The sequence below is a fragment of the Taudactylus pleione genome, unplaced genomic scaffold (genome assembly GCF_031769625.1).
Source record: "Taudactylus pleione unplaced genomic scaffold, aTauple2 ptg000329l, whole genome shotgun sequence".
Lineage (NCBI taxonomy): Eukaryota > Metazoa > Chordata > Amphibia > Anura > Myobatrachidae > Taudactylus > Taudactylus pleione.
Window position 1 is genome coordinate 1871307 of NW_028284730.1, and position 137144 is coordinate 2008450.

Genomic DNA, 137144 nt, shown 5'->3' on the forward strand with positions numbered 1-137144 from the left:
CTCCGGGGTCTCAAAATCATAGAGGGCTAGACATGGTATACAATAGTCTGTGCTGATGACCAGCCTCACCGCGCGGGATTACCGCTCGCGCATTGCTGTCCCCAGGTTATCATACATTACCATGAGGTGAATGGAGACAGAGTCTAGCTGGATACTAACTGATAATACCGGTGCCACGTGCCGTACAGCCGCGGGCACTCGTGACTCCCCCGATGCGCGTTTCGCCGTTAGCTTGATCACGCTAACGGCGAAACGCGCGTCGGGGGGAGTCACGAGTGCCCGCGGCTGTACGGCACATGGCACCGGTATTATCAGTTAGTATCCAGCTAGACTCGGTCTCCGTTCACCTCATGGTAATGTATGATAACCTGGGGACAGCAATGCGCGATCGGTAATCCCGCGCGGTGAGGCTGGTCATCAGCACAGACTATTGTATACCATGTCTAGCCCTCTATGATTTTGAGACCCCGGAGCTAGCAGCACGCAAGCAGCAGTCTCGCACTGTGAGACAGTTTACTAGTACGGGTTACTTCACAATATGTACATTTACTTATGATTTACACGTGTATATTCACATTGGTGCCCTATTATTCATGTGTTTACATGTATTAGTGTCCCTGAGTATCCTGTGACACATGATGTCATTAGAACAATGATAACGGATACTTATCCACAATTGAATAAACGGTTCCTTTGGGAGACTTATCTACTCACACTTTTTGCCTATTTTTGAACAGCGTTGATGTATCACATCCAAGTAGCCTAATAATCAGCCAGGTGTTTCACATTTAAGTAACCAAATTATTGGCTTCTCTGTGAGGATTACAAATTTATAGCACATATTAGATGTGTTTTGGATGTATGTTGCTATGTCTTACTATGATGAATAACCCGCTGAGTTACACACACTTATTTTTTGTGGATATATGGAGATATGAACAGTGATGGTCCATAACCCCAGGCATCTCTTATTTCCATTTTCTTTTTTGTACCACACTTTCACGATTATATTTTAGACTCTTAAGATAGATGAGATTTTTCTTTTCTTCTCTTACTTTTGATATTATATTGGTCTATATTTATCTTGCATCAACAGTCTCTTTAAGTGGTCAGCATGGCCACAATTGTATTTATGTTGCTTGAAATGTTTTTGCTCCACACTCATGCATGAATTATTAGAATATGTATATGTAGATAGATGTTATTTACAGACTGAAATTTGCACTTGCCAAGTAAGGTCAATACTTGGTATACACAACAACTTAAAGCCTTACGGGGTTTGTCATTCTTATTATTTTTCACAAATGAATTCCACATAAGATGTTTTCACTATACATTCTTTCGCTCCATTAACTGCGGATGATCTCATTAAAGTAGTTCTCTCATTGGGTGTCCAATGCGCTGAGTATGACACCGAACAGCAGAAATGAAATGTGAGTAAAGTCCCCGTTTAACTGTTGTTTCTAAGGGCAACCTGCTCTCCGGTAATCCCTCACTCTTCATAGATAGCAATTAGCAGAGGTGAAGAGAAGTAGAATGAGGAGCAGCAGTCCTATGCTCTGACTTTTTCTATTATACTCCACACTTGGATCCATTACGCATGTGCTATTATGGGTACTAACTGATATTTAGTAGATCTATATATTCTATATATTGATTACAATATTGTTTTTACTTATATTTCGCCTATTAGGAGATTATCCTTTTTGCTGCTTCTATAGATGCGAATATGATTTAATATTTATTCTATATATTATATTTTTCTCTGTTATATGTTGTATGTGTCTTTGTACGTTTAATATTGAGTGTCTTATTTGGTCAGGTTGGGTCATTAATCAATATGACCGACTTTTTAAATTACTCTTATTAAAAGTTGAATTTTAAGGGGTCTGTGACAGACCTATATCTGTTTCTCTTTCTGTATATGACCAAGAGTGCTCACCAAATAGAGTTTCTTTTCTTTCTCTTTTAAACTATATCAGGAACATCGTCTAGTGTACCACTATGCGTGCTCCCGTGGGTCGTTCATCAGGGTTGTTCCATCAGCCTGCTTGCACGGCTGATTGAGCGACCCAGCTGCTGACAAGGTCAATGGTGCCGGTGAACGATATATTGGGCGGTCGTTTACTGGATCGTGTAGTGTGTACCGACTGCCTGAAATATCGTTCATCGGCAACATCAGGTGATGCATTGGTGGGTCGCTTAGTGTGTACCCAGCCTAACACTGGCCACGCTGACAGCACCATGGCTGGCTGCATCTCTGCACAGCTATAGAGGGTTTCCTGCGGACTCCCAGGTAACCGCCCCCTGTCTGCTGAGTGGAGGGGTCTCCACTCTCTTCTCAACTGGATTCAAGCATTATGAAGGAGCTGCACACAGCCCTGGCCCCTGCCTTAGATGCCACCGTGCAATGAGAGCGGCATTTGGGCTTGGGCTGTGCGCAGGGATCTATGTGACAGGAAGGGGAGGAGCCAGGCAGTATCTGGGCCTGGGGAGTCTCAGAGCCAGTTCTGGCTGCTTCGCATTCCGGTGCTTAATACATATGGGGTATGTGGTAAAACCCCCGAAAACTGCATTTTCTGAGGTTTTACAGCATTTTTGCATTTAGTACATCCAACCCATAGAGGACTGTTGTCATATAGAGCTGTGTGTCAGTATATAGGGGATTCTGGCATTATATAGTGGGCTTTGGTGTTTTATAGAGCTGTGTGTTGGCATATAGGGGGCTGTGGTGTTATATAGAGTTGTGTGTCGGTTTACATGGACTGTGGTGTTATATAGAGCTGTGTTGGTATATAGAGGCTATGGTGTTCTATAGAGCTGTGTTTTGGTATATAGGGGCTGTGGCGTTATATGGAGCTGTGTCGGTATATTATATAGAGGTTTGTGTTGGTATTTAGGGGCTGTGGTGTTATATAGTGCTGTGTGTTGGTGTATACAGGCTGTAGTACATATATATCACTAAGGGGACCCCAATGCTGTATATCTCTGCTTTCTCCTTTAGGTCCCTATTTGTTGTTATGTTGTTTTACTGTAACTATATGCTGTGTCCTGAGTTATGGATTGTTAGATATCTCCAAGGGTGGTATCCTGTGCTTCTCACAGTGGCTGATCACAGCCCCTGGCCAATTTATAACTGTGGCGCCTGCCTGCCACGATCAGTCAGAACAGTGTAGCAGAGAAGTTGCCCCTTACCTCCTTGCTGCAGGCGTCACCGTGAGGAGTGACTCACAGAGCTCAACAAAATCCCAAGGGAGGAGCTGCTGCACATGCTATATTATTGGGTGCAGATGTACTGGAGCCCACAAGGGGTCCCAGGGGACCTACACATCTATTGAAACAATTTGTTCTGATCCTGTATAAGGGAGCATTGGCTACATCTGTCCTATTACCGGCGACATGTGATCAATAGGCTGATAAAACAGTAACATCGATGGTTTGCAACAGAACGATGAGGGATATCATTCAGGCTTGCCTACCCTCCCGACTTGGTCGGGAGCCTCCTGAATATCAGGTGACGCTCCCGACCCCCCGGAAGGCAGGCAAGCCTCCCGGCTGCCGCCTGCCCCCCGCTAATCATAGAAACCCCCCGCAGCAAGGGGGACCAGTGACCCGTTTCATGCTGAATCGCGTCATCGTGACCCTGCCCCCTGCTTCACAATGCCAATATTTTCGTCATTGTGAAGAGGGGGCGGAGCCACGATTTTGCGATCGAACGGCTCTGCCCCCAATGCGGAATCATTGCCTGGCCACGCCCCCCGCTGTGCGCAGACATTCAGCTCCCTCCCGGAAGGAGGGAGCTGAATGTCGGCAAGTATGATATCATTGAACATCTATCTTAATATAAGCCAGCTCCAATGGCCTAAGAAAAGCAGCTCATGAAAATTCCGCCCCATGTATTTCCTTCTCCCTTCCAGTATGCGCCTAATTTTTTTTTTACTTAATTTCACTAGAAATCGCTAATGTGAAGCACCATTATGGAGCAGTATACAGCATTATGGGGCTCATTCTGAGTCAGACACAGTGGCGATGTTGGAGTGATTTTGTTTGTCTGAGCATGTTGCACTGCGCATACATCCCAATGGTGTTCGTACAGATTCAGATGCACACATGAAGAAGTGTTGAGCGTTAGTGGGCGGGGACAGGGGGTTGGCTAGTCAGATGCAGATGTAGCTTAGTATGGGTTTGTTATTGGAGTGTTGCAGGCTTGACGCTGATAGTGGCTGCGTACAGATATGCTGAAATGCTCACATGGGAGGTTATACTCAGACGGATCTGCACCTAGCATAGGGCTGGTACAAGCTTTGATGGTGCAACTGAAGGTGGTGTCTAAAGTAGGGATGTGCAGGCTCGGTTCTACTCGGTTCCGTTTGTTTTTTTTTACCGAATCTTATTGGCTATCCAAAACTCGTGACAGCTGAAACCCAATAAGATTCGGGAAAAAAAAACGAACGGAACCGAGTAGAACCGAGCCTGCACATCCCTAGTCTAAAGACACACCAAGCATAATTGCAGCTTCTGTAGATGCTGTAAGTGAGCGTCTCAGTCCTTGTACATTAGGACGCACAACTGTACACAATGCAAGGGGTTTGTAGTGGCTGCGACTGTCTGACTCAGAATCAGGCCCTAGGAGAAGGGAGCATCCTGCCCCCTCCAGAGACCCCGTCCCCAATAGGGCTGCTTCCAGAAATTTCCGTGGCTGGTTTTCCATCCCAATCTGCCCCTGATACTTAGTACTCATCCATTAGTCTTCCGGATAGTGGCCCTGATTCAGAGCCAGACGCTCTGACAGAACGCTCGCTCTGGGATCGGGGCCGTCCTTCCTAATTTTAGAGCGGCCTCCTGGCCACTCGCATAGCTGTGGGTGACCACCCACAGCTATAGCGAGCGGGCAAAAAGATGGTCGCGATGGTCAAGACCATCGCGACCATCGGGCTTGTCAGAGCTGTCTTAACAGCATTGTGGGCCCTGGGCAAAGCAATGCACTGGGGCCCCTACCCACCCATTCACGGGAAAAAAATTTAAATGGTCAATAAAATTAAACCTTAGATAGATAGATAGATAGCTAGATAGATAGATAGATAGATATATCAGGACCGGCGCTAGACTTTACTGCACCCATCGTCGTCCCTGTGTTGCTGCCCCTTCCCTCCTCCGCTCCCTCCCCCTGAGTTTACATTATCCAACTAGTGCCGGGAGGCAGGGTGGGCTTTTCCTGCGCCCACCGGCTACAATAGCGCTCCGGGCGACGACCCGGCTTGCCTGTGCCTGGAGCCGCCACTGATAGATATGTATATATATATAGATATATAGATATAGATATATATATATATATTATATACAAAAAAGATACAGGTATTGTGAAATGCGATTTCACGCCACCCCATTATGGGGACCCCACCCATAAGTATGGCTGGCTGCTCATGATGACTATGACTATTAGGACATTTTTGATAATGTAATGTATGTTACATTACATTATCAAAAATGTCCTAGTCATGACTCATGACATGACAGGTTCACAGTAAGCTGGTAGATTGCATTCCCCTCCCCCTCCCCCATCACCCCATTCATATTAAGAGGAGTCTCCTGACCTGCCACCTGTGTACTGACTCCTGAGAGGAAGCTGAGACCAGATCCCGGGATGACGACGGACGGATCCTCGACTCGTAACTATGCAAAGAGTGGAGAAATGTGACCTGTTGTCAGGGCTGCATCTACTGTATAAACCTATAGATAAGGTAGCTCTATCAAAGTGGCAGCCGATAAATGGATTTATGATAGTAGTGTTTCAAATGACATAATTAATTACCACCTTTTATTTCACCCTTTACACTACATTATTTGACTCCTTAACAGTGTATTTACTGGTTTGATTAACTCATGATGATGCACAAATAGGGGCGGGAACAGAAATCTAGTCCTCATGTAGCACCTTTCCCATCCAGAAAAAAACAAGGGTTAGGTCAATTAGAGGAACTCTACTACAGTTAATCAAACCAGTAAATGCACTGTTAAGGAGTTAAATAATGTAGTGTAAAGGGTGAAAAAAAAAGTGGTAATTAATTATGTCATTTAAAACACTACTATCATAAATCCATATATAGGCTGCCCCTTTGATAGGAGCAGGGCCGGCTACCTTATCTATAGGTTTAGGTCATCAGCTTAATATAAGCACTGACCTGTCACCTGCTCCAGACTGGGGCCTCCATTCACTTCACCACCAGTCAGGTGACGTCACCACCAGTCCGGCCGGCACCAGGGAGACAGAGTCGGGCTACGCGGCAATCGGCGGCAGCTGCTGAGCAGGACAAGGAGGCGGAGCCAGCAGCAGCTGGTCTGGGCGGAGCATGAGGCGTCTTGCGTATGACGCATGAAGTGATCTCCACATGCAGACTGGTGAGTGAACCGCAGGCAGGGGCGGGGGCGGATGCTGGTGACTGACGGACGGACGGACGACCCGACGGGGGAGGGGAGGGGGGGTGCCGGGTGCTGTCAATGCCGCGGATGCACAGCGCTAGCGCTATGTAAAAGTGGAAAAAAAAAACTTTACCAACATTCCGGGACTGCAGGGGGCTGGGGGGCCCCTTGAATCTTCGGGCCCTTGGGTAACTGCCCATCAAGCCCAATGAAAGAGACGGCCCTGGGGCTTGTGACAAGACCCTTGTGGTAGGGTCTCTTCTGCCGCAAGCCCTGGAGTGCTTTTGGCTCTATCAGAGCCGAAAGCACTCCCACTGACATCACTTGTGATGTCAGTGGGGCCGGACCCAGACGGTAGGCATTCCCATGGGAACGCCTCCGTCTGGCCAGCCACGCCCCCGGCACGCCCACCAAAGGGGGCGTGCTGTCACTCAGTCTGAGAATCGCCACCCGTGACTTGTACTGGTCACCTCAGCACGTGTGGTTAACTAAACCGGGTAACTGCCACCAGCAGAGGAAATCTGTAAAGCTGAAGCATAAGGTGGGCTTGTGCTCCTACCTGCACACACAATTATCAATATATATATATTTTTTTTCAAGTTTATTTCTGAAAAAAATGTTGGTTTCCATAAGAAAAAAACAGTACCAATACACAAAAACAAAATCCCCCCCAACCCCCAATAAACCTTAAAAAAAATTGCAATATACAGCCATTATCATATAATGTCATGAAAATAAAATCATAATTAAAATATCTGGGCAATAATTCTGAACCATCTAAAACAGCAGAAAAACTACAAATCCAGATGCAGAATACCAAATCATTATTGTGCCGCCCCGCCGGGTGCCAATCTATCAGCATCTGAATTCCCGCCCCCCCAAGCAACATAATGGGAAGAAGCAATCCAAGGTCCCCAAATACCCTCATATTTGTCAATACAATTTCGTTTAGTATATAAAATCGTTCATGCCTCACAACTTCATCCATCAACCCACACCACTCAGCAAAAGTAGGGCCCCTAGATGCTATCCAAGTGCCGGCAATACAAACCTTTGCCAAAGTCAAAGCATTAATTATATATTGGCCCTTTAAATGATTAACCCTGTCCAAGAGACCGAAGCTAAAGTTACACATTTTAGGGAATTCAAGGGGAATTACTCCTACACCTGTTCAAGTGAGACAATTGGTGACTTGGGACCAAAACACTTGGACAGCAGAGCACTCCCAGAGAAGATGCCAGAACGAGCACTGTGGAGTAGAACATTTAGGACACCTATCAGAGGCACCAGACCCAAATCTACTCAATAGCAAGGGGGTAAGATACATTCTATGTAATAAGAAGAACTGAATCTGTTGAAATCGCACTGCAGAGGTGGCAGACAGAGGGCTATTCAACATTAAAGTCCACTCTTCGTCTTCTAGGCCCCAAATCCTCCCCCCATTTAAGTCTAAGTGGTGCTAAGGCATCATCTGAGTTAACAGTAAGGAGGTAGAAGTAAATTCTGGAAATCAATCTCTTACCACTAGTTACTTGCAACAGAGCTTTAACAGGATCAGCAAATTGTGGAGGGCCAGAAGAAAACTGGACAGAAAGGGCATGTCGCAGCTGTAAATAGCGGAAAAACATAGCATTCAGGATCCCAAATTCAGTCTTAAGTGTATCAAAGGTTTTAAAAACTCTATCACTATACAAATGTCCAAGGAGAAGACCCCTCTCCTGGACCACAAAGAGCTGCCATCAAATAAGGCCAATTCTCCAAGAGCGGAGGAGTGCCATAAGGACAAATCAGGGTCAATACCCTCCGACCCCACTAAACAATTATCAATATTTAGAAGAATAGGTAACATGAGCCATATGAGGACTTGGGTCATAAAAACACAGATCCAGAACTAGAATTAATGTTTTCATTCAAGAATATCTACAAAGTTTAGTTGCAAAAAGTTACAAGATTACACTAATGTTAAAATAAAGGAATCACACAATTACTTGCAAATTCAGAAATAAAATAAAATGGAATAAACAAACCACGTCACTTAAGTGGTTCTGGGACGAGGCAGTCCCACGGGCGAACTCCGGATCATCTGTACCTTGCGCTAGCCTCTATCAGAATGAACACTGAACTACCAGAGTGTTAAATTTTTATGCCTGCTTCCAAGCACCCCCTGGCTCCCCTCCCTGGGTGATTTTAACCCTTGTCAGCTCAGAGAGGGTTGCCCAGCTGGCTAAAGCCACGGGCTTTCCCGACTATGTGAGCAGGGGTTCTATAAATTATACCTTCGGCTCTTTGTGAAGCTTATGTCAATAAACACACTGATTAGGTGAAGGAATCAACACCTCTAGAGACTGAGTGTCTCTGGTATAAGCAATCCTTCTTTGAAGTAGAACACAGGGCTCTTAAAGACTTGTTATCAAGGATCTATCCAGATGTCATGTAATTTCCATGGATATATTTCTTTATGCCCTAAATATCCAGACAGTTTTATGGTTGGCCCAGGAAGACAGGTTTTCCTATGACCTTATTTGCTCATCTTTAAAAGGGCACTTATCCAGAGGAGTTTTGTCATCTTTCACACACAAATGACATTACATACAAATTTACAAGTGGACGTTACACGTTTATACCAACACAGGGTTTTGTCACCTATCCATATACAACAGATGCTACACACCACTTTATAAGGGAAAGTTACAGGTTCCTAATTTTGCAATATCATGTGCAGTTATGCCCCTGCTGATGCAAATTTAGTTTTTACGCGACACTGATCATTAAATGTATAGCCAACACAACCCTACATTATATAAAGTGCCTTCCCTCCTCCCACACTTGCCGTTACTGCCCCCCAAATCAGTTCTCTGAACCCTCATCCCCCACTGCTTGTTATGCAAGTCTCCCCTTCCCCCTAGCCATGATTCTCTCCACTCACATCAGTAACAATATGTATATTTGAATAGGACAAGTAAAATGTTGTTTACTGAAAGTTCATATAATGCATTATATTGCACCATGAAGCTCTATACAGGGGCATAACTGGTAATTTGTGGGTCCCATAGCATCATATGTCAGGGCCCCACTTACAACCCAATGGCAAAAAAAACCCCACACAGAAACATGGGAGAGACAAGGAAGACAGACCCCACTCAGCGGTGGGCCCTATTGCAGCTGCAAACACTGCACCTATAGCAGTAATGCCCTTGGCAGTATATAATAAAATATTGTATAACTGGGCATAATACATAACCTGATGACATTTCAATGCTGTCAATGTTAAGGGGGCGGAGAGCACTGCCCCGTCCCCCTATAAGGAGCCGTGATTTCCAGCAATTATCTCCATCCTACCTACTTCACTAGAAAGTGGACGAGATGTGGGAGATCCAGATACTCTTGTAGGGGGCTACCCAAAAATTCGGGAACCTCCCGCAACTTTTGGGAGAGTAGGTAAGTATAGTCTAGACCTTAACCCCCCCATAAGTACTGACGATGGATAAGTAATATGCCCCTGCTCCACAACTTCTTGTCCACTGTAATGTCCCCAGCAGTCCCAGTCCATTGTCCCCAGCCCACTGTAAGGTCTCCACCAACCCTTTCTTCCCCAGTTCTCACCACTAGGCCACCCTGTCCCCAATTCTTACCACTCCGCTGAGCGGATTTACTGTACTTGCCCTGCTACTCTTCTTCTCTCCTCACTGGCTCATTACTGTCAGCCTTATGGATGTCATGTGACACTGTAGGTTTTAAGGGCGTGTGGAGAAGTTGCACAGTCTGGGTAAAAGTGCATATCCACTACACGAGTGTAGAATGACTGTACGATTACAACATCGTAATCGTTCAGTGCAGTGGATAATGTGTCCACACTGAATGATTTGTCGTTCAGTGCAGGCACCCTCCCTCATCCCCAAAAATGCAGACAAATGATCTCGTCAGGTTGGCCTGCATGTTCAGGGAATGACAGATGCCGACAATGATGCCGACGCATTGCTGATCGTTGCCAGCATAATTACTGCACTATTATAGACTGATTGAACGATACCGATGTCGTTATTGTTCATTTTAATCGTGTAGTGGATATGCGCCTTAAGGAGCAGAACCCTTAGGCAGTGGTGGAGACCTTCACAATTATTCACACACTAATGTGACAAAAAATGTGTTAGTGTAGCCTTATCATGGGTACACACTTGGCAATAATAGGCATTCGTGCTCTTATCTTAACTTGCTGCTACATGCTCCTTCCTCCCTGCCTACCCCATCTGTGTCACACCTGTTTGTCTGCCCCTCCCCTTTAGAATGTAAGCTCTTACGAGCAGGGCCCTCTACCCTCTTGTGCTTCCTTACTTTCATCTATTTCTTACTCCCCACTACTAGGACACCTAACACTTGGTTTCTTATGCTCTGTTGCTTATCTGGGTGTTATGGTTTCTAATGTAGCAATGTATATTATCCTTGTACTCGTCCTGATCTATATTGTACTGTAAATCACAGGCCAACCTATTTGTTTATATACTTTGTAAGGCGCTGCGTTGTGGCCTCATATATCATGAGTACATCGGCAGGTGTGTACACCAGATATATCTGAACAACGTCATTCAAAGACATATCAGGCTGGCCCTACAGCACAGCCAATACATCTGAAAGATATATTATTTATCATTATTTATTTTATTTATTACCAGTTATTTATATAGCGCACACATATTCCGCAGCGCTTTACAGAGAATATCTTACCATTCACATCTGTCCCTGCCCCAGTGGAGCTTACACTCTATGGGCCTGATTTAGAGCCGCTCGTAAGCGGCCGCTCGTTCGCTCCGAGCGATGTTTGCCCAACTGCACATGCGTACGGATCGTTATACGCATGCGCGAACCAGTCAGTGCGGTCGAAATTCATGTGCTTGCAAAATAGCGAATGCCTGATAATTTGAGTGACAGAAAGAGGCGTATGTGGGTGGTAACAGGGGAAGGTGCTTGAAAACGGGGAGTGGAGATCCGAACGCAGGCGTGCTTAAAGGTCAAAACGGGCGTTTTATGGGTGTGCATGATTAAAACAGCAGCGTCATTGACCACGTCACTGGGTTATTTTATAGCCAGAACTGCTCGCAAAATTGTGGTAGCAAAAACCAGCCACAAGAATAGCGAGCAGTTCATACGCTGGTCGATGTACTCGATTAATCTAATAAATAGCGGACATGACGTAGGATGCGAGCGGCCAGGGGGCGTAGTTTTCCAAAAAACGACCGCAAGTTTTGTTCGCTCGTTCAGACCTAGAGGCGTGAACAGTAATGGGCTGGCTGGCCGCCTCCCATTTTGGTACGGCTCGAGTATGGAGTGACAGTTGGTGGATCTTGCATTGTGGGGCCGTTCTTTTGGTGCCACCATTCTTTATCTGTCCTTTCCTCTTCGTAGTCATTTAGCATTGTTTAGTATCTGCTAGTTTTGAAATAGTCATCTATAGTTTTAAATAGGAAAATAAATAAAAGCTGACCTTCCTTTCCCCTTAAGCAAGTCTAAGTGTCGTTATTTTAATATTGTTATGGTTACTGGTTAGCACTACACTAGGAGTGGGAAGACATACAGTATCTGGTGATGGGGAGTTTATAAGGCTATGATTCACTAATAAATGAGTCATACCCCTTTTATACCTAAAAGGTCAAGCCTGGGTCACTGAACCCGGTCTCAAGCAGTATCACAGTGGCTTGAGACCAGTTTACACTGCAGGCTGGACTGGGCTATTGCCGGGGCTTTTGCTCTGCTGGCATGACATCATCTCCAAGCGCCGGTGAGCCGGGTCTCCACAGGGTGATAACATAACCTATGGGGGCTGCTTCTGCTGTTGGTAATGGAGGGACCATGGCAGATATCGGCTGCAGTCCCTCCATGGTACATCCAGGAGATGTTCAATATTTGATAAATAAGCCCCTATATCTGCAGGGGATGTTCAATATTTGATAAATAATCAGGGCCGGTGCTAGGTGTCTCACCCCCTAGATGCACACCTGGGGAGGGGGTCAGAGGCACACATGGAGAGGGGGTCAGAGGCACACATGGAGAGGAGGTCAGAGGCACATACATGTTGAGGTGAACTGAGGCAACCATGGAGAGGGAGTCAGGTGCACACAAGTGGAAACGGTCAGAGGCACATTTGGTTAAGGGTTCAGAGGCACACCTGTGCAAAGGGTTAGAGACACATACTGTATAGGGAGGGGGCAGAGGCACACATGAAGGGTGAGAGGCACACATGGAGGGAGGGTCAAAGGCACAGGGGCAGGACTGTGGGAGGCAATGGGGGCACCTCCTCCATTGCTTACAATATATTCTCCCCACTTAGGGCTGTAAATATGTACCGGAAGTGTACCATCACGGCCGCCTCCTGCAGTGGGTAATGGGAGAGACGTCATGACCTCATGACGTCTCTCCCATAATGCAGAGTGCGGCAGCTCGGGAGGACTGACGTGCGGATGGCGGCGGGAGTGTGGATTCAGCTAAGAATTTTTCTTTCTTCTTTTATTTATTGTTTAATTCATGTGTATATTAAATTTATCTAGAGGGGGGGAACTACTACTGGGGGGGATACTACTGGGGGTGGACTCTACTGGGGGCACTGCATTGGGGGGGGACTGCACTGGGGGGGACCACTACTGGGGACCATATAAGAGGTACCACTGGGGGCCTCCATAAGGGGGACCACTACTAGGGGCACTGCATAGGGGGGACTGTATAAGGGGCACAGCATTAATGTGCAAATGGAAAGAAATGTTCCCAGTGACAAGAAAGGGGTGTGTCATGTCGACACGCCCAATTTTCAGTGGCCACGTCTCTTGTGACCACGCCCATTTTCCCACACATAGTGGGGGGGGGGCTCCTTTTTCAAATTTGCCCTGGGCTCCAAATACCCTAGTTACGCCACTGATTTCATTAATAACCCATTCAGAGAAAACTTAAACCTAACACTTCTATTTTGATATGTGGGAAAGCTTCATAACTTCAGCCAGCAGGATCTGGTCCAGCAATAAAGCATTAATGTAATTTACCCTCAGCCACAGAGCAGGTAATTCTGCTCTTTGACACAGTCACTCAGCCACACTGAGGCTCTATCAGGAAGACAGTTATCACTCAGTCATAATCTAAGCACACATGGACTCTGCCTTCAAACACACCATAGATATCATCCAGGACAGATCAAATCTGCTTGCTCATGAGCTGACAGGAGAAACGTGCCTTACATCACAGAGGAATGCCCAGGCACATGGAAGTGGTCATCTGGGGGGAAGCAGATTAGCGATACTCACAGCTCTTTGTACAACATATGTCCACTATTGTCTTTGCAAGAACATAACTGCTGCTAGTCCATAGCATAGTCCATACATGGGCAAACTGCACATGTTCAGGGACTTGACACTCAGGCTAATAATCTATGAGTCTCAACTAGTGGATTGGGCTGATAAAGACAGAATCATTGGCAGCGGTCCTGGACCACAACATCTGGTCCATACTTGCCTACTTTTGAAAAATCATTTCAGGGAGATTGTAATAGCACCACCTATGAGGGCAGAGGTAAAGTGGGCGTGTACTGCTACATCTGAGAGGTGTGTCATATACCTGACTTACATCCAAATGTAAATGAGCTATGAGCAGTTAATAAGATCTATTTGTTGATGAAAACACACTTATACTGGGTACACACGTAAAGATTTTCTGTCCAACCATCCAACTAGTTGATTGGTTGGAATGAAAATCTGGTAACGGTATGGGAGTAAATGATGATCAGCAATTTGCTCCTAAATGCCAGAAAACAGATGAAAATGGTCGTTCAGACAAGTTTGTTAAATGGTTGATCTAAACAATTTGTTCAAACAACAGTTTTGTCCATTTTCCGGCGTTTGGGAGCAAATTGCTGATTGTCATTTGCTCTCATACGTTACCAGATTTTCATTCCAACCAATCAACTAGTTGGATGGTTGGACAGATAATCTTTAGATGTGTGGCCAGCTTTACACTTTTCAGAAAATACATCATTGAGTCTTATAACAAATACAGGGAAATGATACTAATGATCCAATTTGAATATATATATATAATATATATATTATATTTTTTTATTATATATATATATTTTTTTATATAACTGCTTCATAATGGGGGTAGGGTAAAATTCAATCAGGAAGATTGCTGTACTCTTCAGGGAGATTGCTACTATTTCAGAGAGTCTCCCTGACAATGAGGGAGAGTTGGCAAGTACAGTATGATCTGGTCCCTCCTGATCATATATTGGTTTGGATTAGTGTTCATTTTGTCCTCATATACATGGCGAATTGGGGCCAACTTGGTCTGAAATCAGGGAAAGGTGTCTGTAGTTATAGAACAGGAATATTTTAACATTGTCCTTCGTACACTATAGCACACTGTTTATTTGCTTGCCATGGGAAGGGCATATATCAATACTATTATTTATTGTATAGTGTCAACATATTCCACAACGTGTACGCTACTATGATAGGAGAATTCCAAATGTAGAAAAAAAGCATTTGAAAAAGAACAAATCTAAAATTATAGTACTGGTGATAAATATATAAATGAACAGATATAAAAAAAACAATGAAGAGTTGAAAATACTAAATTAGACCTGCAGTGTTTGTGAACACAAACCATTCAATACATAAACCACGGCAATATGTTTATGGCTCTTTCTGTGGAAAAGTGACAAAAGTGTGTGAGTTTTAGAATGTTCCACGGAAACTGATAGGTTCAGGATAAACGGTCAACAAGCAGTCAATAGAAACACGTTGGTGTGTACAACCCCCTACTGACGTCACTGCACAGGTGACCACACTATACCGGGACCACGGACCCTGGAGCATGAAGTGCGGTGGCTACTCTTAGCTAGCCAGGAGAAATACAAGTAATCCAGGTGCAAGAAGAATCAAGCGGCAGACAAACGGAGCCAGCGTATAATTAGATTCATACTTTTACAAGCGCTTTTTTTCAACATTTGGAATTTTATGTGTTGGGTGACATACCCAACAAATTTAAAGCAGCTCAAACAGTATTGGGAGCGCTGGGTAAATTATTCTATTCTTATGATAGGAGAATGCATAAACCGCTCTATAATGTGCTGCTGGTGAAAGGTAAAAATCCCATCCGTGTGACAATCTCCTGTTTCTCTCCACAGAAGTCACATGGACCATACAGATTAACACTTGTGTCATCAGAGTTTGCAGATTGCTCCTGTGACAGTAGCGGGTTAAGTAGTATTACTATTTACAGACTATGCTTGATGCAAAGTTCACAAAGTGTTTATTGAATGAATCACAGGCAGCTGTGCACCTTTAACAGGCTATTTTGTGTGGTCCAAAGGTTACAATGGCTCAAATTATTTTGATCTTCAGGCCCTACATATACAAAACACACACACAAACACTATATATATCATAGCATGAATATATATTGTGTAAAAGTCACCGACGTTTCTGAGCTATTTATTGCTCCTTCATCAAGGTAAGACTTACCTTGATGAAGGAGCAATAAATAGCTCCGAAACGTCTGTGACTTTTTCGCAACTCCTGTGTTGCATTGAATGAGTTAGAGAGCCGCCATAGAGGACTGTATACTTGGGGCCATATATTGGTCTATTTTGGAGGGCCAATATACTAAAGGATCTCAGCGCCTATCAACCACCTGCTGATAATCTATATGAATACCTGCAGCAGAATAAAAAAAGAGGTGTTGCCAACCTCACAAAAAGCAAATAAAGAAAACAGATTCTGCGCTGGAGTGCAAGTTTCAATTAGTATTTATTCATATACAGTATAATATTAAAACATCATAAATATCACACCTTGTATAATTATAACATTTAGTATCTGCGTAATATCTAGGATGAGTAAGGTTGGATCATTAACTCTTATTAAATCAAGTCATGATCCATATCTGACATACAAACATCACAATTTAAAATGGAATTAGGTACCAATACATTAATAAGTAGGATAGAGCATGTGTGTAGATTTAATGGCAGTTTAGGCAATTAAACGTTCCTTTTGCCTAGGTGGTATATTCTAAAAGCACCACTTGGTAACAATTCATTAAAAGTCTTATTTTCAGGATTTCCTCATAAGCACATGGAAAAATAAACAGTCAATATACTTCCTCCAGGTATAGGCTCTAGTGAGCAAACGTATCCAGGTAAAAGTGGTATCCAACCTCTACGGTTATGAAGGGGCGTCCCCCTAAAGCAAATCAAAGTAACTTGATAACGGGTCAGGCCTGATTCACCCTCCGCTAGTTAAAAATGACAAGCGGGAGAAGCTAAGATCGCGGTGCCACAATTCCATTCAGTCTATTAGCAGGAGTGCTGCTGCCGCTGTTTCATCAGGTGCAGTGGTCACGATGGTCACGGACTTCTGACTGCTGTAAGCCGTTCAGGTGGGAGGATACCGCACAAAAGAAATTAAATTCAATAGGAACAACTACGCGTTTCAGTCACTTCTGTGACCTCTTTCAAGTTGGATCACACACTAACACTATATATATATATTATAGCATGAATATATATTGTGAAAAAGTCACCGACGTTTCTGAGCTATTTACTGCTCCTTCATCAAGGTAAGACTTACCTTGATGAAGGAGCAATAAATAGCTCCGAAACGTCGGTGACTTTTTCACAACTCCTGTGTTGCATTGATTGAGTTAGAGAGCCGCCTTAGAGGACTGTATACTTGGGGCCATATCTTGGTCTATTCTGGAGGGCACCTACAGCGTTGTTTGTATATCTGGGAGTGCCACCCTTGGGGACTCCATATGAATATATATTGTATATATAAAATATTAAACATTAAACTATCAACCTGCCCTGGATTGCCACTCAATTTTATCTCACCACAGCCCCCTGCATCTCATAACAACCTATGCCATGTCACCACAGTCCCCTGCATCTCATAACAACCTACGCCATGTCACCACAGTCCCCTGCATCTCATAACAACCTATAACATTTCACCACAGTCCCCTGCATCTCACAACAACCTACGCCATGTCACCACAGTCCCCTGCATCTCATAATAAGCTATGCCATGTCACCACAGTCCCCTGCATCTCATAACAACCTACGCCATGTCACCGCAGTCCCCTGCATCTCACAACAACCTACGCCCTGTCACCACAGTCCCCTGCATCCCACCAATACCACCTGCTTCTCACTCTTGCCCGCTGCAGCTGGCTGGGGCCCAGCCACTGGGATGTGCTGGGAAGGGCAGGAGGATCATGAATAAGAGATTTGTATTGCAGGTATCATAGGCATTATCAGAAGCATGTCCCTGGGGCACCTGTGTATATTTCTGCAGCTTCCATTCCCAACTGCAGAACATGGCGATGAGCACTGTTCTCTTTGCACAATGTATCCTTTATTTCCTGGTCTTCCTGTTGAGTTGCTGTGGTGCCCCGGTCTGAGAACAGTGCTGACTTCCATGGGAGGTGCCTTCTGTTCACCAAGGGCATGTGGCTGAGGGGGAACACCACGCTGGAAAAAGAACACTTCACTGTAGAGGAGTGGTGGCTGGAATCCGTCTGCAGGTTCAGCGTAAGGATGGACATCGGAATTCGATGGTTACTAACCATCAATGTTTGGGAGAACTCAAATGGTCCAAACATAGGGCCTTATTCAGAGATTTCTCTTACAGATCGCAGTAGTGAAAATATACTAATGTCTTTCAAAGTCTTCCCGAGCATAGGGACGGCCACTGCTACCTTCTCATATGTCCGACAACGTGCATCAGTGTAAACATTGGGGAGCCACCAAGCTTCTGAGTGAAGTCTGACCTGTCTCAAACATTGCATCTCTCCTGATATGCCTAGAGCTCTCATGCTGCGAAGGAGATTGCTATGGCTAATTTATGCACATCCATGAAACAGCAATTAAACAGTTCCAACACGCCTTTGTTTACCTCCCCCAAATGCTGACTGTCACTCACTTTGCAAGTGAATGCTCTGTGTGAGCGTAGTCTCAAAAAAATTGCTGAGCATGCGTAGTGCATTTTCCATGCATAAGCAATGGCTACAAATCGCTCAATCTCCATATATATCTGCATTGCGTATCAATGCATACCTTGTGTATCAATGCCTATTTCCCTATAGATTGTAAGCTTGCGAGCAGGGCCTTCCTACCTATATATCTGTCTGTTATTACCCATTTTTGTTCTATTAATGTTTACAATTGTAAAGCACAACGGAATATGCTGCGCTATATAAGAAACTGTTAATAATAATAAATGTGTAAATATCTCAATCAGGCCCATAATCTGTGTGGTGCAAGGTCCAGAAAGTCAATTTGTGTAAACACACACACTCCATCCATCCACATAAAGAGTGAACAAGCAGTCACATTTAGCAAGTGGGTGTAATTCAGCGAAGAAATTACACAGGTTTAGGAAATCTCTGTCTCCCTTTGTTCCCGGTGGAACGGAATAAGGTTCTTGGATACAGGTTAATTAAGTGACACACACCAGTATCTTGAAAAAAGATATAATTTATTACAACAAATGACAAGATATAAAAGAATAATAGTTACTTAGCTTCGGAATATAAATGGTTACACGATCCAGGAGCCTCGTATCTCAGAATGGAGAGCTGGAATGAACAATATCCTGGCCACCAACTGCAGTCTCTAGTCCAGGCTTAGGGCAGGCCACTGGAATCTCCTTTGTCTCCTATTTATATAGAATCCTACTTGTCATACCCATCTAACTCTACTAATATGGGCATAAACCTACTTCAAACTACTTTATTGGTTAACTACTGATAAGAACTTTCTAAAACTTAACGCAGGCATACATCATAGTAGACAACTCCTTGTGGATTTATGGCTTGTCTGCTTTCCACATTACTGTACCATTTCACGCCTGATACCACTTCATGTCTGATACACACATAAGAACCATCAATAGAAATGGCTGTCAGTAGCCATTTTGCTATCCCAATACACCACTGCTCATTGCAACCATGTCCCCTCCCCCGCTCCACTCCGACCGCCAACCCCTCTCTCACCTGTGGAAAAATTAATACTTTTTCACAAAAAAACAATATATTCACTGGCTGGCCTCTTTAGGCCACCGGCTGCACCCCAGGGAGCCGCGGCGCACATTTTGGGAGCCACTGGACTACAGGATAAGACAAGTCTTGGGGAAATGAGTTGTTCTCAGCTAGCTGTGAATATTCTCTATGCAATTAGGGAGTAGTATTGTGATAGATGTGATGCTTAAACATAGTTTTTGTTTTCTTTTGGGGGAGGTTTTCATGAAGGGTTTTTGAACATATATATCTAAAATTAATATCAAGTTAAAGGATACACATACGTGAGCATACTAGCATAACAAATCATAGTGCCCAACAGAAACTGTATGCTATGATATCAAACATATTATACCCACTCCAAGTCCAGCAAGTTTAACCCGTGTAAACTCATACTCATAAAGCAAATTGCAACAGAACATGACACCCATTAGCACATAACACATGAGCATTGCACACATTAGGGTTTTTAGCAAAGTAAGGCTTAAGTATTACCCCTTTTACACCAGAGCAAAAACCTGGGTTTTTGCTGGGTCTACCCGGGTCGCAGCTCAGTGTAAAAGGGTCCCTGAAAAATATCCCAGGTCAAGTGACCCAGCAATCCAACCCAGGTAGCTACCAGGGTTGGACCCAGGTTGGACCCCGGTAATGGTGCAGTGTAAACGGTGCAACCTGGGTTATCTGACCTGGGTCATGCTTAAAATGAGCTGATTGGTGGTTGTGGGGCATTCACCTCCCACTTTTTATGATCTCACAGGTTTAGCAGGGCAGACCTGAGTTCAGTGTGAACAGGGCTGACCTGGGAGTAACCCAGATCGAAGGTACAGTGTAAATGGGTCTGATCTGGGTCTGACCAGGGTTGGAACCATGTCCAAAAACCCAGGTCAGACCTGGGTTTTGGTGGAAAAGAGGTATAAGAGGCGAATTATACCCCTTTTACACAGAAAACTAAATGACCGTGTAAAGCACTTTTACCTGGTAATTTACAGATCAACACAGGTTTTCTTTCTTTGTGAAAGGGTCAACCCGAGTTGAAATTGCCGGGTCTCCAACCCTTCTTTTTATCATTTCGACCCGTGTTGACCCTTTTACACAGAAAGAAAACCTGTGTTGATCTGCAAATTAAAAGTGCTTCATACCACTTTCAAACAGAAATAGGTAAAAAAAAAAATCAGATTTACCTATGATTTGCGTGCTGGGTTGTTTTGCCGGTCACTGCCTGTGTCCCCCTTCAGACAGAAGTGCAAATTACCAGGTCACACATTTCTACCAGGTAATTTGCTTATTAACACTGGTATTTCTTCTGTCTAAAAGGGTCAACCTGGTAAATTCCTGGGTCGAAGTCCTGGGAATTTTGACCTGGGTTGACCTTTTCAGACAAAAAAATCCTGTGTTGATCAGCAAATTACTGGGTAGAAATGTATGACCTGGTAATTTGGTTTTCTGTCTGAAAGGGGGTATAACCCTGTAATTTTGTTTTCTGTGTGAAAGGGGGGTAAGTCTTTAACCGGCAAACCCACCCGGCATTTAAATGCTGGGTAAAAGCTGATATATTTCTCACATTCTGTGTGAAAGCGGTATAATAGACTAAGGCCGGACGCTCTGACAGAGTGCTCGCTCTGAATCAGGGCCGTCCCTCTGCCGCTCACATAGCTGTGGGCGACCATCGCATAGCTGAGGGTCAAGACCATCGCGACCATTGAGCTTGCGACGAGACCCTTGCGGTAGGGTCTCGTTGCCGCAAGCCCTGGAGTGCTTTTGGCTCTATCAGAGCCAAAAGCACTCCCACTGAAATCACTTGGGATGTCAGTGGGGCCGGTCCCAGACGGTTGGCATTCCCATGGGATCGCCTCCGTCTGGGCAGCCACGCCCCTGGCACGCCCACCAAAGGGGGCGTGCTGTCACTCACCATCAACAGCACGCCCCCTTTGGTGCGAGACCCATAACGACGGCTTGGCCGTCGTTATTCGGGTCTCGCGCATGCGCACGATGGAGCCGGCTCCGTCGTGCGCATGCGCACTTGGCCAACATCGACCCGCTTGCGAGCGCTCAGCGCTCACGAGCGGGTCTAAATTAGGCCCTAAGCTCAATTCACCTATCACTGCCATCCCACCAGACTCACTGCCCAGGTATCAGTTTCAGTGATTTAAATCCAAGTCAGTGGTCGAAGTGATAATTTTGAAGTGGGGGTATGGAATATATAAGGTCGTACTAATGCGCCGGAAAAGGGGACGTGGTAACTCCGAAAGGGTGTGTCCTTAAGATGTGCCCCCTTTTCTTCAGTGTAGTGTACCACACCATAGTACCCCTAACGCACATTATGCCAATAAAGCCCCCCTTACATGTAGCCTCTTACTACCCCATGTCCCACTAGCATCCTCTGACCTCCACATCAAGCACTGGCCGCAGACCTCCCTCACATGTGTCAGCAGCAGCAGTTGTGGATTTGGTGCCAGGCCCATCAGGCATTCATGGAGAGACAGTGGCACAGCGCCACAGTTATTTTGAATCTAGCACTGTCCGCTAGCTCACAGACCACTACATGCGTAGCAATCCAGTCTCTCCTGTATAGTCGATAGTAGGTAAGTGAGCGGTAGATCGGTAAGTAGTAAGGTAGGCAGTCAGAAGGTGGGCAGTAGGTAAGGAGACAATTGGTAGTAAGGTTAATAGCAGGTTGGTAGTATATAGGCAGGATGTAGGTAAGTAGAGAGTAGACAGGTAAATAATAAGGTAGGTAGTAGGAAAGTAAGTAACATGGAAGAAGACAATAGGTAGTTAGGTTTATAGCAGGTAGGTAGTATGTAAGCAAGTGGTAGGTATGTATATAGTAGACTGTAGATAAGTAGTAAGGTAGGTAGTAGATAGGTGGGCAGTTGATAAGTACACAGTAGGTAGTTAGGGTAGATGGCATGTAGGTAGTATGTAGGCAGGAGGTAGGTAAGTAGAGAGTAGGCAGGTACATAGGTATGTAGGTAGGAGGAAGGTGGGCAGTTGATAAGTAGATAGTAGGTAAGTGGTATGTAGGCAGGAGGTAGGTAGGTAAGTAGAGTAGAGTAGGTAGATGGGTATGTAGGTAGTAGGAAGGTGGGCAGTTGGTAAGTAGATAGCAGGTAGGTAGTATGTAGGCAGGAGGTAAGTAGAGAAGAGGCAGGTAGATAGGTATGTAGGTAGTAGGCAGGCAAGCAGATAATATGCAAGAGACAGGTAGTATCGATAGCAGGACACCGGCTCCTGTGCCCAGAAACAGCAGGAGCCTCCGAGGGACTGGAGAGCAGGAGGCAGCAGCCGGGTGAAAGATGCTGGTCTCGATCCGGGTGGCAACAGGGGGAGTGGCGGAGCCAGTGGGCCGCGGGGAAGGGGAGGATACATTTTGCGCAGAGTCTACAACTAGAAATCTAGAGGAAGGCCAACAAGCCGCTCCGAGGTAAGCAGCTGCTGCGCTGCACTTCTCCTCCTGCGCTCTGCTAGGGCTCCCAGGCTGACAGGTCCACGAACTCTAATTGGCTCGCAGACCTGTCAGCCTGGAATCCCTTGCAAAATGCTGGAGGAGAAGTGCAGAGCAGCTGTGTCCTGCAGTAGTAGGGACTTGGTCCACCGGATCTCTGCACCAGGGCGGGAGGCAGCAGCGGGCGGGAGGAGGGGGGGTACACTGGTCCTGAAATCGAACAGGCTGGGGTCAGAGCAGCAGAGTGGGCCAGCCGATGACGCACTGGCGCTGGACCCAGCAGCAGCAGCAGCAGCGTCTCTGCTCTTGTCTTGTATTGTGAGCCTTCTGTGTAGATGGATGCTTGCCGCTGGGGTGGCAGGTTTCAGGGGGTCTCTCAGCCAGCAGGAGAGGCACACCAATCTACCGCTCGATGCCTGCTCTGCGGACCAGTGTAGCGGATGGAGGCCACATTATCCGCAATCAGCTCAGCCGCTCATGGAATTTGACAAAAAAAAAAATGTTCAGTGGCAGTGCTTGAAGTGCCGGTATACCATACCGTTGTATACCGGCTCACTTCGAGCACTGATCCAAGTCACAGGAATTCTGACCTATGGCCTAGTTTGGGTGATGGATCTGGATCTCAGGCCCCAAACTTGGAATTAGCCTTTAAGCTAAACTTATTATATAGACCTTTGATACACAGAACATGTATGACCAGCAAATGAAATATAATTTTTTAATAGCTATTATGGAACACAAATATACCAATATATAATGTTTGAGAGTAACTTTAGACTCTTTATTCTATAACCCCATTATAATAGCAAAATCCTATTGATTAAATACTGAGGGGCATATTTACTAAAGTGCAAGTTTTTAGAAGTGGAGTTGTTGCCCATAGCAACCAATTAGTTTCTAGCTATTATCTTCTACATCTAGAAGGTGCTAGATAAATTATAAGTAGATTCTGATTGGTTGCTATGGGCAATATCCCTACTTCTAAAAACCCGCACTTTAGTAAATATTCCCCTGAGCTTTCATTTGTCGAGTTCGGGCTATATTATGAAAAATACACAATGAGATAGGGACAGGTAGTTACAGAAAACAGCAATCTCACTGAATAATACTGTATCTCAGATATATCCTTCCGTGAACTTTGCTCTATAATAATAGTTATTCTTTAAATTCTAATCACAAAACAGCATTCACAAAACTTTTATAAACCAAGATGATCCTGGTTGTATATATGTTTACCTAGATGCAATAATCTAGATTTAGTAATGCAATATATCCATTGTCCATGGAGAGAGAATGATAGAAAGGTGTTTATAAGCCAATAATGCACACACTCAGACATACATAATTATGTCCGTGTAATGGTGTAGCTGGAGGGGCAAAGTCTGTGTGGTCATCCATCACCCACATGGAGGCACCAGAAAGGCCTGTTAACTTACTGGAGACTTTCTAGTACTGATTTCTCATAGAAGCACTGTGCAGTGATCAGTGATCCTGATCTATAAGGTCATATAGCAATTTAACAGGTAGTCCTGGTGTTTCTACAGATAAAGCAGGGAGAAGAGCAATGAGCCCCTACACTGTGTGGCATACAGGGGCCATAGCAGGTCCCTAGTCCCAGCATAGTTGCTACCAATGCTTTTGGTAACAACCTGCAATGGCTTCACATAAACCTGCATTCACATGTGCTGTGTAAAATAAAACTTTTGTGCACCTACAACTGTTTCTGCAGTTAGTATTTGGTTTCTCCACAAGCTGAACTATAAGTTACTTTGGACGTACAACAGGATGAGGAGGATAATTGTGTATCTGACATTAACGAAGATGAAGAATGTGTGGGACAAGAACAAGTTGATAAAGTTCAGGTGGATAATGTTGTTTGTGTTGAAGTCAGCCACCAGTGGCAGCACTATCATGTCAGTGATAAGAAGGACATTGTCATGCCTGGGCAAAAGACCAAAAAAGACACTTCTTCCATGTAGAAATATTTCTCCCAAATCCTGACAAAATTTGTCAAGGCATCTGTGGCATTTGTAGTGCTAAAGTAGAGGTAGGGATGTTAACCATCTAGGCACCACCTCCCTGTTACGTCATTTGCAGCAAGTTCATTCGTTTAGTCGTTTCTCAAAATCTGAAAAATCTTATATAATAACAAGCAGGCCAGCTACAGCAGCATAGACAGATACCAGCATATTCAATCTCCACCCCCAACACCTTCATCATCAACCGTCTCATTCGCGATCTGAGGTAGTCCTCCTGCATCCAGTTTGCAATGGCAAACTAAAGCTGGGTACACAGCTGGAGGGATGTCGGGACGATTTGCCATTTCATGACGGCATATCGCCTCCATTTGCTCAGTGTATACGCATGATTGCGTGCTCCCGCGCTCAGGGTGCACATCAAACCTGGCTATATCGCTAGCAATTTTGTGTCTATCGTGCAGTGTGTACTGCAAACCGTATGACAAACAATATGTAGTAACGATTTGCCGTAATCCTCATGTCACGCCCTGCTCCTCCCTCTTCCCTCCGCCATTTGTATGCCGCACCCCGTTCAACGTCAGCAGCAGCAACAGCAAAACAACTTTATTGAAGTATACTCTACTACTTAGGTATGTGAAGGGGCTGGCTTCTGCAGTCTTAGAAGGGCTGTTGCCGGGGGTGACGTAAACCTTGCTGCGTTTATTACTATATGGGGGCTGGCTTCTGCAGTCTTAGAAGGGCTGTTGCCGGGGGTGACGTAAACCTTGCTGCGTTTATTACTATATGGGGGCTGGCTTCTGCAGTCTTTTGGGGGCTGTTGCCGGGAGTGACGTAAACCTTGCTGTGTTTATTACTATATGGGGGCTGGATTCTGCCGTCTTTGGGGGGCAATTGCCGGGGGTGACGTAAACCTTCCTATGTTTATACCTATATGGGGGCTGGTTTCTACAGTCATTGGGGGGCTGTTGCCAGGGGTGACGTAAACCTTGCTGTGTTTTTGCTAAAGTATATTATTCAAAACAAGTATATAACCTTTATTTTAAATTTGAAAGAAATTTAAAAACAACAATTTAACATTAAATGAAACATATCAACAATGAAAACATTAATTAAAAACGTATAACACAGATTGAACATTATATAGACCAAAATTTAAAAAAATGGGTATGATGTAGTATCACACCATTTGTATTGCTTAATTGTATGTCCTTTTTTTTAGTAAAATGCCTTTGGAAAAGATAAATGTATTTACAAAAGAGTTCATTGAAGTCTATAGACAACATGAATGTCTTTGGAAGTTCTGAAGCAAGGAGTACTCAAACACGAAGAAATGTGCCGCAACAATCCAGGCCCTCATCTGTGTAAGCAAGCCATACCACAGTAAAGCGGATGCAGATTGGATCCGTAAAAAAATCCAAAGTTACAGAACGGTGTTCCTCAAGGAACACAAGAAAATGCATGCCTCAAAGCGATCCGAGGCAGGAGCAGATGAGGTGTACCACACTAAATTGTGGTATTTGACTTGCTGAAGTTTACCCTCCACCAAGGCGAACAGAGAGCCTCCTTGAATTCTGAATACCTGCCAGAAGGGGAGGAAGATGAGCACCTGCAATGTAGCGGCATTGAGATGGTAAGTGCATATTTTATTAATCTAACCAATTCGTCTTCCCATGTCACTGCACCCACACCATTAAAATATGCTATGTAGTCCTCATGGGTCTTCCTGGCATGTGAGCTCAGTGCTTGAGGTCCAGTTGCCGCAAGTGGTGTCCATCTAGCCTCTCTTTGGTCAATGTCCTTTGCGGGTATGGCTTCATAATGTTTTCTTGTAAAGCAAAAGCCTCTAAAGCCACAAAGGCAAACGGTAGTCCGTGTTTGATTCTACGGTAGATGGCAGGTTCAGATTGTTGGACATAATTTTTTCAATAAAGACAGTCTGTTGAAAGGAGCCACCATCTGAAGCTCTGCCATTCTTCCCGATGTCCAAAAAAATAAATTCATAGTTAGCGTTGACCACTGCCATTAGCACAATGCTAAAGAAGCTTTTATAATTGTAGAAGTAGGATCATTGTTGGAAGGTGTGTTAAGTCGCCAGCGTGTCTTGTTACTTACTTGTGCTCCGGGGGTCTCTCCTCCAGGTCGCCAGTCACACTTCCTGAATCCTGCTCTTGGACAACGTACATGCCGCACTGGGACGGCATCTCCAGTTGCTAGGAGATTGGAACGCCGGTCTACGGCACGTTATGGGATAATGTTTCCTCCTCACCTGTAGATTCCATTAATCACCTGCCTTATATCCATTGGTTCAGCATGTTTCTTAAGCCAGTTGGTTTGCTGGCTATAGCGTTACATCTCTACATTTAACATCTCGGCTCTCCAGCCGCATACCGGCTCTCAAGCTGCACCTCAACTTTCGTAGCTGGAACCTCGGCTCTCACAGACGTACCTTGGCTCTCTAAGCCGCATCTCAGTCTATATTCTATATATTCTATCAGCTGTTCAAGCCACACCCTAGCTCTAAATATCACTTCCTGGTCCTCAAGGCCACATTGCCATCATAATATCTGTCGGCTCACCTGCCATATCACGGCTCTCAAAGCCGCATCTCAGCCCTCTAGGCCTCTACTTAGTCAGGATATATGTTAGCTCTTAAAGCCACACCCTGTCTACTCCTCCTTGCATATCTCACTCCCTCCTGAGATCCAACAGTCGCATAACATCTTGTGGCCTTAAAATAACCGTGTAAGCCTCTACTATCTCGAGTTAAGTCCAGACGGCCACCTAAGTACCAATGAACGTATCCACTTCTAAGGGAACAGCGGGTAGATTTTATTAGTGAAGACCTCATCTGAATGATTCTAGAGCACTGGTCGCGGAACAGGGGTAAATTACCCCAAATGGGGTAAAAATGAAATTCCTGGGGGTAATGGACAGACAGCCGGGCATGCATATTAATCATTGCATACCCGGCTGTCCGTCCATTACCCCCAGGAATGGAGGTCACTGGCGTCGTGTGCGGCGCCAGTGACCTCCAGCCCGGCGCCGCAGGGAGGCTCTAAGCCGGACGCCCGCTCCTTCCATGCAGCGCCACGTTAGCTGGAGGCTGGAGTTCTCTTCTTCTGTCATGACGTCTCTCCCATAGTGACGAGGAGCAGCCGGGCGGACAGGACGGCTGCGGATGCAGGAGCAGGGATTAAGGTGTTTTTTGTTGTTGTTTTTTTTGTACAAGCGGCACTATATGGAGGAACTACTACAGGGGCACTTCTACAGGGGCACTATATGGGGCACTGCTACAGGGGCATTATATGGGGGTATTGCTACAGGGGCACTATATGGGGGCACTTCTACAGGGACACTATATGGGGGCATTATATGGGGGCACTGCTACAGGGGCACTATATGGGGGCACTGCTACAGGGGCATTATATGGGGGCACTGCTACAGGGGCACTATATGGGGGCACTTCTATAGGGGTATTATATGGGGGCACTGCTACAGGAGCATTATATGGGGGCACTGCTACAGAGGCATAACTATGGGGGCACTACTACAGGGGCATTATATGGGGCACTGCTACAGGGGCATTATATGGGGCACTGCTACAGGGGCACTATATGGGGGCACTTCTATAGGGGTATTATATGGGGCACTGCTACAGGAGCATTATATGGGGGCACTGCTACAGAGGCATAACTATGGGGGCACTACTACAGGGGCATTATATGGGGCACTGCTACAGGAGCATTATATGGGGGCACTGCTACAGAGGCATAACTATGGGGGCACTACTACATGGGCATTATATGGGGGCACTGCTACAGGGGAATAACTGGGGGCACTACTACAGGGGCATTATATGGGGGCACTGCTACAGGGGAATAACTATGGGGGCACTACTATAGGATTTCCTTCCTTTCAAATCAAGGGGGTAATGTCAGCGGATCTACATATATTTTGGGGTAAAAGGTAAAAAAGTTCCCTGACCCCTGTTCTAGAGGTCTTACACGGTGAGTCCTAGGAGACCATTATAAGGTGGCATTATACGGACGTGCTTTCCATCTATAACTCCTCCACAGTTTGAGGTGCTAATGGTCCTCAAACTCCTCAGCCATACTTTTCCACTCCTCTGCAGTTGTCGGGAGCTAGAAAAAATATATAAAATGTCAGTGTTATCATTATACATCTCATCAACTATTCATGTTTTTTTATCAACATATTCATGCCATATTCCTCTTTTTTCATTTCAGCCATCTGCTTTTGCAGAGGATGCTCCGGAGAAGTCTCCAGACAGTTCCATAGGCAGCCAGGCCATAGAAAGCGAGCATGTCTCATCTGTGTCTGAGCCCGAGTGGGACAACTTATTCAGTTCTTATGCTTTTAAAATGCGTTGCCTGTCTGATGAGCAGCGCATTCACGCTGAGCGCATCATATTTACCACATTAATGAGGGGGTTAGGTGGTGAATTGACCGCAGACACCGACCTGACAACAAGGCTTATGCATCAAACATTTAGGCCACTACAGCCTCAGCCTACACCACCTCCATCCCAATATTTTGGGCCACAGTCACATCACCCCTATACTCCACAGTCTGCACATGGAAGCAGTCTACCCATCCACAATGCAATATATAGTTGTACGTTGCAGTGCAGCTCCCCGGAAGACAACCCCAGTGACCCCAATAACATTCTTTCCAATAGGGAGTAATTATAAAGTGGGAAGACATCAAGCATTCACAAATCAGCAACTGGGGTTTATGCATCAAGTTCCCCCATTGGAGGAGTATCCTATAACAATCAATCTGTTTACTTATCATTTGCAAGTGCATTCTGTAAATGATACGTAGAAGGTGATTGGTTGCTACAGGCAACTACTACACAGGCCCACTGCTGCTTGATACATAAACCCCTTATTTTTTTTAAAGGTTCTGATTTTTGATTGCTTTATCTATTTCAACCTTATATGTGTGACCACAATAGGAATCATTTACTATTGTTTTCTAAAATATTCGGTTAAAAAAATTTTTTTTTTTTTACAAATTGAAAAAATGTTGTTATATTGGACCTATTGTCCTATTTGCTTCTAGTGCAGTAAATTTAATTGACGCTGCATGTTGCGGTGATATTAATAAAAAAAAATGTTTAAAACATAAATCTGTGTCCTAATTTTTTCTTACCTTGAGGTATTGCTGTCTCAGTACACGTATGATGGCTTAGCAGGTCTCAGGGATGATGATCCCCAAAGTTTACGGAGAGATGAGGGAGCCAAACTTGAGAACAGCCAGGCATCTGCCAGTAACCAGAAAGCGTAGGACTACCACTAGTCTATCCTCAGCAGGGATGGCCCTCCATAACCTGGTGTCTTGCTTCTCAATGTAGGGAATCACCAGATACAGCAACTCCTGGAAGGTGACATCATCCATGCATAGGAAATTGCAATAGTCATTGGGATTATTCTCACAAATCTCCATGAGGCCCTCTCCATTCTTCTCCTCTTGCAAGCCTTCTGGGTATCAGGGAGTGATGCCACAATAGCAGCATAGGAGGCCACAGCTTGAAAGATATGAGGATCCATAACTATCAGAACAAGGAAGAACTTTGTAGAGCAAAGCAAAACAAAGCAGAAAGCTATGTAGAGCGTTCAGCAGGATAATCTAGCCAACATAAAGCAATACTGCACGGAGAAAATAGCATTTTCCCTCTTTCCTCTTTTTTACAGCACAGCCCACTATACAATGTACAACCCATTATTCAAATTTACAGGGGATACAGTAGTTCTAGTGTGTACAGTAGTAAAGATATATCGCTAGTGTCACAAGCCGGGGTGTTGGTAAGAGGTTATCAATAAATGAACTCTTCCTACCTCCTGCCTGTCATTCCTGGACTAATCTGATTGGCTCCTGTGGCTTTTTCTATCTTGTCCGTAGGTTGCTCAGGTGCCGGTGATAGCGTTTCATTTTTTTCCGGTTCTGGTGGTTAGTTCATGTTTACTCGAGTGTCCATTACCTCAGCCAGTCTTGTATTTCTCCTGCCGTTTGTGTCATCTAGGCGGCACGGACCGTACCTCTGCATCCAGCTGCTTGTGTCATCTAGGCGGCACGGGCCGCATCTCAGCCTCCTGTCGCTTGTGTCAACCCGGCGAAACAAGGTGCACATCAACATCACCTGTACGTGCAATCCAACATACCTGCCACTTGTGTCATCTAGGCGGCACAGGCCGCACTTCAGCGTCCTGTCGTTTGTGTCAACCCAGCAACACAAGGCGCACACCAGCGTCATCTGTACGTGCAATCTAGTGTACTGCCGCTTGAATCATCAAGGCGGCACAGGCCGCACTCCAGCATCCAGTCACTTATGTCAACTCGGCACCACAAGTCGCACATCAGCGTTCCTCTTACTCGCTAACCTTTGCACTTCAGCATCACCAGCCCCAAAGGCTGTTGTAGGACTTTGTTCATCAGCCCCCAAGGCTCCTACATGGCCCAAAGGCTGCATCACACCAAGCGTAATCAGCCATCAAGGCTGCTACACGGCCCAAGTGCCGCACCTCGTTAAACATCACCAGCCCTTAAGGCTACTACACGGCCCAAAGGCTGCATCACGTCAAGCGTCATCAGCCATCAAGGCTGCTACACGGCCCAAGTGCCGCACCTCGTTAAACATCACCAGCCCTTAAGGCTACTACATGGCCCAAAGGCTGCATCACGTCAAGCGTCATCAGCCCTCAAGGCTGCAACACGGCCCAAAGGCCACATATCGCCAAGCATCACCAGCCCTTAAGGCTGTTTCACAGCCACATCTAGCCAAGTATAACTAGCCCTCAAGGCTGTTGCTGGACTTTGCTCTTCTACAGTCCTCAAGGCTGCTACACGGCCCTAAGTCCGCATCTAGTCAAGCATCACCAGCCCTCAAGGCTCTGGCTGGACTTTCCTCTTTAGATACCCCTGTTTCATAACAGCTAGCGAGCAAATAATACCATATATCGCTTGGTTGTTTACAAGATTGCAGTGTGTGTATGATCAATATCGCTTGTTCTGGGCTCAAGGGAAATCATCAGTAAAGTCGGAGCGATCGCTGATCACTACAGTGTGTACCTAGCTACTCCCCTAATACAGTCCACAATTCCCATAAAAAATACTTGTACACTAGGGCTGCTACTGCTGGCGGTAAAACTTCATCACAGAAGGGGACCAAAAAGACTATTAGTTTCAAACTGTCTGTGAAAGAATCATTTGAAGAGGAACCAAGTATGACAGCCTGTTACAGATCACAAGGCTGCTCCATGTAAACCCCCTAGAACCAAGGCTAACGAGGTCTTCTGCCACTAATGGATTACCTCTGGGAACCAGAGAATAGTGTGAGATACTGGATAAGAGTACAAAAGTCAGTGGAGCGGCCTGGGAGCTGCTGGTGTGGCTTATAGTCGATGGTTCAGCTCAGAGCAAGTAGTACAATTTGGAGAGTTGATGGAGTGGTTTGAGAGCTGGTGGTGCGGCTTAGAGAGCCGATGGTGCGGCTTTGAGCACCGATGGTGTGGCTCAGAGCCGGTAGTACAATTTGGAAAGTTGGAGTGGCTCAAGAGCCGGTGGTGCGGCTTAGAGAGCTGATGGGTGTGGCTTTGAGTGCCAAAGGTGCGGCTCAGAGCCAGTAGTGCAATTTGAAGAATTGATGGAGTGGCTTGAGAGCCAGTGGTGCAGCTTTGAGAGCCGATGGTGCGACTTTGAGCGCTGATGATGCAGCTTTGATTGCCAATGTTGCATCTTAGAGCCGATGGTGCGACTCAGAACTTGTAGTAAAATTTGGAGAATTGATGGAGTGGCTTGAGAGCCGGTGATGCGACTTTGAGAGATGATGGTGTGGCTTAAAGCCGGTGATGCGGCTTTGAGTGTCGGTAGCAGCTTGGAGGCTGACGGAGCGGCTAGAAAGCCGGTGGAGCTGCTAGGCAGCCGTAGCAGCTTGGAGGCTGACAGAGCAACTAGAGAGCCGGTGGAGTGGCTAGGGAGACAGTGGCAGCTTGGAGGCTGATAGAGTGGCTAGAGAGCCAGTGGAGCAGCTAGGGAGCCAGTTGCAGCTTGGAGGTTTACGGAGCGGCTAGAAAGACGGTAGAGCGGCTGGGAAGCCGGTAGCAGCTTGGAGGCTGGCAGAGCAGCTAGAGAGCTGGTGAAGGGCCTATGGAGTGGGCAGCAGCTTGGAGGCTGACGAAGCAGCTAGAAAGCTGGTGGAGGAGCTAGACAGCTGGTGGAGTGGCTAGGAAGCCGGTAGCAGCTTGGAGGCTGACGGACCAGATAGAGAGCCGGTGGAGTGGTAGGGAGCCGATAGCAGCTTGGAGGCTGATGGAGCAGCTAGAGAGCCAGAGACACAGGATTCACAACAACCAGGATTAACAATAATGCTGACCATGCAGCAGAACCGAGAGATCCACAAGGAACGCTATAGTCGGCGAGGTGACAAAAGGTCGACGTGCACAAATAAGAGCAGGAACCAATCATGCCGTGTTGTAGATAACACGTGCCATCCTGCGGTGTATGGATCACCTAGCAACCAATAGAACAGTACCACGAACAATACTGCCAGAAGGAGGAACATTGCTGGTTAGGAACAAGTCGTGAGCGCGACTTGTAACAGCCTCCAACCTGTTGCACAGATTACTGAAGCCAAGAAGGCTATGTTAGCATTAGACCAGTGTCCAATATCCGCCATCAATGCATCTGATTTTAGGCGATTAGTTGAGGTCACTACCAAATTCCATCTCGTTCTATCGTTCCACAACAATTCATTGCATGTACCAGGACGTAAAAAAAGTTGTTCTTAGCCTAGAAAATGCCATTGTACTGGCTATCCACTTAACTAAAGATACGTGGACAAGCAGCAATACTGGTCAAACTAGATTGAATGACTGGTGAATACTAATACTCTCTGTTTTGTGCAAGCTACTGAAACTGTATGATATTGTAACCTTTGAAGTGAGTTCAGCCACTGCCAGCCTGAGTCAGGTTATACCCTTAATTAAAATACTGGAAAAGCAGCTAAAGAATCTGAAGGAGGAACTGAAACTAAGTATGTTGGACTTGTAAATCAAGTTCTCCATTCGCTTTGCCAGGACCAAAGGGTTTGCAACATCTGGCAATTGGATCACTACATTTTTGCAACCATACTTGAGCCTAGGTTTAAGTCCTATGTAATGTCTTTCATTCCAACTGACACAGATCTTAAGAGATGCAAAGAGGTCCTTGCGAGAAAGTTGTCACCTCAAGTGGCATATGACACAGCTCCTTCAAATGTTGCTGCCAGGAAAAACTGTCCTTTACCAAGAGACCCACTGATGATGGTGAGTCAACTCAGCGCACCAGAGTGAAACATTATAACATCTAGTCAGCATTAAAAGAATGACACCATCTGATGCATTAGACTGGTGTAGTATTATTTTAATGATAATATAGAAATTAGCATCTCACACAGACCTTTCAATACTGAGAAGACAAAAAAGCTATTTGGAGCCCCTTGTACAAATTAGCTTTGCTTTACTTAAGGTGCTCATTCTCCAGTGTGCACTCGGAAAGAGTGTTTAGCACACGAGGAACCTTGCAAGCAATCGGCATAGGAGGCTACTTTCGACAAGTGTGGAAAAATTGATGTTCATCACAATGAACTACAGTATAAATTCTATAAGGAATACCTTTGGCAACAATTACAGACACTGTAAGGGTGGGTTCCAGTGGGGATGAGCTAATATTGTGTGATGATGATGATGATGATATGAACAGTGATGAGGGTGATGATGAAATCTTCAACTTTGAGTATGATTAACACTGTTAGCCTTAAGCCCATTGGTTGCTTGGTTTACCCAAACCTCCAAAATGTTTTCTTTTGTGGGGTAACAAACAAAACAAACACTTTTCATTATGGGCTTTGCCCGCCTTGCTGCATAGACTACTAGCCTGTTACTTTATCTTTATTTACCTGTAATAGCCTGGGGCCTGTGATTTGCTGGTTGGAGAAGTTTATCTTTTCTACTAGGCTATAGGATTAAATCACCTGTATTCATATTTGGAAGATTAATCATTTATTACATGTTTGAGGTTTACTTTTCCTTACTGTGATAAATGCTTTACCTTTCACTTAATACTCTACCTCTAATCATCTGTATTATACACAGGCCTTTGATTTCCTGTATAGAGTAAGTTTGATTGTGATATATTTTTCTACTAGACGTTACTCCGGTAACAATCACCTGTACTGGCTGGAGACCAGCGATTTCACACTATGGGCCTGATTCAGAGGCGCTCACTGTTTGCGAGCGTTCGCTCTGAATCAGGGAGGGCTTTTTTTTCTCCTGCCCACTCGCTAATCTGTGGGTGCCCACCCACAGCCTATGCGAACGGGCTGGAGATGGTCGCGACCATCGGCATTGCAAGGAGACCCTAAGGTAGGGTCTCCGCACTCGCAATGCCGAGTGGACTTCCTGCTCTAAGGTAGGGTCTCAGCACTCGCAATGCCGAGTGGACTTCCTGCTCTAAGGTAGGGTCTCAGCACTCGCAATGCCGAGTGGACTTCCTGCTCTAAGGTAGGGTCTCAGCACTCGCAATGCCGAGTGGACTTCCACTACTGACATCACGAGTGATGTCAGTAGGGCCGCCCACAAACGGCAGGCGTTCCTTCGGGAATGCCTCCGCTTGTACAGCCACCCCCCCACCCGCTTACAAAACGGGGCGAGCTGTCGATCAACATCGACAGCCGCCCCGTTTGTTGCAAGTCCTCACTCGCTACGGGGCTTGTGCACGAGCGGGTCTGAATCAGGCCCTATGTTTCATAGATGTTTTATATTTTCTTAAACTGCCATGTGTTTGTGTTGCTGCTCTGTCGCTTAGTTTAGCCTGTCAGCTCGCTGCAGCCTTTGGTCAATACTGGTGAAAATCTTGTGAGCTGTGAGGGGGTCAAATTTAATGTTATTGATGTTAATAATACTGTAGGGACAAAGGCCCTGATTCAGAGCCGGTCGCTCTGAATCAGGGCCGTCCTTCTTGTTTTTCAGAGCGGCCTCCCGGTAAGCTGGCTCTCAATTCAGATACATTTGTGTATGTGCCATTATATTGAGCAAATATATGACCCAAATTGAATATTATTAGTTTTAGGGATGTTTGGGGTGCAATGCCACCTGGGTTGGTGTGACTGGGCTCCTCTGGGGTGGCACACTGTAACACTTTATTTAGCACTTTTTAACAAGTTCAAATTATTATTCTACTAAAACCTGACCTACAATTATTTTTCTTAGCATTTCAATTACACCTTTCACCTCTGTGTCACTCTAACACATAGTTTTTGCTTTTTTCTTATTAACCCTTACTAATACTTTAGCCTCTCACTGGTGTGCTGCACTGGGGTGGCTGGCCTTTGCCGGCTTTTTGGGGTTCCGCACCCCAAACCTTGAAGTATTAGGGACTTCCAGTATACAGAGGTGCTGTGAAGTGGTCTGGAGGCTTAGCCATATTTTTGCAAATATATGAAACTGAGGTCCTGATTCAGAGTTGGGAATAGAGTAAGAAAGAAGAAGTAACAGCATCTTGGTAAAACCGTTGCACTGCAGGTGGGACAGATTTAAAAAGTGCAGAGATATTTAGGTTTGGGCGTGGTGTGTGTATAAAGTGAAATCTAAATTGCAGTGTAAAAATAAATCTGTCCAGCATTTGTGAGCTACATGCAAAAGCAGCCAGTATTTACCTTGCATGCAAAAAATATAGTATGCATTGCACCCCTTCGCTCGTCGGGTCTCGCGCATGCGCACGACGGAGCTCCCTCCGTTGTGCGCATGCGCAGTGGGGAACATCGACCCACTTGCGAGCGTACTGCCGCTCGCGAGTGGGTCTGAATGACCCCCTCTATTCCTTAATCTGAATCAGGCCCTGAGATCTCTGAATGATCTAACACCATGCAGCTTTTCAAGCCTTATTGCTGATTTCATTCCAAGTGCTGGGGGAATACCTTTTGCTGTTTCTTACATACATATATACTGTAGTTGGAATTACCCAAATTGAAAACCTTCTTGTTTGTAACCAGGACCCTTATCCTGTCGATCCTGCAAATATATGTTCCCTTCTCTCCAAAACACTTTTTGCTAGCACCCACGGCACCCACTGGACAGACATAGCGAGGGGAGATGTATTAAACCTTGGAGATAGAGAAAGTGGAGAGAGATAAAGTACCAACCAATCAGCTTCTATTATTTTTCAAACAAAGTCTGTAAAATGACAGTTAGAAGCTGATTGGATGATACTTTATCTCTCTCCACGTTATCTTTTTCCAAGGTTTGATATCTTCCCCACGGTATCCCTTTAACTGCCACCTGCCAGGTAGCGACAGACTGATGGCAATTGGCGCCACCCTCCATCCATGCGGCCCTGAACAGAATTTGGCACAGATACCATATGGGATATATGCAGGGGCATATTAAGAGAGGAGGGGGCCCGTGTGCATTCCCTGTCCAGGGCCCCCCTCCTCTCTCCCCGGTAGCTGGCAGCAGACTGACCGCAGTAGACTCTGGGCACTAGTCTAGAGCCAGAGTTACTGTGCATGCGCAGGTCACCGGGAAAATGGTGCAGCCGCCATATTCCTGGTGATTTCCCCACTGCGCATGTGCAAAACGCCGGAAAAATGCCCGCATCAGCCATTTTCCAGGCGTTTTATGCAGGGCTGCGACAGCCGATGCGGGACTTTGGAAAGGTGAGTATTGGAAAATATGGGTGCAGGGTGTGCTGTTTGGGCCTCCCCTGCACCGCACATTCTGCACCGATTATAGATACACCCCTGAATATATTACAAGTTTGGGAAACCTGGGCAGTTCACTACAATCGGAGACTCTGATAAGCAGACTGGTTTACATAGCTCTGCGATTAATGTAGTGTTGAGTGGAGGCTTCTCCTTGCTCGGTTTCCTCCTCTCCTCAATGCACAAAATATGGCTGTCGCCTCCTCCCCCTTTCTTGAAGAGATCAGAAATTGATGTAACACGGCCGTAATATTTCTGTTTATCAAAATGAGTTCCTTCAATGCTAGCTATCAATGGTGGCTTTATCCTCATAGTTTACATGAAAACTTTGAGGAAAACTTAAATAAACATAAGTGAAATTACTCTAAACAGTGAAATATCAGTAACCTGATCCACTCTGCCAGAGATCCGCACATGCGCAGATCTCTCACCATCGGAGATGTATGTTAACCATTGGGTTTGCATGTATCTCTGAATTAGAGACATTGGGCCTGATTCAGTACGGATCGCAAGTGCGATCGCCACTGCGATTCCACACGGGCAGTCTCACTGCATTGATATGCTAATCCATTGAGATCGCTATGCCGTCGCAGCACTTGATAAGGACGTCCAACTTACCTTGCACACATGCATAATACTTTGGAAGTCTGCTAAAACATCGGCAACATCAAGTACCAACGCAGCCTCGCACACACTTGCACAAGGTCAGACCTTACTCAAAATTGCTAAACTTCCTGTATGCTGTGAGTACACAGGCTGCATATGGCATCGCAGTGAATAATTTATGCACGCCCCTGCAACGGCATTCAAACGCACTGGCACGTCTGCATTTCGTCGCCAAACCCCCTCCCCGTCACCACCCACAAACGGTACTTCCTGTCAATCACTCTGCGATGGGTCTGCGTACTAATTGCGATCGCAGTCCTAATCGCAGTGGAGTGTTCGCGCATGCGCAATGTGATGTATACACAGAACGCAAACATCGGCCATCTGTGTGAGTAATCGCGTCTGCGATCCTTGCTGAATCAGGACCATTGTTCATTATAACACTGTCTGCCTTGAGCTTCTTAAATCTCCATTACTGGCTAAATCCCAGGAAGGCATCGTGACTGCTTTTCCAGATGTTTATTTGCTATAGTTTAGTTTTCTTTTCTATATAAGATACCCCAGACTGCACGTTACATACTTACGTGTGTCTCTCCGATAGCTAGGGTGTATTATACGGAGGTAGGGGGGCAGTGTTGCTATTTATACTACAAGGGGGGCAGTGTTGCTATTTATACTACATAAATTGGGCTATTAACTATCTCTCTGGTTGTTGATTACGGCTACCTCAACATTTTCATCCTGGAATGTGGGAGACAGTAACTCCCCTGCTAAACACACTCATTATTTCTTATCTTAATATATACGGATGTGTGATGTAACATATGTGGAAGAACTTAATTTAACTCCCAAAGGGCCGGATAAGGTGAATATGCACAAGCAAATATTAGTGGCCTAAATTTAGGTAAGTTAGCGGGGTTAGCGTTAGGTATTGAGGAGGTGGTTAGGCAACCCTAGGGGGGAGGGTTAAGGTTAGGCACTAAGGGGGAGGGTTAGGTTTAGGCATGAAGGGGGAAAACTTAGGTTTAGGCACTAACGGGGAGGGTTAGGGTGTGGGGTGGGGAGGGTTAGGGTTAGGTTACAAGAAGGGAGGGTTAGGGGGAGAGGGTAAGTATACTTACCCGACCCCTGTCGGCAACCAATCATCGGGATGCCGCTGTCGGTATTGTGACAGGAGGCATCCCGACAGCCGGCATTACATACCCATTCCGTTTCTCACATAACACATAAGCATAATGTCTATATAGATTGGATTGCTGTTTTAGATCTTCTGCCAGTGCGGCCGAAGTGGATATTACTGATCCTTTGCATCACACCATTGCCTGGTTAGAAAACTATATTTCTAAGGATAGTCATAGTTACAACAAGTATTGAGAACGAACAACTTATATGGCAAATTTCCACTTCATTAACCACATAGCTGACATGTTTATTTTCAACAAAACCGCTCAGAAATTTTTTTTTTTCCATCTGAAAAGGTTTAAAAAGTATTTTTTTAAGTATATTTAAATATTTTGTTTTTAAAAAATCAGTAACATATGCAGGGGGGTTTCTGAGTACCCAGAAACCCCCCCCTGACAGAGGAGAGAGCGGGCACCGTGTTTATTAAGCCCCACCCCGTCATGAGTCAATGGGGAGGAGGCAGAGTCTTTTGACACTATTCAATTCCATTTGTGACATTTTTGCCCCGCACCTCAAGACTGACCCGCGAATCACGGAATTTTGCAACTAGGGGGAGGGGGCTAAGTACATGGTGCCCAGTCCTGTCCCTATCTGCTACCTGCAGCTGCTGCAAGGTAAGTGAGAGAGTGTGTGTGTGTGTGTGAAATAAATTTATATGTGTGTATGCGTAATGTATGTGTGTGCATATGGATGTATGTGTGCATGTATGTATGTGTGTGTGTGTGTATATATATATATATATACATATATATATATATATATAAATAAAAAAAAAAACTTAAATATCCTGCGTTTGCCCCTGGAAATATACCTAAAGGGTGTTTTGCACCCCGCAAATCGCGCATCTCCATAGGCCCCAATTGTAATATCACTTAACACCCCCATCAGAAATTGCTTCCAGGTGGCAAAAGATCCGCAGCCTTATCAACCCCCACCTCCCTAGTGGTAATAGATCCCTGTGGCTGACATTTTTATGGGGCAGTAACTGCAACATCACTTCCTGTGGGCCTGAGCAGGAGGAGGAGGTCAGCTCTGCACATGTGCTGAACGGATTTCCTCTATTACACAAAGGGATCACAGCAGGACAGCACAAATGCATGAGATGCAACGGGGGGGTGTATTTACAAAAGATTGATTTTGGATTCTAGTCGATTTGCCACTCAATTTTGGTTTCATTTCCATTCGATTTTGATATTGGAGATTTAATAAAGCAAAAAGCAAATGTCAAATCGAACAGAAAATGGAATTTCACTCAAAATCAAATATAGGCAAAACATTGATCTTTTCCCATAGTCGCATATAGGATCCCTTCATTTACTAACATTCGATGTGCAAATCGAACATAATTGTACTCAAACTCGAACTTCAAATCCCCCCATGAACAGAATAATGAAAGACAGTCGATTTGAGCTTCTAAATACCATTCTATTAGCGGGAAATTGATTTTGATGACTTTAAAAGTTCCCAAAAACATATGGGGCAGTCTGGCTGTAGGAATAATGGCTGCTCAAGGCTATGCTATGCTGTGCACCAACCTGCGGTATCAGGGGCGTATCTATCGCTTTGGGGAGCCCATAGCAAAGGAGCACACAGACCCCCCCATGGTGGGGTTCAGCCAACATAGCAGGCAAACAAAACATTCAAATTTTTTTTAATTATATGTATATACACATGTAGACAATATACGGTATATATATATATATATATATATATATATATATATACAGAATATATATATCTCTCCATATAAAATTATAAGATGAAAAAAATTTTAAGTCGATATGGCTTTCTAGCGTGCGCTCTGAGCAGAGCGCACGCTCTGAATGAGGGCCGCCCTCCATGAAAATGGAGCGTCCTCCTGGACGCTCGTATAGCTGTGGGTCACCACCCACAGGCTATACGAGCGTGCAGTTTGATGGCCGCGATGGTCTTGACCATCGCGACCATCGAAACTGCGTACAAAAGCCTGTGGTTGAGTTTTTCAACCACAAGGCTCGGAGTGATTTTGGCTCTATCAGAGCCAAAATCACTCCCACTGACATCACTAGTGATGTCAGTGGGCCGGCTTCTGATGGGAGGCGTTCCCGTGGGAACGCCCCCGTCAGGGAGGCACGCCCCCGGCACGCCACCAAAGGGGGCGTGCTGTCAGTCAACATCGACAGCACGCCCCCTTTGAAGAGACACTACGAGCGAAGGAAAATCCTTCGCTCGTCGCATCTGGCGCATGCGCACGACGGAGCTCCCTCCGTCGTGCGCATGCTCAGTGCAGAACATCGACCCACTTGCGAGCGGACAGCCGCTCGCGAGTGGGTCTGAATCAGGCCCATTGTTTGGATGCATGTGTGTGTAGATTTGTTAATATACATATATGCATGTACGTGAATAAATATTTGTGTATGTATATTTGTTTGAATATTATTGTAATGTATGTGTTTGTAATAATCTTATGTTTGGAATGGTATTTGTTAGTTTAAGCAGGCTCCGTAATTAATACTTTTTTACATAAACACTTAACCTTACAGAGAGCATATGGACTCTCCTTGGTATTGTTTACACGCTATCAGCTAGCGTTTGAGTCACCACATTTTGTACCCTTAAGGCCACCATACTTCTGCGTGTCAGACTGACACGCGGAAGTGTTTAGCTTCCAGCTAGCGGGTTTAAATAGCCGCGCGGCGCCATACAGCTGATATGCTGCGGACGCCGGCGGCATGTGTGCCCTCTCTTCACTCCCTTTGGCCTGCAGTATCGCAGTAAGGTAAGCCCACATGGGTTATGCTATCAACGCTATGTGCCAGTGTACGTTTAAAGGTGTGATCACCTTGCCTTGTCATTTTTTCAGATAGTGCTGTTTATATACCAGCAATACCCAAACAGCGGGCCTTTGATGTTGGCTGGATGAGGCTTTAGGTAGATATTATGATACACGGATTATCCACACACTATTGACTATGGTGACCCCCCTTTTTTTGAATATCATTTGAATTCAATGTTATCTACCCTTAGGAGTTTGGACACACCTTTTGAGCTCCATATTAATTGGGGTTAACTGACTAACCCTATGGAGGTATTCATTTATTTAACATTTATGATTGTGCTTTCATGGGCTAACTGCAACATTCTCACTGAGATCTGGTGGCTAACTATTAGACTCAGGTGACAGGTGTTTTCCTTACACATGGGTGTATGTGTCTTTTTGAGTATTTAGGAGCCTGCTAGACAAGTCATTTTGTGTATTTTGTTATTTTTTCAGATTTCTGTAAAGTCTCATATTAATGTCTACAATTCGATGTGATGTCTATGATGTCTACTATGTGAAAGTCTTGAAAAAGGTTCATCTGGGAACCGAAACGTCGACTACGACTAAAACTTGTAACCTATAAGGACTATAATATCGTGAAATATTGTGACAATATTAAAACCACTTCATTGATTTTAAAGGAGAGTGCATCTTTCCTCATTGGATACAATTCTGAACTATACAGAATATATATATCTCTCCATATAAAATTATAAATGTGTGTGTGTATATATATATATATATATATATATATATATATACACATACATATATATATATACATACACACATGTAAGATGAGCATATTATATTTATGAAGAAATTATAAATCACTTTCACTTTTGTAGAGTGTGAGTTCTATTTTAAATTCGATTTTAACGGGGATTTGAGGTTCAATTTTGGAAGGGGTTTCATAAACTGAACAGAAAATCCCTTCTTAAAATCGTCCAAAATCTAATTCGATTTGAAAATTGAATGCAAAATTGAATATTAGCAAATGAGGGATTTGTTAAGGGATTTTGCAGTTCGATTTATATCCGATTTCAGTCGATCTTATTGATTCATAAGATCGAATACCAAATCGAACATTAGTAAATTTCCCCCCTGGTAAGGTGACGCGCTGCTGGCTGCGTTTGCATCTCATGCGTTAGTGCTAGGCAAGTGAGTAAGGAGATATTAGAAGCTGCTTGGCAGAATGATATGCTTAATAATAGGAACCACCTTGACTCCCCTATTCTGTTCTGGCAGCAGTAAGAGGAGAAACCCACATGTTGGCCATAAATTATAAGTTTTAAAATTGTATTTTAATTTTCCTCAGGAAGTGATGCAATTTTTTAAACTTTTTTATATTTATGGAGACAATGGGACTGATAGCGTAGGGGTGTACACGCCCACATAGCACTGGCCACGCCCACATAGCACTGGCCACGCCCACATAGCACTGGCCACACCCACATAGCACTGGCCACACCGACACATGATAATTAACTGATAATTGACATAATGAATAGACCCCTCAGTGTTAATGAAAGATTTCAGTAAGCAGTAAGCAATAATTCTTCCAGATTGTATAGCAGTAAAAGCAGTCACTTGGCATATGGAATGAATAAATACATGGAAAATCATCCAACCCCCCCCCCCCCCCCCCCCCCCAAAAAAAAGATTCATCCAGCAGACCATTTTAGTTACATACCTTATACCTGCCAATAGATTATTCCTGCAAGTTTTATGAAATTGCCGGACACATATATGCCTTCAGGCTAATTAAAGGTCCGCAGACCATCTCCAATCCACTCGCTGGCTTCCGCTTCTTACACAGCAGATTGTTGTGAACAGCTTATCTAATGTCGGCCGGTGCCTGTGGGTCTGCCAGCAGTCGGCGTCCGTTGCTTCCATCAAGGCCTCAGATTTGTTGATTAAGGGTAACTAAGAGGATAAGAGAATTGCAAAGCACAACGGAATAAGCTGGAGCTATATAAGTAACTGTTAATAAATAAATGAAATAGACTAACATACATGTCTAACAGAAAATAATTATTACATGAAATTGATTTTATTTTGGGAGTTTCAGTTTAAGCATTTTGTTTAGCCATTAGTTTAGAATCCTATAAGTTTTGTTCTTTTTTCAAACAACTGATTTAGCTGCATATTACCCTGTGATTTTACTTATGTAACCCGTGCCTTACTAGGATGTGGTAAAGGTGTATTGGTGGAAGGTCCATGCGTCTTGTCTTTGCCAGTGACTGCACCCTGGTCTTTTCTCAGGACATGTGGGTCAAAAAGACTTGTGGATATTTCGGTTGTGCTGGATTAAGCTTTTCTTCTGCCTTTGGAATGCTTTCTCACATTGTGGAGACCACCTGTCCCCAAAACTCTTGTTCCCTTTATGATATATGTACGTCCCTGTGTCATACTGTGAAAGGATGATATTACAGCCTAATACTGGGGCACAAATTTTGTGCATTTTCAACATAATCCTAAAAACAATCTATATATCCTCATCTTCTGAACTCAGTGCTAATTCTAGTTTCATGATGTTGATGCAGAACAGGCTTCGTCAAGGGATAGGGTCAAATCAAGCATTGTGGATCTCCAAGTTATGGAGCTGGATGAGAACTTCTATCAGGGTTTATCGTCCCCATTAACCACTGTAATGTGGTAGGGACCCCTATCTCTCACTTGGGTATCCTGTTAGAACCCCAAGGAACAAATAGAAAGATGTTTTCTATCAGTCCTACACATTGGGATCTAATATTATCTACTGCAAAGGTTAATGACAAAGAAACATTCTGCCTCCAAGTTGTCTCTCTTATTTCTATAGTTGTCTCCTAGATAGAGTGAATGGTCAAGTTTGTGGAACCATTTATATGTAATTAAATATAGACAGTGTATCTGGCGCCAATCACGGTTGAATAGAAAAAACATCCACAAGAAACTCTTGGATCAACGTTTCAGTTTATTAAACTTTTCCTGATGAAAGTTTGATAACTGAAATGTTGAAGCAAGAAGTTCTTGTGGAACCGGTTTTCTATTCAACCATGACCAGTTCCCCTGCCTTAATTTTTTGGCGGGCACCCAGAACACAGGCCCTGATTCAGAGCCGGACGCTCTGACAGAACGCTCGTTCTGAATCAGAGACGTCCCTCTGTTTTTTCTGGCCGCTCGCATAGCTGTGGACAACCCCCCCCCTCTAAACTTAACGACTGGTTGTGCCAACTGTAATAGCAACAACTGCAACCAAATGCTTCTGATAACTGGAGATCAGTCTTTCTCATCGCTGTGGAGGTATCTTCTTTGCAGAATTGCTTTAATTCAGCCACATTGGTGGGTTTTCGAGAATGAACTAGTCATTTAAGGACCTGCCACAGGATCTCAATTTGATTCAAGTCAGGGCTTTTGCTACGCCACTCCAAAACATTAATTTATTTTCTTTTGAGCCATTCAGAGGCAGACCTGCTCCTGTGCTTTGACGCATTATCTTGCTCCATAACCCAAATGCGCTTGAGCATTGGGGGTTACACAGTGTACAAGTGTTTTTTTTGGCAAATGTAAGATAGGCCTTTATGTTCCTCTTGGTTATCAGTGGTTTTCGCCTTGCAGCTCTCCCATGGATACTACGAGGTATTTCTGCCCAGTCTCTTTCTTATGGTAGAATCATAAATGCTGACATTTACTGAGGTGAGCGAAGCCTGCAGTCTCTTACATCCATCTGGGATCTTTGGTGACTTCATGGATGAGTCATCCATGCGCTCTTTAGTAATTTTGGTAGGCCAACCACTCCTGGGAATATTCACCACTGTTCCTGGAGCCTTAGAAATGACTCTGTAACCCTTTCCAGACTGATATATGCCCCCCCCAACATAAAATCGTTCCGACGCCCCTTGTTGAATGAGTAACTAAGTGGTCAATTACTATTTCACACAGGGTCAGTTGTTGTTGAATAACTTTTTTCCTTCAAAAAATGAAAAAGATAATTTTAAACTTCATTTTGTATTTACTCAAGATGTCTTTGTCTTATATTCAATTTTCTTTGAAGATCTGAAACAATTTAGTGTGACAAACATACAAAAGAAAGAAGGAATCAGGAAGGAGGCAAAAACTTTTTCATGCCACTGTACTAACTGTGAGTGACAAGCTGAGACCATACACCCCTGGAGAATGGCCATCTGGGGCTACATGTATTGTACGTTTAGTGTTGTATTCATTTGTATTTGGTATTGAATATATCATTCAGGCTGTACTATACATCAGCCTGTTAAATTTAGCAAACAAATAACTTTTTAATAAAGAACAAAATATGTACAGAGGATGAAACATTGTGTTACAAACGTTTAAAGATACCAGTTGATGTTAGAAAACATAGAAAACATTTTCAGTTCTCTGTTTTCTTTCTATTTTAGTAATTAACATGCGTGTGTAGATAGCGGATGTAAATAAACATACCCTGTATGGATGTGAACAACCTCTAGGCATCGATTTTTCCATGAGGTTTCCTGATAACTTAAAATTGTTTCCAATTCCGCTATCAGGGGGGCAAGGACATATATAAAGTACCTTAAAGTTAACCTATCACCTGAAATTCATGTCTTGGTGATCTGGAACCTATTTACTACGTATTTTAGTGATAACTGGGACCATAACCTATTTAATATTATTGTTTTTATATTGAGTTTGTTCCAAAGTGTAAAGCTCTGTGGCGTATGTTTGCACATATGTTAGTAATAATAACTAAACTTTACTTTCATTATTACAACATTAAAACAACTGTGATATTTTAGTTATATGCCAACTCCGAGCATTGCCTGTAGTTCTAATGATCCACATATCACATTCTTACCAGTATAGAAACCCAAACAATATATGTTCATTCTAGCACCCTGCACCTGTCACAACCTGTGCAGTTCCTCTTTCCTGCCTGGGGTGTCGCTCTCTGCTCTGGTGCTTCTAGCAGACTCTGGTCTGTATCTCAGTAGTTTGTGGAATCAGCTGAGTGTGCTAGAAGCACCAGAGCAGAGAGTGACACCCCAGGCAGGAAAGAGGAACTGCACAGGTTGTGACAGGTGCCAGGGTGCTTGAATGAACACTAAATATATGTCCATTGTTGTACAGAAGATCTTATAGGACCTTCACTGTGGAAACTCTGCTACAATTTAATGTAGCTTCCATATGAAACACCGCCCTTTCTAGGTAATGACCGGTACAGAGATCATCAACATTCATGCATAAATTAAAACTTTGCTGCCACAAAAAAAAACAACAACTACTGGTAAATGCCCTCTGGCGGTTGCCCAGTACTACCACGCACTTATGTGGCTTTGCAGTCTAATCACATTTACCTGGTACTGTTAATGTGGGTAAGAAGTCGGATCTCACACCTAGGGAAATATCTGTAATAAAATAATAAGGCAAAATCACTTAACAAGTAAAACCAGAAAACCCTTACTGTGCATATCATTAGAAATAGGTGAAACACATACTAGCAAAAACATAGAACATAGTCTACGCATCCACCAAAAAATAACCCACCGCTATATAAAAAACCTGATGGGTTTAACCAGGGAAGAGATAGGGGAGGTCAGGAGATGCTGGGGATGAAATTAGAGGAAGCTACAAGTGAGAATGATAATAAACAGAAATTTGACAGGCCCAAACAGCGCCTCCTGACCTGTGGTGCCCCGTGCGATGGCACCGGCCCGCACTACCCTAGCTACGGCCCTGGGTGTAACAATAAATTAGATACAAGCTATATTATAATACTGTGCATGAATTTATCAAAGAAAATAATAATAAAAGAAAAGATATTTATTAATCCCACTAAAATAGCCCCACTTGTTATACAAAAAAATGCAATAAAAATAGAAACAGTGTAAATAAAATGGTTACAATTAAGAAACAATGTTGTATGAAAATGGTATCATGAATCTCGAAGACCGTTCATAATATAATAACAAAAGTGACATCTAGCATTTCATTAGAGTGTAAACTCTTCTAAATGCTTACAAATAACCACAGTGAATTTGGCAAATCAAAGGAATAAACATAAAGTAGGTATTGAATGCCGATGTTCATAAAAGTGTATTCCGATAATAGTCGAGTTTACTCCTGTATAGAGAGGAATATATACTTGCATATGAAGCTGTCTCCGTAATGCTAAATAATAGCCTCTCAAAAGTCCTCCTTTGTGAGTATATACAACCCGGGATAACTCTTTATCAGAGGAGACCCGAATTCACAGCAGAAGTGGAAATAGTAGTCTTTGGAGGGTGTACAGTCACAAAAAAAGCCAATCAATCCAGCAAACACTGGCAGCCTTAATTTGTATAATTGTGCAATACATGCATCCGGTGGCAAATTACCAGCGGTAATTCTGATGTGTACTCACGGTAAGCTGATGGAATAAAAAAAAGGGGGCCCCCTAATTTGTGATGGCCCAAGTCCCATTTTGTTGCCGGAGTAGCCACGGCTGGCCGAAAGCTGTAAATCCACTCTCCTTAAACGGTATCTGGAATCAGTGTAAATGAAGCATAAGTCAATGCTTTCTTGCAACAGAGTATCTGATTAGCGTCCCGCCTAACGCGTTTTGACGCATACCATGTGACTTTTACCCCACACGGGAGGCTTAGGTTTAGGGTGCGGGAAGGGGGGGGGTAGGTTTAGGCACCCCCAGGGGGGACTTAGGGTTAGGCACCACCCCGGGAGTTTTAGGGTTAGGCACCCCTAGGGGGGGTGAGGGGAGGGTTAGGGTACTTAGCAGCTGGCGTCGGGTCTCCTGCTGTCGGGCTTCTCATTTCGGGATTTGAACAAGTGGCTAAACAGCCGTCGGTATTATATACTGATTCTGTTTATTATATAGTATATTTATAATATTATGTGTGTTTGCAAAGTTAAACATTTTTCCTTACAGATATTCTGTTGCGATGACAGTTATTATTAAATTGCATTGTCTATATTATTATAAATGAAGTATTACGACTACATGTAAATTAATTTTTTTTCTAGTATGACACATGACTAGTGTCTGTATTAGAAATATTGCTATTACATTGTACATGCAGTTTTACAAACGTTGCGTGCAAGCCTGCAGTGCTATAGATTATATGCAGTGTCATGGCTCTCTGCTCCCTCTGGCCGCTCAGGTTCCACGTGCCAGCTCTTTGTTTCATCAGCACAGATTCTGCAGAAGAAAAATCTGCAGAGAAAGGAGGAGGGAGCAATCGCACACCTTTTACGAAACAGGGACCTGCAGAACGTAGCGAAAACCAGCACAGAGACAAGCAGAGCACAACTAACCCTCACAAAAGGTTCTGCAGGTTATCATGAAAAAAAACGTAACACTATGTAAATTCCAAACCATAAATATGTTTAAATCACAAAGCTTCAGCAAAATCCTGTAGAATGTCGGCCACCCACCGAGTACTTGTAGAGAACAAAATAACATTCACGGCATAATCTAGAGTAATCTTCCTACAACAATTATGGTTCTAGAATACAGTACTCCAGGGAAATACAGGAGTCATACTAGATTCTACAAAAGGATAGAGAACAGTTCAGTTCTGCAGAACACATACAACTCAAACAGTAAATGCTGATGGAGTCACAGGGGTTTATTTACCAAGAAAACCCGGTGTTTTTAATCGTGTTTATGCCCAAAATGTAAAAGGGCAATGCTTTTACTAGCCGTGCTTTGCTACTGTAATCACTGCCCTTTTAAATTTCGTGCATAAATACGTTCGGAAGCGCCGGGTTTCATTACTATTTTTTACCGTTTTTCAGTGTTTACTAACACAAACTGATAGTGGTCATCTTCAAGTAAATCCTAAAAGATGCCTTATATGTAAAACTACACACACACCTACGTTTCCATCTCTGTATTTTTAGCTGCATGAATCTTATTATATTGTAACCTTAAAGATGCATACATGCAACCTTAAAGATGTATGTGAAGCAAACACTGCAATCATCATTATTACTGTGAAAACAGCACCCCTCTTATACAGACACAGACCTTGCACATACTTACACTCAATAAAGATACTTCAAAAGTTCCTTTTGGTCGTCTAACCCAAAATAAGACATGTCAATGGGTCACGCTTAACTTGTACATGAATGTCCCCGACTGAGGGCCTGATTCAGAGCCGGACGCTATTTGCGCTCACTCGTTCAGAAAAAAGGGGTGGCTATTCAAATGAACCGTTCGCTCTTTGCGGTCTGTTCACGCCTCTAGGTCTGAACGAGTGTACAAAACATGCGGTCGTTTTTTGGAAAACTGCGCCCCCTGGCCGCTCGCATCCTACGTCATGTCCGCTATTTATTAGATTAATCGAGTACATCGACCAGTGTATGAACTGCTCGCTATTCTTGCGGTTGGTTTTTCCTACCGCAACCTTGCGAGCAGTTCTGACTATAAAATAACCCAGTGACGTGGTCAATGACGCTGCTGTATTAATTATGCACACCCTTAAAACGCCCGTTTTGACCTTTAAGCATGCCTGCGTTCTGATCTCCACTCCCCGTTTTCAAGCACCTTCCCCTGTTACCACCCACATCGCCTCCTCCTGTCACTCAAAATAGCAGGCATTCGCTATTTAGCGAACAAACGATTTTTGGCCGCACTGACTGGTTCGCGCATGCGTTTTACGATCCGTGCGCATGCGCAGTTGTGCAAACATCGCTCGGAACGAACGAGCGGCCGCTTACGAGCGGGTCTGAATCAGGCCCTGTGTTCTCTAAGCACAAAGGGCCAGAAGAGTTACAGATGTGCAGTAGAAAACGCTAGCACAAGTTGTGTACATACACAAATTAACAAATTGTGTACGTTGGTGTTAGATTATCACCCTCTTTAGATGGTTACACTCTATGCGATTCTCAGCCAAACAGATAGGGCCAATAATTGTGTAGTGTGTATGCAGCACAAGGCCCCGATATAGCCTATGCTGCAAGCACTATATCAGTTGGAATGGCATTGTTCAGAATTCGTAATGTGTACAGTGATCGGCCCGATCCTGCATATAAGAAACGTCACCTCAATGATTTTTGAAGTTCAAGTGATCGTTTGAAACTAAGCTATTATTGTGTAGTGTGTACTCTACACATTTAGTGTTATGGGGATTGTTTTGGTCGTCTGAATTTGTCTAGTCATTGGCAAATCTGTCAGGTGTGTAGCTAGGTTTTAACCTTATGCTTTACAGAAGATGCCCTTAGCAATGTAATGGGGCAATCAAGAAAACGATTCACCGATTCTGCATTTTTTTCTCCCATTTAATGATTCTCCATTCCATCAATATGCGCTCATACATTGCCAATATGTACCAGGAATTTGCAGATCATTTTCACCAAAGAACAGAACCGCCAATCGTGAAAGGCTCATCATTTTACTAGTAACGGTCTTACAGCCCCAATTGGTCGGCGAAATCCAACATCTAACCTGATTCACCGATTCAGATCACTTTTTGGTCGGAATCGGCAATCGGTGAACCCCATACATTGCAGATTTTTTTCAACACAATCATCTGCAAAATGCAGAATTGTCCCAGTTTATTGCTCATGTATGGGCCCCTTAAGCCAAGACTTCTTGTTGTTAAGAAGACATGATGTATGCCTACATGTAAGATACAAAATAACGATTTTCAAAGTCGTCACAAGCGGATTAACTAAAAAATAAATGAGCTATTTATGTGTAAACCTGCAGCTCAGTGTCCTTACACACACAACTCACCTACAATAATAATACATACTATAAGAGCCAGCAAGGTCTAATTTGCAAAAGTTGTGCGTATGTTTTAAGGTTTGAGACTGAATATAATGCAAACACATTAACTAACTCATGGGACTATGGGAAAGGGAATATAATATATATATATGTATGTTAGAATGAATATTATAAGCATTTAAAAAATCTCTTTCTAGTATTCTTCCACACACTGTAGATCTGCGTATGGGCTGCGCCAGCTCAGGCAGACCTTGCTGTACATGATAACCTCACACCTCTCACCATTTTGCCTCTATGCTAAGCTCCTCCCCCCTGGATCTGCCTATATTCTTGGACTGTACCAAAACATGCCAACTGCTATAATCACCAGCATAGGGATGTAACAGTAGACCAATACATTTAGGTATACAACACCGCGGAACTCGGTCCATGTCTCGCCAGTCGAACCTCCCCGTCATTTACTACGTGTGTGATATCCGCCCCCCCAGCTGTGTGGTACGGTCGCCTTGGCCAGTCCCGCTCTCCCCAGCAGCAGTGACGTCACGGGCAGGGCGGGCTGGGGAATTGGACGAGCGGTGTCGCGCGGGATGCATGACGTCGGCGCTGGGAAGGTATAAGAGACGGCGCACCTGGCGCCATTCCCTCATTCCAGCCGGCCAAGGACCAAGCAACCTCGGTGTGTTAGTGGTCAGCGCTCTCCGCCATATCAGCCGCAATGAACGGACAGATTCTTAACGGTTTCCATGACGCCCTCATCGATGAGGGCAGTTTCCTGTTTACCTCCGAGTCCGTTGGGGAGGGCCACCCCGGTGAGTGTCCGTGACAGCGGCGTAATACGGGGGGGGGGGGGGGGGAGCGTGTGACAGGCGGCTCCATCTATGTGCTGCCCCCTGCCGTGTTTCTATCGGTCATGTGTTTCAGTAGCTGTGGGCTATATGTGGGGAGGGGTTAAAGTCTACTGAGCGCGCGTTTGCCGGTGTGCGCGCCGCCGCAGTGCAGCCCGGAGCACGTGGTCTCCCCGTGCTCGAAGAGGGACCTGGCCGGCCGCATGCGTCACTCTCTGGGCCGTGCAGGGCGCAAGTGGTCAACGTGCTCGGTGCCGCTGCCACCAGCAGCGACAGATGTGACTGCAGGGTGCGGGCAACTTGTGCTAGGCATATCCATAGTAGTGTAGCCAGAACATTTACCACTTATCTTGTAGAGATCTGTATGCAATGTGATCCTATGGAGCCGCGTTGTATTGTGCCTAGAAACACAGACAATGCTGCAGATGAGTTTTCCTAGCTCCATGTGAGAATGAGCCCAGGTCACATGAGGTGCGTTACATGTGGTGGTAATGCCTTACATTTTGTCTGATGGGTAGTGTTGTATTGTCTTGTGCCAACGCTTAGGAATTTGGGGTGTTACAAAGTACATCTAAATAGGCAATTGATGAAATTACTAGACTGCCTGATCCTATGATAAGCCAGAGCTGTAACTAGACTTCTTGGTGCCCTGTGCCAGAGCATTGGCGCCCACCTTCATTTTTTAAATAGGGACATGAGATTGCACCTTGAAAAGGGGCATTGCTTCATGGGTAAGGGCCAGGCCAGGGAAGGGAGGACAGGAGATGCTGGGGATAAAAGGAAGCTACAAGTAAGAATGATGATAAAAAGGAAAATTGACAGCACCCCCTGCCCTGCGGTGCCATGGCACTGGTCGCACTATTCTAGTTACAGCCCTGATATTATTACTAATGCATTAATACGTGGACGTTCTATGATTCGTTTTTGAAGAGGTGGATGTGACCTTCTGATGGGGCCACTTTTGACCTGTCAGTACAGTAACTTTCTAAAATTAATCAATGATGGTTCTCTGATGTCCTAACACTAGTGACTGGTCCCACTTGCTCAAATGAAATGTACTGAGGGTTTTTTTTGGATAATGTTTAATGAATGTGCAACTGCTCAATAGTAACTTGTGGAAGAAGGGAAACCGATTTAATTGAGATCTGAACTGCATGAATAGCTTCCTAAAGTCTGATGGGCGGCATGTGGTTTCTTAAGGCAGTCTGGTGACTCCTCAGTGGGTGTAGGAGGGGATGGCCCAATGGGTGAGCTTCTCGTGTGATGTAGCTCAGGTTTCCTGATGTACTATGCTGACAGCTGCTTCTAAAGGATCCTTAGCATGCTGCCTATACTGCATTGCTATTTGGAGTAGGGGGGTCATATGGGTGCTTAATACTAGTGCTCATTTGACTTTTTTACAGGAAAGTATAGAGCCTTTAAAACCAGTTAAAATGCGTAGAATGTTTGCTGAAAGAGCATTTGTATTGAGTGCTATAGTCCAAATTGCTGCTGTCTGCATTTTCCCATGATAGTAGTGCTCACTTGACAGCCCCCATTATACCCATAGTTTCAATTTGGAGCACTTATAGGGGTATTCAATATGAAACGTAAACTTTGCCGTCTATGCGTGTTGAAGTTTTCGCCGCACATTGGAGCTTTTGCCGGTGAAAAAGTATCGCGCGCCCTGCTTATACCCGTATGCAATATGAAATCGTCAAATGGCCCCTGGCGAATGTGATATCGCACCCCCCAAAAAGATGTTCTGACATGGGGATCACTCTGGGTACCCCTGATTAGCCCTGCTGAATGTTTTGGGTGTCTTTAAACGGGCTCAATAGCTGCTATTTTGGGAAGGTGGTGAAGAATAGTATTTAGGTTTTTGGGGTTTTTTTGCAGAAAATAAGTAGTCCCAGCAAATTTTGGGTACTTGAAAATGGGGGTGAGCATATTTAACAGTTGCTAAAGTGAAGTTTTAAACGTGAAAAATCCACCTGCTGCAAACACCTGCAATGAAAAAAAACACCAGGGGCATACTTGGGGACCTCCCTAGATTGTCAAAAAAATAAAAAAACCTCAGTTACCTTTGGGGGACTCTGAAGGTTGCAGGGTGGTTTCCAAAATGTTACACCCCAAAACCCCCATTCTGCTTTTTTTTTCACCACCCTTTCCTTGGTGATATTTTTTCGCAGGGTCGAATGCAATATACTTTTTGCACCGGCGAAAAGTTTTCAAATTGTATAGGGTGTAAAAGTGGCAAAAATGACGTCATCCGAGCGAAAACATCGCAGAAATGGAGTTTTTGCTCCATATTGAATACCCCCTATATGACTCTACATTTCAAATGTAGAGTGAAACTCCTACGGCAGTTCTCGTGCTTGGAGTGTACCTATTTCTGGCTTTGTTTGGGAGCGGTTTCCCTGAGAAGTAAACATTGTAGAGTTACTTGCTAGTTACCAAAGTATCTTGGCTAATGCTGGAAAAGTAGATTTTAAATGCACTGGTCTGACTTGTGATGCAGTGTTGCTATATATAATGGGTATGTGACTGCTAGCTGCTTTTCTCTAAGCAGCAAACATCCGGTTACAGGGTTAATGACTTGAACAGAGATCATGCAGGGTTTACATGTCCGCATTGTATTTCAGTGTCACTACAGAGCTGTAACTGGACTCCCTGCTTTGCAGGGGATGAGCAGGTGTAGGGTGTAATGTCCTTTTATAGAAGTGCTTTATATTCCCAGCCCATTCTGAAGTTTGGGATGCAGGCAGAAAGGTCAATGTTGGGTTGTGGTTGCCAATGCTTGAGCAAGCATGGAGATGATGGAAAAGGCTAGAGCTCAATCTGTAGTCACAACATGGTGTCTCTCTGTAAAGTGAATAGCTCATTGGTCTCTTCCCCTGCACCCACACTTCGGGAAGGAGGCTTCTTCAGTGTATTGTGTTCCTCACTGGCTTAATCTGTTTTTGTCCCACAGACAAAATTTGTGACCAAATAAGTGATGCAGTCCTTGATGCCCATCTGAAACAAGACCCCGATGCTAAAGTTGCTTGTGGTAAGTGTTTAAGCAGCATCACTTAATGAGCTATGTTATCTTAATATAAGCTGTTCTAACTTAATGTTCATCAACAGAAACTGTAGCAAAGACTGGCATGATCCTTCTCGCTGGCGAGATCACGTCTAGGGCGGCAGTAGACTACCAGAAAGTTGTGCGTGAAGCTATCAAACATATTGGCTATGATGACTCCTCCAAAGGTAGGTAGAGGTCTTTAGGAATAGTATTTCAAAATTGTACTATTCATAGTGTAGTAATCACATGTTCTCTAAACTGTCTCCAGGCTTTGACTACAAGACTTGCAATGTTTTGGTTGCACTTGAGCAGCAGTCTCCAGACATTGCCCAGGGTGTGCACCTGGACAGGAATGAGGAAGATGTGGGAGCTGGTGATCAGGTGAGGAAAAGTTAGAATTGCTAGAAGCTTGTGACAATCGCCCAAATATGGCTTTGTCTTCATGTTGTGGTTTGTTTTTTTTCAGGGCCTAATGTTTGGTTATGCTACTGATGAAACTGAAGAGTGTATGCCTCTAACAATTGTCCTAGCACATAAATTGAATGCCAAGATGGCAGAACTGCGCCGCAATGGGACCCTACCGTGGCTTCGTCCTGATTCTAAGACTCAGGTGAGAAGGGCAACTTTAAGTAAAACTAGTAGGATGCTTGATGGAAATAAAGTTTGTAAACAAGCTTTTGTCTTAACTATGAAAACCTCATTGTTTCCCTTCAATGACAGGTGACTGTCCAGTACATGCAGGATCGTGGGGCAGTAATCCCCATAAGAGTACACACAATTGTGGTATCTGTACAGCATGATGAGGGAATCTGCTTGGATGAGATGCGTGATGCACTGAAAGAGAAAATCGTGAAAGCTGTGGTTCCTGCCAAGTATCTGGATGATGACACAATCTACCACCTGCAGCCAAGTGGGCGTTTTGTAATTGGGGGTCCACAGGTCAGTTATGGTCAATGCATGTTCCACTGCTTTCTTAGGTTAAATCCTTAAATACTTGGTTATGGGGTGTTTTGGAGTGACACAAATACTTAACTGTTTTAGGGGGATGCTGGATTGACTGGACGCAAGATTATTGTGGATACCTATGGAGGCTGGGGAGCTCATGGTGGTGGGGCCTTCTCTGGCAAGGACTACACAAAGGTGGACAGATCTGCTGCCTATGCTGCCCGTTGGGTGGCAAAATCCCTGGTGAAGTCTGGGCTGTGCCGCCGGGTCTTGGTCCAGGTGTGTATAAATCTTGTGATGGTTTTTAATTGTCAGGTGCTTCAACAAATGTGTCCTTTGCATGCCTGTTTTCACACTGCAGATGTCGATCTCTTAAACAGGTTTCTTATGCAATTGGTGTTGCCCATCCTCTGTCTATCTCAATCTTCCATTATGGGACCTCCCAGAAGAGTGAGAGGGAACTGCTGACCATAGTAAAGAAGAACTTTGACCTCCGACCTGGTGTAATTGTCAGGTAAAGTTGGTGATTAGTTGCTTTGTTTACCAAAATAGTGGGAGGGAGGTGTCATTGCCTTGCTGAGGTAATGCTCTAATATATGGCTAGTCAGAAGGGGCTTGTCCTGCATTGTGTGAACACTAAGCTCTGAGAAGACTTGAAGGGGTTTCAGGCCATTGGTGGACTCTGGCATTAGGCAATGTGAAGTGGTGAGTATAGTCTTGGATGGTCACAGGGGTAAGTGCCTTGTTCTGAACCAATGGGGCAGGTTCTTCCCATAGCTGAGGTAAATTGATGCAGCAAAAAAATGTTCTGTAGACTGCATATTAACAAGCAAACTTGTATATTCCAGGGATCTGGATCTGAAGAAGCCAATTTATCAGAGGACTGCAGCCTATGGCCATTTTGGTAGGGACAGCTTCCCTTGGGAAGTGCCCAAAAAACTGGAGTATTGATTGTTAGGCTTTTCCTCCTTTGACCTGCTGGCGTTATATACAGAGAAGCCTGCAGTTTATTAAGGGAGGAAAAGGCCCCTTCTAACCCTTCCTGTCATTCTATTGGTTCACTGTAGTCTCCAGTATCATGTCCTACTTCCTGGAGAGGGGACCATGTATGAGTTGTATTGTCACTGCACCCCTTCATTGCTGTCAGTCTAATCTATTTACTATTGGTGCTTCTAGCAGGATAGGCTTTTACTTCTGGTAGCCTCAAGTGTGTTGTATCCATGACCAAGTCTATTATTCCCTGGCTTCTATCTTGGGGTGGATCCAGAGATCCTATATCTTATTCTCAGTCCTATCTCTTATAGGATCTGGGTGTTGAGCCCTAAATGCTGTTGCTTTTAATTAACCTCACCATATCCTTCTGCATGTGAATCAATGGTGCCCTATACATTCAACACTGCACTTTGCTGAAATCATACACAACTCCTGATAGCTGTTAATGCAGTACACAACTGGTCCAAATAACTGAATTGGCTGCTTAGTGCTGTTACAAAGCTCTTCCGGTGCCTGTAGATGACTCCCTCCTTACCCACTCCCCTTTATATCAGCCACAATGCACAGACCTCCCTGCCTAGTATTAGATCTAGTTTTATTCTGCTGGCCAGTGTCATGTCTGCTATTTATTTTCCCCTCTGTGGTTGGCTGGTGTGGCTACAGAGAAACCAGTATAGCACAGAGTTTAGACACAATACTGGCTGCAGACCGAACAAAAGGATCTTACTTGAAAATGGATGTGTAACTGCTTTATTTATTGTGGAGCCAGGCACAGGTGTAAGTACAGAGTAGCCTGTGCCACAGGTAACACTTTTTTATTTTTATTTTATTTTTTAACTTTAATACACTTTATGCTGTGTCTGTTATAATGACTCCACATCTCCCAGTAAACTCTGGCATGCTAAGGTGTAGTACAGAAAAACCTTAGTTGCACTTTGCAGAGGACCTGGCTTGTGATCATGTGTCAAACTCATTCAATTGGAGTGCCCCCTACAGGAGTAAGTGCACCATACCAGTGTTGTACAGAGAAACTGGTTGTTTACAAGCTATCCTGTAGTGGGTTCTCTGATTACTAATGTGTTACACCATCCTCCTACTCCAATTTTTAGCTATTCCATGTGTCTGGTTAAAAATAACTCACAAGATTTAATGAATAAAGTATTAGGTGCTCCCTTTAAAATGTGTGATGTCTTTTATACTGTTTTAGAAGTAAACTATTTTCAATATTCCCTGGTAAAGGTCTCTGGATTTCTTAATACATAAACATCTAATAGTCATCTTTAAGCATTTTTATTGAGCATGGCATCTGGCTGATGTGGTCAGTCAGCAGTATAAAATAGTCAGCATATGTACAAAAAAATATATAAAACAGTCCAGCAGTACTTTTCCTCTTACTGGGTCACAAGTCCAAATGTTCTGACTCTTGCAGAGATTGGTCTAGTTTCCTGTCTTCCTGGTACTGTGGATCTTCATATTTTATATTGGCAAAGGCTACTTCCTGTGCAAGCTGCTCCAGTGATGGTCGGCCAATGATAAGATTCCGCAGAGCAATGGCTGTCAAAAGGAAACTACAGGGCAAACTGAGTATTAGGATGCATTATATAATATCACTTAAACAGAGCAGTGTTGTCTAATCACACTGGATCAGGGGCAAACTAAACATTTGCATTTGAGCATGTCCTACACTATGTACTTTCCTAAACAAAGTGAATCCCATGTATCTACATACACTATCACTGCCTGGCCTGTTCTAACGCACTGCATTTGAGCAGTGTACTTGCCTCTTTGACTAAAATTGATCCAAGCTAGCAATGGTATATCTCACCTCCCCCATTGCATGTCTATCTCAATCATGCAGCCTTAGAAAGCAGACCTTTCCATGCACAGTATGTGTGACTACCTCCTCCATAAAAGGTAGTGTCAGTCACATGGCATTAGTACCATTTAAAACGCATATCAGCTTACATGTGGTAGACTTGGCCACTACAGCACTTTTAAGACCATGCCCATGTGTACTAATCACTGGTGATGAGTGAAATGGAGTACTGTTTTAGCCTTTGTAGCCAGAGGCTGTAGTTATAGCAAAACTGCACATCTGTTCAAGACCTTTGTGAGAGAAGATGGATAATGTAATCTGAGCATCTCATTTGTTAAATAAGGTTAATAAAGAAAAAATATATCATATCGCAATAGCCAAAGCTTTATTCTATTGCCATTAGTGTCCTATTTTCAAATATTTTTTTTTTACTGAGGGAATATACTACTCCTGTATCCAATTTCTCTACTTCCCATATTCAAAAGTACAGAAACTTCACTGGACAAGGGCACCCAGGGAGTGATGTTGCCTCCCCCATCCTTTATAAAACTAACCATGTATGGGGGAAAAAAAAGTGCACGAATACAATAAAAGGTGTTGCTAATTAAGCATAGACCCAGGAAGGGCTGCAAACTTTTAGTGGAGAACACTTAGCAATGCTCTGACATGTTTGTGGTAACATGCCAAGGAGAAGACCTCTGCAATAATCAATTTGAGGGGAGGAGAGAGAAAGTTATTCAGCCATTGGAAATCAGTCTACAGTGGGTGGTTACACAGCATGGAATAGCTTCACAATCATTGAGTCCTATATATAATGGAATATTCAAGAGTGAAATGCTGGATACAAGAACCTTGCAGCTGAAGGTAGAGCAAGATGCAATCAGATAATGGTTCTAAACACTCCCAACAAATCTACCACTGACTGGGTGAAACCAGGCATGTCCAGACCACACCTACTGAGCTAATCAGTGGTAGGACCACCATCAATGGTGCCAGACAATTATAGAGTATAATAAGTCATTCAAATGCATGAGAGGCTGCCAAAAAAAAAAAAAAGTGAGATAAGGCCCTGCTTGGCACAGTGTATAGACTATGTCATCAGCTATCGATTAGAAGGGAGGGTGTATAACAGCACACTGCAAAGCAATAGTTTGTAATGTGCTATGTAAGGTAAAAAAAATTTTTGGCAAGCTTGTGTTTAATCAATCCTGGCCTACAAAATAAGTAGAACCTAGTTACAGAATCCTAGTATATGTGCAAGCCATTCATAGCTACAGTAAAGACAAGCTTCTGCAGCAATACAGATGGTGCATTGGGTAATAAATCCAGAAAGAAAGGGGACTGACAACTATTGTCGTATAAACTAGATCAGACAGGCCCGTTTTATGTGTCTCCATATACCCACTTCTGTTATATTTACATTCAAGTTTTCCACCTGTATTAGTCATTGGCAATTCCAAGTCGTGATTGCATGCATTGGAGTTTTAGTTAAACTCGCATTAGTCTCAGATAACAGGGTACCTCATTTTGGATGACAAACGCCATCCCTGACTTGTCAAGAAACTGACAATAGTGTTTATTAATATGTACTTAAAACTTAAACTGTTTCACACATGCAGGTGTCAAAAGAATGTGATATTGGGTATAGGAAACAAGTGAGGCAATATAATGATCACTGGACTTTGAACAGTTGGGATAGTTACCAGTTTTATCTGCACTGCAACTGGCTCTGTCTACTCAGGCAAATCAGCAAATGTAAATATTACATTCCTCCGAGCCTGGGAATTTTATTTAGTTTAGTCTTTGGCAGTACAGTTTACTAGAGGTTCCCTACCCCCAACAAAGTTTAAATGGTCAACTGAAATTATTAGGCAAAAGGATATTATGTATTTAAAATGTGTCTCATCTGCCTGTTCCTTGTAATACGTATTTGCAGAGTTATGTATCAAAGCTTGGAGAGAGAATATTGTAAGAGAGAAAGTATTAATAGACTGCGAACTCAGTTTTCAAACAATATGTAAATGTCAGCTAAAAGCTGATTGTGAGATATAAAGTACCAACCAATTTTATTTCTCTCCAAGCGTTAATAAATACACCCCCCTCCCCCCTAGGTATTTAATTCTACAGTGCAAGTGTAAAGATTTTCTGTCCAACCATCCAACTAGTTGATTGGTTGGAATGAAAATCTGGTAACGTATGAGAGTAAATGATGATCAGCTATTTGCTCCTAAATGCCAGAAAACAGCTGAAAATGGTCGTTCAGACAAGTTTGAACAAATTATTTAGATCAAACATTTAGCAAACGACAGTTTTTGTCCATTTTGTGGCGTTTGGGAGCAAATTACTTATCATTTGCTTTCATACCTTACCAGATTTTCATTCCAACCAATCAACTAGTTGGATAGAAAATCTTTACGTGTGTACCCAGCCTTAGACTAGACCTATTAAAAGACCATTTCTACTCAGTGCCCTGATACATCTATAGTGTTTGCAGGTGTGACTTCTGTGTGCTCACCATGGCAAACTGGTTAAACAATTTTGGGCATGAAACAGCATTCTTAGGGGTCATTCCAATTAGGCGCAAATGAAATGGCATAAAAATGCCAGCAGCAGCAATTCGCAGCCCAATCTCACCCCGGACTCTCACACATGAGTCCGGAGGTACCGTAAGTCCAGCTACAGCCGCACAAACTCGCACCTAATTGGATTGACCCCATTGCCTTGCGATTTGACACAGTGACATACAAAGTGCATAGGATGTTATCTAGAACAGAATATAGGTAGTGAATGCTGGGTGTATGCTGCAGATCCATCAGTGATCCCCATATGGTTTAAAACAGACCATGCAAGCTTGTAATCAGGGAACGCTCATCTACAATGGTCAATCCATTCACCTCCTGTGTTTTTTCTTTGAAACAGCAGTGAGAAGTCGACAAATGACTTGTATAGGAACACAATACATACAAAGTATGTTACAAACACTCATTTCAATCAAACTATTGGACAAAACAAATTATCATTGCACTAAAAGTGCAGCTTATTTCTCACCCTTATGGTTTCCAAGAAAATAACTTCTGGCTATGAAAAAAAATGACAAATCCATACCATATGTTCCCTTTTGAAAAGAAGTCAGAGATACCTACCTACGACGCAGCAGATAATGCTTCTTATTGAAGAATCTTTCGAACCTCTGAAACACTGTTGCATTTCGCCTGCGCTCAGCCTCTGCTATCCGCTTCTGTCTACGCAGGTAGGTGAGCACCAGGGGGTCTGTCACATCAATATCTTCCACTACTCCAGAGATGAGGGGCTGTAATTCTGGAGATAGAGGAGCGGACTCTGGAGAGCAGAGGAAACACTGGTGAAATGCAGAGTCTAGGCCAAGGGGGAAGGGAAGGGGGTTTGGGGGTCTTCTAGAGAACTGAAGGAGAAAATTGATTTAGCGCACTGAGCATGTCAGATAATCTGATTATGTGGAAATGCCTCCTTTGATTTTTCAATAGTCCCCAAAGAGTAAGAAGTTGGGTTATGTAAATGCCCCTTCCCTGCTGTTTAAAACCCAATGCATGCTTCATAAGTGACCGAATACCATTGTCTCCTCACTTCAGCCAATAACACTCACCACTCCCATTCTCCACCTTCTCCTTCAGTTCTTGCAGGCGGGTGAGGTTCTGCTCCAGGCTCACTGCTGTGGTGTTCACATACAGGTACATGTAACAAGAGGGGCCCGGTGATATGGTAAACACCTTGTGATACTCCCCAGCTGGCAGCTGTAAAATAGCAATGTGGTACGGTATATCTGCATGTGAATGGTACAAGCTTCGTCTGTAACCTACAGGAATATCCACCAACATTCTCATTGACAAAGACTTACTGGAGAGCCAACACGGTGCTACAAGACTTAGGGTTCAAACTGCATTTTATTATCAGACTCTTACTATGGGAGATACACCTACAATGCAGGTAATAAAGTCTAATTCTCATGGAGGCAAACCTAGTCATGCATTCATAGCTGCAGGTGTCCATGCATGTGTGCAAGCTCTAAGCATATATACTAATGCCTCCCAGGCTAGCATGTGTCTACATGACCAAAACGGACAGTCCTGGCCAAAGAGCGTCAGCTGACCAGATTAGCAGGGTCACACACTGTCTCTTCCTTTGGCCAAATTCATATTTGTCATTAAAATATGATGGTTGGAGAGGAGAAATATCCCTACTACTTCCCCTTCGCTAAAGAGAAAAGAATAATGAGATATATATCCACATGACTTTTTACTTACAACAAACAATACTGATAAGCATCCAGTCAATTTAGATAAGATTAATCACAACTATGTGGGCTGCACACGTGGCCAACCACTATTGAATACAGCCATGGCCAATAGGTTTGAGAATAACACAAGTATTGGTTTTACACAAAGTTTGAAGCTTCAGTGTTTTTAGACCTTATTGTCAGAAGATGTTACTATGGTATACTGAAGTAAAATTACAAGCATTTCATAAGTGTCAATGTAATTGTCAATAAAAGTCTTTAAGTTTATGCAAAGAGTCAATATTTGCAGTGTTGACCCTTCTTTTTCAAGACCTCTGCAAATCACCCTGGCATGCTATCAATCAACATCTGGGTCACATACTGACTGATGGCCGCCCATTCTTGCCTAATCAATGCTTGGAGTTTGTCAGAATTTGTGGGACTTGAGGATTGACCACAAGTTCTCAATGGGATTAAGGTCTGGGGAGTTTCCTGGCCATGTACCCAAAATGTTGATATTTTGTTCCCCGAGCCACTAATACCCCTTTTCCACCAAAATTCCAGGTCTGACCCGGAGTTGGAACAGGCTTCCTATCCGGATCAGACCCGGAATTTAGTCGCCGCCGGCTCGGGATATTCCCGAGTCGGCGCCGCTCACACCGCAGTCGGGTCTGCATAGACCCGGCTTTTCCAGCGTGAAAGTGGACGCTTGGAGATGACGTCATCTCCAAGCGCCACTGAAGCTGGGCAATCGGCCGGCATGCGGCTCACTCCAGGTCATCAAGACCTGGAGTGCGCCATACACACAGGTTTCACGGGCTATGCCCGTGTTTAACCCTATTTGCCTGGGTTGGATTGCCGGGTCACTCGACCCGGCGATCCAACCCTCACCCCTTTAACACCAAGGAGCAGCCCGGGTTAACCCTGCAATAACCCGGGTTTTAGCTCCGTGTGTAAAAGGGGTATTAGTTATCACTTTTGCCATATGGCAAGGTGCTCCATCATGCTGGAAAAGGCATTGTTCATCACCAAACTCTTCTTGGATGGATGGGAGAAGTTGCTCTTGGAGGATGTTATGGTACCATTCTTTATTCATGGCTGTGTTCTTAGGCAAAATTGTGAGTGATCCCACTCCCTTGGCTGAGAAGCAACCCCACACATGAATGGTCTCAGGATGTTTTACTATTGGCATGACACAGGAAGAAGACTTTTGGAGGATGGCCTGGTGTCAAGAGGGGCAGCAAAGAATCCACTTCTCTCCAGGAAAAACATCAGGGACAGACTGATATTCTGCAAAAGGTACAGGGATTTGACTGCTGAGGACTGGGGTAAAGTTATTTTCTCTGATAAATCCCCTTTCAAATTGTTTGGGGCATCTGGAAAAACGCTTGTCCGGAGAAGGAAAGGTGAGCGCTACCATCAGTTCTGTGTCATGCCAACAGTAAAGCATCCCGAGACCATTCATGTGTGGGGTTGCTTCTCAGCCAAGGGAGTGGGATCAATCACAATTTTGCCTAAAAACACAACCATGAATAAAGAATGGTACCAAAACATCCTCCAAGAGCAATTTCTCCCAACCATCCAAGAACAGTTTGGTGATGAATAATGCCTTTTCCAGCATGATATAGTTATCATTTTTGCCTTATGGCAAGGTGTTCCAAGTGGCTCGGGGGAACAAAACATTGAAATTTTGGGTCCATGGCCAGGAAACTCCCCAGACCTTAATCCCATTGAGAACTTGTTGTCAATCCTCAAGAGGCGGGTGGACAAACAAAAACCCACAAATTCTGACAAACTCCAAGCATTGATTAGGCAAGAATGGACGGACATCAGTCAGTATGTGGCCCAGAATTTGATTGACAGCATGCCAGGGCGAATTGCAGAGGTCTTGAAAAAGAAGGGTCAACACTGCAAATATTGACTCTTTGCATAAACTTAATGTTATTGTCAATTTGTCAATAAAAGCCTTTGACATTTATGAAATGCTTGTAATTTTACTTCAATATACCATAGTAACATTTGACAAAAAGGTCTAAAAAAAAACAAACAAACACTGAAGCCGCAAACTTTGTGAAAACCAATACTTGTGTCATTCTCAAGGGGGGGGGGGGGGGGGGGGGTAAGGATTAGGCACTTAGAGGGGGGAAGGTTAGGGTTAGGCACCCCTAAGGGAAGGTTGGGGTTAGGGGGTAGAATAGGTTAGTGAATACTTACCTGGGGACGATCGGGATTTTCAGCCTTGTCGGGCTGCGCTGTCGGGATTTGAACTACCGGCCAGGGGTCTGGCGGTAAATCATACCGATTCCGCAGTCCCATAACCTCACACTGAATTACTCCCTCCCATTTAGTGATCAAGTCTTTGAGCAGCTTGTAAATACACAATATGACATTCTTATTTATAGTGCATGTGGATCTGTACAGGGCAATGCACCGGTTATGGCAGAAGACAAACACGTTTACACCCAAAAGGAGGACAGATAATATATATTATCTTTGGAAAATGTGACACGAGGTAGTTGCTGCCAATGCCACTTGTTTCAAGTCTGAATTCTCCTAAATATTGGGACAGCCGACGAAATGGCTGCCTTCACTGAGTGCAGGTGGTGGCTTCAGGTTAAAGGAAGTAAAACAAATTAGAGGACACACATTTATGTGTTTTTGGTTACCTGCATATGTTCGCCCTCACGCAAAGTGAAGTTTTTGGTGTCTTTCACAATCTCCACATTGACTTCCCCCTGCAGTACCTGTATGCTGGTGTTACCCAGGTCCTCATTCACAAAATTCTCCAAATGAAGACCTGGGATGAAGAAGCGATTGTAAATAAGGGAAAATGGATGAAGAGGCCAGGAACAAAGCAAGTGGGGGGAGTTTGCTAGATGGGAGAAAGGAAGATGTGGTCATGATTATAGATATACATTAGTTTAGTCACCAAAGCCTTCAACCTCACCCGGGAAGTCTGCTATGAAGACCACGTCAGTCTGATTGTCCAGGGAGTTCTCCACCTCTTGGAACTTTAATCGCCATGGTGACAGGTCAACCAGCAAGGGCTTAATCCAGGGTGTTTTATGGAAAGGTGACCACTCAGCCTTCACAATGTCCACCGTCGGGTCATAGAGCCTAACAGAGAGGCAGTGTACTGATGTGAATTAGTACAGCAATGATTTTGTTTTCTCACCAGTGATGTCTAAATAATTTCTGTACATTTTTAGAATGTAAAATAAATGTTTAGCCCCTCCCACAAAAAGTACTCACCGCTGCTGGAAGCGATCATTGATAGACACCCATACATCAAAGTAGATTTCAGGCTCAGAGATATTATACGCTCCCAGGAGGCCCCGGAGGCAGGTGGCATACTGTTTCAGCATGTCAGCGTGATCCTTCCAGCGCCGGGTCTGGGTAAACACCTGACGGAGGCATGTTTATATAAACAGAAGGTGTCAGGCGGTGCACGAGGAATTTGCTTCAATTATTCTACTGTGAGCCCCACATTCAGTACATGAGTATATTCAATTTAAATTGTGAATTACATCTACGTCATCCAGTCACAGTTTCCGTTCAGTTTCTCGCATTTTGAGCTGAAACATTGATCCCTGTGGTTAAACTCCTAGTCTGTCTCCTAAAAGTCTATAGTACTCCTAAATGCATTGAAGATATATTACCCCTCTGTACTCATAAATAAAAAGATTGTGTAAAATGACAACATTTCAAATGTTGGAGTGTGTCAAGTGGAATACTGTTAAACAGGTTCCTTCTTCATAGGTATAATACAGGGACTAAGGTGCCACGAATTAAAACCAGGGGTTCTCAACTACAACCCTGTGTCTGTGGAAGCAGGTGGGATAGCTACTATCCCAGCAAAATAGATTAACTCACATGTGCATCATTAAAGATATCCTCAAAACATGACCTGTGGGGTACTTGAAAACCCACCGATTTTAACTATTATATAAGACTAAGAAGCCTATGTATCCAGTTATTTTTGCAGTTTCTGCATAATTTTATGTATTGTTCCTATGTACTAAAAGCACAATGCAGGATATTTTACAAAAAACTCCTGCATAGTGCTTATTAGCGCTGCAGATCGCAGTCCCCATTATCATCAATGGGGACTATGATCTGACCCCTATGTACTAAACTCCAAAAAGCAAACGCTTTTCGGAGTCTAGCCCTGGTAGTTGATGGTGTAAACTAGTATGAGGGGCAGGAGAGAGATCTTTCTATCCCTGTCTCGCAGCCCCCGGCCAGCTGCGGAAGCTAAAACCGTGCACATGTGCAGTGTCAGCTTCCACCGGAGAAGTCTATCACTTCTATGGAAGACTTCTCCTAAATGCCGGGGATATAACTCACAACCACTGTCCCTGCAAGTTCCCCTTTGTACATAGCAGGGATATTTTTATTAAAAATAAAATTATCCTGCGAGTTAGATACATAATAATTGCGGTAGTACCGCAATTATTAGTACATAGACCCCTAAAACCTGAACGCACATCTTACCTGACTTTATACATATAGCCTGTATGTCAGATTATGTTATTAACATTCTCCAACATTCTACAAGTTACGAGCCCCATACATCGGACGGCCGTGTAACAGTTCCCCTGATCACACTGGTTATCCCGATCGGTGGCCATCAATGATCGCAGATCTGTTGCGGAATCTGTGAAATTCTTCACGTTAAAAATCCCCGATTTGCTGATCAGGATCGTATATTGACATGGATTTCACAGATGCCCTGACCCCAGGGTCTCGGGGAATTGGCCCAATCCATCACTGATGTAGGTGGGCCTTAACAGGATTTTATTTACAGCCAAGCCAAAGTGATGGAACAGATTACTGTTCTCCTGATTTTCCACTTTAGGTTTATTCAAAAGTAAAATGTGATGGAGTATTTCACCCACCACCACAAAACTGCTAAAATACAGACCTTTGGCAATTGTTTTGCCTGTGACTACCATTGCTACTACTAAAGAAATAGTCCCCATACCATACTCTCCAGGAAATCCAAAGCAGACCAGGCAGATCCGTCCCATTATGTGCCCTCCTTCATTACAGTCTTAGGGCTTTATTTACGAAGCAGCGGTTTTTGGCAAGCCACCGATTCCCGGTCGATTGCAGATGAAAATTTAAGACGGCACCCGCAGTGTAAAGCACGCCAGGCTTTACTCTGACTGTTGGTGCAGTTTTAAAATGTTCACCTGCAACCCGCCAGAAAGCAGCAGCTTTTGTGTTTTTCGTAAATATACCCCATAGACTTAGTCTTCCAGGCAGAATACAGCCAGATGTGAGTACCAAATGCTAAACCTCATTCCGGACATGGCAGGAGGCCTATTCTGGCACGCACAGCGGGGCAGACACTCACCCCTGGGTTAAGATACCCGATCTCTCCAGTGACTCCATCTCTATATGTAACTTTCACATGTTGGTGTGAGCGTGAATGCACCATCATATCCCAAGAGTAACCATACAGGCCATTCGTCCAGTTATTGTAGCCCTGAGGATACAGCGGGGACATTAGGAAGAGGAACAAAACACAAGTGAACAGACAAAAACTATAAAAAAAAAAAAGATCCAAAGCTCTGCAGGTGTAATAAACACTTACAGGTCCTTACTGCTGAATATGTTACACTGCTACTGGTTTTTTTAATTATTTTTTTTCAGACATACTTTTACATAGTTCACAGTCTACACAGGGTGGCAAATTATTTGTTATCTGTTAGATTAGTCCTCTGACATTTGAGATACTGTTTGTTACTGGGTTAATGTTTCCTTCACGTACTTACTGTATACAGCTGAGGACATGAGGCAAAACCACGTTTTGTGACAGATTTTTAGAAGATTTGTCAACCTCAGTTTATTTTTTCTTAATACCATCACAATGGCAGAGCATCAGTTACTGCAGATGACAGCCAGAACAGCTGGCAACTGTATATAAATTCGGGAAGCACTCTGAATTAATTAGGGTGCATACCTAATGGAGTTAGGAGGAATACTGACACCATACTAGAGGAGATGATAGAACACACAGCTATATGAATATAGGTGCTGATTTATCAAATCTTCTAAAGAGGACCAGCTACCAATCAGCTTCTAGGTATCATTTACCTAGTACATTCTGTAAAATGATTTCTACAATGTGATTGGTTGCTAAGGGCCACTACTCCACTGGTCTTCTACAGAAGGTTTGATAAATCTCCCCCATAGTGTGGAAAGTACAAAGTGTGAAATGCATAACAGTTAATCAAACAGTTGAACAAACAGTTGAACAACATCTGAGACTAGAAAATATTTTTGCTATTGTTTCATGTGTTGGCTGAACATTGTTAGGACTACGAGATGCACTAACAAAGACTCTTAGAGCTAGGTGTGCAAATGCTAGGAGCTTTAAGATAACATTTCAGAACTAACTGTAATAGTGACTAGGGATGATCTGGATATTGTGGCTATTTCAAAGTCATATGATGGATACTCTTATCAGCTGGACCTCTGTGACCTAGCCGTGAGTATCTTTCCCCCACCCTTATACTAATTCCCTAACACGAATACCCAAACATCCTTAACCCCCGACCCTAAGAAACCTTTAACCCTATCACTTTAACACTAACCCCTAACTCTAATACCTTAGCACTAATACCCAAACAACCTTAACCCCCGACTCTAACAAAACCCTAATACCCTAACTTCCTAGCACTTACCCTAAACTCTAATACCCTAACACTAATTTCCAAGCAACCCCTAACCACTAAAAACCTACCTTAACCCCCCACTCGAACCTAACCCATCCCCAACCCAAAAAGGGCAGACTAGACTGGCCATATGGTTCTTAACTGCCATCAAATTCTATGTTTCTATAGTTTGATGTAATTGTGTATAGTGTATAAACGTACTACTGTACTATAGGGAATAATAGGGAAGTCATCAGCTCTCACCTGTGTAATGAAGTGTGAATAGGGGAGGAACAGCTGCTCCATGATGTAGATGACAGTGAAGATGGCGCCTAGTTTATGCCGCAGTCCTGGCAGTACAGCGCTCTTCCCCTTTTGCCCTGGATAAACACACTCTAAGCTTTTCTGTGCCGATTCCGTGTGCGGCAGCGCCCAGTGTAAGCAGCGAGGCAGCTTGGATACAAGTCGCCGCGGCCAATCAGGATAACAGAATAGTGGGCTGGTGGCCAACATTGTGTAGGAGAACATACCTGTGGGATATAACAATAATAAAAACAATATGTTTAAAGGATCAGAGATGAGTGCAGTCAGGGGCAGAATGAATATAAGGAATGTGGGGGGATGGCTGTCTGCTACTGGGGGAGATATACAGAGCCAGTCATTGTATGATAGAAGAGATATTGTGAGTAAGGATGAGGTACTATACCATGGGCTAATGGTCACACCCCTATACATGTATGGCGGGGAACACGTACTGCACACAAACTCACCGATACTGAAAAGCTGCGAGTTCATGCAGTGGAAATAAGAGACAAAGAATAAAGCCATTGGACGGGTGATATCAAAGAAGAGGAGGTATCCAGCCGTCATGTCCAGGATCAGACCTCCCCAGTGCACAACTACAAGGTTCGTCATCTCCTCTGACATAACCAGCCTAGGAGGGAAAAACACCACATCTGCATTAGATCTGTCATTATATATTATATAATATATATATATATATATATATACATACATATACATACATACATACACACTCGGTAGAGGCCTGGAAGAACCGGTACTCAACCTCAAGCCCTGCGATACAGCACGCTACGAACGCGTTATAGACTATTGTCGCATCAGCTAACGAATTACCGTGCTTTAAAAGCACATAGAGCGATGGCGTGCTTCTTAACGGGCAGGAATATAAAAGATATAATTGTGCACAGACATCATTGGTTTCAAGAAAGCAATTGGACATGGTACCACCTTTCTAGATAAACCCCCAGGATGCTACAAGTGCTTAAAATGCACAACCTGCCGCAACATGATCACAGGAACGGACTTCAAGGATCCACATATTGGCAAATTGTATAAAGTCAACCATGTAGTAACACGCACAACGTGCTTTATTGGGTACATCATCAAATGCCCCTGTGGTATGTAATACGAGGGTAAAACTACAAGAACAATGCGTGAAAGGATGGCTCTACACCATTCCGCCATACGGTCAGCACTGGCAGGTAAAACAACGGATCAGCCAGTAGCCAGGCATTATGTGGAGAGAGGCCACAGCTTGGCGAATTTTCAACATAAAATCATTGATCACATCCCACAATCGGTGAGAGGAGGAGACAGAGCCGGCCAGCTTTAGCATCTGGAGGCTAAATGGATCCCAAAATTAAATACAACCGTCACACATGGACTAATGATAAAATATGTTGGAATACATTAGGACTCATTTCATTATCCAATTGTCCGAATGTTGACAACATTGATTTATGTTAGGTTGCCCTATTAGAGAGAAACCCACTAGTATAGTGAAATAAAGTACATCTTGGATTTCTCCCGCGATGTGCACACATGACATGTGACCATGCATTACCTTGTAACTTCCTAAGTAGCATTGTAATATTCTGAGTTTGTAATTTCCCCAGTAGCATAGTCAGTCTCTCTCTCTCTCTCTCTCTCATTATGGATTGCAACAGCGTACGCAGATCGACCGATGCTGCGTACTGCACACTGCGATCACGCGCACAAAGTGAGTTACAGGGCATCAGCGTTTGGGGAGTGGTGACAGGGGAATGGTCGGAGAAACGCAGGCGTGCTTGTTGGTTTGAACACCGTTACATGGACGTGCATAAATGAGCCATTACGACGGCATACGCAGCTGGAGTACTCACTGCGTGCAACGAGACTTGCAATTTCTGAGACAGGTCACCTGCTGTAATTCTGCATGTGAGGGTCCGATGTTGCTGATGTATATGCAGGACTGTGAGGTATTACGGATGTGAGAAAGCGGTAGTGGGCGGCTCTATGCTGGCTGAGTGGTTGCAAATATTAGCATATTTTCGCAGCAGAACTGCGTGCGTAATCGCAGCTGTGATCCGTAATTAATCAGGCCCTTTATCAGTACTTTTAAATATTTACCCACATCCCTACGCAGGTGTCTACTTAGACTGGTGCCATAAAAATATAATGAACTACATCTCCCACAGTATTAAAGTTGCACAATCAGTAGTAACTGCAGAGCACCACCTGCTGGCTTTTCTGTGCATAGCAGAACTATACAGATTAGTGTGGTCACATTTTAGGGCCTGATTCAGAGATGGACACTAATGCAATCGCATTTGCAATTTCGCACGGAACGCAGATGCATAAATATACGAATGTTTCCAAAGCATGCCCGAGCATAGGAACACCCACTGCTGCCTTCTCGTACCCATCCAATATCACACACCACATACCAATATAAACATCGGTAACACTGACATAGATCGGGCAGTGGTGCAGAATATGCAGCAAGTCTGACTGTCTCACACACAGCGTCTCTCCTGACACGGAGAGCTCTCATGCTGCAAAGGCGATCGTAATGACTAATTTATACACACCCATGAAATTACATTTAAACGGTCAGACACTCCTGCGTTTGCCTAACCAAGCCTGTTACCTCCCCCAAATGCTGACTACCTGTCACTCACTTTGTGACTGAATCGTCCGTGCAGGTGTAATTGCAATACAATCGCTGCGTATGTGCAGTGAGGCTTACATGCATTCGCAATGGAAAACAATCGCTCCATCTGCGTAAATATCGATATTGCGTACATCTCTGAATCAGGCCATTACTCAGCAGACCAGGCACCGGATTAGTTGAATAATGCTAAATCAATAACAATAATATATATACACAAGATATATCTTACATGTAAAATATATCTTGCAACCTTTATAAAAGAAGCAGGTTCTACAGATCTGAACTAAATCCTGTGACACAAAATACCATGTATCAGATAGAGATCTGCTTAAAGCTGCATACACACGTAACGATTTTGTGAATGGTTTAACTATAATGACGTCGTTATCGTTCAATTGTTGAAAAAAATCATTCAGTTTCTGAGTTATAACGATGAACGATTATAGTTCATTTCTGACTGACCAACTGAGCGATTTTCATTAAGGGAAGGAACATTTTTCATTCATCGTTCATTACACTTCAAAAAATCGTTCAAAAGGAAAAACCGAACGAAAATCGTTCACTAACAAAATCATTACATGTGTATGCAGCTTAAGTCTTTGGCCCTGATTCAGACCCACTCGCGAGCGGCTGTCCGCTCGCAAGTGGGTCGATGTTCTGCACTGAGCATGCGCACGACGGAGGGAGCTCCGTCGTGCGCATGCGCCAGACGCGACAAGCGAAGGAAAGTCCTTCGCTCGTTGTGTCTGATCAAAGGGGGCGTGCTGTCGATGTTGATTGACAGCACGCCCCCTTTGGTGGGCGTGCCGGGGGCGTGCCTCCCTGACGGGGGCGTTCCCACGGGAACGCCTCCCGTCAGAAGCCGGCCCACTGACATCACTAGTGATGTCAGTGGGAGTGATTTGGCTCTGATAGAGCCAAAATCACTCCGGAGCTTGCGGTTGAAAACCTCAACCGCAGGCTCCGGCTCGCAGTTTCGATGGTCGCGATGGTCACGACCATCAAACTGCACGCTCGTATAGGCTGTGGGTGGTGACCCACAGCTATACGAGCGTCCAGGAGGACGCTCCATTTTTATGGAGGACGGCCCTCATTCAGAGCGTGCGCTCTGCTCAGAGCGTACGGCTCTGAATGAGGGCCTTTATTTGATGCAGTGTTGGACATTCTTAGAACATGCAGGTGCTATCGCTGTGTATGCCAGAGGAGATTGGGGGCTCAGTAATCACATGGAAGAACACTGTGCTCTGCCTCCATTACCTGCCTTTTGCAGACAATTGCTTATAGTGGACCATTGGCTTGCACTCTGTAACTTATATCTCTTTTCCACCAAAAACCCAGGTCCGACCTGGGTTTTTGGACATGGTTCCAACCCTGGTCAGACCCATTTGCACTGCACCTTTCATCTGGGTTACTCCCAGGTCAGCCCTGTTCACACTGAACTCATGTCTGCCCTGCTAAACCTGTGAGGTCATAAAAAGTGGGAGGTGAATGCTCCACAACCACCAATCAGCTCATTTTAGGCATGATCTAGGTCAGATAACCTGGGTTGCACCGTTTACACTGCACCATTACCCGGGTCCATCCTGGGTTCAACCCTGGTAGCTACCTAGGTTGGATTGCAGGGTCACTTGACCCAGGTTATTTTTCAGGGACCCTTTTACACTGAGCTGCAACCCGGGTAGACCCAAATTTAAATTGCACATATTAAAGTTATTAAAACTGCTTATTTAGAGTATCTGCTAATAAAGGGCCTGACTAGAGGTGGCCGCTATTGCAGCCTCGACTGTGTCTTTTTGCTCAGCGCAAATGTATCTTTATGCTTATGTGGCTACTACAGAGACACCCATCGGCTAAGGCGCTAATCCGCTGCAGTGTGTACAAAGTCGCACTATTAATCGCACCATTGGACATTGCACCAGCCCTATGGAAGCACAAAATGTCCACTGGAAGCCGCTGATACTAATTGGAGGCGGAGAAACGCGTTACTGAGCCCCACTCTATTCCAAAAATAGCCGCTGAGCATCTGTCCAGCATCGCTGAAAGCACACTCATATCCAGAGGAGAAGCATTTCTTTTTCTTGCCTAATTCTATCAGGATGCTGCATGAATAGGATTTATCAGCAGCACAAGGTAAAACAAGGATAATCACCTGTGCTTATAAACTACTCTGGACTGTGGGCCTGATGCAGCAAGGATCGATATTCTGCTAGAACGCACGCACCACAGTTGCTAATATTAGGGGTGAAATGCAAATGTTTGCAATCGCATTGCGATCACAGCTTACCATAAGGACGACCCACTTCCCCTTACTCACATCCGTATACTTGGGCAACATAGCAAAATAATCGGTAACACCGAGTAACATCGGACCCATACGCACAGTTAAGGCAGGGTCAGACCTCACTCAGGAATTGCTAACTTCAGCACACGCTGTGAGGCATCAGGCTGAGTATGGAATTGCAATGGATCACTTATGCACGCCCCTGCAACGCAGTCCCAACGCACTGGCACGCCTGCATTCGCCTGGCCACCCCTCCGTCAATACCCACAAACGGCACTTCCTGTCAATCACTGTGCTCAGGGTCTGCGTAGCCTCTGCAAACACATTTCCCATCGCAATTACTAGTTTGCGCACTGCGATGCATGCGTAATGTGAATTAATCGACCGATTGCGTGCGTCTTTGCAACTGCGATCCTTGCTGAATCAGGCCCATGTTTGTTAAGCTTTGGGAAAGGGCATGGTTAATTGAAAAATCCACATAATTGCTGGACTATTTGTGCTAAGGCATGTCTACAAATAAACAGAAAAAGGATCTGCCATAGAAGCTGCTCACCTGAGGGAATATTGGGCCTGATTCAGAGCCGGACACTCTGACCAGAGCGCTCGCTCTGAATCAGGGCCCACCTCCATAAATATGGAGCATCCTCCTGGACGCTCGTATAGCTGTGGGTCACCACCCACAGCATATACGAGCGTGCAGGATGATGGTCGCGATGGTCTTGACCATCGCGACCATCGCCACTGCGAGCAGAAGCCTGCGGTTGAGTTTTTCAACCGCAGGGCCAGGAGTGATTTTGGCTCTATCAGAGCCAAAATCACTCCCACTGACATCACTAGTGATGTCAGTGGGGCCGGCTTCTGACGGTAGGCGTTCCCTTGGGAATGCCTCCGTCTCGCAGGTACGCCCACCAAAGGGGGCGTGCTGTCAATCAACATCGACAGCACGCCCCCTTTGATCAGACACAACGAGCGAAGGAAAGTCCTTCGCTCGTCGCGTCTCACGCATGCGCACGACGGAGCTCCCTCCGTCGTGCGCATTCGCAGTGCACACCATCGACCCACTTGCGAGCGGACAGCCGCTCGCGAGTGGGTCTGAATCAGGCCCATTGCTTGCATTAAAAGGAATTCCTAATGTTAAACATCCAGGTGACTATCTGCATGTGTATTATACAATAAATTCAAAAGGAGATATTAATTCTACTAACATTGCTTATATAACCAAGCCGAATAAAAAGGAGCGTACTAACAAAGATACTCCTCTTACTAACATTGCTTATATTAATCCTGATAGAGATTTAAGGACTAATGATCTCTGGCCCTGATTCAGAGCCGGACGCTCGTTCTGAATCAGGGCGGGTTTTTATTTGGAGCGGCCTCCCGGCCGCTCGCAGAGCTGTGGGTAACCACCCACAGCTATTGTGAGCGCCCAGGATGATGGTCGCGATGGTCAAGAGAGCCAGAAGCTCTCCCACTGATGTCAGTGGGGTCGCCCACAAATTGCAGGCATCGCATGAGAACGCCTCCGTTTGTAAAGCCACCCCCACGCCACGCCTCCAAAACGGTGCGAGCTGTCGATCAAAATCGACAACCTCCCCCTTTTGGTGCGAGACCCGGAGCGACGGAGTGCCCGTCGCTAGCCGGGTCTTGCACATGCGCACGTCGGAGCCGGCTCCGGCGTGCACATGTGCAGTGGCCTAACATCGACCCGCTCGCGAGCGCATAGCGATTGTGGGCGGGTCTGAATCAGGCCCTCTGTGGATGTGCAAATATTCCTATTCCTATCTGCTAACATTTTCCAGAAGTTTTATGGGAACTTTCCAATTTTTTATATGCTTTACTAACATTTCTTATGGTTGGACAAACAATTATTGATTATCTATATTCGTCATCTAATGTATGTGAATGTGATTGTTAGTAAATAATCGGATTATTCAATTTATAGTAGTGTGACCATCAGGGGAACACTTGGATGGTTTTTATATTGAACTGGTTTTTAGAGTATGTTGGATATTATGAAATAATTTATTTTAATAAATTGATTAATTGTCCTTCCTGCTAGCTGAACAGCCCTTTCTTTATTTTTGAAGGTTGAAAACTTCAAAATTTGTGTTCATAAATAAGGGGACCAATGTCCCATGTAACATATACTTAGGGCTTACTCACACAGAAGTACAAGTGAATGGGTTGATGCATGGTAAAGGAGCTACTTCGGTAAGGCGGGGGCCACACACCTGCAGCTACAAACTTGGCACTGCAGGATTTAGGTAACCAAGAAAATACAAGACCGATTACTCATCCTTCATAAATCTTACTTGAATGGATCGAACAGCCAATGGCGTGACAACGAGCCCATAGAGTACCCTTCCACCCAGTCTGCATCCAGCTTCTTGATGCCAGCGATAAAATACACAATGAAGATCTGTAGGATGGGTTAACAAAGTGGGTAGGTTAGAGGACACAGGCAAGGGAGTAACTAGCTGCAGAGCTTGCAGCTGCTATGGGGGGACCCGTAGCTAAGCCCCCCCATCTTTCCTGACAAATCCCCTTATGTGTATTATAAATTTTCACCATTATCCGGCACATAAGGGCCCTTATAAAACTCTGCTATGGGGCCCACATATGTCTACTTAAGCACTAGACACGGGCACAGGTTTAAAGAAACTCCACCAGAAACTCACAATTTAGTATGCCAATTGTATATTAGTATTGGCAGGAGCTCAGCCGGACAGGATAAAATATTATTATCCTTTATATATATGGCGCCTGCCACAAGGGTTCCGCAGCGCCTCACAAAGTACATTAACAAATGAGCAAACTCGTAAAACAGTGACTTACAGTACAAGACAATACAAAATAAGAACATGGTTTATAAACATTGCTGCAGCAATCATAACACTCAAAAAAGCAGCATGGCCTCAGCTACCAAGTGTTATGTGCCCTTGTGGAAAGTTTTGAGTAGATGATCGTATGAGTGAGGGAAGTGTCGAAACTGGATTATTGGCTGAGACAAGATCAGTTTTAAAAATTGAATCGCAGCGACACCATCTTGCGACTGGCCGCAAGACGCCATTTTAGATAAACTCACACTTTAGTACATGTGGCGATAATACTATTAGCATCATGCGATTGCATCCGTGACCATCGCCATAAGTTATGGCGATTCACCAAAAGCCCATTTCATGACTTTACGTATTATAAAGGATATATTTCAGAAATGGCTTTACAGTTTGTCAAAATTGGATTGCATTAGCTGAACAGAGCAAATGGCTACGTGACAACTAGCTTGTGTAGATAAGCTTCCTGGATAACGTCTGCTCTCACTCCAGGTGGCCCGGCTCGAATACACACCTTACATTAGCAAGCTTCCTGCAATGAAATAACTTCAAAGCCTAGAGTGTTATCTTAGGTTTGGGTTTTTTAGCTGGGTTAATTTAAAACACAAGAGTCTGGGAGAATAAAGAGCTTTTCTTTTGAGCCTGGGAAAGGTGGGGGCTGCTGAGAGAGGGGGCATGTGGAACTATCAGGCTCAGCATTTCACACTGCTAGGTGTTCACTTAGTAAGTGAGATTTAAGTACACCATTCCTCATACACACATTAATACGCACAATTGCGCTGGTAACTAATCGCATATTAGCAAATGCATAAGATCCTGTATGAAAATGCTGGTTGTTAGCTTCATGCGCACGCATCTGCCCCAAGTTAACTAGCGTCTTTACATCACACCCCGCATACTCACACATTACATATCCACATAAAAGGTTTAATAAGCTTTAAAGTATAAGATTTAAGTTGGTTCAGTTAGTATAAATGCTGTGAAATAAAGATATTTCATAACTAAGGTTTTATACATGCTAAGAAAGCAGTGTTTGGGTTCGTACTGATGCGTACTCTTTCCACAGAATTCCGGTATTATCGGTGTGGAGATCGCATCATGCATTAACTTATGGACCGCAGAGACTTCAAGCAACAAAATGTATATTATATGAACAACTGTTAGGATGATTGCATGGGGCGGGAGGGCAGAGACCCACAGTTGTTGGAGGCTGGGTTGAGTCTATTTGAACCAGCCTGTTAAACGCTCTGTAACAGATGCTTCCCCCATGGGAACCAATGGCATAAGCAAGAAACTTCTCTATTGTCCTGTCTATTCTGGGGGGGTATAAACATGTGTGCTCAAACACTGGGTCTTTAGTCTTCTTGCTGAATGCTGAATGACGACGGGGTTTCTTGCTGATGCCTTACATCTGGACCAGAAAGCGCTGCGTATGTATACTGTACTTGGGGTCTGTATAATTCCTTTGCGTCTAATTGTGTCTGGATCAATAGCGTGTAACTGACTGTACTTTTTTACTTGAATAATACTTTGTGCTACGGAACCACACGTTCCAAGTCTGGAGTCTTTTATTTACTGTATGACTGCGTACGCAAATTAGCGTCATCCTTAGAGGTTTATAGGTAGGATTTTAGAAGGTACGGGCAGGGGTATATAGAGGTTCAATTTCAATATCGTCAGAAGGAAAAGCACATAAGGAAAGAGGGCCCTGCTCGTAAGAGCTTACATTCTATGGGGGGGGGTGGGGGGGGAGAGAAAGACAGGGGTGACACAGACAGGGTAGACAGTCAGGAAGAAGCATGTGAGCAGCAGGTTAGGATGAGAGCTGGAAGGCTTTGAAGTAGTGAGTCTTGAGAGCCCAATACAGTGTGTTACGTAAATGGAGCTAGGGTTTCCAGCATTTTTAAATTAACAAATGGGGCGCCCATGAGAAATAAACTTTGCTCAGGCCATAGAATACATCCCAGTGTCCCTAGTAGGTCCCAAATAAAGTGAAGCAGCTATTATAGGAACCTAAATATACTGTTAACTAGGGTTGAACAGGAGACTGAATTACAGGAAAATAAAAATGACGAATCAAAGATGTTTGTGCGAAACCCAGGTTACAGGAGAGTGCTATCACCCAATGGCACTGTCCCAGGTTACAGGAGAGTGCTATCACCCAATGGCACTGTCCCAGGTTACAGGAGAGTGCTGTCACCCAATGGCACCGTCCCAGTTTACAGGAGAGTGCTGTCACCCAATGGCACGGTCCCAGGTTACAGGAGAGTGCTGTCACCCAATGGCACGGTCCCAGGTTACAGGAGAGTGCTGTCACCCAATGGCACGGTCCCAGGTTACAGGAGAGTGCTGTCACCCAATGGCACCGTCCCAGGTTACAGGAGAGTGCTGTCACCCAATGGCACCGTCCCAGGTTACAGGAGAGTGCTGTCACCCAATGGCACCGTCCCAGGTTACAGGAGAGTGCTGTCACCCAATGACACAGTCCCAGGTTACAGGAGAGTGCTATCACCCAATGACACCGTCCCAGGTTACAGGAGAGTGCTATCACCCAATGACACCGTCCCAGGTTACAGGAGAGTGCTATCACCCAATGGCACCGTCCCAGGTTACAGGAGAGTGCTATCACCCAATGGCACCGTCCCAGGTTACAGGAGAGTGCTATCACCCAATGGCACCGTCCCAGGTTACAGGAGAGTGCTATCAACCAATGGCACAGTCCCAGGTTACAGGAGAGTGCTATCTCCCAATGACACCGTCCCAGGTTACAGGAGAGTGCTATCACCCAATGACACCGTCCCAGGTTACAGGAGAGTGCTATCACCCAATGACACCGTCCCAGGTTACAGGAGAGGACTATCACCCAATGGCACCGTCCCAGGTTACAGGAGAGTGCTATCACCCAATGACACCGTCCCAGGTTACAGGAGAGGACTATCACCCAATGGCACCGTCCCAGGTTACAGGAGAGTGCTATCACCCAATGACACCATCCCAGGTTACAGGAGAGGACTATCACCCAATGACACCGTCCCAGGTTACAGGAGAGTGCTATCACCCAATGACACAGTCCCAGGTTACAGGAGAGTGCTATCACCCAATGACACCGTCCCAGGTTACAGGAGAGTGCTATCACCCAATGACACAGTCCCAGGTTACAGGAGAGTGCTATCACCCAATGGCACCGTCCCAGGTTACAGGAGAGTGCTATCACCCAATGGCACCGTCCCCATAGCATTTAGCAGTCCAGCACTGCTCTGCTAACATTTGGGTGCGGATTTGATTGTGCCCCATCCCCATATAGATTCTATTCCCATGCGCTGAGGAGTGTACAGCAGGTGCATTACCAATGCCTCTGCCCTGCGATTAAGCAGATCTGGCAGCATGTACCCAGGTGGACTTCAGGGTCCCCGATTGCTACATGTTAAGTTTTGAGTGGTTTTCCCCTCTCTATATATTTTACAGATTCACAAGTTGCAGTTACCTGGGTACGAAGCAGGGTGTAATTCCAAAGTGGGACATGAGCGTTGCGCTTGCGAGGACTCCATAAGCCGTCAATAGACCTGTGAGATAGGATAGGAATAATGGCAATGCCAAGAAAACAGAACGTTTTTCATTAAATTAAAAGAAAGGGACAAAACAAGTCATTATGCAGACACATCATTGACAGGCCATAGATACTGAGGGCTAACACAAATATCTGCAGGGTTTATGGAACGATCTGTAAAATTCAATATAATCCCCAGTACAACGCTTAGATATCTAACTGTAAATTGTTCTCACATGTAACAATTATAATTCACTTATAAATTTCCACAATGCTGATTGGCCGATAGAATGAATGATCATTTGCCAGCTCTAATGGTAGAGTAAGTGGCTGTGATTTACACCTCCCTGGCTGAGACACCAGATGTAACCTTGCTGAGGAAACGGCAGCATTATACAAGGAATCCCGGGACTCCACAGCCATGAAAGACTGAAGAAAGCGGCCCTCCGGACAGCAGAAAGCATGGACATCTTACCAGAAGCGATTGGCATTCAGAAAGGTGAGCTGGAACCCAATGAGGCCATAGAGATACGAGTGGTTATTCCAGCTGGTCTTGTCCAGGAAGAAGACGTACCAATAGGGCAGGACGAAGAGGAGGCAACTGAGACGGTAAAGGCATCCAAGCGCTATACCCAGAGCACCTGAGAGAGAGGCGACACTCAAATAAGAGGTGCGGGAAAGTGGTGATAGGACTACATATTATTCAACATCGCAAAATGTTTTACTTTGATCAAATGCACATGTTATATATTGCAGAAATAACGCTTTGTTTTATTGGGTGCAACCTATAGGGGGCGCCAACTCCATCGATATACTGTACAGTATAATTGCACTCCCTAACTCTTCCCCTCCCCCTCCTTGTGTGCACCATAGCTCCTCTAGTATGTAAATTCTCACAAACAAGGCCCAAGTATTCTCTGCATGATTATATCATTTGAGCTCTGAAATTATGTAATTACGGGCATAAAGTTATGTTCTTGTCTGTAACATTTTGTACTTATGCACTTTGTTGTAGGTTTTATCCTTACACTCGGTGCTGCAGAACCTATGTGGTGCCATATGGGTCGGGTACAGGATCCAGGCGGTCGGGATGCCGGCAGTCAGAATCCCGACAACGGCATCCTGACAGTCAGAATCCCGACCCAATCAGGTAAGTGTCCTAACTCTAATCTTCCCCCTAACCCACCTTTCCGTGCCTAACCCCGGCAGGCAGCCAACCTTAACCCTTCTCCCCCCCCCACTGCCTGACCCTACCCCTCCTCCCAATAGTGCCTAACCCCAACTCCTACCCCTAGACTTAACCCTCGCCCTAATACTTATCGCCGGGATGCTGGCGCCAGCATTCTGACCACTGGCATAGTAACTACATCCCGTGCCATATAAATAAAGTATTTTATTATTATCTATTGCTGCAGGGAACCTGACGTGGCGTGCTGGAACCTGACGTGGCGTGCTGGAACCTGACGTGGCGTGCTGGAACCTGACGTGGCGTGCTGGAACCTGACGTGGCGTGCTGGAACTTGCAGGTTGACAACAGAATCAGGTTGCCTGAACCACATGTAATGGTTTTACCATTGCTAAAAAAATGTTATTATGATAAAAAAAAAAACATATTCTTGACACTCCATGTAATATGGCCACAGGTAATTGTATATCCAAATGTATAAAATGTACACGCACATTGTTGGGGGACAGTAGCTCTTACCCACATTATGGCCATAGCGGAGACCTCAAATTATCATGTATTATTATAGGCGCTGGAAACAAATAGAGGTAGAAGTAAACACAGGAGAGAAGAACAGAGCAGAGTGAAGATATATCAAGAGGAAAGAAAGAAATATAGGAGGCAATGAAACAGCACATTGTTAGGTAAGCATCATGTTAGGGGCTCATTCACATTAGGTGCTTGAAGTGCGCAGCGCATGTAGTCGGACTGTGCATCAATTTGAACACCAGTGTATCTTATCCGGTCACATACTGCAGGCAGCATGACGGTTTTGTTGGTTAATGGGGGGGCAGCAGACATTGCAATCGATGACTTGTCAGAGCGCTGTGCGTGCGGTCATCTTGGCCAAAGCACAGTCACGCCCTACTGAGCATGTGCAGGAAAGGAAGCGCTCGCATAAATGGGGTTCCGGACAACTTTAAAAGTTGTGCAGTAATTTCACACATAATAATTCATATGAAAGGAGGTGAATGCAAATAAGAGAGGTATTAGATAACACTACCTCCTTCAGTAACTTGTGCCTTTATTTTTACCGCTCTTATTAATAAGAAAATAATGTACAAGTCATAGCCCCTTCCCACAGTCACCTCCTCACCCAGCAGCATGATCACGTAGGTTAGGTACATCCAGTCCAGGGGCAGCGGGTTTAAGAAATTGAAAAGGGGGAATCGGCAAACGTCCAGCCCATCCAGATACTTGTGGTCCAGGTAACTGAGGCCTCGTTCCTGGAAGATGTCTAATACCATCAGCAGACCTGGTTGAGAGACCCCAGACATAGTGAACATGCCTCACAAGTATTACAGTGCACACAAAAAACTTAGTTTTATTAATTTAATTCGTGTCTACATCTACTTATTTCCATGTTATACTGGACATGATACATAAATCATAAGAAGTTTTAGTGAGTTTGTTGATTCTTTTTTAACACGGACAAAATCCCAAAAATCTCCACATTATATTACATTCTGTATACACACACACACACACACACACACACACACACACACACTTCTTTCTTTGCTCAATGCACAAATTAATGCATGCCTGCAATGTGCAGTAATGTCCCCTATACACAGGTGTAATCTCATCTGTAAGCCAGTGGTAGAGTTTTCATAGATCAAGTGCCAGCGGGACAGTGCCCCGGGACCCCAAGTGCCAGCGGGACAGTGCCCCGGGACCCCAAGTGCCAGCAGGACAGTGCCCCGGAGATCCCAAGTGCCAGTGGATGATAGGCCTGCAGCCCTAAAACAGACACCTAAATTACTGTATTGGATATCTCAAACAATTTGTGGTTCTGACCCACTATTCTAACCAGTGCCTACTTTTTTGGGGGGGCGATGCAGGTTTTATTCACAACAGCAACAAATAAACATCTAACCACACGAGTCAACATCAAGTTTCATTTATATTTAGGGGCGTATTCAATTAGTTTAGCCTCGGCGACAAAGTTCCTCCTGCCGGACTTTTCGCCGCCTTTTCCATGTTTTGGACGCGAAAACTTTTCGTGCGCCTCCCGATTTACTCTGTATTCAATTAGCAAACAGGCGAAAACGGGACCCGGCGAATGTGTAACAGGTGAAAAGTGCAGGATGAATTGGGGGAATCACTCTGTACCCCAGAAAAAGATGGGCTGACTTCTGAAATCATTATGGTAGTTTAGTATTAGTCCTAATTGAACCACTTAGAGTACATAAGTGATGGTAATTGCTTGCTATTAGCGTCTTGGTATAAGTGGTGAAGAATGGCATAAAACAGTGTTTTTTGGAGAAAATAAGTAGTTCTATAAAATTTGGGGTGCTTGTAAATGGGTGCTACCATATTGTTATGTCTCTAAAGTGAAGTTTTAGAAAAGTGAACTTCCTCCGTCATACAAGCACCTGCAATCCCAAAAACAAAGTCCCTTCTTAGAGCACCCCCAGAAGCTTATTTTGCTAGTTTTTGAAGTTGTCCCCCCACTTTTTTCATTTTTGCCCCCAATGTCTAAGGCTTTTTCTGGGGGTGTTCCTGGGTTTCTTTTTTTATTTTTTTGGGGTGAATTATCCTTTGGGGGGGGGGGGGGTGTACCAAGGGTTCTGAGTGGTTTCCCAACATCTGCACCCCGCATTATAGATTTTGCACTTTCTTTCTCCTGCTATTCTGTGGAGAAAAAGTATCGCCCATTTCAGTGCATTGACTTTTCGCATAGGCGAAAACGGACTGGAATTGAATATGGATTCAGGCAAAATCTTTGCCAAAAAACGTCCGAAAACGGCTTTTCGCTCCTAATTGAATATGGCCCTGAAGCACAAAATAACAGAAATAAAATGATGTTCTCTCATTAAGTACAACTAAGGAGGCTGAAATGTGACAAAAAGGTTTGTTTGCAAATAAAAATGTGATTTGTGTGCAATAAATGAAACAAGCGCATAAAACAAATACACATTTAAGCCTCCTTGCTTGTGTTGTGTGATCGTGGTGCAGATGGTGCATGATCTCATGCCTAGGCTTTGGGAACAATCTTGTTATTCATTCTGGCTTAACCACAGAGAACATAACTTGGTCTCTATCACCTTTGTACATCAACAGAAATATATTGTTTATTTGATAGACAAGAACAACAGAAGAATACTAAAGTTATCTTCTTCAGTCATCACTAATGCTATATCCCAATGTAATAACCTCAGATTAATCTCTAGTAATGTGCAATACAGTAACACAGCTAGGATAGTTACATAGATATCCTTAATAAATACAGTAACAGACGATATTTACAAATGTGCAACTGCTGCAAAATTACATTCAAAGACAACTTATACCCCTTTCAGACATCTCGAGATTCCCGAGAATTTGGCCTGCCTCAGCCAAATTCCCGGGTAGCCCAGTCTGTTTGAAAATTCCCGGGTAGCTGCCCCTGCAATCGACCAGGGTTTTAAGTCCCGGGAAATTACCCTGCTTCTACTCCCGGGCAGCACCAAGCAGCTTTTACATGTAGCTGACAGCGCAGAGCATTATATAGGACGCTCAGCGCTGCTGCTTTGAGCTGACAGCGCAGAGCGTCCTATAGGACGCTCAGCGCTGCTGCTTTGAGCTGACAGCGCAGAGCGTCCTATAGGACGCACAGCGCTGCTGCTTTGAGCTGACAGCGCAGAGCGTCCTATAGGACGCTCAGTGCTGCCACTCACCACCCGCCCACACTCCCGCTGGACCACCACTACTGCCCCTATTTCCCGAACATAGCATCGGGTGACGGGGTGAGATGCTGGCTCGCTAGGGGTTCTGTCTGCCCCGGCCACTGTAGAGGTGAGAGGTGAGGAGGGCTGGGTGGGACGCTGCTGCTGCCGCAAATATGGATGGGTGACGGCTCTTCGTGCACCTGTACCCGGTCTGTCCGGCCCTGGCACCTCGGCCGCTGCTCTGCTCTTCTCTGTGCCCATGATCAGTGCCAGGCAGGAGCCTTGTGTCCAGGGGCAGCCCTGCCAGAGGCCTGGGGATGTGGGCGAGCTGCCAGGGCACCCATGGGAGGTAGTTTGGAGACATGTTGGGAAGTGTTTCAAATGATGTGCACCCCCACATACACAGCATGCCAGTCACAGGGGGCACATAGTTGTGTGTGATCAGGGCCTGGCACCACTCACATCAGCTCCACCTCATCTTTGTGTACAGCAGTTGCCATGTAATCTAAAAAACCCTGCTCTTGTCTGAAAGGGGTCTAACCTGGGAATTTCCCGGGTAGACGTTGTAGTGTGAAAGGGGGGTCTCTACCAAATACCCGGGAATTTGCACAGGAGAAATTCCCGGGTCTGAGCAGGAAATTTCCCGGGTCGTATTAAAGACTGCCTCCTGGCCGCTCACGTAGCGAGCGGCCAGGTGACCATCGGGCTTGCGACGAGACCCTTGTGGTAGAGTCTCGTGGCCACAAGCCGCAGTGGACTTCCTGAGTGATGTCAGTAGGGCCACCCACAAACAGCGGGCGTTCCTTCGGGAACGCCTCCGTTTGTGTAGCCACCACCCCCACCCCACCCCGCCGACAAAACGGGGCGAGCTGTCGATCAACAACCTTTTGTAGTGAGTCCCTGCGCATGTGCAGTGGGGGACCATCGACCCACTTGCGAGCGCTGTGCACTCGCGAGCGGATCTGAATCAGGCCCACAACACTCTAAGCCAAGTGTTCTTCACAAACCTGACAGATCTGGTCCCAACCTAGAAAGTGCTGCACGACATTCGTCAGTCCCGACCAGCCGATGTTTGCAGCAAATGCTGTCTGTACAGACATCGTCTGACAACTGCATATTGAAACATCACCTCAACAATCTTTACAGAACGTTATAGGTCATATAGGAACGATAATTGGCTAGAGCAGTGGTTCTCAAACTCTGTCCTTAGGACCTCACACAGGTCACATTTTTCAGGTCTCCTGGCAGGTGCACAGGTGTAGTCATTACTCACTGACATATTTAAAAAAAATCCACAGGTGGAGCTAATTATTTCACTTGCAATTCTATGAGGAGACCTGGAAAACATGCACTGTTTTGGGTCCTGAGGACCGAGTTTGAGAACCTGTGGTGTAGAGTATATACAGGAAACAGTTCTCTGGATCATTTCAGCTGTCAAAAAAAGACATGTACCCTGTCCCTTCACATTGCTCTATATTTTAGAGCTTTACTACTTACTCAGATCTGTGCAATTGATACAGCAGATACATGGTTGTATCCAAGCCACAGAATATTCACTAATGTGCCTAGACAGGTCACGTTTTCCAGGTCACCCAACATGTGCACAGGTGTAGTCATTACTCACTGACACATTTTGAAAGATCCACAGGTGAAGCTACTTATTACACTTGTGATTGTGAGGAGACCTGCAAAACATGCACTGTGTGGGGGGGGGTCCTGAGGACCGAGTTTAAGAACCTGTGGCCTAGACTATGCAAAGCTCCAAAGTTGGCTTTCCGCATACAATACATGGTGACCTCTAGAGGAAGTGAACGGTACAGCGCTCAGAGTGATCGGATATCCACATCACTGTGTTACAGAATGAGCTTAGACACGTCGATCACATCTATTTGGCCAGGTAACCCCCCACAACTTTCATGTTTACATAAGTGTAGTCCTCTCGTGGTGTGTACACTTATGAAAGGTCAGGTTAACATTGCACAACACTCCCATTAAGAAGGACACTAACTCCCCCATAGGACACAGAAGACTGACCCTTGGTCTGCTGTGTGTACACAACCTGCTTCTCGGCAGATGTTGGGCAATGGTTGTAACAGGACAGTCAGACATTGGTTTACATTACAGTATAAGCTGGAGAGACTTTCATATAGTACCCAGGAGAAGAGCCAGACTCCTAGTGCAGGCCTGGGGTACCTGTGGCTCCCCAGCTGTTGTAAATCTACACAGTACAAGTACAAAAGCTGGAGAGACAAAGGCCTGCTCCAGTGGTTCCGGGCATGTTAATAATAATTCCATTTATACTAGACCTTTAAAAATACAATGACAGGTCTAAAACACACAGCATCTCATGGGGGCACCTAGATGCCTGATACAGCCTTTGAAAGAGGATATCCTTAGGGTGTATTCTAAGCAAAATGTTCAACTGAACTTGGAAATCCCTGTTTTCGAAGCAAATAGAGAACAGAAATTAAAGGCAAACGAGACAGCTATACAAGAGATTGTAAAGAGGTTTTCTTTTGTTTCTGTGAAAAGTGCAAACTCATGCACTACATGTTTCAGCAGTCTGAAGCGCAGTGGTGTGGTAATATAACTCACCAAAGAGGAATCGGAACACTCCGAGCCCGGCCGGGTCAGTGGGCCGGTTCATCAGACTCACAAAACGTTGCCAGCTGGATAGATCCGACCACTCGAAACCAAACACCCGGCTCATGAAACTACCTCGCACTTGGCGCCGTGGTGCTGGTGACTTCTCTGCCGCTGCAGCATTGTGATTTTTACGCCGCCTCACTTGGGAGGACTCTGACTGCAAAGTGGCTGAAACGAAAAAAAAAAAAACAGGAAATCAGAAATTTCACTAAATCCAATGATTAGTTACATAAGACTCTAAGGGGGAAATTTACTAAAGTGAGAGTTTTTAGAAGTGGAGATGTTGCCCTTAGCAACCAATCAGATTCTAGCTATTATCTTCTAGAACAGGCCTGGCCAACCTTTGGCTCTCCAGCTGTTGTGAAACTACACATTCCAGCATGCCCTGCCACAGATTTAGCATTCCCTAATAGCAAAACTGAAGCACTGCATGCTGGGACTTGTAGTTTTACAACAGCTGGAGAACTACAGGTTGGCCATTCCTGTTCTAGAAGGTGCCAGTTAACTGTTAAGTAGGATCTTATTGGTTGCTATTGGCAACATCTCCATTTCTAAACTCTCACTTTAGTAAATATACCCCTAAGGACCTGCAAAACAATAAGAATCAGGAGAAGCCTTTGGTTGACAGGGCATGATGGGACTTGTAGTTTTAGTTGGTTGTTTGGAGCATTTGTCATCTTTAGACACATGAAATAACCACACTTCACTGCACAGCAATATATTAGGATTGCCATCCCTTCTCTATAAAGGGAATCCGTATGATTTGGCTGCCCTACATGGGTGAAAATCCCGATCGTCCCTAAGGTAAGTATTCACTAACTTAATTCCCTCCCCTAACCCTAACCTTCCCCCCAGTGCCTAACCCTAATCCCCCCTTCCCCGCTGCCTAAACCTAAGTCCCCTGGGGGGGTGCCTAACCCTAACACTCCCTCCCCCTAGCCTAACCCTGACCTCCCGGGGAGGTGCCTAACCCTAAGTCCCCCCGGGAGACCTAAACGCCCCACCCTCCGGTGGCTGTCCACGCTCTGCATCACTTCCATCGGGATGCCGGCTCCCGGTCTCCCGGCGTCAGTAAAATGACAGGCGTCTAGATTTAGACGACTGTCATTTAACCCTCGCCAGGATAGAGCAGTCGGGAAGACGGCTGTCGGGATTAAGTCCGCCGGCTCTCCGACTGCATACCTTATAAAGAACCAACATATTACACAACACTGTAAGGTACAGCAATCAGGTTTTCTGACATAGGGCCTGATTCATTAAGGATCGCTATTGCGGCCGCTGCTCCGTAATCGCATGCAGGTCTGCTGCAAAAGTATGCTAATGATTGCAATCGCAATGCCAGCATAGAGACGCCCACTACCACTATCTCACATCCGTAATACCTTGCAGTCCTGCGTATACATCAGTAACATCGGCCCCTCACGCAGAATTACAGCAGCCCTGACCTTACTTAGAAATTGCTAACCTCGTTGTACGCAGTGAGTACTCAAGCTGCGTATGCCGTCACAGTGGCTAATTTAGGCACGCCCATATAACGGCGTTCAAACGGACAGGCGCGCCTGAGTTTCTCCAACCACTAACCCGTCACCACCCCCAAACGCTGACTACCTGTCACTCACACTGCGATGGCTTGCCGTGCTCTGTGTAATCCCAGTGTGATCGCTGTGTAGCCTTCGCGAAATGCGATGCATACAAATTACGCAAAAATCGCCCAACTTCGTGCGCTGTTGCAATCCATAATGAGTCAGGCCCATAGTACGTACAATGACATGCTGAAAAAGGGAATAATTAGGGCCCTGAGCTAATGTGCTTACAATCTAAGAGAGGTTTCGAGTCAAGGCTATAACATCATGGCTAGGCTATAACATTATCAGCCTAGGTAGGGCTCTACGCAGTGCAAGGGGGTGACTCCTCATTAGAGCCATAAGCACCACACACTACATTATGTTCCTGCTACATCATGTACTCAGGAGGTAACACTAATGGCTAATGTTAATTCAAGGCTCGAAGGAAGACATGTACTCACTGATTAGCACATTATATTATGTATAACAACAACGAACACTCCCCTCCTCCAATTTCACAGAACTTTGTGTTGGGGAAAATGTACCATTCTGTATTCATACATAAAGGACAATTACACATACTATTTTATTAGTATCCAAACCGGAATCCCAACAAATCTCTAAGTGCAGGTCACACACGAAAGAGATGTAATGAAAATCTGTATTACTCAGCGCAATTATTACTACTTGTGCGCTATTACGGCTCCTTGTTTATTCCTGACAGGTAATTAAAAAGAAAAAAAATATATATATATACATATATATATATATATATATATATATATATATATATATATATATATATATATATATATATATTATTATTATTTATTTATTTTTTGCATATCATATAGGCAGCAATCAAGGGCTGCATAAAGGTGATCAGTGATAACATGAAGGGAAAAGGTCCATTCATTTGATTAATCTATGCAGTGCACGAGTGCCACCTAAGTTGGAAGCAGTGTTTACAATATTTGGGTGGCACCTTGGCAGACATTAGCAACAGGCTGGTTTGTGTGTGTATATAGTATATAATAATGTATATATAGCACCTGTGAATAGCATTTGCTGAGGGGCATTTCCCTAACTGGGAAGTGGGTGTGAAGCTTCACTGAGACAAATGGTTGCATTTCAACAAAAGAAAACACATTAGCATATTTTGTAGCTAGCAAATGATCTTTACAGTCCATTAAACTGGTCATCTCAGTGCTCTGGGCTCTTCTACACGCCTCCCCATACATTGCACTCTCCTATATAATGCAGATCACCTTTCATTTCTCCAGGCAATGCGCCACACACACACATCCCTCTTCTATCTCATTTACTCCACCCATCTCTAAATAAAGCCCCTCATCCTGCACATACCCTAGCCCTCTCCATGCAGTGTGCTTCATTCTGCCCATCTCCATTCAGTGTCCCTTGTCTAGGCCCTTTACATGTACTGAATGTCTATGCCCAGTCCCTCACACTGCTAAGCTTCCTGAAAAGACCTTCACACTGCCAACCTCTACGCACAAGCCCTTGTACTGCCAACATCCCCTCAAAGTACCTCGTTTTACCATCCTCTCTGCCCAGCCCTTCACCCTGCCAACCTATCTGCAGAGGCCCTCTACATGTACTGAACTTCTATGCACAGTCTCTCACCCTGCCAACCTCTCTGCACAACCCCCCCACACTGCTAACCTCTATGCACAGCCACTTACTCTTCCAACCTCTATGCACAGCCCCCATCCTGCCAAGCCCTGATCCTGCCAACCTCTCCACACACGCCCTCAACCTGCCAACCTCTCCGTACAGGCCCTTGCCCAGCCAACTACATGCCCACACCTTACTAAACTTCCTGAACACCCCCATGCCCTTTCAACATCTCTGTGCACAGGCCCTCACACTGCAAACCTCTGTGCATAGGCCATTGCCCTGCCAACCTCTCTACACAGCCCCACACCCTGCCAACCTTCCTGCACAGCACCTCGCTCTGCCAACATCTCCTATAGCCCCTCAGCCTGCCAACCTCTACTCAAAGACCCACGCTTCGCCCCTCACCACGGATTGCTCTTCATCTACACCCTCCCTATGCACATCTCCTTACCCTGCCAACCTTCCAGCAGAGCCCCTACTCTGCTACTCTCACTGCCAACCTCCATATACTGCTCTTCATCTAGTACCTCCCCATGCACTGCCCCTCACCTTGCCAACTGCACGGCTACTTGTCCAGTTTCTCTTCTAATAATATGTTTTCAAGTTACTAAGCCTCCATGCAATGCACCTCTTTGTGTATCTCACATTTATCACACCTCTCAGTGTATCTCCCTGTCTCCAGGCAGTCATGGTGTTCCTACACACTTCACCCCTGACAGAGCCGGCACGGGGTATTCTATATAAGTCTCCCCCTCTGCAGGACATGTAGGGTCCTAACCCATGATGACATTATTACCCTTGTGCAATGTGCACCCATGTCAGCAGTACGTCTATTGCCCCATGTGCAGTTACCTGTAACTCGCTGCCTCTCCATCGCCACTGCCAGCTCTCAACTTCTCTTCTTCCCAAATAAAAAAGTGCCACTCAGGCAGCAACAGAACCGTGTCCTGCGCATGCGCACTCCGCCCGGCTCTTCCGGTTGCGTTCCAAGCCTCGCTGTCATGAAGGGTTCCAGTGTAATATGATTGGGCGAATTCGAGAAGAGGGCGTGGCTGACTAGGGGCACTGGCTGGTACCTGACACAGTACGTGATTGTGTAACTAGTACTGCTGGTTGCTATTTGGCAGCACTGTCAGTACCTTAGAGAGGGGGAGGAGGGAACAGCGTACATAGCATAGCATTGTGGGGGGCTAATCTGTAGCAACATGCAGCCAGTGACCTGCACAGCACAGAGCCTAATGTGGAGATATAGTGGTGCTGATGGAAGCTGGTAATACCTCCTACCTGAATGACGTTCCGCATACTGGGGTCACTCTATTAATGCAGCTGTAGCAGAGCCCATTGTCACCGTGTACCTCTGTATACTACAGGGCTTTCCTCTCCTTCCTTGCTCTCCGGATGGGGTATTTCTCCAGTGGTGCCCAGCTCTGTGCCAGGGTACTTGCACATACAGTGGTAGGGAGAGACCGATGCATAGAAGAGCAGAAAGCTCAGCTTTCCCTTCATCTGATGTGTTAGGATTCCCTATCTCAGGATGGTGTAATTTGGACCCTGAGAAAGAAGCCCCTCAAAACGAGAGTGGCAGTGCAACGTATACACAGCACAAGGAGTTCTCTGTGCTCCTTTACTTCCTTGTGTTATTTGCAGTGCTCCGTCTCCTGCTCTGTCTCCATCACAGGCTGTTCCCAGATACCCGCATCTACCCTGCTATACCCCGTTACTCAGCCCTCGGTTTGTGTACTCTCCGGACTCAGAACCCACTCCAGCGCTTCAGATCTCTGTTACTCAGTTACACCTCCATTGGATTTGTTTTCCTTGCCTAAACACCTGTTTCCAGCCTCGCTAATTGGACTTTGTTTTTCTGCAACACATCACTTGGGTTTGTTTGTTTTCTGCCACAATTTCATGAATTCCATTACTCCCATTAAACCTGCTGCAATTCAAAACTTAAAACCCGTCCCAGTTTTATCTCCTGCATCCACCCTGGGTTAAAAAAATAATCCAAACCTGACACTTCTGCAGTAACACATTATCCTCCCTCGCCAGTGTTGTAACACATTCGACATTCCCCTCCCTCACCTGTGTAGAAATGCAATCCCTCCCTCACACCTGTAGTAACTTATTCCCCTCCCTCACCTCTGGAGTAACACATTCCCCTCCCTCGCCTCTGTAGTAAAACATTACCCTCGCTCAACCCCTGTAGTAATACATTCCCCTCCTTCACCTCTGTAGTAACACATTATCCCGCTCACCCGATAGTAACATATTCTCCACCTTGCCCGTGTTGTAACACATTCCCTTCCTTTACCCTGTAGTAACATATTTGACATTCCCCTCCCAAACTTGTGTAGTAACACATTCCCTTCCCTCACGATTCAAATAGAGTCACACAAACTAACAGTGATGTTTGGCAGCACTTGGGGTAATAGATGGTGATTGAATACTGAACTGTGCTGCAGCCATGATGAGAAAGTCAGGCAGGACATTGCACAGGGGGAGGAAACATTTTAGCCTTTTTCACCCCCTTAGGAGTCAAATTTAGATAAATCCCAGCTTACTGGATACCTACATCATGGAGGGAATATAGGCCCTGATTCAGAGACGCTCGTAAGCGGCCGCTCGTTCGTTCTGACCGATGTTCGCACATCTGCGCATGCATACGGATTTTAATACGCATGCACGAACCAGTCAGTGCGGCCGAATATCGTTTGTTCGCTATATAGCGAATGCCTGCTATTTTGAGTGACAGAAGGAGGCGTATGTGGGTGGTAACAGGGGAAGGTGCTTGAAAACGGGGGTGTGGAATTTGAACGCAGGCGTGCTTAAAGGTCAAAACGGGCGTTTTAAGGGAGTGCATAATTAATACAGCAGCGTCATTGACCACGTCACTTGTTTTTTTTTTTTACTCAGAACTGCTCGCAAAATAGCGGTTGAAAAAAACAGCCACAAGAATAGCGAGCAGTTCATACGCTGTTCGATGTACTCGATTAATCTAATAAATAGCGGACATGACGTATGGTGCGAGCGGCAAGGGGGCGTACTTTTCAAAATTACAACCGCAAGTTTTGCTCGCTCGTTCAGTCTTAGAGGCGTGAACAGACCGCAATTAGCGAACGGTTCGTTTGAATAGCCACCCCTTGTTTTAGAACGAACGACCGCAAATAGCGAGCGGCTCTGAATGAGGGCCATACTTCCCAATTTTCATGTTTCTAAGTCCACGGGTTTGGGCTGAGAGTTGATGAGTCAGTGAGTGAATGAGGACATTTGTATGTATATATACACACTAGTAACAGGGTCACAGAAAGCAGGACACACTACAGGCAGGTTCCCGGTGAAAGTGTCTTTTTTTTAATTTATTTATGGAAGCAAAAGCACCAAACATTTTTGTCATATGTACATTTAAGATTAGCATAATAACAATTGTCATACATGTTCAGTACATTAGGCAGTTACATCACAGCACATGCCCAAAGTATTGATTCTTAATAGTCGCTAGTCGCAAATTTAGCACTGCAAGTCCCTTAAGAAAGAATTGCTTTCCAGTCCAATCGTGTGGTTCCAAAGCACAAAAAGTTATTTATGTAAAGAAAAAGTAACACGAAAGATTTAACAATGAGTAAAAAGCAATCAATAATGGTACAAGCCGATACATACACATGCGCACTGGTCCCAGTATACAGTCATCAATCCAGAAGTCTGTGATCATCAAAGAGGATGTCTGTACACTGGAGTCGGGTCACTGCTTATATACCTTACAGAGTTCTACGTTAACAAAGGAACTAGTTTACAGGTTTCCATTGGTTCTTGCTTCTGGATAATCTGGTCATTGGTTGATTCATACGGTGTCACCAGGGGCATGGCTCAGTCCTCAAACGGTCTCTTTGTGTAGTTTCCCGCCGAAGAACTGGTTAATACAAGCTACAACACTGCATATAGATACTAACATTCAATGCAATAACTCCCTAACATCCATAACTAGCGGATGCAAGATGCGACTCCTTTGCCGATAGGAACAGGAGTCTGCAAATAAACAGGGATTTAGTATGATACCAAACATGACATGTCCACTATGCTCTAAACCTTAGATCTCATTTAAGTACATATTACATCACAATTATTAGTTAATAATAGCTTTAATAGCACTAGTTATTAACTATAATGTGTGGGAACCATCTTGCACATATGCGTCCGCATATGTGCGTCTGTGTGTTGAAATAGCAACTATATACAAATGAGCGTCCATGTGTGAGTATTGTGCATACGCATATGAGCGTCTGTGTATATAAGTATATATACATTTATATGTGTGTGCATCAGTGTATGTGTGTTGTGAATATGCAGTTTGGAGCATCTGATTGCGCAACGCAAAGTAGCGTCGTGGAAACACATCGTCATCAGACTATAGACGACCAGATCGTCAGATAATAATTGTGTGCAATCATAACCAATTATTTGACTTCGACAAAAGATAGCATTACAAAAACATAAGTTTCAAAATCTGATCTGGATTATAAACACTTGTAACATGTAGTTTCATAATAAGAGATTCAGAGAATATCTGTGATAATTAATAAGAATAGTAAAATAATAATAAAAAAAAATAGATAAATAAAAATGGGGGAATGATGTCTGGCACTTACCCGCTAGGCAACAACTATGGGAGGGTCTCCCAAGATAACCTGGGTCTCATTTCATTGAGTCAGGCACATACTATGGTAGATCTGGGATTGTGACCAGACTGGCAAGGTAGCTATGAGACTTTCCCATGTGTCGAAAAAAGAGGCGTCTTTCTTTTCTTTATCGAACATAGTTTACACCCAGTCCATTCGAAAGATAAAATTCAACTTTTCCTTACATAATTGAAAGTTGATTGGAGTTGGGTGTATCCATTCTTGTAAAATATCCTTCTTTGCTGCTGCGTTGTATTGCAAGTAATAATTTCCTGCTACCCTGAGTAAGTCTTTATCCCCTTGGAAATATTCCCAGAACAGCCCATTCAGGGGTAAAAGGCACATAGTTGACTAAATGAGTCTCAGCATCTCGTCTTACTTGTCTCAAAAAACCCTGAACCACTGGACATTCGCAAAGGCAGTGATAGATCTCCCCCTCCTCCCCCGTACATCTAGGGCAAGTTTGAGAGTCAGACAGACCCATTCTATATCGCCTGTTAGGGGATAAATAGGTAATATGGTACACGTTTAGGAAGAGCTCATTATATGCACCGGTGGTCAGTAATGTCGTAATCTCATCAATCCACGTATTAAATCAGTAATAGAGAGAGTTGGGAATTGCTTCAGCCATTGACGCATTCCCTGACTAACCAAATTGTGATCTAGATCTTCAATTATGGAGGATGGTTTTCTTCGCCACAGTCACCACCACCGTAAGAAAAGGCAACAATTCCATCTTACAACCCTGCAGGACCCAATTCATAAAATTGGCACATAACATAGCTAATGGGTCCTTCATAAGGTGTAAGGCACATATCTTATTTAGAAATACCATAATCTTATCCCAAAATTTTTTAATTTTCCCAAATGTTATGGAAAAATGTGGCTCGTGAGAATTTACACTTCAGGCAACAGCCCGATTCCTCCTCAACAACATGTTGCCTCTGAATCTGAGATATATATGCCCTATGAATGGTCCTAATATGTACTTCCCGCCAAATAGCTGAATGGAGAATTCTCAAAGTCTTCTCCGTATTCTTTAATAGAACAGTAGGAGAATCTACCAATTTTGGGTGCAGCTCTCCCATAAAATCTCCGCTGTCGCAGGAAGCAAATAGGAATACAACAACCATGTCTTGCAATACCCAATATTGGATAAATGAAATAAGGGCCGTAAGATATCGCTATCTTCCTCCCGCAGCACAGGAGGAGGTAAAGATTGTATAAAGTGAGGAAGTTGTATGAACATAAAAAAATCTCTATTCATGAGAAAAAATGTAGACTTTAACTCCTGAAAGATATTATTATTATTATCGTTTATTTATATGGCGCCACAAGTGTTCCGCAGCGCCTTACAAAGTACATAAACAAATAGATTGATTTACAGTGACTTACAGTACAGTACAATACATTACAGGACATGGATAATATACATTGCTACATTCACGACCATAACACCCAGATAAGCAACAATGCAAAGCAATCAAGTGTTAGGTGCCCTGGTAGAGAGTAAGAAGTAGATGAAGGTATAGTAAGGAGATGCACAAGAGGGTAGAGGGCCCTGCTCATAGGAGGTTACATTCTACATTCAAATATACATTTGCCCCCCGGATCAAACACATCGCCAATGGCAGCGATACCCCTCACTCTCCAGCCCAGGTACTCAGCATATTCCAAACCAGGAATAAACATAGGATTACTTCAAAACATATTATATTGAGACACATTGTGGCACCTGTGAAGCTTTTGGTTTATTTGTATCTAGGTAAGTATCGAAAAATAGTATATTATTTCGCACTGATGGCGGTAGATGTGCTCTGGGAGTATAAAGTAGAGCAGGTAAAGAATAAGGAGAAACTACTTCTTCCTCCAGGGATTTATGGGTATATACCTCACAACCTGTCAACCAATCAAGTATATATCAAAAAAATACTACATTAGTGAATGCAGAGACATGTGGAACAGCCAGTCCACCATCAGATTTCTCCAAATACATCATAGCTCTAGATATACGTGGTTTCCCACCCCTCCATAAAAACTTAAAAAATAGGCGAGTAATTTGAGTAATATCAAAACGGGATAATCGTATTGGTAACATTTGAATAGGGTAGGCCAATTTAGGGAATATAACAGATTTCAGCAATGCATCTCTACCCAGGAGCGATAATGGGAGGTGTCGCCAAATTTCCAGTAGCTTAGTTATATCAGCTATCACAGGAGTGAAATTAACAGTATATAACAGAGATATTAGCCGGAATATAGATTCCAAGGTACTTAATAGCCTGCTTAGCCAGTCGAAATTGATCCAAGCATGCAGCAGACAGAGATGAAGTCGAGGACCCTAAATCATGCATATAAAGGACCTCTGATTTATGTAGGTTAATCTTATACCCAGCAAAAGAGCCGAATCGCGACAGCAATGCCAAAATAGCAGGAACAGAGGGCCTAATTTAGACCCGCTCGCGAGCGCTGAGCGCTCGCAAGTTGGTTGATGGTGCACTAGTGCGCATGCGCACAACGGAGGGAGCTCCGTCGTGCGCATGCGCGAGACCCGCATAGCGACAGCCAAGCTGTCGCTATGGGTCTCGCACAAAGGAGGCGTGCTGTCGATGGTGAGGACAGCACGCCCCCTTTGGTGGGCGTGCCGGGTGGAACGCCTATCGTCTGGGTCCGGCCCCACTGACATCACTAGTGATGTCAGTGGGAGTGCTTTTGGCTCTGATAGAGCCAAAAGCACTCCTGGGCTTGCGGAAGTGAGACCCTACCGCAGGGTCTCGTCGCAAGCCCGATGGTCGCGATGGTCTTGACCATCGCAACCATCTTTTTGGCTGCTCGCATAAGCTGTGGGTGGTCACCCACAGCTATGCGAGCGGCCAGGAGGCCGCTCCAATTTTAGGTAGGAGGGCCCTGATTCAGAGCGAGCGCTCTGGTCAGAGCGTCCGGCTCTGAATCAGGCCCAGAGTTTGGGAGATCTGACACAAACAAGAGCATCATCGTGGCACGTTGCTTTGACCAAGTATCGGCACTCCTGCGGTGGATGGGTATTGTGAAAAAGCAGCCAATCCTGACGCGTTTTGCTGTGTAGTACCCACAGCTTTTTCAAAGGACTTTGAAAAAGCTGTGGGTACTACACAGCGAAACGCTGGTCAAAGCAACGTGCCATCTAGCTATACAGAACGGACTGCCGAAACCTCTGCCCGGGGACCATTTCTTGCAGAAGCCCACAAGCACTGCTAATTAGGACCCCTAAATCTAAGCGGACACTGGATTTGGTAATTATAAGTCTGGACTGACCTTTAAAATTGCACATGCTCAGTACCACTGGATCAATAATATTGGACTATCATCTAAGCCTCCTAACATCTAATGAGATCTATATGACTGGTGGATTGGATTGATTTTATGCCCTTTTGAACATTTTTAACTATATACATATTGGTATCTTGTATGCCTTATTAAATGATTAAATGTACACATTATAGCTGAGCGCTGTTATTTTCTCTATTTCTTGTTTAATACTATATCTATTTGCATCTTTTTAAGATACAAAAGTATTTTCTTCCTTTTCACAGGAGAAATAATCCCCCTCATATTCCAGGAACACAACTTAAATTCCAACATAAATCAGATTAGACAGGATATGAATCTGAAAAATGATGCAAAGTACACATCTAATAACGAGCAAAAGTAGTCCATACACTGCACCAGAGCCCTCAACACAAACAACAACAAAAATAAAAAGAACAATATATAAAGCACAAAAAGAATGTAAAATAAAAGAACTAAAAAAATATTTCAAATACGGACAAAGGAAGAAGGAAAATAAAAACACAAAAATAGAAAACATGGGATTGAAAAAGAAAAGCGACATCAACATCTAGTGGACATAGTTATAGAAAATAACATAAAGATTGAGAACCAATATAATAATGAATCGGAACAGTAAAATCAGAGTGAGGAGAATACACTTCAAAATAAGACATAGGATACAATCAACAATGCAATCGAAACCAATATGATAGACTCATGTAATGTGAAAAACATAATGCTGATAGGTAGAAATATATACGTAGGCATTTACCCACATGTAGACATACGTATCTGTGAAGGTACTCTATGTAGGATTAACTAAATACCTTTAACTGTAAACTATAGAAATATCCTATTTATAAATATCTGATTTGCCAAGTAAATGGCAAATCGAATACATACAAACCATTTGAAATATTGGACAATAAAAGAAAGGCATAGACATTATACTCAAGTATTCTAATCCATATCGGAGGACGGTGCGGCATCATCCTCTTCCTGAAGATAAGCCTGTGCGTCAGCTACATTGGTGAAGTCTCTAGGACCTTGTGAGGTAAATAATCGTGGCCGAACAGGATATAGAGGAGCAAATCGTTTACCAGCTTGAATATGTTGAGAGCATACCGGAGTAATTTCTCTGCGAGCTCTAGAGACCTCTGCGGAGTAGTCCTAGAAAATAAAGATGCGCTTGCCATCCCAGGAGAGAGGGCCTTTCTTTTTGGCAGTAGACCAAATGAGTTCCTTATGGTGGACGTTTAGACACTTGAAGATGATTGCGCGTGGTCTTGTGTTATGACAGTCACGAAAAGGGCCCAAACAGTGTGCTCACTCAATCTCCATGAGCTATAATTCTTCTGAAATGCCAAGGAGCTCAGGAAGGTCATATAGTACAAATTTAGCAATTTCAGGGTCCCTGACAGATTCGCTTAGGCCTACTAGCCGTAGGTTGTTACGCCTTGACCTGTTTTCAAGGTCGTCAACCTTGGAGAGCAACTGTCTCTGTGTGGTAGTAAGTGAGGACACTTGCTGTTTTAACTCCGCAATATCATGAAAATTAGCCCCAATACGATTCTCATTTTCAGAGACTTGATGAGACATAGAAGACAATTGTGATTTTATGTCCGCTACTGCCCCCATAAATTTGTCAGCTTGTGTTTGTAGTAACGGTCCAACAATTTCCTGAATGGCTCTGACCACCTCTGCGTACGATAGAGGAACAGGGGGTACAAGAGAGTCCGAAGCGGAAAGGGCGACATTAGAATAAATAGTCGCAGAGATGTCTTCAGCTGAGTCTTAGTAGCGGGCGTTGAAGCCACAAATGTATCCATTCTTCAAGATAAAGGGACAAAAGGCCAAAAGCACAACTGAGGATCTCCAAATCAGTTTGGTCTTGCAATATAAACTATGACCACTAGATGGCTTGTATTTCACATTATATAAAAAGCATAGCTTTTATTATTATTATTATTATCTTTTGTTTATATGGCGCCACAAGTGTTCCGCAGCGCCTTACATAGCACATAAACAAATAAGTGAACAAGAAACTAGTGACTTACAATACAATACATTGCAGGACAAGGACATGGTTTACATACATTGCTGCATTATCGATCATAACACTCAAATAAGCAGCTGGGCATAAGCAACCAAGTGTTAGGTGCTCTAGTGGGGAGTAAGGTGTAGGTGAAAGTATAAGTAAGGAGAAGCACAAGAGGGTAGAGGGCCCTGCTCATGAGAGCTTGCATTCTAAAGGGGAGGAGCAGACAAACAGGCATGACACAGATGGGTAGACAGTGAGGAAGGAGCATGTAGCAGCCAATCAACTTCTAGCTGTCATTTTTCTGACACAACCTGTAAAATGACAGAAGCTGATTGGTTGGTACTTTTATCTCTCTCCAAGATTTGATAAATCACCCCCAGGGTCTGATGAAATAGAAGTTTGAATTTCTATAAAAAAAAAATAAAAAAATTTATTGTGCACTTTGGACACTTTCCCAAACATTGCTGCCAGTATTTTAAAAACCACTCCATGATTAAAGCGCTCATAAGACTTCTTCTCCATTTTAGTAACTGTAATGAATGATTTCAATTTGAAGTGATTAGAAATTATGCTTTAAACATGGGGTAAAAAATGCCTGTAAGACTACGCCCTTTGGTTGGGGAACGCTGGCCAAAGAGTTACTGACTGAAACTGACCATATAGAGTCTTTTTATCAAGCAAAAACAGCTTAACCTTATGAAGCTCATGGTTAAAAACAGATCATCATCTTAGGATGGTGTTAGACGTAACAGTCATTGGGGGTTCTTTATAATAGTGTAACCAAGTCCAGAAAAATTAGGATTCCAAGTGGTTCGATATTAGGACCGCAGTCACACAGGAGAGGGGTCCAGCAGTGTCACCAATATAGTTAGCTGACAGGTAGTGGTGACTGTCAGAACAAATTTCTCAAAGAAATATCAGCACAAACCACGGGTCTAGAGGGAGGCAAGCTGGTGAAGCCTGTGTAGCAAGCTGAATAGTCGGCCAGGGTAGCATCTACACCCCCAGGAGAATGAAGAGGAGCAGCAGTCCAAAAGAAGTCAGTGCCTGGTGAGCTGGCCCACACTATTCCGGCTGAGACAGTCCCAGACAGACAGAGCACTGCCCTCCACCACAGCCACGAGCAGCCAGCAGGAGCATATATAGTGCCAGGAGCCACCCACACACATCGCTATCCACAGAGATCGTATCCGGCAGCAGAGAGCAGGACCCAGAGGAGGAGGTCGCAGGCAGGCAGAAATGACAGCCCCGGGCCACTCCAGCAGCAGGAAGAAATCGAGGCCACGGCTTTAGTGCGGCACGCAGGCCCCAGCGTTAAGGACCACCAGTGGGAACCGGGAGACAAGCCGGCTGCAGCGGAGGTGTCCAGGAGGAGAAGCCCCGCGAAAGCATACCTTGCTTTCGCAAGGAGGGGTGAAAAAGGGTGCCCAATATTCAGGAACAAAGGAGCTCCTGAGAAATGCCTCCAGCCCAGTCTGCAGCCAAGCCACGCCCCCGCAACTTAGTGCTTTTAATTAAACGCGTAACATGTGAATCCACTGCAGAGGGTGTTTCCCATTTTGCACAATGAACCACAGGAAAAGAGTAACATGAGGTTAGTATGAAGCCTTTTACCAGGCGATTGCCAGGCAGCAGACATGAGTTCAGCTAGATGATCCGATAGAGGGAATTCTACTGAAGCCACTTTCTGTCGTTTAAACAGAGGGTGCTTGGATTTAGGGGCTGGGTCGTCATCTTCTATTAATAAGATGGATCTGACAGCTTGCACCAAGGCAGGAATAACAATTTCTGACCTACTCTAATCCTCCTCCGGAGGGAGTCAGGGTTGGCGAGATCAGCATCTGTGACGATAACACAGGACGTGTAAAAGATTTACTGGGTAGAGGTTTCCCACCTTGCAACATGGTTTGAAAGGCATGAGATGTAGCCATCATACTCCGTACCGAGTTAGAGAGTATGTCTACCCATGGTGGGGGTACAGGAGGTACTTGTATCTCCTGAACCTGATGTGACAACCCCAAAGGGGCATTACGTCCTGCTGTGATAACCTCCTGGGGAATTACAGCTGGATCTGCTAGGCGGTCCGAAATAGTAGCCAGTACCTGAACAAAGAAGCCCAGGTCTTAGGGGATATATATATATATATATATATATATATATAAATAATTTGAAGAAAAAAGAGCGCACTCACCAGGCTTTTTCAAAAAATTAAAAGGTATACTCAGCGTTTTATTCTTGCATCACATAGTCATGGATGGTCAATGTTTTGGTCCACGCAAGGACCTTTCTCAAGACCAACAACCCGCACAGCAACCACGCATAATGGTGATGAAACCCTGCACTGACACCTGTGTGCTCATATATACCCATAACAACACGGCACACCTGCTGCATACTTAGCGACCGGAAGCAATATATTGGCTCCTTCTTGGATTTAAAAGCCTGAGTGTGGCACCCCAGCAAGGATGTGAATATATAAGTGAGTGCTGCTCTATTCCTGGTATATATATATATATATATATATATATATATATATATATATATAAGCGTAGCGTGGGAGCTACACACACTTACTGGCATAACCAGTGGGTGCACGGTGAAGATAATTCTAGACCAACAATCCATTTAGAGCAAACCTGTGACCAGGTTACCCCAAGTGTAAGAAAAACCGGCACTCCATTGAAAGATACAAAAAAGCCGTTTTACTGTATAGACAGGTAAGCAGTCATGAGCTTGCAGAACAATGTACATGCAGCAAGGTTATACTTATCAGCAGTCTGCTGGTTTCCAAAAGAGCCATATAACAGACATAATCCCAACAGCTGTTTCGGTTCATCAGCACCTTTGTCAAGAGACTGTCACACATACTGTGGCAAAAGCTCAACCCAAATACCCCCTCCATAATTGAAATTCAACTCACCTGTGTGAGCACCTGTAGGCCATCACCGCCGGTCGCCATGGGGCTCACAATTACCCACACAGACAGGAACATCTCGCCGCGCCGGAAGTGAAACCAGCAAGCCGAACTAAGCTACCAGTCTCCGCGGATGGAGAAGAATGAAGAGGTCCCATGTGCCGGAAATGACGCCATACCAAATATAAACAATAACAAAACCAGAATATGTATATGCGATGTTCATAATAAAACATCAGTGGTGCCTAAACATTCGCCTCTATAACACGTGTGACACCACATATATCGATACAAACATTTAAAACACACAAAAATACAAAAATGGATCTAATGTTAATACTTGAGGTAGTATATGCAAATATTACAGTCAAATATATTGCACTGGAGACATTACTGCATGCAGCCCTGTATTAGGTCACAAAAAAGCTGAAAGGACAAATTCCTTGTTTAATCCCAACGGTGACATGGTATGCAATTTATTTATCAACTGCCCCTCTTTTTGCAGTAATGGCCTGTGTCTTTCTCCTCCTCTTCTCAAGGGGGTAACACAATCAATGGGCATAAAGTAAAAATCCTTCATCGCATGTCCATGCTGCAGCCAGTGTCTAGCCACAGGCGGAGTGCTAGGTTCAACCAGTTGGTAGGCTTTTTTCACTGATGACCTGTGAAGGGCAATCCTTTCTTTCAACATCCTAATGGTCTTTCCTACTTATAGCATTTTACACGGGCAATTAATCACATATATGACATATTTAGTCTCGCAGTTCATACAATGATGCAGTCGATATATCGTGCCCATAGTGGGATGTGCAAATCTGTCGCCCAACATCATGTGTCAGCAGTTAAAACAACCTGGACACTGAAATGCTCCAACTTGTGAGCTCAACCAGCACCTATTGTGTGAGACCTTAGGACTTATGTCTGACTTGCTAATCATTTCTTTAAGGTTCTGACTGCATTTGTAGCAAAACAGCAGGGTGCTCATGCATTTATGTCCAATCACTGGATCAGTGGCCAGAATATGCCAGTGTTTCAAAATACTTTTGTGCAAGGTGCCAGACAATTGAATAAGTGCTCGAAAAAAACAGTCTCTCCAAACTTGGTGCAGCAGTTTTGGCCTGTAATAGTTGCACCCTATCAAGGGTTAAACATCTCTGGATTGCGTCCTGCACTTCTCCTTTACTATATCCTCTATCTGTAAAGGATCGTCCCATCTCTTCAAACGCACCAGCAAGTTCACTAGTATCTGAAGTGATACGAACCACTCTCACCAACTGGGAAAAGGGTAATCCTTTCTTAAGTGGTTGGGGATGAAAACTGGATGTCAGCAATAGAGTATTTTTGTCCGTGGGTTTTTTAAAAATCCTAGTCGAGAAATTGTCTTCCTGAACAACAATGGTTACATCTAAAAAATCTATAGATAAAGGGCTGCATGCATAGGTAAACCTAATAGAACCAGGTAACCCATTCAGTGTCTCAACAAATAGTTTCAGTCTTGCCTCACCCCCAGTCCACACCATGAAAAAGTCGTCAATGAATCTCACATAAAAAGATATAAATTTTGAAAATTCACCATTAGCCATAATCAAAGTACGTTCATAATGATACATATAGAGGTTCGCATATTACGGGGCCATATTCGACCCCATCGCAGTCCCCACCCACTGCAAGAAGAACGCATTGTTGAATAAAAAGTAGTTTTTATGAAGAATGATCTGCATACGCAATAGTAAAAATTCAAATGGAGGACCCACATAGTGTCTACTAGAGCTCAAGGCCTCTCTGGTAGCTTGAATTCCCTGATCATGGTATATATTTGTATATAAGCTAGTGACGTCAAGTGTCACAAGCAGGCAATCAGTGGGTGGTCGACCAAATAGAGACAATTTATTAAAAAAATCAGAAGTATCCCTCAGAAAGTATGGTGTATTCTGCACCATAGGTTGCAGAAAATAGTCTACGTACTGCGAAAGCACCTGACTGAGTGATCCTCTGGATGAAATTATTGGCCTACCCGGTGGCTTAGTTAAGGTCTTGTGTATCTTGGGTAGGATATATAATAGGGGAATATGCGGAAATTCCTGGGTCAAAAATTTTACTGTGTGGTCATCTATCCACTGGTTAGTATAACCTAGTTGAATAATGGAGTCAATCTCCCTCTTGTACCTCTCAGTCGGGTCAAACCGAAGTTTATAACAAGTCGTGTCTGACAACTGGCGCAATATAGTCAACCCTGTTCATCAGAACAACACCACCGCCTTTATCGGTGGGGCGTATTATTAACTCAGTGTTGTCACGCAATGATTTAATGGCTAGGGCCTCCTCTCTTGAGGTATTGGACCGGTGAATCTTAGCCGTAGACATCTGCGGGAGTATATCCATTTTAACTAGTCTCATGAATGTATCTATGGACGCATTCGTGGAAGGAAGATCAAAGGAGCTCTTAATTTTAAAGGGGGATTTTTTAGGGGTTACCTCACCCTGTTTCGTAAAAAAATCTTGTAAACGTAATTGTCTGTGAAATTTGTACAGCTCCACCTCACAGTCAAACGGCCTTTGCCGATATGTCTGGACAAATGATAACCCCTTAGCCAGCACTTGCATCTCTGCTTGATTAGGAGAATAGCTGGACAGATTAAAAACAACTACCTCCTCGCTCCTCTGTTGTTTTTGTTTCTTGGACCCCCTATGTCTGAGCCCCCCTCTCCTGCAGGGTTTTTTGATTTCTTGCCCCCTATATTTCTGCTACATGTGTATATTTTCTCGCCTAAAAAATCCCCCTTGGCAACACTAGACTGGTCTGAATCACTCTGCGATGTATGTGAGTCAACATCGGTGAATTGAACATCAGCTCGCCTCCTATTCATTTGTCACGGTCTCCAAGTTCTTCTATTAAACTGACCCGTTAGCCACGGGTAAACTCTCACCTCACGGTAATCTTCCTTAACCCTCCTGTACTTGCTTTTCTTAAAAGCTAGCAAATCTGTTCTAAAAGACTCTACAGTTTCATCCAATTTGGTCAACCAATCACAACCAACATCAGCCTTAAGTACATCTAAACCAGAGATTTCACATGCACTGATTTCTTTTTTAACATTGTCAATGTCGGTGTTTACTTGTTGCACTACTAACAGTATTAGGTCCACACTACACTGGTTCAAAATCATACACCAATTCCTGCAGAATTCTTTGTTGTTACGTCCCAGCGTAGGCTGGTTCTTAATACGGAAGCCCCTCGGGATAAGACCCTATTTGTGGTACTGGGATAATGTAAGTCCATGGAGTTCTAGTATCGGTGACATTACCGGCACTAAGAGGTTTTTGGAAAAAGATGCATCTAAAATTTTGTTTGTAAATATGGACACTCTTGCGTTTGATTTGGTTAGTTCCTCGGAGATTAATGCTGATTTGCTCAAACTTTGCAAGAAGCTTGTGGAACGAGAATTCCATCCAACTCTATCAGAGCCAAAAGCACTCCCACTGACATCACTAGTGATGTCAGTGGGGCCGGCCCCAGACGGTAGGCGTTCCCATGGGAACGCCTTCGTCTGGGCAGCAACGCCCCCGGCACGCCCTCGAAAGGGGGCGTGCTGTCACTCACCATCGACAGCACGCCCCCTTTGGTGCTTGGTCGTCGCTATTCGGGTCTCGCGCATGTGCACGACGGAGCTCCCTCCGTTGTGCGCATGCGCACTAGGGCACCATCGACCCGATTGCGAGCGCTCAGCGCTTGCGAGCGGATCTGAATCAGGCCCTATGTCTGTTATATGGCTCTTTTGGAAAACAGCAGAGACTGCTGATAAGTATAATCTTGCTGCATGTACATTGTTCTGCAAGCTCATGACTGCTTACCTGTCTATACAGTAAAACGGCTTTTTTGTATCTTTCAATGGAGTGCCGGTTTTTCTTACACTTGAGGTAACCTGGTCACAGGTTTGCTCTAAATGGATTGTTGGTATATATATATATATATATATATATATATATAATATCCCCTATCGATATAGAATTAGAGGAATGGTATAGTTATATGCTGACAGGAAACAAGACACAGACAGGCAGCGCTAGCATAAGTCACATACAATGCAGAAAGTTTACTGTAAAGTGGCACTACAATCAAGTACCCATATTGAGTGTCTGGGAAGACTATAGTGCTGCATACATCAACCCAAGGGAGAGGTATATGCAGAGGGACTGGACCACATGCTGGCCTGAGCGATCTGCAATTAACCACCATAGAAAATGGCCGCAGAAGACCTCAGAGGGGGTGTGGCCACAGGAGGAAACAGCTCAGCAAAGCCAGACCACAGTGGAAAGGCGCGTTGAAGGGAGAGCCACTACAATAGGGAAGGCTGACTCCCCTGGCTGAATATCAACCCCCGGGGCGCTGGCTTCCCGCGCCTATACTGTCCCTGGTGGTCTAGTGGAAGCGCAAGGTATGGGGGGCCTGCATCCACCTCAGCGCCTCCGGTCTGTCCCCTGAGACCGGAGGCAATGACTGCTCATACGCAGGTTGCGCAAGCGGTGACCCACCATACCTGTCCCCGTACATCCGGACGCAGTCTGGGAAGTGCGCGGGGCCCGGCTAGCTTGGATGCCGGGGTCCCGCCGAGATCCCCAGATTGGTACTGGCATCGCGGCATCAGCGGGGTGACGGAGCGCCAGCACAGACGTTCCATGGGCAGTCTGTTGCTGCGCGCTCTGAAGATAGATTAAAAGCTACTAAAATCGTAAATTAAAAGTAAAAATCAAATAGTTTTAGGGGCTACTAAGTAGGAGGGATGGTCCAGTGCATCCTGGGAGCAAAAGCTTTAACTGCGTGGTGCCCGGGATCTAGATCCAACCTACACCCCAAGGTCTCCCTGTGGAGCCTATGGACCCTGAAGAAGAAAGAGCTGCGGAAAAAGTAGTGCCTGATGGGGAGATCGAGGTTTCAGTGATGGCAAGCAGGTTCAAGAATTTGAAGATGAAGAGGTCATGGGTGGAGACCAGTTTATTACAGACAAATCTGGCATTCCATAAGGCACAGGAGAAAGGGACTGAGCTAGTAGGAGAGATATGACTATTATTATTGGGGTTGCTGTAACGTGGAGGTGAGATTAATTTGGAGGATAGAGGTGAGTGTAGTGATAGTGCGAGCTCCTGAGCGAGGAAAGGAACCTGCAGATGGTGGGTAAGGAGGTAGTTTAGTGTGATGCGAATAAAGGTATGGGGAGGTGACAGGCAGAGACAGGGGGATGGGGCTTAGTGGTAGGATAGCAAGGCCATGGAGGGAGGGAAGGAGGTGGTTGAGAATAGAGGAACAGGAGAGGTGGGAGAGAAGCAGAGGGTTGGAAGGGAGACTGAGGAGAGGAGAAAGGGGGAACAGCAAGTTGCGAGACTAGAGGAGGAGGATAGAGGTGGACACAGGAGGAAAAGTAAACGATTGTGTAGACACTGAATAAGTAAGATGGTTGAAGTAAATGTGGTCATGGTGTGGATAAGGGAATTAGGGGATGAAAACTGGAGTGGAGGCTGTGTGATAGAGAGACAGTGTAGTTACATTTGCAAAAATACAGCTAAAAGAATAGTGATGCTAAATATAAGAGCACAGCTACAACAGTGTAATGTAAAGACAAGTGTTTGAGAAGTAGTGGGTACAGGAAGTAATGGCTAAAATAAACAATGTTTAAAGTAGATATGCCGAAGCAATGGAAAAAAGCAATGCAAACAGGATTTTCAATGTTAGTCAGAGATGTTTTGAATAACAAAAGCAATCAATAAGAGTAGCAAGCACAGTGGGGACTTCTTACAATGTCCAAGCAGGAAGTTCAACGGAGTTTCCAGGATAGGCATACAGCAGGTGTCAGCTAACATAAGTCTGTTGTACGCTGTCCTTCAGAAGAAGTGTTGGCTGTTAGGATGTACTTGTAGACTAATAAGTATAGCTACAAACATGTGTCTGTCTGCCCACTGATTAAGCCCCCACCCCCAGTACTCAACACACACGAGATTGGAATGCAATAAAGTCTAAGATGGTGAGAGGGGAGTAGACCATCACAAATTCACAATAAATTCCTATCTTAATGCACAGTTATGGCTGTTTATATAATAGTAGTGGAAAATTACCCAAAACACTTTTTCAAAACTGTGCAATTGAAATAAAGGCAGCAGCATCTGATGGGAGCAGTAGTGGAAAATGACTTGTAGATGAGAAGAAGAGAGGAGTCACATCAGTGTTTGCATGGTGCACATATTGCTAATAAGATCTCTGGCATTACTCTGTCATAGTTATTAAATTCTAATAACACTTAATACTATAACACTTTGAATCATAACATTGGCTATAGCAGCCTCCGGCGTGTACACACACACACACACACACACACAAACACACTGTCACACACACACACACACACACACACATACACGCTGTCACACATGAGGGTTGGTTTGGGCTGGAACAGGGATGGGAGACTGAAGAGGAGACTTGGAAGCTGTGACTAAACTTGGGTGACTTGAGCCAGGACTTCCTCATGTAATGCTGAGAAGCTAGAGGAGCTGCAGAGTATGATGGACCCGAAGGGGAGAACAAGAATGGAATGACTTTATTATACAGCAGGTTGGAATGAGAACTGGAGATGATAATGCTGAATGAATGAGCAGATGTGGATTGGGACCGATGATGCTGGATTGAGAGCTTGATTGGTTTGAGGCTGATGATGATTTGAAGAACTTAATGGATTTGAATCCGACCAGGGGCGTATCTACAATGGGTGCAGGGCACACGGGTCCAGGGGGGCCCCGCACCGCACACCCTGTATCCATATTATTTAAAACTCACCTGTCCGTGATCCCGTGTCAAGTGTCAGCGCTGCACAGAACACCAGAAAATGACCGCTGCGGGCACATTTCCGGCGTTCTCCGCTTGCGCAGTAGACTCTGGGCATACTCTAGTGCCCAGAGTCTACTACTTCTGCGGTGGCCGGCCAGCCGCGTCAGTTGGCTGCCGGCCACCGTGGAGAGAGGAGGGGGCCCTACACGTGGAATGCACACGTGCCCCCTCCTCTTTTAAGACGCCCCTGAATCCGACATTGAAGAACTGATTAACTTGATAGGTTGGGACCGATGTTAATGAATTGAAGAACTTAATTGATAAGAGTCTGATGTTGATGAATTGATGTACATGATTGGTGGGGACTGATGTAAATGAAATGAAGAACTTAAATAATATGAGTCCAATGTTGGAAGCATCGGATGAGACCGATGGATGGAGGTATCGGCTGGAACCAATGGTGGCTGTAAGAACAAGTCTCAGTGGTAAAAACCAGACTGGTGTGCAAGATGGTATAGAAGACTTGTTTACAAGGTATAGGAACTTGATATAACAGACTGGGGGGCTACTTCAGTAGTGCACGGATTATCGGGAATCTGCGCATGCACAGGACCCATTCTGCGAATGTGCAGAATAGGTCTTGCTTTATCGCACGCAATCCCTTGAATGCCTCTGCCTGATTGCAAGCCCTTGAATGCCTCTGCTATGCTCGCAAGAGAGCCAGCCTGAGTAAGCTGAGGCTTACTCAGCTGGCCGGCCCCATGGCGCCGTCCACCATCGCGACCATCGTCACAGTGCTGGGATTGCAAATACAGTAGGGGGTGTTATACACCTCCTGCTGCATTAGCATTATTGCAAGGATCGCATTGCAAAGCTGCCTGTGTGCAGCTTTGCAATTGCGATCCTTGCTGAATCAGGCCCTGAGACCGTACAGATACAGAGTACCTGGGAGGTCAGCACTGAGCTGTAACTTCAGCAAAAAGTGATGTTGTACTGGCAACAATGCCAGTCTCGAAATGGAATTTATAGGAGAGGATACCCAGGGATTGGATGCTGCGATCAGCTAGTCTGGGGGTAGCGCTCTGAGTGGAGGAAGAGCATCAGGTGACAGAGTCCAACATGACTGCGCCCATACTGTTGTTTAGGAGGGCATGCAGCCTGTGTGCCATCATGCTGGGAAGACACGCTGTGAGCAAGATGCTGCGGAGAGCCATCTCCATGCTGAGTAACAGGACACTGAGTGGACCGGGAAGGAGCAGCACAGACAGATCTCAGCACCAGCCGGGAGCGATGTGTAGCATGAGCAAACCTCGGTGCTGTCCTGGACAGGCACTGGAGCGGTAAGAAATTGGTTTTAATAGTCCGGAGCGTGACAACACCCCCCCTTGTCTGGTGGCCCCAGGACACTTCTTAGGCTTTTGTGGAAACTTGGAACGCTTGGATCAAATGAGCGTGGACGTCAGAGGCAAAATTCCAGGACTGTTCTTCTGGTCTGTAGCCCTTCCAGTCGATTAAATATTGGAGAGGTCCATACCGGATTCAAAAGTCCAGAATCTTTGCCACTTCGTACTCAACTCCACGATGAGTCTGAACTTTGGGTGCCCTTGGAAGTGCAGAATGAAACCGGATGAGTATGAGCAGTTTTAATAAAGAAATATGGAAGGAATTTGGTATCCTCAGAAAGGGAGGTAGCTTGAGTTTGAATGAAACAGGGTTGATTACATGCTTAATGGCGAATGGCCCAATGAAGTCGCGTGCAAATTTCATGGATGGTACTCTTAACTGCAGATTTTGTGTAGACAAACTGCACTCCTCGGTCAGAGATGATTTCTAGAGGTAGTCCATGGAGTCTGAAGATTTCTTGTATGAATAATTGAGCCAACTTGGGAGCTGATGGAAGACAGGTGAGGGTTATGAAGTGAGCCATCTTCGTGAACCAGTCAACTACCACCCAGACGGTGTTGAACATACACACACACACACACGTGCACTCAGGATAAAAAGGAGATCAATACTTTTCCTATGTAGTTGCCATGTAGTTGCTGAGCGCTCGCAAGTGGGTCGATGGTGCCCTAGTGCGCATGCGCACGACGGAGGCTGCTCCATCGTGCGCATGCACGAGACCCGGCTAGCGACGAGGAAGCTGTCGCTCCGGGTCTCGCACCAAAGGGGGCGTGCTGTCGATGGTGAGTGACAGCACGCCCCCTTTGGTGGGCGTGCCGGGGGTATGGCTGCCAGACGGAGGCGTTCCCATGGGAACGCCTACCGTCTGGGTCCGGCCCCACTGACATCACTAGTGATGTCAGTGGGAGTGATTTTGGCTCTGATAGAGCCAAAATCACTCCAGGGCTTGCGGTCACCGAGACCCTACCGCAGGGTCTCGTTGCAAGCCCGATGGTCGCGATGGTCTTGACCATCGCGACCATCCTTTTGGCCGCTCGCATATGCTGTGGGTGGTCACCCACAGCTATGCGAGCGGCCAGGAGGCCGCTCCAAGTTTAGGTAGGAGGGCCCTGATTCAGAGCGAGCGCTCTGGTCAGAGCGTCAGGCTCTGAATCAGGCCTTTGTTCCAACTCAGGGTCAGACCCGGAATTTAGGTGGAAAAGGGGTATGACTGAGAGCAGGGCCGGTGCCAGGTTTCCCGGCACCCTAGACAAAACTTCAGCCTCTCCCTTCTATTAAAGCACAAAAAAGCATCAGTCTTACTAATTGTAATACAGGAAAATGTGCAGATACTCGGTATTCGCAGTGCACAACACAGCCTCTGTGACCCCAGGACACTATGAGGTCTCCAGGGGCCCGGGTACTGACTGTAGATCATAACCAGACAGGACGACTCATGGAGGAAGAGGTACCTGAGGTGCTTGAAGAGCCAGATATTGAGGATGGTAAAGGCACACTAAACACACACACACACAGCACACCATGCTCCAGGGGGAATCAGTATGGTGGATCAAATCCCAGCAGCGGCAGCCCGACAGTGGAAATCCCGATCGTCCCCAGGTAAGTATAAAGTAAGCTAACCTAATTTTACCCCTAACCGTCCCTTAGGGGTGCCTAACCCTAACCTCTCCCCCTGTGCCTAAAGCTAACCCCCCCTTCCCCGACGCCTCAGCCTAAGTCCCCCAGGGGGGGTGCCTAACCTCCCCCCAGGGGTGCCTAACCCTCCCTCCAACTAGCCTAACCCCAACCTCTTGGGGGGGTGCCTAACCCTAAGTCCCCCCCGGGAGCCCTAAACCTAACCCTCCCCCCACCGCGGCTGTCCGCGCCCGGCATCCCTTTGATCGGGATGTCGGGCGCCGGTCTTCCCGGCGTCGGTAAAATGACAGGCGTTTAGATTTAGACACCTGTCTTTTAACCCTCGTCGGGATTTAATAGTCTAGAAGCCGGCGGTCAGCATTCTGTCCGCCGGCTTCATAAACGTATACCCTCCAGCTGACTTCACTGCAGCAGCAGCGCCACTCACCACAGAAGTGTTCAGCTGTCAATGATGGAGCCACATGAGCTGCACTCACCAAATCCCTGTAACAGTGTAGATCCTCTGTCAGCTAATGCAGCTTGACCCTCCCTGACAGTGTTGGGAGACACCATTGGACTTGACCCTGACAGCCCTGCTGGCCGCAGGAACAATGCGGGAGAAAGACACGAGGCCGGGGGAGGGACGCAGTGGGTTGTGTGCCAATCAAAGAAGTCAGTGTCCGGTGTGGGCGGGGGACCAGTGAGTGATTGACAGTGACTTTCACTGACTGCAGCAGCATCACATGTCAGGCTGCGGCGCCCTGCTCAATGCCGTACGCAGCTGCAGTTACAGTGGGGTCGGACATAGCGGTGGCTGCCACCGCCATATAAATGAAGGACATTATTTATTTATTTTTCTGAAGGAACTATGCAGCGCCCTCTGGTGGCCGGCGCTTTAGGCAGCTGTCTAATGGGAGTATCGGCCCTGACTGAGAGTGTGGTAAAGCTTTACGTAAAGACCTGGGGTGTATCTACTAAATTGAGAGTTTTTAGAAGTGCGCAACCAATTAGATTGTAGCTATTATCTTCTAGAAGGTGCTAGATAAATGATAAATAGAATCTGATTAGTTGCTATGGGCAACATCTCCACTTCTAAAAACTCTCACTTTAGTAAATATATCCCCAAGGGTGAAAACTTTTTGGTGACAGTTTATTATTGACTACTTTTATCGTGACATCCAAAAATTCTATGGATTCTGTACTCATTTTATGAGTGAATCTTACTGGGCTTGTGCCAGTCAGGAATTAAATTAAAGTGTTCCTTGTTACCTGCCCATACCAACAGGACATCATCAATATAACAAGTGTAATATAAAAATTGTTCTGAAATACTAAAAAATATTTATTTCTGAACTTCAAACATGAATTAATTGGTGTAGAATGGGACCGCATTGGACCCCAATAAAAAAATTGCCCATCGTAAAAGAAGTAATTCCTATTCAGGACCAGATCTAATAATTTGCAGACAAAATCTACATCAGGGCCTGTATAAAGGGGATTACCTGTATTAAGTTTTTTCACAGCCTGGATTCCTAGCTTGTGCGGTAAATTAATAGGGGAGACACACCAACTACCAGTGAGTCCTGGCCAGCGATGTTTGGCAGCATTTGAAGTGGCAGCTGGTATCGCTCCCCTATTTGAATTTTGGACTACGCTGCAGCCCGACCTCTGGAGCCACCACTTTGTACAGGGAATTAACATCGATGCTGCATAAGTTGCAATTATCTGGTACAGCTTTGATGTTATTTAAAGCTAATAAAAGAGCAGTAGTATCTTTAAGGTAAGATTTACCCCCCTGGACACACCATTGTAAGTAGATATCCAGATAAAACGAAATTGATGAAACAAAGACCCCCGGGCTGAGATAATCGGTCTCCCCGGGGAATTGTTTAGATCTTTGTATATCTTTGGTACAGTATATAGCAAAGGTTTACTAGGAAATTCCTTCCTAGATTACTTAGATTAGTAAATGTCTTCTGTGAGTTTGCTTCCTGTTGTAATGCTTCTGTATCTACAAGTCGCATAAACGTTTTTATGGACGGATTGGCTGACTGAGGCTCAAATTTAGATTTTGGGATTCATTTATTTCATTCCTGAGGCAAGGCAGGTATAGTTTCTTCTTTATTATGGACAACAAAAAGTTATTTTAATTTCAGTTGCTTATGTAGCTTATGTGCTTGGGTCTTCCAGAGAAATGGATCAAAATTACTCCTTGGCACATATCTTAATCCTTTTTGTAATACTTGGGTTTCTAATTGTGACTGAGGAGTGGATGACAAATTGAAAATGATCTCCTGGGCAACGAGGGCTTCTTTTGGGTTCTGCCTCTTCCACTGGCCGCCTCTTCTGGAGAACTTACGCCTTGGGCAGACTTTTTTGCCCTTGTGCTCTCCCCTAAATGGAGCAACTGTTTGTTCTAATTGATACGTCATGCACTATACTCAGTGTCACATGCCGAGGCACCTGAATAAATTGGAAGTCAAATCTATCTTGTTTGTACCACTGCATTGTGGTCCTCAATGTGGTACCTCCCGTCAGCCAGCCCTACACGTTATATGTATCATAATCATTATTCATTTTTGCCAATTTTTCTCTATTATATTTAATTAACTCTTTCATATAAAGTGTCAATCTGCATATTCAGATTCTCCAACCAGTTTCAACTTTTGTCAGCCAGAAAGTTTTTCTTGTTGGCCATTTCAAAGTCAGCAATTTTATCTTTTACTTTATTAAGCTCCCTGGCTGACTCCTCTATGACTAGAAGAATCAAATCCAGGGAGCATTTATTCAATACTAGGTGAAGTACCCAGCATTGCCTGGGTTTAAATCTTCAAGTTATTAAGATTTATTATGTGATGTCATCCAAATCCATCCAGTTGAAGGCCCAGAACAGGCTCCCTGGGTCAAAGTTCTGCCCGGCACACTCTGCCGTGAGGTCTGACCAGAGCCCCAACCACTTCATTAGGCATCCCAGACAAATTGCCACCCCTCTGTGAAGTTTTCATCCAAATCCATCCAGTTGAAGGCCCAGAACGGGATCCCCGGGTCAAAGTTCTGCCCAGCATCCATGGGTCAAAGTTCTGCCCAGCGTAAATCCCTATCTGATGACAGATCAGTAAGCCTGGGGGGTCTTGCCTTTGGTGATTTGGTCTCTGTATGCGGACATCACTGCTCTCTCCCTGCCTTCTCACTCACAGACACAACGCTAAAACAGCGCAATTAGGGGAACACATGCAGCCAAAAGCCCATCCCTGTACAGACAATTTATCCAACCATGTCGGGAGAGGAGGAGGACATTGCTGCCAGGAGTTGCAGTTTGGCGTAGGCTTAGGAGCTTATTGCTATGGTGCACTGAATCTCACACTAGGACTACAGAGACCATCTTACCATGTTCACCATGAGAATGGCTGGCAGTATCCTAATAGAATCAAGCCCAGTTTAAATCATTCCCTGGGGTTCAGAGTCTCACCCACCTCTCGCTCCCATACCAACTCATGTGTGTCTTTTTGGGGCTGATGAAAGGAAAGCAGCAAATGGTAGGCGGTAGAGATCAGCCCTTTGGTAGTCTGTGAATGACTGCATAGCTATTCTATGGGAGAACCAGGTGCAGGGTTAGGAGGTTTTAGACTGTGGGAGGGATACATGACGCATCGCATTTTGAATGCAATGCATCCCGACACTCATCGCAAGCATTATAGCATTTACTAACGTTGTATTGTTGAAGAAAATCACAAACGACAGCTCTTCCGGTCTTTACGATAAAAGGATTTCCAGGTTTAGGACCCGGGAGTAATTCTGCACATGCGTCGAGTGACGCACGCACCCCAGGGGGTGCTGGGAAGGATACGATTGGATCCATCTCAGGGTGAGATGCGAATAGAAGCCCATAGGTTTCTATTGGGTAACGCCATCTGGAGATGGTGTAGCCCACCGCATCCGTATGCGGCAAGTGGCCAACCCTCTGAAGTTTGACTGCAATATATGCTTTGATGAATCCCATCCTGTATGTCGAAGAGAGTGATGGGTCTGTAGACTGGCAAAGTCAGGGAAGGTGCGTAGTGGAGCAATATCTAAAGGGAAAAGAATATTATGATGATTCCAAAAATGGAAAGAGTAATGGTCAGTGGTAAAGAAGGGTTGTTTCATAAGGGAGCTAGATATGGATGATGGGATCAAAGCTGATCAAAGCTGGTGAAAAAATTCCAGTTAGCGAACGTGAAATGAACTGTCGGCGACAATGAGATTCATGGTAGGAGAGTATGTTGGGACCAGAGGAGAATAGCTGGTGAATACACTGATAGAGTGATGGCCTCTATTGTTGTCCACACTTTATAAACTGGAGGAGCATGCCTGTGTATGCAAAAGGTTATAATATCTGGTACTCCCGGTAGGAGGTTTTTTGCTTTTGGAGTATTCACATTTTAACCCTATATTTACTAAAGTGAGAGTTTTTATAAGTGGAGATGTTGCCCATAGCAACCAATCAGATTCTACTTAACATTTGACTAGCACTTTCTAGAAGATAATAGCTAGAATCTGATTGGTTGCTATGGGCAACATTTCCACTTCTAAAAACTCTCACTTTAGTAAATTTACTCCTAGGTCTTCTTCCTTCCCATATGAAGTCTAGTAAATCACCTTGTTGTTTTAATATGTTCGTGGGAATATGTTTAGGGAGTGTATGCCAGAGATAAAGTAGTCGGGGCAGAACATTCATCTTTGCAGCGGCTATTCAGCCAAACCAGGGAATGAAGAGTTTATTCCAAGCCAACATCTCTGATCTAATCGATTCAAACAGTCTCAGAGAACTGGCAGCATAGAGATGACTATATGATTTGGTAAGGTAAATTCCTGAATATTTAAGTTCATGGGGTTTCCATCTGAACACGTAGGTAGCCCGAAGGTAGGTAAGGTCAGTCGTGGAACATTTAGGTCTAGAATCTCTGACTTATCTGTGTTAATTTTGTAATGAGAGATCCGCCCTTAGCTATTTATTTTTTCAAACAGATTGGGCAGAGTGGTGCGTTGGTGAAGGTTTGGGATTTTATGATCCGTATAGCCTACTGTGATACCCGAGATATTAGCATTAAGCCTTATTCTGGCGGCAATCGGCTCCATCAGAAGAGCAAATAGGAGAGGGGACAGCCCTGGCAAGTGCCATTTTTTAATTGAGAAATGGTCCAAAGAGAGACCATTCACTAGCACTGAAGCAGAGGGCTTACCATATAACAATTGGATACCTTTGCAAAATAGACCCGTAAATCCCATACTTTCAAGTGTTTGCGGCATAAAAGGCCAGCATTGTGAGCCACCAACAGGGTCGACAGAGAGCTTTCCTGTGCAAGATGGATAAGATTAATATGGCGCCTGGTATTATCACCAGCTTGTCTGATAAGGATAAAACCACCACTGTAAATATTCTGCAGGTATAAAACAAGAAAAAATTAAAGGATGATAAAAAATACATATCAAACGGGGCAAACTTTGCGCCCTGTACAGACATGAACACACACATATAGTGAGTACAACGTTAGACTCCACCCAAATATAGATATAGGGACTTCCAATCCAGCAATTCAAGCAACAACTGATGACATGAAGTTTACCACAATAGGCACGGTACATGGAATCAGTATGATATGCCGGCGGCTGAATAATACTGACGCTGGAATGCCGAATGGTGTAGAATCCCGACAGACGCAGGTAAGGACCCTAACCCTCCCCTCTCCCCCCCTAACCCTAATCCTCCCTTAGTGGTGCCTAACCCTAACCTCCCCGGGGGATGCCTAACCCTAACCTCCCCCCAGTGGTGCCAAACCCCCCCCCCCTTCCCGTAGCCTAACCTTAACCCCCCAGGGGGTGCCTAACCCAAATCTCCCCCCTGGGGTGGCTAATCTTAACCTCCCATCCCCAGCTAACTGTGCAGATGCCGTTATCTTAATGTACTTTGGGCTTTCGCCGTCGGCATTATACCAGGCGGCGGGATTACGGCGTCGGTATTTCCCATCCGCCGGCATATAAACTGCATCCCCAGTACACATAGCATTCATTTTATCAATTATTACCAGGCACCACTACACACACTATGCCGGGCTGGTTACACTAATAAGAGGAAGTCATACTCAGACTTCACCTTATTATAACCAAAAACCAACAACAAAAAAAGTTCTTATAAAAAAACCACAGATTTCAATAGTATATAAATAGCTGCACATTTAAGATGTCTTTTAGGTGTCAGTAGTATGTATTGTTAGTTGGCTAATGATAATAACAAAATTATATATATATATATATATCTATATATATACCTTCCATGACATAGGTACCCACTAAGAAGGGATTTTTTGAAATTCGACTCCTAAGGGGGTGAAAAGAGCTAAAATGTTTCCTCCCCCTGTGTAATGTCCTGCCTGACTGTCTCATCGTGGCTGTAGCACAGTTCAATTCAAACACCAACTGTCATCCCAACTGCTGCCAAACATCACTGGCAGTTGGTGTGGCTTCTCTATTTGAATAGTGAGGGAAGGGAAGTAAGGCCCCTACACACGTTACGATATTGCCAATGCTCCAATGCATTGGAACGATAAATCAGCAATATCATTCCGTGTGTATGCAGAATAATGTGCATCTCGTGGTGTCGTCCGTCAGTTCGCCTGATCTTTTCGCATGTTCAGAAGATTAGGTGAATCGACTGATGATGCCATGCAACGTTATGGGGGGGGAGGCATATCAGGCGGTCTTGCCCAGGCTCGCCCTGTGTGTAGGGACCGTCCAATATGTCAGCCCTTGGATAGTCATTGCATCGGTTGGTACACATCGTACTGTGTGTACCTTGTGTTACTACAGAGGTGAGAGAAGAGAATGTGTTACAACAGCAGTGAGAGGGAATTGTGTTACTATAGAGCTGAGGGAGGGGAATGTGTTACTACACAGATGATGGAGTACAATGTGTTACTATACAGGTGAGGGAATGGAATGTGTTACTACACAGGTGAGGGAGGAAAATGTGTTACTACACAGGTGGGGGAGGGGCAAATCAAATGTGTTAATATGGGGCGAGGGAGAATGTATTAATATGGGGTGAGGGAGGGGAATGTGTTACTACAGAGGTGAGCGAGGTAATGTGTTACTCCAGAAGTGAGGGAGGGGAATAAGTTACTACAGGTTTGAGTGATCGTAATGTGTTAGTACAGGTATGAGGAAGGTAATGTCGAATGTGTTACAACATGGGTGAGGGAGGGAAAAGTGTTACTACAGGAGTGTGGGAGTGGAATTTGTTAGTACACAGGTGAGGGAGGGCAATGTTTTACTATAGCAGTGGGGGAGGGGATGCATTACTATAGAGGGGAAAGATTAATGTTTTACTGGAATGGTGAGATGGAAACAGGGGTACATCAGCTAGTCTATATATACTGTATATATAAAATCAAATGTCCTGACTGACTCACTGAATGACTCATCAACGCCCAACCCAAACCCCTGGACCTAGAAACATGAAAATAGAGGAGAATATTCCTTCCATGATGTAGGACACTAAGAAGGGATTTTTCAAAATTCTACTCCTAAGGGGGTGAAAAGGGCTAAAATGTTTCCTCCCCCCTGTGCCATGTCCAAACCCATGTCCATGGGTTTGGGCCTGTCTCATCATAGCTGTAGCACAGTTCAGTATTCAAACACCAACTGTCATCCCAAGAGCTGCTAAACATCACTGGCAGTTGGTGTGGCTTCCTTACTTGAATAGTGAGGGAAGGCAATGTATTATTATTACATAGGTGAGAGAGGAGAATATGTTACAAGAGCAGTGAAAGGGGAATGTGTTACTAGAGATGAGGGAGGGGGAATGTGTTACTACACAGATTAAGGAAGGGAATGTGTTACTATAGAGGTGAGGGAAGGGAATGTGTTACTACACAGGTGAGGGAGGGGAATGTGTTACTACACAGGTGAGGGAGTGGAATGTCAATTGTGTTACTCCAGGGTGAGGGAATGGAATGTGTTACAACACGGGAGATGGAGGGGAATGTGTTACTAGAGGAGTGAATGGGGGTAATGAGTTACTCCAGAGGTGAGGGAGGGGAATAATTTACTACAGGTGTGAGTGAAGGTATTATTTTACTACAGGTGTGAGGGAGGGATGTATTTCTACACAGGTGGGGGAAGGGAATATCGAATGTGTTACAACATGGGCGAGGGACGGAAATGTGTTACTACAGACGTGAGTGAGGATAATGTGTGACTACAAAGGTGGAGAGTGGAATGTGTTAGCACACAACGAAGGAGGGAGGGTAATGTCTTACTATAGCAGTGAGGGAAGGGATGCATTATTATAGAGGTGAAGGATTAATGTGTTATTGGAGTGCTGAGATGGGAACAGTAAATAGCTAAGGTTAGCTAAGGTGAAACCGGGTACATCAGCTAGTATATATACAATACTGTGCAAAAGTTTTAGGCAGGTGTCGAAAAATGCAACAAAGTAAGAATGCTTTCAAAAATAGTGTTAGTTTATTTTTTATCAATTAACAAAATGCTATTAAGTGAATGAACAGAAGATAAATTTAAATCACATCTCTGTGGGGGCCATATCATCACTTCCAGGACTCCTTGTTCTTCTTTACGCTGAAGATAGTTCTTAATGACATTGCCTGTATGTTTGGGATCGTTGTCTTGCTGCAGAATAAATTTGGAGCCAAACAGACTCCTCCCTGATGGTATTGCATGATGGATAAGTACCTGCCTGTATTTCTAAGCATTGAGGAAACGGTTAATCCTGACCAAATCCCCAACTCCTTTTGCTGAAATGCAGCCCCAAACTTGCAAGGAACCTCCACCATGCTTCATTGTTGCCTGCAGACACTCATTATTTTACAGCTCTCCAGCAAACAAACCGCCTTCTGTTACAGCCAAATATTTCAAATTCTGACCAAATCCCCAACTCCATTTGCTGAAATGGTGCCCCAAACTTGCAATCTCTATGTTTTTGTGCATAGTTAGATTCCTTGCCCTTGTTTCCATATTGATGGTATGGCTTTTTGGCCACAATTCTTCCATAAAGACCACTTCTGGACAGAGGCCCTGATTCAGAGCCGGACGCTCTGACAGAGCGCTTGCTGTGAATCTGGGCCGTCCATTCTCCTTTTTGGAGCGGCCTCTTGGTCTTGGTGAGCGGCCAAAATGATGGTCGCGATGGTCAAGAGCATCGCGACCATCGGGCTTGCGACGAGACCCTGTGGTAGGGTCTCGCTGCCGCAAGCCCAGGAGTGCTTTTGGCTCTATCAGAGCCGAAAGCACTCCCACTGACATCACTTGTGATGTAAGTGAGGCCGGACCCAGACGGTAGGCGTTCCCATGGGAACGCCTCCATCTGGGCAACCACGCCCACCAAAGGGGGCATGCTGTCAATCAACATCGACAGCACGCCCCCTTTGGTGCGAGACCCATAACGACGGCTTGGCCGTCGTTATTCGGGTCTTGCGCATGTGCAAGACGGAGCCGCCTCCGTCGTGCGCATGCGTACTTGGGCACCATCAACCTGCTTGCGATCGCTCAGTGCTCGCGAGCGGGTCAGAATCAGGCCCAGACTTCTCTATACAGTAGATGGATGTACCTGGGTCCCACTGGTTTCTGCCAGTTCTGAGCTGATGGCACTGATGGACATCTTCCGATTTCGAAGAGAAATAAGCATGATGTGTCTTTTATCTGGTGCACTAAATTTCCTTGGCCGACCACTGAGTCTCCGGCCCTCAACGTCGCCCGTTTCTTTGTGATTCTTCAAAAGAGCTTGAACAGCACATCTTGAAACCCCAGTCTGCTTTGAAATCTTAGCCTGGGAGAGACTTTGCTGATGCAGTATAACTACCTTATGTCTTGTTGCTGTGCTCTGTCTTGCCATGGTGTATGACCTGTGACATGAAACTGTCTTCCACAACCTCACCTTTGTAGCAGAGTTTGGCTGTTCCTCATCCAGTTTCAAGCTGTTTCTGTTTCAGTTAATGACTGTGTTTTAACCTATATATGAAAATGATGATTATTATCACGTTTGGTATGATTGGTTAATTATACACATGACTATAATTCTACAAAATCCCAGTCAGAACCCTCTGGTGGTCAAAGGCTGAAATACAGATGCTAAGATAGATGAAAGTAACAAAGAGAATACTAAGAGGAATATGGGATGATGTTCACAATAGGGTAAGAAAAATAAAGACAATAGAGTGAAGAATAAAATACTCAATCAGCAGCAGCTGCTTATCCGCGATCTCTGATTGGCTTGCGACCAGCACCAGATTAAAAATTCCGGCGGTACTGTCTTTCCATGGCTGAGGCTGCCTGCCGGTGCACTTGCGGCCCAATACCAAGTCCACACCTGCTGATGGCATACTGGGGAAGGCGAGAGGCTGCTGGATGGACACGGGGTGGTGATTTGCTGGGGAAGCATCATGTGTAAGGGGCATTACTGTGTGTGGCATAATGTGTAATTGACATTACTGTGTGGTATAATGTATAAGGGGCACTACTACTGTATGGCATAATGTTTTATTTAGAGCACTACTACTGTTTGGCATAATGTGTTATATAGAGCACTACTACTGTGTGGCATAATGTGTTATATAGAGCACTACTACTGTGTGGCATAATGTGTTATATAGAGCACTACTACTGTTTGGCATAATGTGTTATATAGAGCACTACTACTGTGTGGCATAATGTGTTATATAGAGCACTACTACTGTGTGGCATAATGTGTAGAATCAGTACTACTGTGTGGCATAATGTGAATGGGCTCTGTGCGGCATAACATGAATGGGCTTTACTGTATGGCGTAATGTGAATAAGATTGTGCTACTGTGCGGAGTAATTTGAATTGGGGGTACTATTGTGTGGCCATGCCCCTTTTTGTGAGACTACACCCCTTTTTGAGGCGCACGCTGTCGCTTTATTAAAAATAGGAGAGAGGGCACAAATATATAGTTTGCAAGGGGGTCGCCTAACACCCTAGCACCAGCCCTTCATGATGCATACCATATTGAAAAGATGAAAAATGCACCAAATCTGTTTATAATAATATCCTAGTCAGCTGGACATTCCACTGTAGAGAGAACAGAACACTTCTAAGGTATTTTGAGCATGGTCTAGTTTTTTCTAAGAAAAAGAAAGGAGCATAAGAGTTTCATTATCAACGCAAACATCGTCCAGCAACACTTGCAGGTCAGATGTCATTCCACATCCGAGTAGAGTTACTGGTAGTCAAAGCAACAGCTCAGCTCGTAACAGGAGGACAGAGGCCTCTAAGGCTGCATATATAGAAAGAATGTGCATGTGGACATGATTAGAGCAACAGGGATATGTAGTATGTGAATTATGCAGCAGGCTAGCACCGCATTGCTGGATTACAATGTGAATTTTCTAGTGTGCATGTGCAAATCTCCGGGAAAATGGCCGCTGTGCCATTTTCTCTGTGATTTCTGCCTGCGGTGTAGGCTGACATGGGACTCCGGAGAGGTAAGAATAATTATATGGGTGAAGGGTGTGTGCGGTGCACACACGGGTCCGTGTGCACCGCACTCTCTGGAAGATAACAGTTGCCAAAAATATTAACGCACTGGATTCAAACCACGATTCATAACATGTACAGTATACCATTGTCACTTACTTACGGCCACTCCACCACCTCTCTAATAAAAATAAAAAACTTTAACATTAGTACTGTCCACTGGGCTTCCTTTATAGCATTTTCTGTTGGTGGAAATTATTTTCTCGCGTCATTCTATATAGAGAAAGAGTTTAGTTTCTGAGCAGGCCTTATTTTTCTTCTTATGCCGCGTATCCACTACGCGACATTACTGAACGATTACACGATTACGACTTCGTAATGGTGCAATCCCTCAGTAATCGGGCACAAATCGCGCACATTAATGTCGGAAACGACCATCTGGTCGTTTCCGACATCAATCATCGCTCGAACATGCTGGTCTACCTGACGACAACGTCAGGTTGAGCATGTTAGGGGATGATTGATGTGCCTACACTGAATGACTGATCGTTCAGTGTAGGTACAGCACAGACTGAGAAATGACTGCACAATTACAGTGTCGTAATCGTGCAGTCGTTTCTATGTCTGCTAGTGGATGTGCCCCATAACAGTATAACAGGTGGATTAATTTATCTCAAATAACTGGTTAAACCATTTAGCTACAGAAAAAAAAAAAAACACAGCAAAATTTTATTTAATAATTTATGTAAACAAAATATTACAATTCTAATGTATATTTACAATATACTTGTTCAACATACTTTAGATGCGTCCGTACTATTCTGTATTGTACACTGTTAATGTAAAGGAAAAATTCTATTTAGAATGTCTGTAGTCAGATGCGTCTCACTGTTTTGGAATCCTGAGTTCCAAAGCTCAGTATGTTCTGTTTACCTAACAGTAAAATGCACACATAGGGGTCTATTCACTGGGCCTGGGAGAGAAAGTGGAGAACCAATCAGCTCCTGTCATTCTTCAAACACCGCCCGTAAAGTGCCAGTTAGGAGCTGATTGGTTGGTACTTTATCTCTATCCACTTTCTCTCTCTCCAAGGCTTAGTGAATAGACCCCATTGGATGTAAAGAGGTAATACATCTGATGACTGGATTGTTCTTACAGATACTGTAATACTAACAGTGGTTTATGTTTGATAACCTTAGCAAACCCATCCAAGATTCTGTCACGAATGACCAGGCTGGAATAACTAGCATGCCATATATATCAAGAAAAATGGATTAAAATCAAGCAAATCTCTTATTATCAGGTAAGCAATCAGGAATTATGTCTAAATTAGGACCATAGAGGTGAAATAATCTATCCTAATGTTATTAAATGGCTAACATTTTTTGGAAAAAAAACCCTCAGAATCCTGTTATATATTTAAGTTAAAAATATCTCTTTAAAATCGGATTTAAATAATTCAGTGAAAAAAATGCATGTCTAGCAACCCCCCCTCCAGTTCCATATGCCCTCATTATAACATACCCCTCCCCCTACCCCAGAGACAATAGACCCCCCCATGGCATTATACCCCTGTGCCCATATGTCGCGATTTAAACACTACTCATCCGAATTTCCGAAGACATGATTCAATTAGCGGCAAAAACAGCCCAAAAAAACAGCGTCATTTTTGCCCCCCAAAAAAACGTTGAAAATGGCAAACAATGGAATAAAAAAACTGGAGAAAAGTTTTCTCCATCCCAGACCAGGAGAAATTGCGCTGTAGTTTTTTTCCAAAGTACGCAACTTACGAAAACTTTTGGGGTAATTTATCATTAGGGGTGGGTGTCCAAAGGGTTCTGAAAGAAATCCCCACATTTTTAGCCAAAAATAGGGATTTTCCATTTTTTTTATCCTGGTCTGGAATGGAGGAAACTTTTCTCCAATTTTTTTGTCGAAAAATGTCCGTTTTCCCCAATGGCAAAAAAAACCGTCAGTTTTCGCACGCTAATAGAATACGGCCCAATGGTCCTTTCTCCTGCAGTACAATGCCGTTGTGCCATCTGAAAAAATGCCCAGTAAAAATGTCTGCAATTATGGATTGAAGGTACATTGTAATAGAAAACAGGTTTCTTCATTATATGATTGTAAATATACAGCAATGTCTGTTACTAGTTTTATAATATTGCATTTTCTACTTAATATTTTTCTGCGACTTTCTTTTACAACCCCTACAACAATTGTTTCATTTCTGACTTATTAGTAGGTGTGCAGAAATGTTGCAGCTCTAAGACAGAATTTAGCTGTTCTTCACTATGTAGCAGTAGGCGGCTGACGTAATGGGTTCCTAAAATAAATTACCCAGTAATATATTTCTCTCTGAGTACAGTGGAAACTGTTTTACACCAAAGAACACTTATATTAAATGTGTGTTTAGGTCCTTTTTGTTTTCTACAAGAGCAACTAGGTGTTACTTTATGATAATCTTTTGTTCCATGCACTCCTGCACACTCAGCAGTGCATGGAGATACCTACTGCTGTCCCTCCTTCATACATATGGGGGAACCTTAATATTTGTGGTTAACCCCCAAAAACAGGTATTTTCGGGTATTATACCTCAAATATACAATGATAAATGGGCCCTTAAAGGAAGTATAATAACAATATTGTAAAATATTTTTGATGGTTGGAAGTCTGTGCAGAATCCTAAGTATAAAGAGACTGGTCTGTTTGGGATGTAGTTACGAGACCAGCGGCCGCGATGCCGCCGATCTAAATCCTGACGTGGGAAGCCTGACAAGGGACTTAAGATAGGTGTCGAAAAATACAGGGGGTGGGACTGCGCTGAACTCTCGGAATCAGGCTAATCTAGTTGCTGCTTATCGAGGTGAGGACACTACTTAACCTCACTAGTTGTGCAAATAGGTCTAGAAAGAGGGGAACACTAAGCGCATCCTATAGCCCTTTAGTCAGTGTAAAAATAAAGAAGTCAGTCTGAATTAAATATAATATAATATATAATACATGTATTACATGGTAATATATAGAAAAAATAAATAAAGTTATGCTAAACACAACTTTTAATAAGATCTAATACCGGTATACAACAATCCTGAGGAAGCCTTACAGGTGAAACATGTAGATTGCAGAATCATTGATCCCGTAACACGCCGCATAGTGCTGGATGAGGCCGTGATGGGCAGTTTGCCGGCAGACCCCCAGCACTTTGGGACTCCAGTGGGAGAAGGACGGAACCTCCACGAAAGAATTACACCCGAGGATAGAAGGTAACCTTTACATACCGGACACCGCTCTTCTAACACCAGGGCACAGACTATACCCAAAATACTTGACATACTCTTTAAAGTCCCCAGCGGCATTGACCGCGAGCCCCAACCATTCCAGACCACCTAAAGACATTGGGACAAGGAACTATTTCCTGTGATTTACACATTCCAATATCAGAGTGAATAAAACGCTTTGGCGTATCGCTCTGCAGCGGCATATATTAGACCACATAACTAATAGGACAAATACTCCTAGCAATTGCACACACAGTCTAAGTCTAACTTTATATGTTGTAGTATATGAGTGTTTTAATTAAATGTTCTATACCGGTATATACCGGAGTTATACCGGTATTAGATCTTTTTAAAGGTTTAACATTGCACAACATATGCGTTTAGCATAACTTGAATAATTTTTTCTACATTTTACCATTTAATACATTTATTATATTATATTTAATTCAGACTGACTTCTTTATTTTTACACTGTCTAATGAGGTATAGGATGCGCTTAGCGTTCCCCTCTTTCTAGAACTAAGGGGGGTGGGTTAGGCACGAAGGAGGGAGACTTAGGTTTAGGCACTAACAGGGAGGGTTAGGGTGCGGGGGTTAGGATTAAGCTACAAAAATGGAGAGTTAGGGTTAGGGGGAGAAGGGGGGAGGGTAAGTATACTTAATTGACCCCTGGTGGGATACCAACCATCGGGATGACGCTGTCGTTATTGTAACCGGAGGCATCCCGACAGCCGGGATTACATACCCATTCCATCCAGGGGCATTTCTAGAGAGGAGGGGGCCAGTGTGCAGTCTCTTCTCTCCGCCGGGCGGCCGGCAGCGCACTGAGCTGTGCGCGGCCAGCGCCGGAGTTATAGACTCTGGGCACTAGAGTGTACCCAGAGTCTATAGTGTATGCACAGGTCACCGGGAACATGACCGCGATGGGCATTTTCCCTGTACTGCGCAAACGACGTGTTCACGGCACACCCTGCACCCATTATAGATACTCCCCGATTCCATCTGGTTTGTATAAAGGAACTGAATATTAGTAATAGCGCTGCTGAACCTGCACCTATTGATTATAAGATCTATACAAAATGCCATCTCATTAAAGGTATGGGGTATTTTACACAGAAACACATTATCCATTAGGTTCCAAAATCCAAACAGAAAAAAATAGATTTGACAGCAATGTTATTAAAGGTAAAACAACCAAAATAAGAATTTTCTATGTTCTAAGATAAGGAGTGGAGTACAAAACATCTACTGTACGGTGTTTTTGTTTTAAAAGAGACTCAAGTTCACCGAACCTGAGAAAGCTTCCAGGACAGACGGAAACTTGTAATTCCACAACTGATTGAATACCCCACATTGCCTATTACTGCTGTAGAGATACAGTTTTTCTTTAATGAAGATCATTTACAAACATGCACATACGACTGATCTGTTAGTAATTATGTTACAAATTATTATTATTATAATTTATTTATATGGTGCCACCAAGTGTCCATAGAGCTGTACAGGGAGAATGACAAAGGTATGAAAACATTATCAGTGTTCTCCCCAGAAAATGTTTCCAGCCGGGTGGCATCAAGAAGTAGCCGGGCGGGGGCATTCACAATAATAAAATGTTTTAAATTCTGTCCTTATAACGATTTAAACTTGAAATAACACTTTTAAACAGCCCTCAGATCCTGGCCCCTATTGCAGGCTACACAGAATATATTTTTATACAGCAGCTCCACAGATACTGTCCCCACTTGCTGGCACCACAGAATATATATTTTTTAAACAGCTCTTCAATACTGGCCCCTATTACAGGCTACACAGAATGAAGTTTTTATACAGCTCCACAGATACTGTCTCCACTTTCAGACTCCCAAATACTGTCCCCACTTGCAGGCTCCCAAATACTGTCCCCACTTTCAGACTCCCAAATACTGTCCCCACTTGCAGGCTCCCAAATACTGTCCCCACAGATTTTTTTCTCCAGCTCCAAAACAGAGTGGACGCAGGTCTACTCTCTTTAATCAGTTCAGGCAACTGTTCCCACCTGAACAGTGCGCCTGTGCTTTTATACAAGGGGAGGTATCTTTGCCCTGCAGTCTGACACCGCCCCTGCACTGTGATGGACAACATCCCCCCTGCCCCGTTGCAGCATCCTCTGCCCGGCACTCTCACCTGCCCCAATGCTACATCCCCTGTCCGACACCTCCCCCGTCGCATAGCCGTATCCCCTGCCCGGCACCTTCCCCCATCCCAATACAGCGTGCCCTGCCGAGTACCTCCCCCCACCCCAATGCCGGGTGGTAGTGGTTTCTTGCCGGGCATTGCGCCCGGAACATAGAGCTTGGGGGGAACACTGATTATAAAAAGGTTTAAGCAGACAGTACTACAGTAGAGGGCAGCAATCAAACAGTGAGATAATGATACAACTAATACTCCTTTTACACCAAAGTCTCGGGTCTAACCCGGGATTTGGAACACGTCTCCAACCCGGATCAGACCCCCTTTTACACCGCAGCACTTCTTATCCTCCATTTCCCTCCGTGACCCCCTTACCTTACTCTGCAGTGGTCCGAAGGCAAGGATTGCAGGTGGTGTGCAATTGCTCCGTTCTCGTCGGCCCGGCAGTGGACGCTTGGAAAAAAAAGGAAGAAAAAGAAGAACAACCTTCCCCCTGGCGCTTGCTATAATATCAGACCAATATAAATGACTGGTTACGTTCCTTTAAGAGTCATATGTGTGTTCCTCCCAATAGTCAATTGCTTCCAATGGTTAAATCATCCTCTCCAATGATGATGTATTTCTCATAGGCATCGATGAAATACCATGAAAAGGATGAGAAAAGAGAAGAATATAGTGTAATACCATTTAATACAAAAAAAACAGATAAAAACAATATCAAACAAATAACATCCTGCTGTTGCTGGAATGGAGACTAATTACCGGCAGGGCTTTTAGAACTGTGAGTAACTTCCCAGTTACAAGTTCTAATAAGCAAGGTGATACAACGGATAGTGTTGGAGTCCCGGGGCTCCCTCTCTGGTCTGCAATCTGCCCGACAATGTCTGCTTCCAGATAGTCACTTGACCACGCCAACGCGTTTCTACCCGCACTCGGGTCTTTTTCAAGGCTGAATAGGCAAGTGACTAGTCCTCCAAGAAGATCCTCCTTAAATACCCCCCCCCCCACCAATCATACAGTGTGCAATAATCATTAAAAGTCCTTAACAGCTGTTGCCGAAGGGTGAGCCAATGAAATCCTATATATCCCGATCATGTGATGTAAACAAAAAAGGTTGCTAGGATACATTAGTACACATTAACTAAGGTGTCTTTATTCCTCCCATCTGTAGTCCGGATATTCAAATCGCGTGGCCGAGCCAAAGCACGTCCCGTCTGTAGTCCGGACATTCAAATCACGTGACCAAAACTTGAACACGTCACATGTGACGTGTCTATTGGGGAAGCGTCATCTGTCACATGACTTTCGGAAAACATTACAAGGTTTAGAAACATCCCCTCCAAGCGTTCTTACGGAGATGCCATTGTCATAGCAATACCGTTGCTAAAGTAACCTCATATGCACAATAGCCGGCTTATGGCTACAAGCAGAGGTGTTAGAGATGTCATCTCCAAGCGTCACTGAAGCCTGCCAAACTAGCGGCATGCGGAGCGACCCGGGTCACCATGACCCGGGCCGCACCAATTACACTGGAGGGTGACACAGGAACGAGCCGTGCTCAACCCTGCAAGTCAGCCGGGTCGGATCCCTGGGTTACTAGACCCGGGTTGATCCGTTTACACCAACAATAATCCAGGGTTGATGCACGTTCACGTGCATCAACCAAGGATTTTTAAGTCGGTGTAAAAGGGGTATAAGTGAATGCCAGTTATTAACACTAGCACTCAATAATCCAGTGCCCTGCAAAGGGCAAACAGAAAGGATCAGAGTGGCTGACTGTGAGTGGGTGTTCTCGGTGGAACGAGATAAAATTCTTTGGATACAAAGACGTTAATCAAGCCATACAAACAAATATCAGTTAAAAAGAAATGTATTACAAAGTAAAAGAAAAAAGTTAATTATGAACAATTAAACTTGCTTGTCAGATCATCTACTCAGAACATAAATGGTTTCCTTCCCAGGAGCCCCTCCAACACTTTGGAGCTGGAATCTCATACATCGAGCAATAGGCTGCCTCTATACTGACAAATTACAGCTTATATAGGAAAAAAACTCCTACATAAGCATCTTAACAAGTATACAGGTCATGTTTGGAAATATACATAAATATTAATAGACAGTACGGGCACTTTTGCCTCAATTATGAATGTTGGAAATCTCAACAACATTTATGGTGTATGTTTTCAGATAAGATGAAGGTAAGATAATGTTGACTCAGGATTAAGTATGTCTGGTCACATAACTAAACAGTGACCTTTGTCCTTTTCTTAGCTTCTGTCAAAACACCTTGTGCAAGGTCTGACCACCTCCTAATGTCTATTATCTAATGCCTGATACATTTATAAAATCACTGCACACAACATGGCCTTCAGCAGCCATTTTCTGCACTCCCATTACAGTGGGAGTAAACTTGAGACAAGGATAGTGCAAGGTGAGAACTAAAAGGGTGGAGGGACCTGCTTGTGAGAGCTTAGTGTTAGGGTGGTGGTTTGTAATACTGGGAATTGAACTGGGAAGAAATGATGAGAAAGGACTATACTTTTCGACTTTCCGGGTGTTCTCTCCGGGAAGGGGAGCCAGGTTGGCTCAGGTTCAGCAGGGGGTGAGGATGCATGGGAAAGTAGGTGGGTGTTATGACACCATTGCATCATTGTGGCCCCGCCTCTACTACACAATGTGGCGAATCACATCATCAGCCAGCTGGACCGGCCTCTATCCCATGGTAGGCGGGTGCTTGCGGGCAGATAGTGGCCGGTGTCAGGAGACTTGCCCACTCTTCCGGGTGGTTAGGAGTGGCACCCAATTTTTCAGGAGCCTCCTGGCCGTTCCAGGGGACAGTAGGCAAGTATGGGAAGGACTGATGGTGTAAAGTATGAGTGTGAGAATGGCTTGTAGGCTTAAATTAACAGTTGTGTCTTCAAGACACATTTGAATGGAGATGGACAGTGAAGGGAGAAGGAGTGGTGTGTGAGGTAAACATTGAAGGGGAGTGGGGTGCTGTGAGGTGGACATTGCAAGGAGAGGAGTGCTGTGAGGTGGACTTTGAAGGGGGCTGGGGGGTTGTGAGGTGGATATTGATGGGAGGGGGAAGTGCTGTGAGGTGGACAGTGAAAGGGGAGGAGTGCTGTGAGGTGGACATTGCAAGGGGGGGACATACTGTGCAGTGGATATTTGAAGTGGCCAGGGAGTGAAAGAGCCTGGGGGGGTGGTGCTGTGAGGTGGACAGTGAAAAGGGAGGGTGGGTAAGTGCTGTGTGGTGGACATTGCAAGGGGGGAGGGGAGTACTGTGTGGTGGACATTGAAGTGGCGCCAGGGAGCGGCGGGGGTGTGCTGTGAGGTGCATATTGATGGGGGGGTAATGTGAGGTGAACATTGAAAGGACCTAGTGGGGGGGTAGCATGTTAGGTGGATATTGATGGGGAGAGGGGGGGGTGCTGTGCAGTGAACAGTGAAAGGGGGAGAGTGCTGTGAGGTAGACAGTGAAGGGGAGTGCTGTTAGGTGGACAGTGAAAGGGGAGTGTTATGAGGTGGATATTGACACGAAGGGAGTGTTTTGAGGTGGGCAGTGAAGGGAGGGTGCAGTGCTGTGAGGTGGACAGTGAATTGGGAAATTAATGCTGGGGGGTAGGTGAAGGAGTCAGTGCTGTGACAGGCTAAGTGTGTTTAGTGTGGTGGACAGCGAGTGCAGTTAGGGGGACAGTGAAGGGGTCAGTGAGTGAGCTGTGTGGAGGTCAGTGATAGCTGGGAAGTGGTCAGTGTGGGCTCAGGCCCTGATTCAGAGCCTGACGCTCTGACAGAGCACTCGCTCTGAATCAGGGCCGGGCTATTTTTTCTTTTGAACGGCCTCCTGGCCGCTCGCATAGCTGTGGGTGACGATCGCAACCATCAGGCTTGCGACGAGACCCTTGTTGTAGGGTCTCGTGGCCGCAAGCCCCAGAGAGATTTTGGCTCTAACTGAGCCGAAATCTCTCCCACTGACACCACTCGTGATGTCAGTGGGGCCGCTCCCAAACGAAGGCGTTCACATGGGAACGCCTCCGTTTGGGCAGCCACTCCCCCGGCCCACCCACCAAAGGAGGCGTGCTGTCACTCAACATCGACAGCACGCCCCCTTTGTTGCGAGACCCGGAGCGACGGATTGCCCGTCGCTATCCGGGTCTCGCGCAGGCACACGACGGAGCCGGCTCCGTCGTGCGCATGCGCACTGGCCCACCATTGACCCGGTTGCGAGCGCACAGCGCTTGCGACCGGGTCTGAATCAGGCCCTCAGTGTGATATGAAAGGAATTGACAGTGTCATCAAGCAGGATGTCATCAGTCCATTTTAGTGTTATGGTTAGGCTGTGGTTAGGGCTAAAATCAGCTAAAAACTCTACGTCAACATGCTCCCATAACATCCATGTCAGCATTCTGAATGTCGAAATTCAGAACATGCCGACATTCTGAATGTCAACATTATGTACACACACACATATACCCGGGATTGAGGGGATGGTATGAGGACAGAGCTGCTGCTGCTGCTGGGACATTCTGAATGCACAGAGCTTTGCTGATCAGAACTCTCTGTTTGGCCACAC

The 137144-nt window shown here is 44.7% G+C and overlaps 2 protein-coding genes and 1 long non-coding RNA gene across 3 annotated transcripts; 1 reads left to right on the plus strand and 2 right to left on the minus strand.

The window, feature by feature from the left end:
- Positions 1 to 27915: 27915 nt before the first annotated feature.
- Positions 27916 to 44164, minus strand: LOC148509224 (uncharacterized). The gene is made up of 3 exons (XR_015869447.1): positions 43942 to 44164; positions 30076 to 30451; positions 27916 to 29042 (listed from the first exon to the last, which is right to left on the minus strand). It is a non-coding gene; the product is annotated as an uncharacterized LOC148509224 (long non-coding RNA).
- An 8429-nt stretch (positions 44165 to 52593) lies between these two features.
- On the plus strand, positions 52594 to 59014 carry MAT2A (methionine adenosyltransferase 2A). Its single transcript, XM_088443297.1, has 9 exons — positions 52594 to 52766; positions 55756 to 55833; positions 55911 to 56033; positions 56117 to 56229; positions 56315 to 56458; positions 56569 to 56787; positions 56890 to 57072; positions 57174 to 57307; positions 57642 to 59014. The coding sequence occupies exons 1-9, from the start codon at positions 52673 to 52675 to the stop codon at positions 57742 to 57744; spliced, it is 1191 nt and encodes a 396-aa protein (XP_088299423.1). The 5' UTR covers positions 52594 to 52672; the 3' UTR covers positions 57745 to 59014.
- On the minus strand, positions 58598 to 93822 carry GGCX (gamma-glutamyl carboxylase). Its single transcript, XM_088443296.1, has 15 exons — positions 93714 to 93822; positions 89608 to 89826; positions 84456 to 84614; positions 82610 to 82775; positions 82072 to 82150; positions 78066 to 78172; positions 71287 to 71450; positions 70781 to 71046; positions 69214 to 69345; positions 67107 to 67258; positions 66802 to 66971; positions 66521 to 66651; positions 63225 to 63372; positions 62746 to 62941; positions 58598 to 59354 (listed from the first exon to the last, which is right to left on the minus strand). Exons 1-15 carry the CDS (start codon positions 93733 to 93735, stop codon positions 59186 to 59188), a joined length of 2280 nt encoding a protein of 759 aa, XP_088299422.1. The 5' UTR covers positions 93736 to 93822; the 3' UTR covers positions 58598 to 59185.
- Positions 93823 to 137144: the final 43322 nt, after the last annotated feature.

What these genes read in the sequence shown, in the direction of transcription:
- MAT2A (XM_088443297.1), top strand. Translation starts at nt 52,673, where the DNA reads ATGAACGGACAGATTCTTAACGGTTTCCATGACGCCCTCATCGATGAG. An exon ending in CGTTGGGGAGGGCCACCCCG is followed by an intron (nt 52,767 to 55,755) that starts GTGAGTGTCCGT and finishes TTTGTCCCACAG; the next exon opens with ACAAAATTTGTGACCAAATA. An exon ending in ATGTGGGAGCTGGTGATCAG is followed by an intron (nt 56,230 to 56,314) that starts GTGAGGAAAAGT and finishes GTTTTTTTTCAG; the next exon opens with GGCCTAATGTTTGGTTATGC.
- GGCX (XM_088443296.1), bottom strand. Translation starts at nt 93,735, where the DNA reads ATGGAGAGGCAGCGAGTTACAG. An exon ending in CTTCATAGCAGACTTCCCGG is followed by an intron (nt 66,652 to 66,801) that starts GTGAGGTTGAAG and finishes TCTTCATCCCAG; the next exon opens with GTCTTCATTTGGAGAATTTT. An exon ending in GTGAGGGCGAACATATGCAG is followed by an intron (nt 63,373 to 66,520) that starts GTAACCAAAAAC and finishes GCTATTTTACAG; the next exon opens with CTGCCAGCTGGGGAGTATCA.